At 33.7% G+C, this 109,165-nt stretch overlaps 2 protein-coding genes and 1 long non-coding RNA gene across 5 annotated transcripts; all 3 read right to left on the bottom strand.

Annotated features, from left to right (window-relative positions):
- Positions 1 to 2,545: 2,545 nt before the first annotated feature.
- Positions 2,546 to 3,392, bottom strand: LOC144429729 (uncharacterized). Its single transcript, XR_013479045.1, has 2 exons — positions 3,054 to 3,392; positions 2,546 to 2,796 (listed from the first exon to the last, which is right to left on the bottom strand). It is a non-coding gene; the product is annotated as an uncharacterized LOC144429729 (long non-coding RNA).
- Positions 3,393 to 4,844: 1,452 nt separating this feature from the next.
- Positions 4,845 to 10,301, bottom strand: LOC144429541 (uncharacterized). Its single transcript, XM_078117617.1, has 5 exons — positions 10,269 to 10,301; positions 7,339 to 7,352; positions 6,933 to 7,011; positions 6,135 to 6,183; positions 4,845 to 5,619 (listed from the first exon to the last, which is right to left on the bottom strand). The coding sequence occupies exons 1-5, from the start codon at positions 10,299 to 10,301 to the stop codon at positions 5,285 to 5,287; spliced, it is 510 nt and encodes a 169-aa protein (XP_077973743.1). The 3' UTR covers positions 4,845 to 5,284.
- Positions 10,302 to 43,066: 32,765 nt separating this feature from the next.
- LOC120347782 (E3 ubiquitin-protein ligase rnf213-alpha-like) lies at positions 43,067 to 103,788 on the bottom strand. Of its 3 annotated transcripts, XM_078117813.1 has the most exons (60): positions 103,554 to 103,788; positions 102,682 to 102,810; positions 102,114 to 102,273; positions 101,894 to 102,011; positions 101,528 to 101,579; positions 101,053 to 101,127; positions 100,697 to 100,786; positions 100,445 to 100,501; positions 97,690 to 97,773; positions 97,086 to 97,163; positions 96,222 to 96,305; positions 95,452 to 95,529; positions 95,074 to 95,151; positions 93,953 to 94,030; positions 90,646 to 90,696; positions 90,255 to 90,323; positions 89,398 to 89,499; positions 88,683 to 88,788; positions 88,463 to 88,608; positions 88,105 to 88,328; positions 87,261 to 87,517; positions 86,854 to 87,093; positions 86,372 to 86,591; positions 82,740 to 82,822; positions 81,975 to 82,158; positions 78,439 to 78,558; positions 78,100 to 78,198; positions 76,369 to 76,509; positions 75,461 to 75,647; positions 74,713 to 74,909; positions 74,366 to 74,525; positions 73,660 to 73,793; positions 72,714 to 72,882; positions 72,329 to 72,430; positions 71,979 to 72,130; positions 69,379 to 69,517; positions 69,075 to 69,292; positions 68,503 to 68,710; positions 68,144 to 68,188; positions 67,329 to 67,518; positions 66,930 to 67,079; positions 66,360 to 66,483; positions 64,533 to 64,665; positions 63,802 to 64,017; positions 63,390 to 63,559; positions 62,191 to 62,509; positions 59,805 to 59,977; positions 59,229 to 59,358; positions 57,071 to 57,243; positions 55,498 to 55,632; positions 53,896 to 55,415; positions 53,299 to 53,815; positions 53,056 to 53,226; positions 48,116 to 52,983; positions 47,779 to 47,947; positions 47,288 to 47,454; positions 46,088 to 46,218; positions 45,177 to 45,270; positions 44,224 to 44,341; positions 43,067 to 43,359 (listed from the first exon to the last, which is right to left on the bottom strand). In XM_078117813.1, the coding sequence occupies exons 1-60, from the start codon at positions 103,693 to 103,695 to the stop codon at positions 43,339 to 43,341; spliced, it is 14,745 nt and encodes a 4,914-aa protein (XP_077973939.1). In that variant the 5' UTR covers positions 103,696 to 103,788; the 3' UTR covers positions 43,067 to 43,338. The 3 variants fall into 3 exon arrangements, with proteins under 3 accessions (XP_077973939.1, XP_077973938.1, XP_077973940.1); XM_078117812.1 differs by lacking the exon at positions 43,067 to 43,359 and having other exon boundaries at positions 43,460 to 44,341; XM_078117814.1 differs by lacking the exons at positions 43,067 to 43,359; positions 95,074 to 95,151 and having other exon boundaries at positions 43,460 to 44,341.
- Between the last annotated feature and the right edge of the window lie 5,377 nt (positions 103,789 to 109,165).

A 109,165-nucleotide genomic window follows, 5' to 3' on the forward strand; every position in this document is an offset into this window, starting at 1 on the left:
TTCATGCACCTCCAGTTAGATTTTTTTAATCAGTGAGGATATATACTCATTGTTGATTGCTGCTCATTGTAACATACTATTGCGCATTCACTTTTATTTGCGTATTGAATCAAAGTGTTAACAAGTTCACCTAACATTTCACTCATACCGGTCTATATTGTACAGTCTGATTTCTCAAGTATTTGGAGCCACGAATGCTTGTAATTTTCTGACTAAACCCTTTTATTAGTTGGTTTATATACCAAATTCAGTAAAATATTTTTTACATAAAACATGAGATATTGGATTTATTAGCTTTTCCATTCTAAATCATATAGACTGCTTTATTTATTCTTAACGAAAATTAATAAATCTCCTCTCTTTCTTCAGATGTGAAAGTTGTGGACAAACCTGTCTAAGCATTGTGAGACTCTTGCAGTACAAGAGGCAATAGCAGAAATAGTAAGTATATCAATCAAGAAATTAAGCCGACATAAAGCAAAACTTTCAACTATTCGTCTAATCTCAATTTCCTATTATTTATTCACAGGACAACTATAGCGGACGGGGAGATATCAGAAGTCTGGCGACATATCAGTGACAGTGTGATTCCAAGAAATATAATGTTTGCAATAGAAAAACAACCTATGGAGGCATGCAAAGACATTTGACCCTCCGATAGAGTTGTGTATGGCCCCCACATCCTGCAGGGCTTGAGGAAAATAACTAAAAATTCCAAAGCGTAAGATTGCATAAGCGGTCTTATTTGTAAAAAGGCACAAAACACGCCAGACATACTTAAAACAGCTTTGGAAATGAGGATTACGGGTACCTCACTGCACCTGTGTTATATTTGGTTCATCAACTTTTGGTAGTACTATAGAAGAAATTCCGGAAGGGGTATAATCATCATTCATGATAAAATACTATCATATATTTTTTGAACAACTTCAATCTAGACCAGGGATCTCAAACTCGCGGCCCCAGAGAACTTCCAGTGCGGCCCTCGAACGCTTAACAATAATTGTAATAGTATTTTGGATTTTTTTTTTATCTAAATGTAATAGATTTTTCAAACCTTCTAAAGTGAAATTGATTATTCACACAGAAAACAATTTACTGAAAGTAGTTTTGGAATATTAATTTTTTTTGTCCACATTTTGGCCCAATTAAGAATACACATCAAGCTAGCAAAAGAATACTTGAATAAAACACTTGAGTAATTAAATTAAACGCAAAGTACATGAAGAAGGTGGCATTTTCGAAGAAAATTGGAGTTGTAACATTTCTGCTCTTCACAAAATTCTGAAGCACATTGTTTAATTTGTCATATTTCCATCAATACAATCAAAAAACACAATAAGCTCAGCAGTCAATATGACAAATTCGAAGACCAACTTCGAACAGAAAATTTCCATGTGTTTGTATATTAATATAATTATACAACGACTTAGTTACTAAAATTCAATATCAATAATAATTCAAGCAATCCTATGCCACGCAATGTAGTGCGAAATGTCTTGTCGAAAAAATCTGTCATTTGTTTTTTTACTGATCTATACATGAAATGATAAAAGTAACTTTTTTGCATTACTGGAATTAATTAAACATTCGTAAAGATCCAGATAAACCCATGATCATGTGGCCTCGTTAGTTAGAGTTGGTACTATAAAATCATTTCAGACTGGCCTTAGTATGCTGGTGACACAAAAAAGATGCCAAACGCCAGGACAAATGTAATTATTAAAACATTGAGTTTATACTGTAGTATTTTTGTTAATTTTAGGTTCATATATTTAGATTAAGTTATTTTTAGTGTATGTATTATTCTTTCCTTAATCAAAGCTTGTTCAAAAATGATTTTGATGGTTGTACATAGAATTTTACGATTTTTTATAATAAATACTGTAACTTGCAAATGTTGCAATAATAGTGGAATGCAAATATTAATATGTAATTGCATTTGAAATTGAAGAAAATAATAAATCTTAATCCAACTGTTTAGTCGCATCACAATATATGTCACAAACTAAAACTATCTTAAAAATATCTTTTAAGTATACATTATCAAAAACTGTTTGCGGCTCTTTTTACAATTTTCAAAATGCAATGCGCCTCTCGAAAACCCATGAGTTTGACACGACTGATCTATTCTAGACGATTCAAGCATTGCTTTGGGAAATTATATCACTTCAATTAAATTGAAATAATCTCGCTATATTAAATACAAAATCGTTGCTATCATAAAGGTAAACCAATTCAGCCACTCGAAATATATTGGCCTTCACAAAGCAATGGAGGCAAAATTGAGAGTTCATGAGCTATGAACATTTGTTCTTTTCTTTGTCTTGAACTTTTCATACTCCACAGCCCCTATTAATTTTTTTAATTTTAATTACCATGTGATGGTCATACATATCTTTAACTTGTATTTTCTTTCATGATGTATTATCTCAATGTGCCAAACTATTAATTAGTGTGCATATTTTGCTTCCAGATGACATAAATGTATTGTCATGTTTATTACCTCAGCTTGGAGTATTGACAAGAAAAAGGTGCCAGTAAATTAGGTAAAAAAATTTTCAACTCATTGTTATAATCAGAATTCACAATCAATAGGAATTATAAACAGCCAACAATCAGTGAGAATTATATGCGAAATCCCTCAGAATAAATTCGTCTAAAATCGGAGGAAGGCAAAAAATATAGGTAGTTTCCATCCACACAAGCATTTCAAGAAGACTTGCTCGAGCCAAACTAAATGAGCATCGTCAGGTGATCGGTAAGGCTGCAAGTTGAATTCAGCCCTGCAACCTCCTGCATAGAAGATAATATTAATTAGTGGGCTATGAGCTAAATTCCTAAATTTGAACAAACCTATCTACGATGCATTATGTACCAGCAATGTTACCTACGATTAACTGAATATGTAATACGTCTAATAAATTCACCTACAAAAGCAAGTTCGATAGGTGCAAACTTTGTGTTATGGAATTGTATCGCAGCACAGTTTTGTATGACACCCTCTTCAAATGAAATTTCAATGATTAAGCGCAAACATTAAAATTACTAACTTTGAACTTTGTCATTATCTGCAAAATGTTCCACACAAATCTTTACGCTATCGCGTTTCTAATCTTCTCTGATAAAAAAAAAACGTCTATGATGTCCAGAATTGCTCTTTACAGCTTGCCTGTTATTCCAGCTTTCCAAGTAAGCAAAACTTCTTAGATATAGAGATTATTTTGTTTCGTTACAGGCGCAAAAAGGCAGGTACTACACGTAAAAAAGACGCCGAGTAGCAAAAGCGAGCGGAAAACGGACGCGAAAGGCGACGAGAAATATGTGCATTGGAGCGTATCATGAAATATAATGTTTCGCCTGTAGTCTTATGGAGTGACGTCAGAGTTGCCTATCATGTTGTTTAATGTCATTGCTGCAATGAACAGAGAAAATAAGGCGAAACGAAACTTTTAGCAGCATGTCACAGATTTGCAAAATCACCAAATTCACAAAATACCATTAAGTGCCATTTTTTGTAATCACAATGTTAAAAGGACGTGGCATTTTCCGGAATTTTACGATATTTACACAACTATTTCTCATTGATATGCGAGGAAGGGTGGGCAAAATTCAATATTTTTTGAATCGAATATTTTTTAAGGAGTACCGAATAAACGTGGTGGAAACAATAAAAAATCGGCAACAAAGCCTTTTTACTGGTTAATTCCGTTGTAATCGCTAATTGTTCTTGTCACCGATCGTTTTGGCGGCGATATCCAGGTTTTGGGTAATCTATATGACCGCCCGCCCTCTCTTTTTTACAAATATGAATTCTTGCGGGTCGGCGGACATCGAAGTTTTATATTTCGGGTTTACCCGTTCGTTCACATCGGCAACAGCTGTTGAAGACATTGAGGACTCAAATTAACATTTGCGTTGGCTTTAATATTACCTATCAAGATTTGTAAATTTACCGTCCCAATTTTATGCGAATGGTAATATTATTGTCCATACCGTGATGCAGATATTTATTAAGACGATAATTAACTTTCTATGTATTTCTATGGTGATAAACTTCGCAAATCTGAAATTGTGCCAATCCTGAATGTTGATTTAAAATAGTGATTGAATAATTCGGCAATAAAGGCATTTCTGCGTGGTCACTAACATTACTGCTGTCCAATTTCTCTATTTCTCCACATATTATAGCCATAAGTGAAACGAAATTGCATAAAAATCATCCTGCAAATGTAAGCATTGATGGGTATAGATTTATCCATGTCCCTTCTGCCTCTAAATCCGGCGGTGTAGGTGCATTCATCAGAAATGATATTATGTTCGCAGAATCCTCCGAAAATCAACTAAATTATTCTAACTGTGAAGATCTCTGGCTTGAAATTAGCTTGGCTAACATAGGCATTAAATTGAACATTGGCATTATTTACAAACACCCTAAAAATGATATACCTGCTTTCACAAGCATCTTAGAAAACCGCCTTGCGAAATTAGCTAGGGAGCATTTTATAATAGTTGGTGACTTTAATATCAATTTACTTGCAACATCGAGTAGTTCTCAAATCACCAACTATTCTAATATGCTTATTGCTCATAACTCTACCTCACTTATTGCGAAACCGACCAGGGTTACACAAACATCATCCACCCTCATTGATCACATCTATTCCAATGTGACGCATTATAATTTAAATTCTTATGTTATAACATCTGACATTACAGATCATTTCCCTATCATGTGCTGTTTCAGTGGGGCCAAACCATCTGTTAAAAATGATCTCATAATAACAAGGGATATGTCTGCTTTTTCCATCCAAGATTTTCATTCAGACACTCTAAGCTTGATAAATGATTGTTTTCATGCACTTTATTTGACTTCCCAAAATTTTGACAGAAAATTTGAAGAATTCACACAATCTTTTATAAGTTTAATCAATCATCATGCCCCTTTGAGACCACTATCACGTCGTAAAAAAATAGTAAAACTCAAACCTTGGATAACGAAAGGCTTGCTTAAAAGTATTCACCTGAAAAATAAGTTGTTCAAGTCGCATTTCCTTAAAGGCAATAGTATACAATGCTCTTACTTTAAAAAGTATCGTAACATACTGACACATGCTATTGATAATTCAAAACAATTACACTATCAAAATCTTATTGCCCAAAACAAAGGGAATCCCAAATCTACGTGGCGAATTATTAATCAAATTGCAAACACTAAAAATAATGCAAAGCAAAAAATCGATGTAATTCATCTGGAAAATGGCACTATTATCAATGATAATCATCAGATTGCTCTAGAATTCAATAAGTATTTTTCCACTGTTGGTTCCAACCTTGCAGATAAGTTCTGTAATGACATGGATGGCTTTAAAAAGTATCTTGGTAAACAAGTTAACCAATCCATATTCTTAAGTCCAGCGACGGTGAACGAATTAACAATAGAACTTGCAACCCTAAAGGAGGGGAAGGCGGTGGGAGCTGACAGCATTCCCAGTCGTTTTCTCAAGTATGTTGCTGATATAATAGCGCCATGTCTGACAGACTTCTTTAATAGCTCGCTTCGATTCGGAATTTTTCCATCCTCGTTGAAAATCGCCAGAGTGATTCCAATCTTTAAATCTGGCAATACAAAACAAATATCAAATTATAGACCTATTTCGATACTATCCGCTATTGACAAAGTATTCGAGCGCCTAATCAATAGAAGGTTAATGAACTTTTTTACAAAGCACAATGTAATAAATAAATCACAGTTCGGTTTTCAAAGCAATCATTCTACTTCACATGCGATTCTAGATACAATATCTCATATCTACGAAAAATTAGAGAAGAAGGAATATGTCAGTGCAACATTTTTAGATCTCAAGAAAGCTTTTGATACCGTCAATCATCAAATTTTAATATACAAGCTGTGGCATTATGGAATTAGAGGAGTACCAAACCAACTCCTGGCTAATTACTTAACCAATAGAACGCAATATGTTCAAATAGGCTCACATTGTTCCCCTTCTTTGCCTGTGACCCACGGGGTCCCCCAGGGGTCTTGTTTGGGCCCGACTCTTTTTTTAATCTACATCAATGACCTTGCTCACAGCTCAACATTATTCTCAAAATTGTTCGCTGATGATACCAACCTTCTAGATAGTGACAAGTCCCCCGGTGTTCTTCAGTCCAGAGTGAACACTGAAATTAGGAAAGTTGCGAATTGGATGAAACTCAATAAATTAACTTTGAATGTAGACAAATCAAAAACTATGCTATTAGCTCCCCACAAATCCAAGCCAAAGACAGCTTTAAAAATTAAGATTGAAAGTACTATTCTTGAAAATGTTAGCTCATATAAATATCTCGGCATTCACATTGACAACAAAATGCAGTGGAACATTCAAATAACAAACACTGCTGTTAAATTATCTAGGGCGGTAGGAATGCTATATCGGCCTAGATCTTATACTTCAATGTCTACTTTACGCATGGTATATCACGCCTTGTTTCAGTCTTATTTGCAGTATGGTATTATAGCTTGGGGTTCCGCTAACAAAACCTTGTTAAATCGCATCGTAATTATACAAAATAGAGCTATCCGTGCCATTACTTATGCTGGTCCAAGGTCGAGACTAGACCCCCTGTACCATAAAATGCGAATAATCAAAATGGCTGATATTTATAAAATTGAGGTTTTAAAACTGATGCACCAACATCATAATAATAAACTTCCATCGGCTTTTACTGACTATTTTGTTAAACAAATGAGCGTCCACTCCTATGCAACTCGTTCAGCTGCCAATAGTTCTTACTATGTGCCTCGCTATGCTACCAATCGTTCGCAAAGCACTATCAAATACATGGGTGTAAAACTATGGAACACGCTTACTGATTCGATTCGTTTGAAAAACTATAATTTTTTCAAAAAAGCTTTAAAAAATCTTTACCTTGATGCTTACATTTGTCAGTAATTTTCGAGCTGTTAGGACTGTTTCTCTGACTGCTGGACTGTCGATAAGATGAATACTGTAAAAAAAAAAATTTATTGTTAACATTTGTTTCCTTTTGCTTCATTTCTGTAATATATAGTCAATGCTAATGGCATTGTCATTATAATTATTTGTCTATGCTTAATGTTGAGTAATATAAGCATACAATTTTCGTATGGCTATTTCTTTGTTGTAAGTCCTAGCATATACTAGAACATAAGTGCTATACCGGTACCAACAAGTATATTTGCTGATTAATTCGCATTATTAAATTTGCCTCACTGCTTAAATTGTTCCTAATGTGACTTATTTCAACAAAATCTTCGATATTCTTTTCGCTCTCACCCGAATATTAGTGACTTACCCAAGATTTGTAAACTACTATTGTATTTTCCTTTTGTGGTTGTTGGGAATTCCCCTCGAGTTGTCACAGCTCTGCTGCGTCATGTTATTCATCATTTTTCTTTGTTGTTCCTGTGCTCATTTGAGCATGACATTAATACGCGCAAATGATTTATCCAATTCTATTCGCTTGACTGATTCTCTCGTTTTGTTTATTTCATTTCATGTTATTCGACTGCTCGCTTTACTGATTCTCTCGTTTTGATTTGTATTTCCCAAATTGTATTCACTCTATTTTCAAAAATTAATTATTTCATGTTATTGACGTCTTCTGCTTATCTTAGCAAACACGGTGTCGCTGACACGATGACTTTATTAGTCTCTCGCGGTTCCTCGTCAATTGCGCAAATATTGTATTCCAGTATATTTTAATTGATGTTTTGTTATATATTTTGATCAATTTTGTTTGTACAATATTTCATGCACGACGAAAAAAATAAAAAAATCTGAATCTGAATCATAAGACGAGATGACGTTAATGAACAGCACTTCCTTTACAGGATATTTTACGTATGCGACTTAATGCTAAAAAGATTGGGCTCGAGTGCTTTTTTTTCGAGTGCTCGAGTGCCTAATAGAGGTCAGGCGCTAATTGTAACTAATTCCCTCAGGTTTCAACGTGTTTTCAACAAAACAATACCCCGGCGATAATTATAGCTAAAATGTTACCGAGCAATTCACAATTTTATTCATGGAATTTGCAAATTCACCAGTTCCTTGACGATTTTGATTATTAGTGCAAAAAATACTCCCCTTCTTCAGCGGCGGTTTGACGGGTTCTTCGTTCCATTCTTCAGAAAGTTCTGACACGGGGATATAGAATACTGAATCCGGAGGGTTGAATCCCTGTCCACTTACTGGTGATTTTCCGTTTTGAAATGCGTGAAACATTCTCTATTTTAAATTAAATGACGTTTCGCGGGCTAGAGTTCTCCCCGAAAATGATGTGTTCCAGACGTTAGTTAGACGATAGATAAAACATTAGATTAATAATTTTCGTGACGCCCCGTTTTCGAAAATACAAAGTTATATCGCAAAAAATGCGTTATGATACCTTTGGAATGAAACATTATTTACGGTTAATTCAGATCATATTTTACTCTTCATGACACCCGGTATCCGAAAATACAGTTGTATCTAGAAAAATATGTTTTGTTACATTTAAAATAAAACATTTTTGCGATTAATTTAGATCATATTTCACTTTTCACGACACCCGTTTCCGAAAATACAAGGTTATATCGCGAAAATGTGTTTTGTTACATTTAAAATAAAACATTTTTGCGATTAATGTAGATCATATTTTACTTTTCAGGACACCCGTTTTCGAAAATACAAGGTTATATCGCAAAATGTGTTTTGTTAAATTTAAAATAAAACATTTTTGCGATTAATTTAGATCAAATTTTACCTTTCACGGCAACCCGTTTCCGAAAATACAAGGTTATATCACAAAAAAATGCGTTTTGTTACATTTATTTTGCCTTCCCAATAAAATACATATTTTCCCTAATTAAGGTCGTCGATGAATCTGTTTCTGTCGTTCAAGCTCGACACACGTTTGGACAAGCGTGGGGCGGTTTTTTTTCGTGGACGATAAATTAAAATGCCACACGTTATTTGTATAACGATAATAACTGAAAACTAAGATTTTATAATAGAAGTGAATTTGTCTCAAGATGGTATTTTACGATTCCTGCCCACAGAAAATAAACACGCTGACAGGCTTGGTTTTAATTGATATTTGTTTAATTTATTTTACACTATTAATAAACGCGCCACACCAATTGCGGCCATATAAATTGCAGTCGCATCGGTATGGACTGTATGTTTTTGGCGCTCTCACATTAATAATAATTATCAACAAAACAATACCCCGACGGTCATTAAAGCTGAATTCGTTACCGAATAATTCACAATTTTATTTACGGAATTTGCAATTTCAAGATCTCCCTTGACGATTTTGATGATGTCATGCCCTAATTATTACTGCTTAAATGCCTCAAAATACAACAAATGTAATCATTTTCGACGATAACTGGCGCAACAATTCGTAAACGAGCCGTTATAACGAAATTCGCGATTGTTTTTACCTCTCTCTTGTTTACAATTTTAACATCCCGCCGGCCATGTATGGTCGAATAAAATGTTCACATATTCGAAACATGACTTGGCCAAGAATGGAAGGGATCACTAAAGAGCTAATAGAAAGTACATACGCGAGAGTATGATATTAATATCAAGAATATTTGTGAGCATATCACAGGACGGAAATATTTTGCACCCGGCTGTTTGTTGGCAGAACAACGATACGCTAAAGTTAATTGATCGAATACAGGGAAGTATTTATTTAACATCTCACTTGCGAACATCGAGGTTTTGGCGGAATTGTACGATCATGTTGTCTTTCTTAAATAATAACTTTTTCAATAAATGTTCATTTTACTTTTGCGTCTTTATTATATGTCGGGTTTTCATTTATTTTAAATTCGAAATTGTCCGAAATACTCCAACAGGTGTATAAGTACAATTATAATAGTGTAATGTATGGCAACTATCAGTTAGGGTCAAGGGTCATCCGAGAGTTGACTATTAGTTTCTATGTTCAGCTAGCGTCGTGTGTGCTTCTGTATCCAATATAATCTGTGTGTAATGTTTTGAATAACGAATACAAGTTTCTGCAATACAACATACTGAATCGTAAATCAGTCTGTCAGTGCTATTAGAAGTAGCCAGATATAATATAAGTACACAACGTAGCAGAACATAACATGGTGTCAGAAGACTGGATAAAGTCTGAAATCCGTTAAACTGAAAAAAAACCGTCGAGTCTGAATTGAAACTCAAATCTGTTTATCTGCAACTGAATCCAAGATGTCAATGTCAAATAACTTTGATCATCCAATGATTGACTGGAATAGTCATGATCTGTACCAAGAATGAAACCCATGTTCAGTTTATTTTCGATGGACCGTTAGCCAAATTGCCTGCAGCTGAGAAAGCCGGATGGCTTGGAACATGGATAGGGCATGAAGGAAGAGAAATCTACAAAACTCTGACTTGGGAAGAAGAAGAGAAAAAAGATCCTTTTGCTGTTTTGGCTAAATTTGAGAAATATGTGAGACCCAGAAAGAATAAAAGAATTAATCAACATAAATTGATGCGACGTAAACAGGGCTCATCAGAATCGTTTGACAACTTTGTTAAAGATTTGAAAATCATTCTAATGGATTGTGAATATGCTGATTCAGATGATATTCTAATTGACTGTATTATTGATGGTGTGCATGAGAAAAAACTGCAAGAAAGACTTTTAGATAAAGGAGAAGATCTAACACTAGCTAAAGCTTTGGAAATTGGTCAGCAGTATGAACTTGCACAAAAGCAAATACGTATAGTACGAGATGGAGAGGATTCTTCAGTCTCCAGAATTGCTCAAAATCCTTATCGTCAATCAAATTTCAGTTATTCGGACAAGAAGCAAAAATCAAAGAATGCATCATTTGACCGCAAATATGACAAGAAATGTTCTCGCTGTGGAACCGATATTTCACACAGTCGTTATAAAGGTAATTGTCCTGCAGTTGGGTCACAATGTTCTTACTGTAAAAAACCTAATCACTGGAAAGCAGTCTGTCGTCGACGTACGAAAATAAATTCTGTCAAAACAGAATCTGAAACAACATCTGAAAATAATGATGAAATATCGTCAATGAATTCAATGGAATCTGAACCACAAGTTGTTGACTTATACGCATTGAATTACAAAAAGCATAGCCATGGAAAATGGTATGTAACACTGTTTTTAAACAAAAGTCCACTGAATTTTAGAATTGATACCGGAGCTGGTTGTAATACAATAACTCTGTCAGATTACAATAATATGTCAGATAAAGGCATACAGAAAAAGTCTACTAAATTGCTGCGAAGTTACACAAATCACTGTTTTAAACCAGTAGCATCAGTTGATTTCAATATCAACCACAACAATAAAAATGTTAAAGCTACATTTGAAATTGTGAAATTTAAACAAGAAAATGTTATATCAGGAGATCTTGCTGAAGAGCTGAACTTGATCTCAAGACTACAGCCATTAGATATAACATCTGATTTGACAAATGAAACACTCAGAGAATTTCCTGAAATGTCAAATACTAGTGGTACACTGCCTGGAGAGTACACTATCAAACTTGTTCCGAATGCTAAAGGTGTTGTACATGCAGCCAGAAGACAACCAGTTGCTTTGAAAATAAATATAATCGAAAAGCTCAATGAAATGGAAAGAAATGGCCACATTACTAAGGTTGAACAGCCAACAGAATGGGTTAGTTCAATGGTAGTGTCTGTTCGAAAAGATAAATTGCGCATTTGTATTGATATCTTAATTAAGTAATAAAAAGAGCATCATCCTATGAAAACGATCGAAGAAGTAGTTTCTGATATACCAGATGCAAAGAATGGATTCATGCAAATTAAGCTGGATGAAGCATCATCATTTTTAATAACATTCAATACTATTGCTGGGAGATATCGTTGGTTACGTCTTCCATATGGTTTAGTTTGTAGTCCAGAAATTTATCAACGAATTATGGATAGAATGTTAGAAGACATTCCTGGAGCTGTTGCTATAATGGACGATATTCTAGTCACTGGACGGGATATTAAACATCATGATGAGATCTTGAAAAAGATTATTCAAAAAGCAACAAACTATAATTTAAGTCTGAATTTCAAAAAATGCTTGATTCGAAAAAATGAAGTACCATACATTGGTCATTTATTAACTTCTGAAGGTTTGAAAGCGGATCCTGCAAAAGTTCAAGCTGTACGCAATATGCCAGAACCAAAAGACAAGTCTGACGTAAAAAGATTTCTGTCTTTTCTGAACTATTTGTCAAAATTCATACCGAAATTTAGTGAAGTTGATGCACCACTCAGAGAACTGCTAAAAGAGAAGGTTGAATTTAGTTGGCAATCTGCACAAAAAGAGGCATTCTGTAAATTGAAAGAACTTTGTTGTAAACCGCCTGTTCTGAAATACTATGACGTCACAAAACCAGTTGAAATTCATTGTGATGCTAGTCAAAATGGCCTAGGTGCTGTTCTGTTGCAAGATGGACGACCAATTGCTTACTCGTCAAGAGCAATGACTGATACTGAAAAGCGATATGCTCAGATAGAAAAAGAGCTATTGTCAATTGTCCATGCTTGTAAGAAATTTCATTGCTATATTTTTGGAAAAAGAGTCACAGTATACAATGACCATAAACCTCTCGAAATGATTGCAAAGAAACCTTGGTTGTCAATACCAATGAGGTTACAGAAAATGTTCATGAATTTGCAATGGTATGATCTGGAAATAAAGTATCGAAGAGGCGTAGACATGATTTTACCGGATACTTTGTCTAGAGCCTTCTTAACGGATAATTCATCAGAAATTTATGGATTGGAATATATAAATATGATGGATTTTATTTCAGTATCCAAAGAAAAGTACTTGGAATTACAAAAGTTGACAAAGGAAGAGCTCAGCTTTCTGCAATTGACCATACAAAATGGATGGCCAGACACGAGAAAAGAATTGGATGTTTCACTTCGTCCATTCTGGGATTCTCGCAGTGAACTTGCTGTTTTAGATGGCATTATCTACAAAGGTATGAGAATTGTCATTCCCCCCAGTATGCAGCAATATGTTCTCAAACTTGTTCATGAGTCACACTTGGGCATTGTTAAATGTAAACAAAGAGCTCGTGAGGTGTTCTTTTGGCCATCAATGAACTCTGATGTAGAACAGTTAGTAAAAAATTGTTCAAAGTGTGCAACTTATTAGAAAGCACTTTCTAAAGAACCACTTAATCCATCAATTCCGCCTACATTGCCATATCAAGAAATTGGAACTGATTTGTTTGAATTTGAGGCAAGAAATTACATAATAACAGTTGATTATTATTCTAAATTCATTGAAGTTGACGAGCTTCGTGATATTTCAAGTAAATCTGTAATAAATGCTCTGAAGTCTCAATTTTGCAGACATGGAATACCAATCTTAATACGTTCTGATACTGGAAGTCAGTATAATTCTGATGAATTCAGAAAGTTTTGTAAAGCATATGGTATTGAACATAAAATGTCAAGCCCGTACTTTCAAAGTAGTAATGGAGAAGCAGAGCGATGTATTCAAACTGTCAAAAATCTGTGGAGAAAATGTGAAGACAAGCATCTTGCATTACTTGACTATAGAACAACTCCACTGGAAGGAATTGGTTTATCACCTGCACAACTTCTGATGGGTAGACGCACAAGAAATACATTGCCCATAGCTACTGCTTTGCTCGCTCCATCATTTTTTGATCGAAATGAAGTACAACGTAGAATGGCATTAGAGAAAGCCAAACAAAAATACTATTATGACAAATCAAGTATGATAGAGCATGATGTCACTGAGGGAGATGATGTCAGAATGTCACCATTACCTGGTTCTAAACAATGGAAACCTGCTGTTATAATTGATCATCATCAAAACCCAAGATCATATATTGTTCAATCGAATGGAAGAAAATATAGAAGGAATAGAAAGCATCTTAGAAAATCTACAAACATTGCCAATAAAAATGCTCATCATTATGATTCTGATCCCCATGTTGATTCTGATAATGAAAATACCCACAGCCCACCTCCTAATAATAGGCACAGAGCAACAGATAACCACAATGCTACATTGCGAAATAATCAGAGAGATAACAGATACTATGTTACTAGGCGTGGTCGGATTATACATCCTCCAAATAGGCTCAATCTTTAATAGCATTGTGCATGCAAGTTTTCGTTGTGTTGTGTTCTTTTTATTTCAGTGTAAGTGTATATGTTTCTACTGAAAGAATAAGGGATGTAATGTATGGCAACTATCAGTTAGGGTCAAGGGTCATCCGAGAGTTGACTATTAGTTTCTATGTTCAGCTAGCGTCGTGTGTGCTTCTGTATCCAATATAATCTGTGTGTAATGTTTTGAATAACGAATACAAGTTTCTGCAATACAACATACTGAATCGTAAATCAGTCTGTCAGTGCTATTAGAAGTAGCCAGATATAATATAAGTACACAACGTAGCAGAACATAACAAATAGTACTCACCAGGGAAGTTTAATACACACGATGTGTAAAGGGCGTCGTAACTCCCGTTTATTAATTATAATTTTTTTTACATTCTGCTTGAAAAACAACGGCAGTCAACTCTCGCGACCAAATCTTTTTTGTTTTGTCTTGGCGACGAATTTATTGCCGACTGAATTTTAATTGTGTTTTAGGATAAACTTTACAAACTTGGGTAGCAATTACTATTAATGTGAGATTTGTGCATATGAACGATTGAATATCGCGACTGGATGTCCGATATCTGAGAATGCGTAATTCTCTTTCAACATTAATTTTCAGGATATCAGCGTTCATGTGGTCGAATAAAAATTATTTATCAAATGGATTGGTATTTCGAGACACTCTCAAAATTATTTGGGATCCACTATCATATCATTCGTTTATTTTTTATATTCATGTTTTTCTCAAGTTATATTTAGTGTACCTTCGCAAAAGAAAACTCTTTGGTATCATCGGTCCTATTAGTGTAATTGAAATATATGGAAACCTCGCAAGTGGCGTTGTGATGCGAATATTTGATACTAGGTCAGCAGCATTACAAAGAGTGCTATTTATGAATGCTGAAAGTACATGACATTACTAAACATTTTGCCAATATATGATGTTTTCTGCCCGATTTAAACTAACTCGCACGCAAACCAAGGCATGTCGACATTTAAAAATTACTTGTCTTTGGGTAAGGTCTGAAATAGTATAATATAAATGTAAATGAGAAATTAGGTCACCTCACCTGGGTTATTTTGCACGGGATTTGTACAAACGATCCACCCTGTAACTAATACGGTTTCCAGCCTGCCTGGTGTCTGTTAGATGAAAGGAGTAACAAATGTGAAAGTCTTTGCTGTTTACGCGAGTAAGCAACTGACACCGTGATACATTGCATGAAAGTTTTGTCCGCCGCAGGTGTTAGCAGATGTCATTTCGTTGCTGATGAATTCGCTTGTTTTAATTAAACATGAATTCGCTTAAAGGGAACTCCGTTAACGAAAAGGCTTCTTTTTAATTCATAATATCAACCGGAGGAGCGCTTTTTCGAGTATCTATGCCGTTTTAAATGGGTTATATGAAAGGCTAGCGCACCTAACTTGTTAAAATCGGCAAAAGCACTTTCGCACTTTTTTTTTCGACTGCGAAGCACTTTCGCACTCATAATTTGCTTAGAGTTAACACTGCTCTGAAGACGTATTTCTGACCGAACGACCACGGATTTCAAGTCTTGAACATCGTTTCTGCTGCATCGAGACTAGGGCATACGCAGCCATGCGTGAAAACATTGGGCTTCTAATTGCATTTTTGACCCTCATATATATTAAGAACGCGGTCATTTCGAACAAAACTCGTCAAGTTATATACAAAGCACCGTAGAAGCAGACAAAAAATGGTGGTTGCAAATTGGTCGACAAAGATATTATCAACGTATTGGAAATGCGCACCCCCTATTCCCCCTCCTTTGAATATAGAAACGCAAAAATTAAAAGATGGGTAAAAGAAACACAACTCTACCTCCTTGCCAAGTTTCATCTTTTTATCCCTTATATTTGTATGGATTTTCAAGTTTTTTTATTGGGACAATGGGTAGTTGGCGACATGAAAAAATGGTCCGTTTTCGGTCAGGTTTTCGGTCGTAACTTTTTTGTTTGTGACCACATTTTAGTGTAATTTCGCAGAGCTATGAGGGACAAGTGGACGATAACGCGTGAGAAATACTTCCGGAATCGGGACAGTGTGCCGTACTGCTCTGTGCCAGTTATTAGCGGGCAGTCACATTTCGGCAAAATTTCCGTTTTTTAACAAAAAAATTAATTATCATGCAAAAAAAGCTGAAAATTGATGTACACTTAACAGCACTAGCCATAACAATATAACTGGCGAAATACCGAACTTTTTAGCCGAAATATGGTAGTGTAAAATCTTTGTCCGAAGTTAGGCACTCTGACGGTGCGGTACAAAGAGAGTGATTTACATATTAATCCTGGGGAGAGGAAAGCCGATAAGATGGCCTAGTCATCCGGACTGGATTCCATGGATGGTGCACGCCCGAGGGCGCTAGCGCTCCGCAAAAATACACGCGAGCGAAATCAATTTCGCACGCCGAAAATTTGCAATTGCTCACCAATGTAAATCGGTTCAAATGGTTTTAAAATCAATAATCCAGTAATATAAAGATGACAAAAAATTATAACGTCACAATTGTCGACTAATACTAGCTTGCAAGATTTTGCCTGATCGAAAAATGCGAAGCAAATAAGACCATATCGTGTTGAATGATAGAAATCCTGTGAGAAGGGTTATGGGCGAAAAGATCACCTTCTTAACGACGCTGGCCAGTTACGACTCTGATTCAGCGTATTTTCTTTACAATAATTTTACCCGGATGTACTGAACAGTACCATTATCTAAAGTCACACAAAATCTCTCAAAATTAGTGACAAAAAATAGAAAAAATGGTTGGGGTCAAAGGTCAACCTTCCATTTTTTGCTCTGATTCAACGTATTTTTTATCCATCAATTTTACGTGAATACACTCACAAAATAAATGACAAAGTATGTCCATTTTACTCTGATTCAACATATTTTTTATCCAATAATTTTACGCGGATGTACTGAACAGTACCGGTATCCAAAGTCGCACAAACTCTCTCAAAATTAGCAACAAACTGTAGGAATGATGTTTGGGGGTCAAACGACCTTTTTTGCTATGATTCAACCGGATTCAATGTACCGTAAAACTGGCTAACTTCGGATGCCTTGTAACTTCGGATGAAATTTTCAATCGTTTATATCTCGACTGAATTACGTCATATTGTGCTTCTGGCAGTTTCTATAGGGAGTCCTTATATATATATCTAAATCTGTTATCATATTCAATCGCGCAATTTAATTTATTTTTTGATTAAAAAAATCACGTTTTCCGAGAAAATTGACACTCCGTTTTCGAGCGGCTCAAATCGTGACTTTTACTGATGGTAACTTCCTCAAACTACCGTCATTCGATAGAGGGCGATAACAATGTATATAGAAAATTAGATGATCGCAAGATGTCGCAGGAGACTCGAGAAAAATTTAAAATTCAAATAGTTTTTCATTACTTAAATAATAGCAAACTTGACGTCACACTGATGTCGTTCACTTCCAAGACGACGTCATGTTGCGTCGCCGTTACAGGTTTGACGCCAGACATTCGGGCGCCAACGAGTTGGCGTAGATTTGAAAATAACAACGATATTTTGTTTGATTGATCAATATCGGCAAAATATACGCATCAACAATTTTATGTGGATCGTAAATTCATGGCGTCAAATGTTGGAAATGTAATTCAATTAAATTTATTAAAAATGGCAATTAATGAAAAGCATATCCATTTGATTTGACGATTTCAAATTTCTCCATTTGGTACGGCAACATGGTTCAAAATAGAAAAATTGTGAGCAGTCGAGAAATATTGCGTAAATATAAAAATATATAACCAGCGATAAATAACCACAATCATTGTTGCAAGTGAGTTCCGTTTCGTGAACTTAACGAAAGTAATTTTAATAAAGTTGCCAATTGCCAAATCGGTGTTTTGTCGTGATTTATGCAGGGCCGACATTTAAATAGGTCAATTTAATAAAGAGTGCTGTCATGTGCATGCTCAATAATATATATTGGGCGACTATACATGGTGTGGAGTGTAAAAAACGCTATCAAAACATCATCGGCTATAACTAAATCTACTATGATCGGTGAATATTCGGATCTAAAGTTACGATAAGAGAAAAAAAAACGAGACATTTTAGTATAAAAACAACTTGAAAGTGCCGCGCCGGAAATCCTACGGTCGACATTATCCTCGTCACTCGCGACGTGGATTGAACATCTGGCATTTACGCAATGACGTAAAGCGTGATTTGTCCTCACGCACGCACTTTTTGCTCTAGTTGCGGTGACGCAGGGAGGGGATACACCCATCCGAAGTTAAATATTTATTTGCGTCGTTACAGATCACAGAAAATGAGACAATTAAGACAGAAAAATGATCCGATCGTCGAGAAAATTATATGTAGATGCAGAGAATTACATCAATGTAATATATTTCGAGTTTGACGCGAATTGGACAACAAACGGCAGAGTTGTTATTGATTGAAATAGAGTGAAATCATCCGAAGTTAGCTGCTTTTACAGTACCGTATCGGTATGAATTTCAAAACTTCCCATAATTTCTCAGCTCAACATAATTCAACACCGGTACGGTAATCCCACACTGCTGTCAGGCTGTACTGTCATAATAGCGGTAGACTTATACCTGTACGGATACCGGTACATGTATATTATCTTTCTCTAACACACTCAATGCAGCAATGATTCTCCTGCCCACCGTACAGCTGAACACGCCAGTTGTGTTGTGTCTCTATTTATAACGTTAGATGTTGTTTTGTCTAACAAACTCCTTTGTACAAACAGTTTTGTACACTCCACCCTTATCCCTGTTACCACACCCACCCACCCTCCTTGCACAACTGCCTGTATAAAGAACCATATTGTACATATTTGATTTACCCTATTACAGTATTATAATTTATATATATCAAAAGGGGTGTATGCCGCACATTTGTGTTTTAGGCCAATATGGTCTTGTGCATACATCCCGTTTTCAGTATTTATAATTACTTACCGGTACTCTTTTATACGGTATTGCTTTTACGAGACGAATAAACATACATACATACATGACAACGCCATGTAGTCTAGTAGTGTGAAAAGCAGGGTTGCCAGACCCCAGCGATCAAAAAAAGCCAAATCAAGACATAAAAAAAGCCAGAAAAAGCCAACAATTTTACTAAGTACAAAAGGGGCAACCCTAAAATGCGGGAAACGGGAACGACGGGAACTGCGGGAACGACGGGAAATTTCACTAAAAAGCGGGAAATTTCACAAAAAGCGGGAATGACGGGAGAGAGAGAGAGAGTTTATTATTTTTGTCAACCAAATAAAAATAAATTTTAGTATAATAAATTAAACAGCATTTATTTTGGTATAGACTGGGAGATGGCGATACGACCAAAGGTCATCAAAGTCAGCCACCACCCATTCCAGCCAAATAATTATCGAAAAAAATAAATATAAATCGAAATTATCGCTTTAAGGTACTGGAAATATTCATTTTGGGGTATGTTTGGGGCAAATTGTTCTAGAAAGCGAAAGCAATGGTTAATATACGCTTGGAGGTGTATGTACGTGAAAATTTACCTAAAATGCGGGAAAGACGGCAAATCGCGTTAAAGTACGGGAAATACTCATTTCAGAGTATGTTTAGAAGAAATTGCACTAGAAAATGGAAGCAACGGGAAATATACGCTTGGGTTGTGTGGATACGGAAATTTCACTAAAAAGCGAAAAATTTCACAAAGAGTGGGAGTGACGGGAAATCGCTCTAAGATTCGAATAATATGTATGTTAGTACAATTACCCCGTACATGCACACTCAAGTATAAACGGCACTCCGGAAGTATGTGCAACAAGATGACGCACAACCTGAACTCTAACCTGGTATACATACTATGTTCGTATGTACTATATTAGGGCCTATACATTTAGGGCCCTAAAATGCGGGAAACGGGAATGACGGGAAAATTTACTAATAAGCGGGAGATTGTTACGAAATGCGGGAAAGAGGGGAAATTGCTCCAAGATAGGGAAAATATGCATTTTAGAGTGTATGTAGGGGAAGTTTCACTAAATAGCGGGGAATTTCACACAAAGTGGGACTGACGGGAAATTGCTCTAAGATGGGGGAAATTGGCATTTTTTGTGTATGTACGGGAAATTGTACTAGAAGGCGAGAGCAACGGGAAATATACACTTGAATGTGTAGGTACAAGAAATTGTATTAAAAAGCGGAATTACTGAAAATATTACACATGAGTAGGAACTATGTGATATTTTGGGAAATTTTACTGAAAATGAAGTGGGTATAAGGGAAATTCTCTAAATAAGCGGCGATGACGGGAACAACGGTAATTGATGGAGATGACGGCAATGAAAAGCGAACGTATTGACAAATGACGGGGTGAGTCGGAAGAGTAAGAGCATCGCGTAAAAAATAAATAATATGTATTTAGCTGTTTTTTAGCTGGCGATCTAAACCGTCTTCCATTGTTTTACGTAATTTATTACGAGTGTTACTTGTATATTTTTGTTATTCAGTGAATTGATATTTCCTGTTAACTTAGCATCATTACAGTGCTGTTTTATTTGTGTGAAGGGTGTTGCCCAATATTGTCTTATGCAAGTATAGGTTTAATGCTCCCTATAATCTGAATCTTCCTTCTGATTCTCTTCAGGTACTTTAGTGGAATTAACCGAATACCCTCAGAGATCAAATAGGAACGCAATGGATTGTAATGCAAAATTTTCATATATTGTAAAGCTATACGATCGAATTGAATTGTTCCGAACAGCAGATAGTGAAATACACTTAAATCAATGATGCAACTATATGTGATGAAATCAAATTCCATGGGCCCTTCCCAAAACTTTTTGAAATGCAATTTGGCGACATTTGCAGTGAGACATAAATTCTTACGACTTTTTCAACGTCAATGTACTATATTCTTGAACGATTTACTGAAAACCGGACGTTTCCCGGCTTGCTATCAATAATCCCTTTTTTAAACGAATCAACCGATGAACCAACTTTTAACATCACACATGCATGGTCTTTGTTTATATTTGGGCGGTGTAATACCTTATGAGGGTTGTAGACGGTATAGTTTAGCTTCTGTACCTCTTATTGTAATTAGGCGACCAGTAGATTTATATTGGATTATCCCCTTGGTTTTAATTTGCTGTGGTATTCTATGATTTGTTTTGTGTGTATACAAAATTTTATTCTAGGTTAAGGTTCTGCTGTGAAATGAACGTGAAGACCAACAGAGAGAGAGAGATTTTATTTCGTCCACCAGAAAAAACATTCATAACAATAAATAATGGCAAAAGAAAAAATACACTTTTTTCGATATAGACTGGAAGGAGCGATACGATCATGCAGTCATCGGAGACAGCTCCCTCCACGTTTACGTTGATACCTTCACAGTAAAATTTGACTATTAGAAGTGGTTAAAGTTCACGAAACATGCAAATGGTTAGTGTGGTTTGAGAGTTTTGGCATGGTTTGCGAGAAATTGACCCTGTTGTGGGATAAGTACGCGTAGAGTACGGTACCTAATGTGTCCCACTTCGACTCAAAGATACAGGGTAACTGGAGACGCGTCCTGTCCCTTGGGTCCCCAAATAATGTCTTCAATCTATGCACCAACTGACCAACACACACTGCAACCTGTACACCAACAATTCCGTAGACTTGTGTTGAAAGAAACTTTATTATCTTGTTTAAACACATCTAATGTTGACGTCAGTGATAACAGTGTTAGGGTAAGTGTCGGCGTTAGTGTTATTGATAAATTGACTGTTTTTGACAAGGACTCAAAGAACAGCCATAAGTATGCTATAATACAAAAAAAAAAAAAAAGTGACAGATATAAATTTATTAATATGGTGTGGCCAGTGATTTTTCATTTATTCATATATATTTTTTAACCACCAGTATGTAATTTATCATGTTCTTCTCACTTTATAACTTCTGTATGGTTGCGTGTGTGAAATATTTTAGGTGAGTGAACACGTACCACTTCTCCTTGGCAAAATCCTCCATCTTATATTCTGTACGTTTTCAACCTTATCTAAGATTTTGTTTGCTCTCCTGATATGATAATCGGTTTTTATTTATTTATGGAGTCGAAATAAACTTATACTTATTAATCGTGATAGATGAAACGCGCGCTACATAGCTTGGACAATTTCGAAAGCGCAGCCTGCCATGTCTTAGCAGGCTACATATGAATTGATTTTATAAGATGCTTTTCTTGCTGTTGTGGTAATAAAAACGATTTCCGCAGGAATCTTATGCTGTACATAGATTTCTTGTTCTTCCCGAATCTCGCATTTCATTGTAATGTCCTGTATGAAAACACCTAAATATAAACTTCCTGTTTTACAGCGATTTTCTCAATCTTCCCGCCTTTTCCGTTCTTCCCACCTATTCAATACTTACGTATTTTGTTGCAATTTTCTATATAAAACACCTAAATAATTATTTTCCGCATTCCCGAGATATTCTTACTCTTCCCGCCTTTTCCCCTCTTCCCGCCATTTTCAAAACTTACGTATTTTGTTTCAATTTTCTATATAAAACACCTGAATACTTATTTTCCGCATTCCCGCGATATTCTTACTCTTCCTGCATTTTTCCGCTCTTCCCGCTATTTTCAATCCTTACGTATTTTTTGCCCTCTATATAAAACACCTGAATACTTATTTTCCGCATTCCCGCCATATTCTCACTCTTCCCGTCTTTTCCGCTCTTCCCACCATTTTTCAAGACTTACGTATTTTGTTGCAATTTTCTATATAAAACACCTGAATACTTATTTTCCGCATTCCCGAGATATTCTTACTCTTCCCGCCTTTTCCGCAATTTTCCGCTCTTCCCGCCATTTTCAATACTTACATATTTTGTTGCAATTTTCTATATAAAACAGCTAAATACATATTATTTATTTTTTACGTGATGCTCTTACTCTTCCGACTCTTCCCGTCATTTGTCAATACGTTCGCTTTTCATTGTCGTCATCTCCATCAATTACCGTTGTTCCCGTCATCGACGCTTATTTAGAGAATTTCCCTTATACCCACCCAATTTTCAGTGGAATTTCCCAAAATATCACATAGTTCCTACTCATGAGTAATATTTTCCGTAATTTCCGCTTTTTAATACAATTTCTTGTACCTACACATTCAAGTGTATATTTCCCGTTGCTCTCGCCTTCTAGTACAATTTCCCGTACATACACAATAAAATGCCCATTTCCCCCATCTTAGAACAATTTCCCGTCATTCCCACTTTGTGTGAAATTCCCCGCTATTTAGTGAAATTTCCCCTACATACACTCTAATATGCATATTTTCCTTATCTTAGAGCAATATCCCCTCTTTCCCGCATTTCGTAACATTCTCCCGCTTATTAGTGAATTTTCCCGTCATTAGGGGCCTAAAATGCAGGAAACAGGAACGACGGGAAATGCACTAAAAACGGGAACTGCGGGAACAACGGGAAATACCCACTTTCAAATTGCGGGAAGTACGGGAAATTTCACGAAAAGCGGGAATGACGGGAAGTTGCTTTGATGTACGGGAAATATGTATTTTGAAGTATGTGTGGGGTAAATATGCAATGAAAGGCGGAAGCAACGGAAAGTTTATACTTGAGTGTGCATGTACGGGACAATTACACTAAAATACATATTTCCTGTATCCTAAAGTTCATTTCCCGTCATTCCCGCTTTTTGTAACATTTTCCCGCTTATTAGTAAAATTTCCCTAAAATGCGGGAAACGGGAACGACGGGAAATGCACTAAAAATCGGGAACTGCGGGAACGACGGGAAATTTCACAAAAGACGGGAATTTGCTTTAGGGTATGGGAAATATGTATTTTAGAGTATGTGTGAGGTAAATTTTCACCAAAGGGCGAAAGTAACGGCAAGTTTATACAATGCTCCGAGTATGTTCATCAAGATGGCGCACAACCTGAACCAAGTATGTGTACCAGGTTAAAGCTCAGGTTGTGCGCCATTTTGTTGCAAATACTTCCGAAGTGCCGTTTATTCTTAGTGTGCATGTACGTAGTAGTCGTACTATAATACATATTTCCTTTATCTTCAAGCGATTTTCCGTCATTCCCGCTTTTTCTAACATTTTCCCGCTTGTTAGTAACTTTTCCCGTTTCCCGCATTTTAGGGCCCTAAAATGCGGGAACGACGGGAAATGCACTAAAAAGCGGGAACTGCGGGAACGACGGGAATTTGTCAATTTGAAATTGCGGGAACTACGGGAAATTTCACAAAAGACGGGAATGACGGGAATTTGCTTTAGGGTATGGGAAATATTTATTTTAGAGTATGTTTGGGGTAAATATGCATTGAATAGCAAAAGCAACGGCAAGTTTATACGGCGCTCCCGAAGTATGTGCAACAAGATGACGCACAACCGGAACATAGTATGTATACCAGGTTAGAGTTCAGGTTGTGCGTCATCTTGTTGCACATACTTCCGGAGTGCCGTATATATTTGAGTGTGCATGTACGGGGTAATTGTACTAACATACATATTATTCAAATCTTAGAGCGATTTCCCGTCACTCCCACTCTTTGTGAAATTTTTCGCTTTTTAGTGAAATTTCCGAGCGTATATTTCCCGTTGCTTCCATTTTCTAGTGCAATTTCTTCCAAACATACTCTGAAATGGGCAACCCTAAAATGCGGGAAACGGGAACGACGGGAACTACCCAAGCGTATATTAACCATTGCTCTCGCTTTCTAGAACAATTTCCCCCAAACATACCCAAAAATGAATATTTCCCGTACCTTAAAGCGATTTCCCGTCATTCCCGCTTTTTGTGAAATTTCCCGCTTTTTAGTGAAATTTCCCGTAGTTCCCGTAGTTCCCGCATTTTAGTTTTTGCAATTTCCCGTCGTTCCCGCATTTTAGTGCATTTCCCGTAGTTCCTGTCGTTCCCGTTTCCCGCATTTTAGGGTTGCCCGTACAAAAGCCCCATGATTTGTCAAATTTTAAGCCCTTGGCAACATACTGATGATGATATAGAGCCATTAGTTCATTCAGTGAGGCCAATGACACTAAACAACACGATGCGCAACTCCGGCATTTTTGGCCAAAGATCGTATCCGATAGCACGCTCCAATGCACATACTTGACGAGACGAAAACGAGCGGATGTGTGATGCTTCCAAGGCATAGCACGAATAATGTTCGTGCCTGCTTTGACAGTTGTTGTCGATTTTAATGATATTTTTGAAAGTAGAGGTAAAAAGAAATCGGAAAAAGGTAAGGTAAATACTATTGTTGTATATCACACCCGGGCATCGCACTGTTAAGTACATGTGGGAAAGCCAGCCTTTGTCAAATACTACGAAGTTATTAATTCAGTACGGTACGTAGTTGCCCATTTGCCGAAATTGCATATTTACTTACCCCTTATGGTTTCAAATAGTTCATGCACCTCCATTTAGATTTTTTTAATCAGTGAGGATATATACTCATTGCTGATTGCTGCTCATTGTAACATACTATTGCGCATTCACTTTTATTTGCGTATGGAATCAAAGTGTTAACAAGTTCACCTAACATTTCATATATACCGGTCTATATTGTAAAGTCTGATCTCTCAAGTATTTGGAGCCACGAATGTTTGTAATTTTCTGACTAAACCCTTTTATTAGTTGGTTTATATACCAAATTCAGTAAAACATTTAACACGAGATATTGGATTTATTAGATTTTCCATTCTAAATCATATAGACTGCTTTATTTATTCTTAACGAAAATTAACAAATCTCTTCTCTTTCTTCAGATGTGAAAGTTGTGGACAAACCTGTCTAAGCATTGTGAGACTCGTGCAGCACAAGAGGCAATAGCAAAAATAGTAAATATATTATCAATAAATTTAGCCGACACAAAGCAAAACTTTCAACTATTCGTCTAATCTCAATTTCCTATTATTTGTTCACAGGACAACTATAGCAGAAGGGGAGATATCAGAAGTCTGGCGACATATCAGTGACAGTGTGATTCCAAGAAATATAATTAGAGTACTCCATAAATGTTTGCAATAGAAAAACAATCTATGGAGGCATGCAAAGACATTTGACCCTCCGGTAGAGTTGTGTATGGGCCCACATCCTGCAGGGCTTGAAGAAAATACCTAAAAATTCCAAAGCGTAAGATTGCATAAGCGGTCTCATTTGTAAAAAGGCACAAAACACGCCAGACATACTTAAAACAGCTTTGGAAAATGAGGATTACGGCTAACTCACTACACCTGTGTTATATTTGGTTCATCAACTTTTGGTAGTACTATAGAAGAAATTCAGGAAAGGGTATAATCATGATTCATGATAAAATACTGTTATATATAATTTGGACAACTTCAATCTAGACCAGGGAAGTCAAACTCACGGCCCCAGAGAACTTCCAGTGCGGCCCTCGAACGCTTATCAATAATTGTGATAGTAATTTGGAAGTTTTTTTCTATATAAATGTAATAGATTTTTCAAACCTTTTAAAGTGTTTAATTTGTCATATTTCCATCAATACAATGAAAAAACACGATAAGCTCAGCAGTCAATATGACAAATTCGAAGAGCAACTTTGAACAGAATATTTCCATGTGTTTGTATATTAATATAATTATACAACGACTTAGTTACTAAAAATCAATATCAATAATAATTCAAGCAATCCTATGCCACGCAATGTAGTGCGAAATGTCTTGTCGAAAAAATCTGTCATGTGTTTTTTTACTGATCTATACATGAAATTATAAAAATAACTTTTTTGCATTACTGGAATTAATTTTCGCAAAGAACCAGATAAGCCCATGATCATGTGACCTCGTTAGTTAGAGTTGGTACTATAAAATCATTTCAGCCTGGCCTTAGTATGCTGGTGACACAAAAAAGATACCAAACGTCAGGACAAATGTAATAAAAAAAACATTGAGTTTATACTGTAATACTGTAGTATTTTTGTTAATTTTAGGTCCATATATTTAAATTAAGTCATTTTTAGTGTATGTATTATTCTTCCCTTATCCAAAGTTTGTTCAAATATGATTTTGATGGATGTACATAGAATTTTATGATTTTTTGTAATAAATACAGTAACTTGCAATAATAGTGGAATGTAATCAGTAATTTATTTTTTCACCATTCCAAAGCACACAATGTGAATACACAATACAAGAAATAGGAAATATGGTACTTTAGGCCTAGGGTGAGGGAGGCGCGAGACACCAAGACTGGTGATCGAGCAGCGACATCCAATGCAAATATTAATATGTAATTGCATTTGAAATTAATGAAAATAATGAAATCCAATCCAACTGTTTAGTTGCATCACAACATATGTCACAAACTAAAACTATCTTAAAAATATCTTTCAAGTATACATTATCAAAAACTGTTTGCGGCCCTTTTTACAATTTCTAAAATGCAATGCGGCTCTTAAAAACCCATGAGTTTGACACCACTGATCTATTCTAGACGATTCAAGCATTGCTTTGGGAATTAATATCACTTCAATTAAATTGAAAAAAATCTTGCTATATTAAATACAAAATCGTTGCTATCATAAAGGTAAACTAATTCAGCCACTCGAAATATATTGGCCTTCACAAAGCAATGGAGGCAAAATTGAGAGTTCATGAGCTATGAACTTTTGTTCTTTTCTATGTCTTGAACTTTTCATACTCCACAGCCGCTATTAATTTTTTTTTAATTTTAAATACCATGTGATGGTCATACATATCTTTAACTTGTATTTTCTGATGATGTGTTATCTCAATGTGTCAAACTATTAATTAGTGTGCATATTTTGCTTCCAGATGACGTCATAAATGTATTGTCTTGTTTATTACATCTGCTTGGAATATTGACAAGAAAGAGGTGCCAGTAAATTACGTAATTTTTTTTTAACTCTTTGTTATGATCAGAATTCACAATTAATAGGAATTATAAACAGTCAAGAACCAATGAGAATTATATGCGAAATCCCTCAGAATAAATTTGTCTACTAAAACCGGAGGAAGGCAAAACATATAGGTAGTTTCCATTCACACAAGTCTTTCAAGAAGACTTGCTCGAGCCAAACTAAATGAGCATGGTCAGATGATCGGTAAGGCTGCAAGTTGAATTCAGCCCTGCAACCCCCAGCAATGTTATCTACGATTAACTGAATATGTAATATGTATAATTAATCAATCAATCAATCAATCATCATTTTATTCGTCAGCACAAAATAAACGTATCATAGGAAAAAAAACACATTTCAAACACAATATGAACTTAACTTAAGTTGTGTGACAGGAGTCGCGAGGGACCTCATTAGATCTTCAGGCAGCGACACCTTAAAAGCTCGCTGATTCAGGTTAGTGAGCACAAAAAATTAATGAAACACCAAAACACTTCACCTACAAAAGCAAGTTCGATAGGTGCAAACTTTGTGTTATGGAATTGTATCATAGCACCGTTAGAAGAGGTAAAAACCGTTTTGCTGTCCTGTATGACACCCTCTTTAAATGAAATTTCAATGTTTAAACGCAAACATTAAAATTACTGACTTTGAAATTTGTTATTATCTGCAAAATGTTCCTCACAAATCTTTCCGCTATCGCGTTTGTAATCTAATCTGATAAAAAAACGTCTATGATGTCCAGAATTGCTCTTTAAAGCTTGTCTGCCATTCCAGCTTTTCAAGTGAGTAAAACTTCTTTGATATAGAGATTATTTTCTTTTGTTACAGTCGCAAAAAGGCAGGTACTACACGTAAAGAAGACGCCGAGTAGAAAAAGCGAACTGAAAACGGTCGCGGAAGCGACGAGAAATATGTGCATTGGAGCGTATCATGAAATACAATCTTTCGCTTGTAGTCTTACGGAGTGACGTCAGAGTTGCTTATCATGTTGTTTAATGTCATTGAGCTGTCTGAGCAGCTGCAGAAACTGCAATTATTTCTTATTGGGTATGGTTAAGAGTCAATGTAACAAACAAGGAAATCGATGCTCCAGGAAATCCTAATGTTAAGTAGCTAAGTACAGATAATACTTGTTTGGTTGTTCAGTTGTTACACACTAAATATTGTATTTAATATGATTCTAATAATATACACTAGAATAGACTTGGAAAAAGCCAAAAAAACGCCAAAAGCCAAACGGAAATTCTGACGCCAAACGCGTTTGAAAAAAGCCAAAATGGCAAATTTGGCGTTAAAAAAGCCAATATGGCAACCCTGATGTATATAGCACATACACACCCGGGCGTTTCGTCGACATCCGGGAGTTTTGACACGCTGTGTATGAGGTAACTATGGTCGAATGCGGGCTCGTATCACGTGACATCTATATGACGTCACAATTACCTGCCGCTGCATCCGTGCTTGCAAATCGCCACCTGCTTCTGCCACCTTTTGATATGGAACAGTACTACATGATTACTCTACCGGGCAGAACACCTCATATACACACAAATTGTAGATTTTCCCACGGCACCCCTGACAACATTCTACGGCACACCGGTGTGCCGCGGCACCCCGGTTGAAAAACACTGATCTAACAGACAGACAGACAGACAGACAAATACCTATCAACATACTTACCGATTAAAATCGATAACAAGAAAAATTTTTGGCAAATAGGTGACTGAAAAATTATTATATACCCCAATTAAGAAACAATTTTGGTGAACATACGATCGATAGTCATATATATAAATACAATTTAGGTTGAATAACTATTATTAGTAAGCCTTTCAAACAAGACAACAACCGTGGCCTATTTAAAACTTAAACCCAATATTTAAATAGGTAAACGATGACTATTATTTGGAGCAGCAATAAATCAGCCTGACAAATTGAAGGCAGTTTTTGCAAATATACAAGTAGCCCTCATATATAAGTGGAAATTTGGATAAATAAACATTATTTGAAGTAGCGAGGGTCAGCCTCTCAAATAAACGAAAGCTTTTACAAATGCACAAAATATTTCTCAATATAAAGAATATGGATGAATGAATGATGTGAAGGTAAGGCAGTTTTTGCAAATACTCAATATATAAATATGGATAAATAAACTATTATTCAAATCAGCAAGAGTTCAGCCTCAATATTAGATGGCAGTTATTGCAAATAGACAAAGTAGTACTCAATATATGAATATGGATAAATAAACTATCATTCAAATCAGCAAGAGTTCAGCTGCAATATTAGATGGCAGTTATTGCAAATAGACAAAGTAGTACTCAATATATGAATAAATATAAATAAACTATTATACAATTCAGCAAGGGTTAGCCTTAATATTAGATGGCAGTTATTGCAAATACACAAATAGTACTCAATATATGCATATGGATAAATAAACTATTATTCAAATCAGCAAGAGTTCAGCCTCAATATTAGATGGCAGTTATTGCAAATAGACAAAGTAGTACTCAATATATGAATATGGATAAATAAACTATCATTCAAATCAGCAAGAGTTCAGCTGCAATATTAGATGGAAGTTATCGCAAATAGACAAAGTAGTACTCAATATATGAATAAATATAAATAAACTATTATACAATTCAGCAAGGGTTAGCCTCAATATTAGATGGCAGTTATTGCAAATGCACAAATAAACTCAATATATGAATATGGATAAATAAACTATCATTCAAATCAGCAAGAGTTCAGCTGCAATATTAGAAGGAAGTTATTGCAAATAGACAAAGTAGTACTCAATATATGAATAAATATAAATAAACTATTATACAATTCAGCAAGGGTTAGCCTCAATATTAGATGACAGTTATTGCAAATGCACAAATAAACTCAATATATGAATATGGCCATGAATATATGAAATATATATGAATATGGATATATGAATATGGCCAATATAGAAGAAGAGATCACCCTTACATTCAATGTATATTAATTTAGATAGATATAGTAGTGCAAACATAATTCATCAATGGGAAAATTACAAGTGCAAGAGAAACAACAGTTTGTTGTTTTGAATTTCATCACAAATTTAATGAAACATTATACGGGTTTGTGAGTCACGATAAAGGATACTATTGCAAAATAATTCATATTTTTGACTTAGAAAGGCAACTATTTACGTTACATGCAGGGATGGCCAATTCGAATAAAGTATTCGAATATCTCGTCATTCGAATATCGGAATTAGCGTTTATAAGAATATCGGATTTTCGTGTGACGTCACACATTTTCGACGCCGCTCTCAAGACGTTTCCGTTGAATGAAAACATTCTCGATAGAAACTTGCGCGCGATTGCTTTATCAGCGGACGTATTATTTAGGCCGTAAACGCCTTTACGCTTGTGTTATTTTCTCTAAAACGCAAGTATTCCACAGATTTGTTCCACGATAACGATGACAACTAGAGCTGCGTGCAGCTTTAACAGGCTTCACGCGTAAAAAAAACTGAAGAAGCGTTTTGCTCACTGGAGCGTGAAAGCGTGGTCAGTCATGCATAAAATTTGCAATTTATGATGGGGGACTTATTATCTGTATGTGATGTAAATTTCAAGTCTCTAAGTAGTGTCGTTCTCGAGAAGAAGATGAAAATGTAAAATCCTATATTGCTCACTAGAGCGTATCGCCGAGGTCACTCATGCGTATCCTTGACATATCGTATCCGGAACATGTCCATTAATCATTGTTATAAATTTCAACCCAATAGCATGTATCAATTTTGAGAAATCGCAAAAAAACTGAAGACGCGTTTTGCTCACTGGAGCGTGAAAGCGTGGTCAGTCATGCATAAAATTTGCATTTTATTGCTAGCTGAGAACTTCTGCACATTTGAGGTGAATTTCAAGTTTGTAGGACCAATTTGAAAAAAAAATAATAAAAATAAATAAATAAATAATAATAATACACACAGGAATACAATAGGTTCCCTGCTGACAAGCAGCGGGAAGCCTAATTATCTATTTTTGTACTCGTACGGAATTGTGAATCAGGTGAATACGTTCATCAGCGGCGAGTTTCTAAAGAAAACGCAAATTTTCTGATTGAAAAGCGGCAATTTGAAATACTGAAAATAAAACCGTAAACAAAATATGTTTTATTGAAGCCCGCGACAGTTTAAAAAACGCTTTTCTAGGCGGTGAAAATCGCAAAATTTCCAAATTATGTTTGGTCCGCGTTTAGAAACATATCGTCACTAATTGAGGGCGGGATTTGCCTGATTACCCATTACTTTAATTAAAGGGCCGTCGAAAATTGTTGTGTTAACATTCTACAAGGTTTGAAACGCGACTTTTGCCGGATTGTGAGAATGTATATAATATATTTAATCTAAAGAATATTCAATCAATTTTTATTGTGCTGAAATAAATTTTAGTCTGAAATTTTACGGCAGATTTATGGATTTTTCGAACGGTTTTATCTTTAAAATAATCGGAGTGGCGGCATTTCGATTGAACGGAGTCAGTGTTACACATCTCAAATATGCCGAATTCGCAAAATAAGGATCAAAACAATATATAATCCGGCAGTTTACCACACATTTTTATTTTTATGTCCGCGGATTGTCATGGTATATTAGAGTGGTGAGGATTTTATTTTGACGACGCAACCGCAGGTTAAATTGAAAACAATTAAATTAATAAAGCAAGACATTTTCAATATGCCCGTATCGGTCACGAATTCATCACTTTGCACAACAGAAAAATATATACGGTATTCGTTGTTATATTATTCGTTGTAAAAGTCGGTTTTTTAACAGGGGGAGTAATCGCGCGATATGTAATTTTAATTTCCTGCTAAACTTTATATGTATATTCATTGTATGAAATGAAGTTGTACTCTACAGAATTCGATATCAGTTATTGAGATTTTTCTAACGGCGATAACGAGTTGGTGAGATTGCAAAAATACGTATTAAAATTAAATACATCAGCCAGTTTAACTCTTACTTTTAGGCCACAGATCGCTGTCGACCGAATAGTAATGTTTTTATTTTGACGTAAGAAGAAGCAACCGCGAGTTACATTGGACTCATAAAATTATTATATAAAGATATTTTAGAATCTCGTAGTTGTCATGGATTGAATACTTTACGTAACAGGATGATCATTATACGCTGAAAAGACGGAACGAGCGGGGAATCGCGGTGGATGTTACATCCTAACTTATTGCTAATTTCAGACATAACGATATGCTACACATAATAACAATATGGTTCACATAAATTAATATATAAATATGCTGGTAGGTAGTAGAATACTCTAGGCCTAAATATTAGAATTTGTAAAGGCATAATGGATATTCGATTGTTGTTGCTTGCTTCAGTTGCATGTATTGCTAATGCATTTTATTACTCTCAGAAAATATACACAATCATCTGAATACAAATAGTATTTTTGTCAATAAACTTGACTATTATCATAATATCATGGTACCAATGATAGAAAACGTCAGACAACTCCTTGGCTACCTATCCATATGGTCATTTGGACTAAGTGTACACTTTTAATAAATTGACTGTGTCACAAGATGCCATTATTTTTATTGATAGCTATTAACTATCAATTACTTTGTGTACATATACTGTTGGTTTGTGGCTTTATTCTGTTAGTACTATTGAAGCTTATTCCTTCCCTATTTTACTGGGTTTTAATAAACTTAAAAAAAATGTGTTATTTTCGATTTTAGAATGTATTCGGAATTCTAGATTCGAAAACATTATTTTAGAATGTATTCGGAATAGTATAGTATTCGGAAATGGCCATCCCTGGTTACATGTCAAACCACAAAATAGAAATGTGAAAGAAATTATATCTACAGTTGACAAATCTATGTGGGCATGATTGATAAAGTGCCATAGTACAATACTAGGTTACAAAAAAATATATATTTGAGTAAATAATAAACAAGAATAATGAATCAGGAGGACTGCAAGTACAAAAATGATATTTAACAGTAAAGTACCATCAATGTCTTAAAATTAAAAATATAAGTGCCAGTGGGCATTTGCAACGCCAAATTTGACATGGATAAATGAGTTGTATGTACAAAAAGCAATACTCGTATACTGAACTTATCATGGAAGCAATTTAAGTTTTAATAATTGGAACAGAACGATCTAATAGATTAATATTTAGTAGAATGCAACGATATACCAATTGAGCTCAACCATGAATTCTAATAGGCAGATATCCACATATCCATTACTGCTGAGGAAGCCAGAGTGACTCTTGAAAATCCATAAAATTGTGACATTTTTGGAAAGAAGTAGTCGGATGATAACAGAAACTATGGGGGTAGGTTTGCAGATGAAAAAAGATGTAGCACTATGAAACATGACTATTATAGTTGGAATAGATTTCTATTTAGCAAGCACAAGGAGAACTTTGAAAAGGCCAGTAACGGTGAACGAAGGCCCTGCTATATTATCTAATATTAACTGAGATAAGGTATTACCGGTAAATAGTGCATGCGGATTTCCATTGTCAACCTCTTTTTGCTTCTGCTGTCCCTGGGTAAGGACCGTATTTTGTCGCTCTTATTTTATCTGCTTTAAGCGTGGATTTTACACTATTTTAATAAAGTCTCTTTGTTTGCATCGTGAACTTCAAACCTATCTGTGTGTCCTTGCAGCACACTGGATCTTCTGAACTAATTATTACAGTATTATTAGACTGTATTAGTGGCGAGCACCTACCGGTATTCCGGTTAAGTCGTACTATTGCACTTTCGATGGTGACACATCCCCATTCAAGCTGGTAGAGGATGCCGTCAAGGATGCCCTCTCACGGCAATCATTTTTAACATGGTGATGGAATTCATCCTCCGGGGTGTCAAAGATTTGCCGGAGGTCGGTAACCAGTTGCAATGTGCGCCAGACCGTCAACGGCCAGGACTTGCAGACAATTATGCTCTGTGTGCGTTGTCGCGGCAACAGTTAGATGCGCAACTTTCAATATGTGAGGAGTTTACGCGATGGTCCAGAATGAAATTTAAACACCATTGTGTCCTTGCATTGGTTGTTCGGGAGGCACGATGGTCGCGGACAGTAAGCCTTTCCATCTCAATGGCAGAGAGGTTGCTTTTCTCGACCAGGATGACTTCGCGGTCGCGGTATCGGTCTTTGCTGGGCTGTGTCCTCAGAAGGGAACTTCACGATCACCACTAACAATCCCCTGATCGAGAACAGCGAGAAGATCCCTCGGGTATTGCACCATGTTTCCAACACCCGTTGGTTGAGCGGTGGAGATAGCTTCGGGACCATTGAAATTTCCTGTCATTCCCGGTTCGGTTGCTCAAACCATTTTTTCTCCACGCTTTCTCGCTCAGTTTCAGATTTCGTGGGTTTTGAAATCTTGAATAAATCTTCTGCCGCTGCGATCCGTTCGTAGACGGTTTACCACATATGCGGAACTTGTGGACTTGTAGTAAGTGTGGTTAGGCAAACGAGACTCTTTCTCATATGCTAAATCCCTGTCGCCCAGTAATGAATATCAAGGAGCGGCACGATTCGGTACAGGAAAAGATCTTAACTCACCTACCCACAGTCATCTAGGTGCGATATCGACGTAGTTTGTCCAGAGCACGCTGCTAGAATAGCTGCGGCCCGATTTGGTTTTCGAGGAAATCGGGTCGTAGTACTCGGTCCCCAGAGTTGACGCGGCTCGTCGGAAGCACTCAAAGTATGAGGAGTTATGTCGCTCCATTGCTCTTGGCTCTGGCAAAGTTCCACCCATTTGTGGTTGGTCCTCTCGGCGGCTATGCCGTCGGAAACCAGACTGCTTTTGTACTTTGGGTGTGACCGAAGGGGACGCTACGGCGGTCTCCCGTAACTGCCTCAGAAATCTGACTTCACCCTCTTTTCCGACACTTCATTCTACTCTTTAATTAATTTCCTCTCTTTTCTTAGTGTGTGCATGAGGTGTGTTCGAGAGCTTGTTTTATAAATTGATTGGTCATAATCACCCGGTTTAGTTGTATTTTATTCCCTCCCCACCACTTACTTCCCTAAATTTACGCTCGGCAATAGGCATGTACTACTTATATTAGTTTTATACCATTCATCTCAATTATCCCAATTTTGATTTGTAGATTTACCATATGGCACCAAATTATAATTTTGATCAGTTGTCTTTAAATTTTTTTTCTGCGACCACTTCACACTTTTCTTCACCTAAATTCGGCCGATAGTAAAAGGCGCGAGCGGTACCTATTGTACAGTCGTTTTCATCCTCAGAAACAATTGCCAAGTTGACCTTACGTAATGTTTTGTTCGCTTCCCAGATTCATCAATTATTTTATCTCTTTTTATACTGATTATCGAGTCAAAATAAGCTTATAATTATAAGTTTCCAGCATCATACTACAATAATGGCAATTTAATTTTTCTCTGGTTCTACAAAGTATCTGTCTACAATTCTAGCATACTGCCTAGGGTTTACATATTTGTTGACTTCAGAGCGGTAAGCCGTCACCCTTATCAGTTATTTTTTCAACTTTACATTTCCGATTCAACTACATGTGGCGTACCAAAATTGATATCACCACTCAGGTTCTTTCTGCCAGCTTCTTGGACGTTGTAATTGCTATAGATGTCGATCACAAAATAATCTTCCTGCGGTTCCAAATACAGCAGAGTAACTAAGTTAACTAACTAGATTAATTATACACCTGTAAGAACTTAATACAACCAAATACTCCAATTAAGAAATACAATAAACAAATAAAAACATGAAAAACACAGTACAAGTACCGTAGGATACATACGAAACAAAAAGATACGGAATTGGTCTATGACGTCACAGTCATGAACTATTTACTTATAATGGGATACTAAAAACCGGGTAAAACACACCCAGATATACATAAGAATAACTAGTATGACACTAAAGATACAACACAAATCCTATCTTATCGACAAACACGTAATATACATGGAAATACGCATAGAAATATGGAAATCACACAGGAAATAAACTGCGAAAATAGACTAGTTACGGAAACGTTAAATACAAGCTAACTAGTGAACAGAGCTATGCCAAACTAGAGAAACAGTAAACCTGTACTACTAATATCATTTTACAACAAGAATTACATAGATTTACGGCATTAAAACACTATAATAATAACCTAATACACAGAGGAAATATCTACACTGCCGACAGTCTGACAAACCAGCTAAAAGAGAAAGTTACACAGTTGCTCACTAGTGACTCAAGTGGTAAGAATTAATATGGGCATACAGAATAAAACAGAGTTATAGACGTGGTCGTCTCATTACTCCCCCCTTTTTCAGATGGGAAATTACAAAGAAATTTTCCATCTTCAAAATTGAAAATCCATAAAAATGTGAAGAAATTGTAAAGAACTGTACACTCAAATGAAATGTCTATCTAAAATCAAAACAATAAATTGTTAAAAGCATGATAAAAGCATTATCACAGTCAAATCAAATGTAATCATCCAAATATCTAGGCCTTCGCCTAGTACGTTGGCCATTATCAGAGTTCGCATCAACTGTAACTTCTTCTGGTACAGTGTCTGGCCTTGAAGAAAAAGGTAATTCATCAAAAATATCATGAGCAACCTGCTCATCATTTTCCATAATAGGTTCCACATCAGGTAAAATGTCAAATCCAGTTAAGTCAATGTCATTGTCTTCTTCATCTTCATGAAGGTAAGGTCTCAGTTTGTCAACATGCACAATTCGAGAACGTGTTCCCGAATTCTTCTGAATCCTATACAAGTGATTAGGTAAACAATCCAAAATTCGATAAGGTCCAATCCAAGGAATACTCAGCTTGCGATGCTTAGGTGGATAATAATACCACACCAATTCATCTCTCTGGAAAGTAAGTGGTTTAACACCCAGATCAAAATTTCGCTTTTGTCTGGTTGCAGCAGCATTTAGATGTTGCCTAGCATGAAGAAAAGCTTTTTCAGTTGCACAGGAAAACCATTCGACAAACTCAGTGTAACAAGGATGAGTTGATGACTCTGGTTTGCCAAACATAACATCAACAGGCATCTCGATTTCTCGTCCAAGCATTAACTTGTTCGGTGAATATCCTGTACTATCATGTACGGTGGAGCGATATGCCATACAAAGATATGGGAGATGGTCGTCCCAATCATTTCGATTCTCATTTACAAAAGCTTTCAACATCTGCTGTATGGTCCTGTTGAAACGTTCAACTTGTCCATCTGAACGAGGATGATATGGAGTTGTTCGAGTCTTTTGAATCCCGTACAATTGACACATTTCTGAAAATAATTTTGATTCAAAGTCTCTTCCTTGATCTGAGTGGAGAATTCTTGGTACCCCAAATCTCGAGAAGAATTGAGTAACCAATGCATCAGCAGTGGTGTCAGCTCGCTGATTTGGTAAAGCAAAACATTCCACCCATTTAGAGAAATAGTCCGACAAAACCAAAATGTGTTCATTTCCATTTTCAGTTACAGGCAATGGTCCAAGAAAATCAATGGCGATCCTTTCCATAGGAGCTCCAGATATAAGTTGTTTCAAATCTCCCTGTCTTCTTCCGTAGAGCATCTTGGTCGAAGCACAAGACTTGCAAAATTTGCACCATTTGAGAATGTCCCTTTTGAAACCAGGCCAATAAAATCTGCGCCTTATAAAGTCCGATTAGCACCAAGATGACCTGCAGTGCGCAAAGAATGTAGCTTATGGAACAAATCCTGCCTCAAATTTGATGGAACAATCAATTGGATATGCGATTCCTCCGATTTACAATCAGGAATCCAACGACGATAGAGAAGCCCATTATCTACAAAAATCAAATCCCATTGTGACATCAAACGTTTGGTCACTGTTGATTCAGGCATGTATTCTTGAATATCAGGTTTCTGAGCAGAAAGTTGTTTCCACCTCAAAACAGCAGAAATATCCGGATCCCCACCCTTCCAAGATTTAATTTGCTCATCTGTGTAGGTATCTAGCCAATTACAATCGGAACCGTCCGACGATGATTGACCGGACTGTTTTGATATTGCACTTACAATAACATTTCTCAGAGCCACATCACCATTCGTACCACAATCAGAACAATCCTCTCGTTTGCATTTGCGAACTTGGCGTGACAATCCATCAGCATTGCCATGTTTCACGCCAGGTCTGTGTTCAATCTTAAAGTCATAAGCGCCAAGTGTTAATATCCATCTTGCTAACATTCCTTGAGGTTCACGAAAATTGATCAACCATTTCAGAGCAGCATGATCTGTGCGAATTCTGAACGGTCTCCCGAGAAGAAAATGACTGAAGTGACGAACAGCCCACACCACAGCTAATAGTTCTCGGTGTGTAGCACAGTATCTACGTTGAGACTTGGACATAGTCTTACTGGCATAAGAAAGTACACGTTCATGCTCGTCCTGTACTTGAGATAACACCGCACCAATTCCAAAACCACTGGCATCAGTATCCAATACAAACTCGCCGACTGTTCTAGGAAAGCTAAGAATTGGAGCTGATGTCAGACAATGTTTCAACGTCTCAAAAGCCTTTTGACATTCATTACTCCATACAAATGGAATATTCTTCCTGGTCAATCGAATAAGAGGTCCAGCAATTGTTGAGTAATCCTGAACAAACTTCCGGTAGTAGTTCGCTGTACCAAGAAAACTACGAATATCACTAACAGTGTTGGGAGTTTTCCATTCTTTGATAGCCGCAACATTTCCAGGGTCGCAACAGACACCTTCAGATGAAATAAGATAACCAAGATAAGAGGTGCTTCGACGGAAAAGTTTACATTTCGAGGGCTTCAAGCGTAAACCAGCACGGCGAAGTCTTATAAAAACTTCCCGAAGATTTGAGAGTGCCATTGAGAAATCACTACCATGAGCCAAAACATCATCAAGAAAATTGAAACACCCGTTCCACAGGAGACCACCAAGGATATTGTCCATCATCCGTTCGAATGTTGCGGGAGCATTCGCCAAACCGAAAGGCATCACTACAAAGTGAAAATGACCACGGCCTGGGATGCTGAATGCTGTCTTTTCACGGTCTGCAGGATCAACCTCCACTTGCCAATATCCGCTTGCGAGATCAAGAGTTGAGAACCATTGGGCTCCGTTTAAGGACTCAATGATATCCTCAATACGCGGCAAGGGATATGCGTCCTTGTATGTGACGTCATTAAGCAATCTAAAATCCACGCAAAATCTGGTAGAACCATCCTTTTTGGGAACTAGGACAATGGGAGAAGAATATGGGGAATCGCTGGGTTCTATGACACCCTGAGACAGCATATTATCAACAGCTTCTTCGGCTATCTTCCTACGCGCCCACCCCATTCGACGAGGAGCCTGCCGAATCGGCTGTGGTGTGGTTGTGATGATCCTATGCTTTGCTGCTGAAGTACGGCCTAGTTCACCATCTGGCCCTACAAATACATCATGAAATTCACAAATCAAATTGACCAACTGTTCACGTTGACTCGGGGTTAGATCTTCAACGGAATTGACCATGTCATGTAGATGTTCTGGTAATTCAGAAGCTATAACCCTTTCGGATTCGTCAACTTGAATCGGTGCTACAAGTTGAGGATGTGCAATACCAAGCAAAGATCCAGCCCTGATCTTAAGTTGTCTGCCTTTTTGGTTCACCGCTAGAACAGGAACAGTGGACTTTCCTGGATCCACAACAGAAGAAATCAGCTGAATGCCATCAGCGAGGAAAGAAGAATTCAGCGGTTCAACAAGAGCAGCAACGTCAGACAAGATGTTTTTCGGCCATGGATGACTAAGTTGTGCAGGGATAACAACCTTAGAATATGGCGGTATCGTAACATCTTCCCGAACGGTTACACGACAACACGGTACAGACTTTTCAGTAAACAGTTTGATTTCATGACCCCCTATCATCATGTGTCCCGATGATAAGTAAAGAACACAGTCATGTTCTCGGAGATAATCCATGCCTAAAATACCATTAGTCATGCCTAAGTTGGCAACAATCACAGTGCGTCGTGATACAAACGAATCAATCGATAAATCAACCTCCAATGTACCCAGTGGTGATAAATCATGTCCTGCCACTGCAACAAGAGATTCTTCGAGCGGTGCCAATTGTGCTTCCTTCCCACCTATAGCCTCAAAGATGGAAATGTCAATAAGAGTAGTCATAGCACCACTATCTACAAGAAAATTAAACGGTTGATTGTTTACAAGTACCTTCGCATGCCAACTATTGTCATATTGAATGGAACAAATATTCAGGTCTATATTCTGGTTTGTTGGTCCGTCATCAAGTAATAATTCAGCGGACACTGAGGACCTCAAGTCCGCTGAGTGTCGTTTAAATTTGCAGTCAAAGAAGAAGCAGATGTTGCAGGATCAACAGGATTCGGGAGATGTGGACAATCCCGTTTAAGATGACCAGTCTGCTTGCAATAAAAACATGCCTTGCAATCCCTACCCCAATGACCATGTTTACCACATCGAGGACACGGGTTGCGTGGTGTACCAGCAAAGTTGCGATTGTTGTTAGAGCGTGGCGCCACATGTCCTAGTATCTCGTCCAGTTTTGCTAAAATGCGCTCGCCAATACTGCCTTCGAAAGATACGTCGTTTTGCTGGTTAGCTGCATTACCAGGATTACTCTGTTTCACTGCCGCAATACGCGGTTTGGAAACGTCTTTCCTCTCAGAGTGGTTAGTATCAACAGAGTAATACAGTGTTGCAAGAGACAAAGCACTTTCAAAATTATCAGGCTGTTGCATGGTAACATGTTTGATCATGCTTTCATCGGTTAAACCGGCGAGAAACTGCGATTTCAAAATATCATCCTGACCAGCAATATCAAGATTTGGGTAAGCCAGAATAACAAGCTCTTTCAACTTGTTACCATAATCCCGCGGCGCTTCATTTGGCTTAATCCTACGACAGTGAAATGTAGTACGGTATGAACTCTCATTTCCAGCAGGTTTAAAGAAATGATTAAAATGAGTCACAATATCACGGTAGCTAGTACGTTTCATTTCGGGTAAATCTTTCAACACATTAAGAGCCTGCCCTGTCATGCAAGTAGCCAATTCTAACCCTGCAGTGTCATCATTCCACTGATTATAACTAGAAACCAATTGAAAATGACATAAATAACTAGGCCACGCCATGACAGTTGACCCATCGAAATACATAGGCCTTTTGGCATTTCTCACCATCATCGTAGCATTGGCTGTGTTATTGAGAACACTATTGCTAACGTTGGCATTTGCGACACTGCTAGAACTCACTGGAGGAGCTGATTGTGTTGCCACTGAAACCATTTTCGGATTAGCCCTGGGTTGTTTTTTGACAGTATTAGAGCCCTCTTTACCATTAGTACTCAGAAAAGGGACCACAGGTACAAAATTACTCACGTGAGCTGCCTCCGAAAATTTTACTTCTATTGTCTGTGAGAATGCGTTCCGCTTTCCTTCTGGCTGTCCATCTTCAGATCCAAAATCTGAAATTTCATCATCCTTGAGAATAGGTAGTAATTTAGGAACAACCGCTGCTGGTGTTGAAGTGATCAGACTGACATCTGGTTCATGTGACATGGGCTGGGTTTCCTCGGGATCAGCAACTTTTCCTGTTTCTATCTTGCCAGAAATATCTTGCAGCGTGCTGAAAATTTGTGAGCCCATTTTTGAATTCTGGAGTTCAACCGATTCCAACTGAGTTCCAATCTGTTCTATACGACTGTCCATCAGCTGCAAACGGCTGTCCATATCCTCTTGCATTTCCTCTGAATCTTTAAGTTTCGCTTTCAATACCTGTATTTGCAGATGCAAAAGTTCATTCTCCTTTGCTTCCTTTGGTGCCGGTACAATCTTTCTTCTCTTAACCATTTTTCCAAAATATCAGGCAAACGCAGTAGTAAAAAAATATCGGCAATTATCTGTCCAATATTATCCAAATATTATCCGTCACAGACTAGCCCACCTAATCGGCTTAGTCTTAATAGTCCCTGTTTCGAATAATATATCCTGGCGTGTGCTCGCCAAAAATTCGTATATGTGGCGTACCAAAATTGATATCACCACTCAGGTTCTTTCTGCCAGCTTCTTGGACGTTGTAATTGCTATAGATGTCGATCACAAAATAATCTTCCTGCGGTTCCAAATACAGCAGAGTAACTAAGTTAACTAACTAGATTAATTATACACCTGTAAGAACTTAATACAACCAAATACTCCAATTAAGAAATACAATAAACAAATAAAAACATGAAAAACACAGTACAAATACCGTAGGATACATACGAAACAAAAAGATACGAAATTGGTCTATGACGTCACAGTCATGAACTATTTACTTATGATGGGATACTAAAAACCGGGTAAAACACACCCAGATATACATAAGAATAACTAGTATGACACTAAAGATACAACACAAATCCTATCTTATCGACAAACACGTAATATACATGGAAATACGCATAGAAATATGGAAATCACACAGGAAATAAACTGCGAAAATAGACTAGTTACGGAAACGTTAAATACAAGCTAACTAGTGAACAGAGCTATGCCAAACTAGAGAAACAGTAAACCTGTACTACTAATATCATTTTACAACAAGAATTACATAGATTTACGGCATTAAAACACTATAATAATAACCTAATACACAGAGGAAATATCTACACTGCCGGCAGTCTGACAAACCAGCTAAAAGAGAAAGTTACACAGTTGCTCACTAGTGACTCAAGTGGTAAGAATTAATATGGGCATACAGAATAAAACAGAGTTATAGACGTGGTCGTCTCATACATAAGCCTACATTTAAACCCATCCCTACAGTCTTCATTAACCGTATTGTCATCGAGAGTTCATGCGCATATTCACCGTCTAAATATCGGACTCGGTTCGAAAAATAGAATGGATATGATTGGTTTCATATTGGTTCAATTCTCATCAATACCACATACTACTGTATCAAAAATATGAATGAAAATGCCTGTATTGTAATTTGACTGGATACTCGAAAGTTGAGTTGCATGCATTAAATAGGAAACATGTTGAAGTAGATGATACCTGGTTCCATATTTTTATGTAGTTATCGATCAACTTTCCATTTTCATAGGTTTCATGATCTCTAATTTGCACGAAGGCTATACCTTCCACATCTTTCATATCATAGGTGTCCTGAAATCTAAAAAATAAGGTATGGTATGTGTATGGGAATAATTCAATGGATGAAAAATTAATCCTGTTCACGAAAAATGTCAAGTAATAATAATAGTAAGTAATAATAAGTAATTTTCTAAATTTTAATTCTTGTAGATACTAGAACAATGTGTGGCGCAGCTTGATAACCAGATCAGGTTCCTTGTGGCTTTCCTTCCAAGATAAAACTATGTACTGACCATTTTCGAGTATTTCGGCTTCAGTATCATTTATCATTTTGCTGGTTGGAAAAAATAAGGCTGACTATGACTATAATTTCAATACAATTTTTTCGTTGGGTAATTATCCAAAGTCCAAAATCAAATCACCCCCCATAATTCATAGTGGCCATCAGCTTACCACGGGCGTATTAAATTGCTTTGTTTAAAAACTAAAAGATTTTACGGAACCTGACCAATAAAAAATATTGAGAGTAGCAATATGACAAAATATTGTAAACAATGACTGTAAGCAATGTCATTTTATAATACTAGGTTGGAATCTTACAGTTTTACCTGACAGGGTGCCTATTTTGGGATGGGAACACCAAAGCCACTTGTGCAAGAACGCATTCAGTTATTATATATCCACATTCTTGGAATTTAGTGGAGAAAATAAGAGCTGGGTGAACCATGGTTGACACATTTTTATCTTACCATATTATTCCCCTCAAATATATATCTTTGTTGTACGGAGGATGTAATACAACAATTCTTTGTATTTCATACTTGTTGCTAAGTAAAACTTATTCATATACCAAACCACAACCTGTTACCTGGCTACATGCTACTTGCCTAAGTTAGTATTGATTACAAACTCACTTTTGTATCATCATTCCTTGAACTTTAAGAACAATTTCCAAGTGCTGTACAAGGTGTAAGTTTGGTGCTTTAAGAATATTTTGAAGCACTTCACCTGTTATCGTGAAAACAGTATAAATAATATTAAACAATCGGATATAACTTGGGGATAGGATTCTAGATGATTGGCACTTAATATTTATCCACCAAAAGTTGCCAAATTATTATTAATCCGACACAATCATAATAGTATTAGTCTGTTTTCACAGTGACGAGTCCAGATGTTTTACAACAATGAAAACATTAAAGACTGAAATTCATGTTCTTATTTGCTCATTAACTGAAAGTAAAGTGTAGAACTGTAAAGAACAAGATGCCAATGAAAGAAAAACAAAAAGCCACTTGCTCATATATTTATGCTATGCTCATAATACACAAACTATTCTTTTTCTTTATATTAAGGTTAAAATTATATTAATGAATTAATGTGAATTGAGTGTCTTGGCATCAAAGATTATACATATCAAATTTAAATACCATGTTCCCACCTCACCCAGGGTGTAACAATTTGGGTAGGCAATGCTGAACAAGAGTGATTCCAGTCCTTCCAAATAATACAAGCACTTTACATATCAAGGTTTGATCTTTGAAATGATTATCATATGAAAAATAAGATATGAAAAGTACACGTTGCTGGTGTCACTAAAATGAGGTGGTGCTATCTATTCAGTTCATTTTTAATAAAGGTATTTAGTAATTATATAAGCACACTGAAAAAATCATCATTTTAGTATGCTGGCATTGTTGCTAGATGTAACAGATTAACGGTCATAAGTTTAAACATTATACCCACCATCTCACTTAGAATGTAATAGTTTGGATAGGCAAAAAATGTTGTAAAAATTACCAACAAAAGTAAATTTAAGTATCACCTGATGAAGTGGAAACTGCAATGCAATGCAGTAGATGTGATGAGTTTGAATGTTGGATCAGTTTCCAAAGGGATGGGTGAAAACATGAAAGCTCAGAAAGCTTGAAATTTGATTTTGTTTCATCCAGAAATCTGATATGAAATACAACACATTAAATTCCTTAAAAGTTTCTAAGATAAAAAAGAATATTTAAAGTCAATACCGGTACATACTATATTTCTTTGGTGGCAATCCGTAAATATGTTTTCCAATTATCATACATGTTAAAAATAATCTCATTTTAATCACAATATGAAATGTTAGGATTATACAATATTACACTGTATTCAGTGTAAAATAGATGGATGACCTAAAGGCTATCAAACATTATTTCATTGCTGTGGATGAAGGTTTGAAGACCACTAACACTTCAAATATATGACCTAAGGCTTCAGTACTGGTTGATCTTGTTTTCACCTGGCCGCAAAGATATTTTGCCTCTGATTTGTTTTACTATAGAGCATTAATATATTTGTAATTTCATTATGTTATTTACTACAGTGTTTAGATTGTAACCATATCGATTTATATCTCGCTTGAAAAAATTTTATTATTCAACTTATTTCTGTTTGACTCTAAAAAGCTTGATTTTGACATACAATCTGGCTTGTTTAATAATGTTGATAATTAATTCAGACTCAGCTTGAGGTGTTGTGGTCTAGCTTTTTGATGCCATTATTTTCCAAATTTTAAATTCTCGAAAGAGATTCATTAGGTTCCATTGTGAATACAGAGGTCTACCGAAGGTAAAATGACTGTTACTGAAGTAGGCTACAAAGTTTCACTAACATTCAAGATTTCATATATTCAACACATTTAATTTTGTTTGTTGTTTTGTTTTAAATTTTTGTCCCAAGTGGCTCAATTGTCAAAAAATGTTGAGCTTTTGTTTCTCTGTATCACTACAAAACTAACTTTTGCAGAAATTATATCTATTCTGAATGTAGGATTCAGCAAAATGAATTTTTCAAATACTTCAATTACTAATCAAATTATTGAATGGGAACTGAATATTTGAATAGTCAATGTGTTAAATTGCAATTTTCTCATTCACAAAATATAGATCACATTAACATAAAAATATTGTTGTCTTATGTATGTTAATGTTGACCGCAACTCCTTGCATGTGTAATTTTGTTAGAAACGAAACTAACAACAAACCTGTTTAGTTTACTGCTTGCATTTGTGTCTGTAATAAGTTTTTCTTGAATGTCAACAAGTAATTCTTCCATCTCACAAAAAACTGGTGTAAGATAATGTATTTGAAACTCTTTTTCCCATTCTTTACGATTTTCCATCGTCGTCCAGTCTGGATATTGTTCTTTTGTCTGTAGTAAAATAGAGGTGCTTATGCAGTGAGAAAACATAGTTTTAGCAAAAGTTTCCTTCAAATCTACTGGCGGATAATTTTGTATAAGCTGGATCCATCATCAGGATTTTTATACTACTCTCACTTAAGACTTCCACCACCACCATCAAGTCTATGCAAATGCATCTGGAATAAATAACTGGATAATTATGCACATCCTAATATGGACTGTTAGCCAGACAAGTGGTAGAGGTACCCTTCCCTACCTGGCAAAAATGTGGAAATTCTATTTTTAAAACAATATTATGTAATAAAAAAATTCAGATTTGTAGATGATACTCACCATATTAAGATTTTCTCCTTCATCTATTATTCTTTTTAGAATTAAATGAAGAACCAAAATTCCATCATCAACATTTCTACCTAGATGCTGTGATAAACTCTCCAAATTACTCATCAATTTGTTCATCAAAAAATTCTGACCTTCCTTAACATTACTTTCACAAATCATTCTATAAATAAAAATAAAAAAGCATGTTATCGAGCAATATGAGATTAGATGTCATTCAAAATTTACAATGTTGAAAACTCATACAAAACAAGAATTATAAGATACTCAATAAAAGTATGCATAAACCAATTTCTTCAAGAAAGATGTTTCAAAAGATTAACAAGCTCACCTTAAAATAATATCAGGATTCTTATTCATGGCAAAAAGCATGCAAGAGTGTAATATGAATTGCAATGTTGCTGCGCCTTGCTCAGTAGTTCTATCTCCAGGATTGTCCACTCCTTTTTTATCATAATGAAGCTGATATCCGCATTGAGATTTTATACCAGTATCCATTCGTTCATTGCCTTGTGATTTAACATGGAAAGTGCCTCCTATTTCAACATTACATTCTGGACATTTTGCCACAATCCAGGGTCTTCGGCATTCGCCAATGTAATAGACATGGCCATTTGGACACGTGTAGGGTGCTTCATCCAGTAGTATGCCATCCATAGCATTGTGTAACGATTCAGGCATAGCTGGCCAGAATAAATCTGCAGTACTTGCTGGATCAGCAATCAGAGCAAAGGCTTCCTCTTGCAGTAGATATGGTTTGCAAGCAACAATGTGTATTACAAGAAGCACAAGCTGTTGGATGCTGCTAGCTTGATTGACTGACAATCCTGGTATAGATGATAGTTCATTCAAAACATTACATTCCTTTAAGAATGAGCTTGAGGGACATTGCCGACGCAATTTTGTAAACAATAATTTTTGTGCTTTGCTGTTTTTGCTATGTAAAATTGTCGAAATCTTTGGAATATTTTTGAGCATCAATACATTTTCCTTGCGAGGAAACCACCTGTCAAAATTTTCTTGTGTTTGCCTTGAATTTGCCAAATCCTTCCTAATTTCGCTAAAATCAGCATCATAGATTATGTAAAAATCAATTATTTCAGTGAACACATCTTGCAAATAATTCTTCACAATCATTTCTGTTCCATGTTTATCATCACAAAGACTCTTTAACTGTTGTTTGCCCCGCATCATCAAAAAAGTTTTGGTGAAAAATTTCTTTAGAATTACGGGGTCAAATTTATTAGATATATCGGCAAAAGTTAAAATCAATTTTGGAGTCATTTCTTCGATGTTCCTCAATTTATATTCATGGATACAATTGACCAGATGGTTTAGAGCAATTCGAAGTTGAGAAACATGCTTTATAATTTCAAAACTCACTGCTGTTTCTTTATTTTCTGATAAATGCTTCCAGGATTCTCGCAATAATTGTTCACTCCAATCATAATCATTTTTTACTGAATCCTGATCACTGAAAATATTTTCAAAACCTTTCAATGCTGATAAAAGTATTGATTCATTCAATAGTCTGTCATTTTGAAGCAACTCATCAAATTGTTTTTCAAGGAATTCAGGTGATATTTTATATAAAAGTTGAAAGACACTGCTTTTCAGCTCAATGTCAAAATTTAGTGCTGTTGTCTTCAGTTCTTTTTGTTCTCTAGAACAAGATGATACAAATATATCTTCAAAAATCCTTATTTTCTTCTCATGATCAGATGGATGTGAAATTTCAAAGCAAAAGTTGTGTAGGTATTCCAGGAAAAAACTTGTACACTTTTTTTGAAAAATTTTCAAATAATCCTCGTGAACCTTTGTTAGAGAAGGTGAATGAATGGAGAAATCTGGTGGTAAACTTTCCGGACAAAGAGGACATAGCTTTATTTCCTGCGAAACAGCTATTTGCGCACAATCTTTGCAAATGAATTCACCACATGGCATTTTGATTGGTACTTGTATTATTTTTCCACATGGTATGCATCCAAGGCTCTTCCAGTCCACCATGAAATTCAACTGCAGATTCTCATAACATTTTCTCAAAATAACAGATGTTATTTTCAACACTTCAATACTATTAAATCCCATTCTTTGAACCCCATTAAACATTCTCATTGCTTGTTTTACAACAACACTAACAAAGTTTGTATATTCTTGCATTTCATTGACATTAGGTAATAGATTCATCAAAAGCATATCGAGTAATGCAAGAGGCTTCCATTTCCCCTCCAAATCTTTTCTTCTTTCTTCAGAATGAGTTGATGAGATTATGGAATAGAATGTCTTTTTCATATTCGAAATAAGATTTAGCCATTCAATGCAACTTTCTGCATCATTTATTTTGCCAGCTTCACTATTTACCCAAGCCAATAAATCCTCAAGTGCCAACTGATGTATCAAAAATTCTGATGCCTTTTGCTGTTCTGTAAGCCACTGGTCAATATTTTTCCCAATGTCAGAACTTATTTTTAAAATATCAGAAATCATCTTCATTTCCTCAGAAAGTTGCATGAAAGTTAAAAATGTTATTGAAATACCATTCACACATCTATTCAAATCCAACCATTTTTGTTTCGAAATTTCAAACAAAACTTTCACCAATCCATCAAGTTCAGTCTGACTATTTGTACCATGCCTGAATAAAAATTTGACTACATCATAAGCATATGTTTCCATCATCTGTATGAATTTGTTAGCAGAATTCCACATTGAAAGCACTTTGACAATTTCTTTTTCAGTTGATCTTTTAACGAGATTGTAGAAAAAAATTTCATCTTTTCCACAGCTTATGGATGATTTATATAAATGCATCAATTTCTCATTGATAACAAAGCTGAAAGGAAATTTGCAATCAAAATTATCAGTCAAATGTTTTGCTGTTCTTACCACAAATTCACCATTCTTATCACTGGGGATTTTCATTTCTATGATACTGAAGAGCTGTAGCCACAATTCAGTTCTCCATCCTGAACCATTCTCATTGCTGCTTGTAAGTAAAGAGAGATTATTGTTCTCATCTATAATGCTGATAACATACGCCAGCATATTTGCAACTCGTTGCTTCAAGCGAATGTGAATTGCCTTTCCAAACGTTCCACTTTCCTGCAATTTTTCAACAGAACAAGCTTCTGTGGTCAACCATTCCATAATATCATTGCTGTGGTGGCTTTCAAATGTAATCATCTTTTCAAATAAGATTTGTAAGAATCCTTTGCTAATATTTTCTAATGACTGACCAATAAAAAGTTGTTGAAGTATTTCAATACACTGCAGCTCTCTTCCATTACCATTTTCCTGACTTGTCAGATGTGACATTGACTCACATATGCAATCCTGCAAAAGACAAATTATATGGGACCGACCGTCATTGCTTTCAGTACAAAGCATATTTTTGCCATCTAACAAAATATTACCAATACTCTTCTTATACACACTGCTGATAAGTGTGGTATTTGTATTATTTTCTGAATGGCGCAGTTCATCAACGTATACTGCTTTGTATTTGTTTGTATGTTGAAGTATCAGGGTATTGTCATCATTGAATTTCTGATCAATGCCTCGCTCTGTTGACAGAAGGAACCCAATTAAAACCTTTTTAACCTGAAGGCTGTCTTCAGAAATTTGAGTGACGTTGTTCATGAAATGATGTTTTGCACATTCTACAAGTTTTCCATATTTATAAGCTTTTGAAATTTGAATTAGTAAGATTGCAACATTTTGTTTTGTTGTATCTTTTGAATTTTTCATGCATCTCACAAAAAAATCATTCAGCTTTTTTGTGTATTCTTCTTGAACTTTAAACTGTTGCAATGACAGCAACATTATACTATTATCCACTAGATCAAGTTTGGTTTCCAGTTTTTTTCTGTCTTCTTCAGTCAGAATATTAGAGAAAGATACAATTTCAAAAACTTGAATTTTTGCCGGGCCATTGTTCATTGTAGTCTGCAACAGATTAAACAAACAGTCATGTGTTTGCGTTTCCATATAAATCTGGAGTAGTTCTTTTTTTTCAGTACTACTCAATCTTGTTTTGGAAAGTCTAAAAACAGAGTCTGCTGTCGCAACATTCAACATGACTTTTTTGAAAATGTTAGTTTCTTCCATCTCATCATGAGCCAAAATTACTGAACTGGTTGTGTCTGAATGAAATCCCACAAATGCATCAGCCGAAGTGAATTTGTTTATTGTGGAAAATGTTTGGCACCATTTTTGAAGATTTTTAGACAAGGCACACTGCTTTTCGCTCAATAAGCTCATACCTAACAGGTGATGTTTTTCCAGGCGATTAATAAGTGCTATAGGATATCTGTCTCTCACTATTTCCTTCTTTTCAACTATGATGATTCTGAAATTATCATGTATGCGACTCCAAACTCTGTGAGACCCAAGACCTATGGCTACATAGTTTTGTCCACCAAATTTCACATACTGCTGATTCAAGACATCATAGAGTGATTCATGGATTTTGGACATATTCAAAAGTACAACTGTTAGCCCAGTTTCCATACACACTTTAATGCGATTTATAATTCTGCAAAACCAGGTGTATGAGTTATCTCCTGGAAAACTAGATCCAAACAGCACTTTTACAGAGGTATTGAAATCTGGCATAATGTGGTGTAATAGATTGACAGAAGAATGATCCGATGTCAAGAGCAAAAGAAAACGACTATGAAAACTTTGAAGATTGTCAGCAATCAAACTTTTCAAACTGACGGCAGATACAAAATCTTCTTTCAGTGAAAAATGTTTCAAAGCAGCATCTTTCAAATTTTGCAAATGTGCACAATCTCCTCCACTAAAATTTCTTAAAAGCATGTAAGCAAAATCTTGATTATTTAAAATGCGATCTTCTTTTGACATCTTGCAAAGCATTTTTATAAGACTATAATAATCACGCAAACCAAAATACAGGATATTCTGATGTTGATAAATATCAAGATATGTCTTGGTCAATTTTTCCAAGACTGAATGATATTCATTTGCTTTGTTTTGACTTCCTTCAAAAATGCCTTCAGCAGTACGAGAAAGATCATCTTCTCTTGGTACATTTCTTGAAACAAAGATTCCTCTGTTCATTTTCGCAGGATCCAAAGCCCAGTTTGATATTCCAATAAAAGCAACTTTTTTGTCCTCATCAAATTCAGTAAGTGTTCCACTACTTGCACTTCCACATTCCAACAATGGATGCAGGATCTAGGCAGGATGAAATCATTTATTAAAAACAATGCAAAACAGATTTTGCGAAAATAAAAAGCATACACTCACCTTAAGAGGCATATTTGGAGAGTCCTCAGCGAGACCTATTTCATCAAGGACCACAAGTGTACCAAATTTACTTAAATCTTTATTCTTTTGGCGCTCTGCCGCACAAGAAAACATTTTTTCTATTCCGCTTGCTTCAGTTAGAGCGCTGCATTGAAAAGTCAAAAATTCCACCTGAATAATAATATATTGCAATCAAATATAAATACCAAAAGTGAATTCCTTAATTTATTCAATGTCTAGTACCTTCTTTAAACTCCTATAAAGACTCGAAGTAGACGATGAACCTTTCATATTCGCTTCCACAATTGTTTTCGATAGTGATTTAGAACTACCAGGTTTTCCGACTAGATATAGAGGAAGCTTGGCATCTGCACAGATTGTCATGAGATACACATTTTCACACAGAGCTTCATTCCAGGCCACATTTTCCATACTTTTCAAATTACGATGAAATAGTGTTTGACAAGAAACGAATTCCTCCTTGATTTCAAAAGATGATAAATGGATATTTATTTGTTCCAATACATGAGACAATTCCATCCTGAAGTTTTGTCTTTTTTCTAAAGATACATGATATGTGATGTCAATAGCATAAAGAAGAGAACGTAAACTATCTGAAATATTGATTGTTTGAGAATCTGGCTGTCTGTTTTTTCTTCTCTTTTTCAAGATGTCTTGAATCTTGGGATAAATTTCTTTGTTCTTGAAAAACCACTTGTAGAGTTTTAGTGTTCTTTCAACATCTCGAAGACTTACATATCTAAAAAAAACATATTAAAAATGAAAACATGATAAATGCATTTTTAGACTGTTTCGTTTGATCAATTTTAGTTTTCCCACCTGCATTCATCTTCCTGTTTCTTCATATAAGCTTGAGCTCTCGAGAGAACCAAATTAATTGTAGCTTTATCTTCAATGGTTACCGCAAGTTCCGAGCTTAGCTTATCTGTCATTTTTTCAATATAAATCTGCTCTGTCTCATCAGATAATTGTCCAAAGTCCCAAACAAATGGTTGTATGCTGGGAGGGAGAGCAACAACTTTATACACCAGTGTACGAATGGCAATATTTCCAACACATTTATTCGAATCTTTCGAAGAAACAAGATAACCAAGCCCTGATGATTCCAACTTTTTAATAGCTTCAGGTGATAATTGCTTGTATGGGTTACATGCTGCTACAATCTGTATATTTGATTCTTCAAATGATTTTCCATCAATGGTCAAGTCACACATGACTTCTTTGATAGCATAAATTGCTATAGTTGTATTTGCTTCATCATAAAATAAGATTTTCATTTTGTTTGGTACCATGGTTGTATTATTCAGAGCCTCGTTGACACTTTTATGAATATCCTCAACTCCAATTCCCCCATGTATTTTCAAGGTCTGCATTTGATTTCCTTCCTTTTTCTTTCCCATCATTAAACTGTTCATGAATTCAATCATTCTAGTTTTTCCACATCCAGTTTCTCCCATGATGATCACAGGAATTTTACATCTGAATCTCATATATATAGCGATCATTTTGAGAACATTATCAGTTGTCAACTCATACGAAGGGTCAGGATCAAAAACAGTTTTAGAATCTGGATTATTAACTCCCATTATTAAACAGAGTTTCTTGATCATCTCTGTCCTTGAAAGTTTGTGAAAGTTGTGTCCAAGTTCAATACCTTGTGCACCAAGTCCAGCAACAAGGTCTGGGGTAGTTATTCCTTCCTGCACTAATTGTTGGTTTTTATCAAGTAAATTGCCATATTTATCAATGTTGACATTAATGAAACTCATAGAAACCCCGTCGTCATTGAAAAACACATAGGGATGCTCATATTCTTCCCATTTTCTACGTAGTTGATGAGCTTCAAATATATCCTGGTCATCTCCATCGTTGGCACTTTCGTCAGATATATAAAGAGAAGGTGTGGCAAAATCTTGAGACATCCTTATCATAAATTTCACAGCTAAGTTTTTCAGACCTTTCAATTCATGTTCCATCATTTGACAAAAGACAGATTCTTCACAACTGACAAGTTGGGTGTTGAGAAAGCTAACAAAGTGTTTCATTTGTCCCCATGAGGGATTATTCATTCCACAATGTCGTAATAGTACTTCAACACATTTTCCATAACCTGACTGATTTAGTGATTCTGAGTTTGGAGCGTAATTTTCGGTAATATCTTCATTTTTCTCATGACGTTGTAGATAATAATAAGGCCTTTGGAAAATATCTGAATTGAGCTCTTCAATATCCACTATAACTTTATTGTCAGAAATATGATTTGCAAGGTTCTTAACAACCTGCACAGGTGAAATGCACTCAATGCTTGGAAGAAGTTCCAGTGTATGAGAATAGCCAACCTAGCATAAAAATGATATGCTATAACAATAACCAACCAAAATTAATTCATTCGTATATACTTATTATCAATAATCAACTTACAGCACAGGATGGACGCTTTTTCATTTCAATGTAATATGAGTGCTCTTGTCGACACCTCCATACCTTTCCTGTAGAATCAGTAATCATACCCAAGATAAGAAGATCAAACATGAACTTTTCAATTCCAATTTCAACCTGTTGAAAAAATATAGAAAAATAATATTAAAAAACAATATATCATTGATTTATCACAGTGCTCTTCAACCTTTTTGTTATTGTGGAACCCCTGATATAATTTTTCGTTTTTTATGGAACCCCAATTAACAAAATGAAAAAACAACACGAAATAATCGTAACACGAAATATTCGTAATTCAAATATTTCTACTTCAACAACAAACAGAAAGAAGGTTCCAAGCTTGGAATTCAATGACTAGGCTGTTCTTGCATTTTTTTTTAAATCTTCTTGAATCGTGGCTCCACGGCACTCAATACAATTCTGATACTCATGTCTACACTCTATAAACAACTCCTTCTTTTGTTTTTAATAGTTGTTGGAGCAGAAAATGCTGATCCACACAAATAGGTAGATATTTGTTCATATAAGTCGATATGAAGTCACTAACAAATCTTGATCAGTATTCACTGCTCCTAAGATAGAATCTTTCTGCTGGCATGCGCCGCTTTTCATATGTTTAAAGTATGAAATAGCCTTTGAAAAAGTCTTTGTCATGTACGAAGGATGACTGGCTTCCAAGTGTCTTTGTAATTTAGCTGGAGCTAGTGCAGAATTAGAGAGTCTCTTAGACTCATCTTGCAAATTAGACATTCGGGCTGTGGAGCTGCATTCAGAATCTAGTCATCGGGCAAAAAGAAGCCATATTTCAAATATGTTTCATCCCATTTTCTAACTTTGGCAATTGAATTACATTTGTTTTGCTTCGGAGGAGGAGCAAGTGCCTCTTTTTGCATTTGAACTACTTTGCTCATTGCCGTCCTGACCTTCACCGTTATTACTGTTGCGCCTCACAAAAGAAAATATACTATTTTGCTTCATCTGTATTGACTAAATATTAAAAAGTTAGGTTTCACACTAGGCTATTTTTACTATAGTCCAACAAAAGCTGAACAACAACTCTAGTTTGTAGTACATACCTACTCTCTCTAGTCTCAAGCAAATATCTACATACTTTGAACATAATGTAACTATGGTGCAACAATAGCGTTCTTGTTAGTTGCATAACAATGACCAAAGTGACACAACAATCGAAAATATTTTTGTTTTGTCTATTAACTGCACTGTGACTAAACCTCAAGTTTAACGAACTGGCCTACTTGGAGTTTGAATGAGACACGGGTCTAAGAATTTATAAAGTATTGCATCAACATGCTAAAGCAAGAAATGATTCTCCCTGAAAAGAAAAAAAACGCGGAACCCCTAAGGAACCCTATAAACTCACGGAACACCACTGCATATATTGCGTAACCCTAGGGTTCCGCGGAACCCCTGTTGAAAAGCACTGATTTATCACCATGTTTATATAATTAATATAAACTTGCCAAAACAGACAAAACAACAAACTGTTTAAAATGTATCTGGTAATTCTCCTTTATTCAAATAGAAATTTACTCACAGCTGGCGTTAGATCGAAATGTATCAATTGATTCTGTTCATTGTGTTGAATATCCATGTAGAGTCTTTTAATAACTTTTTCAATATTGATATGCCTCTCCAGAAGACGAATAGTTGTGGTCGACGTGTTTTTTTCAACATTTTCAAAGATTTTTTTCACATAGAGTGATTTACCTTAAAAACGAATAATACAATTAAAAAAGTAACAACAAAATTTTCAAATCAAACTCTAAAATTAAGAGCCAAAAGGTAGGAGGGAAAAGCCCGAGAAATGAAATTATTACTATATACTGGAAATTTAATTATACATTTTCTCAACAAAAGAGTAGAGGGAATTGGAAATCTAAGTCAGTTAGAAGTGCAAAAATATGGCCACCAAGTGCGAAAGAAAGTCCAGTGCTCCTCATAAATTTGTTGAAATCAAATATGGGCATTTACTCGAAGTTTAATGAAGTCACCAAAATCGCTTTGCCATAATTATTAACACTATCCGTGCCATAGAAATATATATACAAAGGCATGAAATAGTCAATGAATCGTATCATTCGAATTTTAATGTGATGGAAATAGCGTCTGCCATTCACTAAACTATTATTGTAACTTATTTATCTAGTATGGCCAGAGTACATATTAACCGCAGATCAATGGCAAAATTATATTGAGAATGACTGTTGCCATCTCGCCTGGTTTTAATTTCCTCCGGTAAATTGATTAAAGGATGCGGGAAATCAACTTATCAAACATGGTCAATTTGTAAATGCACCATAAACCGCATAATTTGTACCAAGTGGACAGACGGAATTAACCCACATGCTGTGTCACACCCGGCCAACAAAGATTAGATAATTTTCTATCAGCGGCATACTACGTTTAAATATAGCTAATGTGTGATTGCCAAATATATCAAAGAAAAACACGAATAGTTTCATTGCAATTGGTTGTATTTCATTTTTGCATTTGTGTGCTTCAATTATGTCGCAGTAAGAAATCGAACGGGCAGAACACAACTCTGAATAGCAAGATGGCACAAGGATAAGGATTTACATATTTATCCCGGGGGGAGAGGAAAGCCAATTAGATGGTTTAACCATATGGCGAACCCCGGTCTCTCGTCTGGTTACCATCCCATGTCGGGTATGGGATTAGTTAGTTATTTGTTTCGAAAGCATGAAGGAAGCCGTAACCGACCAGCAATTACATAAACCACCCTACAGTGGCGAGGAGTCCAACAATCTTTTTGCACATAACCATCTCGCATGGGATTCGAACATGCGAACCCACGCAGAGTAATTAGAGGTGCGGTGGTGAGCGTATTCCTAACGCTTAGCACAATGAGCCACACCGCCGCGCCTAGCACTTCACCTATGAAATTTCAGCTCTACGACCTAATACCCAAAATGTGTGAAATAACAAACTTGATCATGAGTTTTTCTGTGTCTAGAGAATGATTGAACGCTAACTCGAACTAATCACCTTTAGAATTACCGTTTTCTTGTTGTTTTTCTAGCAAAGCAATACCACGATCAGTGTGATAATTGACATAGTTACCAAGAATTTGAATAAACATTCAAAATGCAACAAATGTAATTAATTCCGGTATTAACAGTCGCTATTGACACTTTCAGGATCAGAACTTGACAGCTAAGCATATGAATGCTCATATGAGACCACCGGCAGCAAATGGTTAAACGTTTCTGTTTATTTACCAATACGTATTTGTATGTAGTGGTGTCAGTTAATGGCCGTTGCGCCTTGTAGTACAATAAGTATGCATTCTTTACTACGTTATTTATATATTACTATTGTTATTTATATTGAGTTTGGTTGTCATCAAATTATAAGTCTCAGTTGAAGGTTGCAATCTACCAAATAATATCGCTAAAACAGGTGGTACTTTTGCATGCGTTAATTAAACAGGTATGTTTGACTGATGACCTAGTTTGCATTAATTAATTCACCAATGCTTGATGTATCTAAGTGACCGAAAACTGATGATATCACTAGGTTCACCCCTTCTCCGAATAAAAAAGGAAATACGAGAGAGAATAAATAAGAGAGAAGCTCTCTTGTTTTAAACATGACACTCAATGGTAAAAATCAAAAACTTGACCATGGCAAAGATAGTGCTAAAGAAAGCAATATTTTAACTATAAACTTACCAACACCAGATCTTATAGATTGAACAACTTGAGCATAACGACCATTTGCAGAAGTGTCATTAGACATATTTGAAGATACATATTCAGAGAGTATCTTTTCTTCAAAGGAAGGAATTTTTTCAATTTGGAACTGAATTAACAGAAAAAAGCTATAATTTTTTTTTACCTTTGCTGGAAAAATATATCTTTAACTCGCATGTGACTAATACAGGAAAAAACAACACACAGAGCTTTCTGAATTATGACAAAAACGTAAATGGAGCTTGAACCATGAAAAATTACAGTATACTAATAACAAAAATAAAAAATAATTTTTTTTTTATTGGAAACAGGACTTTGAATACATAGGCAAAAAATGATTTTGGCTATTAATTGCAAATTTTTTTTTTTTATTAGAAATAGGACTTTGAATACATAGGCAAAAAGTGATTTTGGCAATTTGGCTACTAATTGCAAATATCTTAAAACAAAGATTATATTTTACATAAAAAACATCAGAAATTCTTTCGTTCACTTTATATCTACAAAATTAAAGCAATTTGTTTAACATGGTATTGGTATAAAATCATTCTTCACCTTATCAAAGAGAGCTGTAATGTAATGTTGAGGATCACTTGATATTATGACAAGCTGGAATTTTTTTCTCACATACTGGCCAGCGTGAGTTAAGAAACCATACATAGTTTCAAGAGCTTTTGAAACATTCAAATCCAGTTTATGTGCGCAAGCAAGACAAAAGAGTGGATCCGCTGCAAAATATAACACAAGATTACATTGTCAAATTCATTCCTATATAAAAATGATATTTTATATTATGAAGGTCAAATATCTTTCTAAAAAAAAATTTGTAGTTGATAGAGAAATGCACCAAGTTTAACAGCTTTTTTGAACTAAAAAAAATACAAAAAAGGATGAAATAAAAGTTGATTCAATACTGTGGCTAACAGATTAAACAAAAATAGGTCCATTTTAGCCCAGGGCAGATTTTGATCTAAAGTGCAGTATAGAAGAACTGAATCCCATTATGTAATGTTTATTAAAACATAGTTTTAAAAGCATAGGAATTTTTAAACATGGAGAACTTTCTGATTTAACTTCCTATAGTAATTGAAAAACAGGGAAAATATAACCGAAAGTTTTGAATAAAATAATGATAGAAAAGTAAGTTGCTTGATTAATGAAACATCTTTTATGCCTTGGAAAACTGTTCACTGATTACATGTATATATGCTTTATGCCAGGGGTGGGCAAATATTTTTCTGAGTGGGCCGGATGCGAATAATAGACTCGGTTACTGGGCCGGATGATAAAAACTCAATATGATCAAATTCGGTTCATTTGCAAATAACTAGGGCAAATATGGCAGATGCACAGAGAAAGTTGATAGAAAAAGAAGCTCAGCAGGTAAGCTAACATTTATATTAATTAAAGAAAACACAATGTAACATAATGAGGTCATCATGTTATTTGATAAATTCAAAAGTTGTATGCTATCAAGAGAGTAAATAAAGCACCATTTCGTCGGTTACAAAAGAAATTACTGTAACCTTGGATTTCGAATTGACGACAGGTAGGTTTGTCAAATCAATGTGCTTCACAAAACACCAGTCTATCAGTCAAGCGCCTGTTGATTCTCAAACTTTTTTGTACGACTGCTGACATACAATACTTTGTATGTTAGAACCCCCCTTCCCCCCCAAAAAAATAAAAATACAACAAAACATCAAGTTACAAACAAATTCAATGCAAATCAATCAAGAAATGTCATGAGCATAGTACAATATATTTTTATTAAGATGGATGAATTTTAACAAGGTTTTTTAAATTTGAAGACGTTTTCATGAGGGGGGGGAAATCTCAATTCATCATCATCATCATTCTTTGATTTGATTTGGACACTTTTTCACCAAATATGATGTTAGAAATGAAGAATCAACAGTTCTACTTTGCAATACTACTATATTTTCGGTAGAAACAATCATTGCGATTATGCCATTCGACTTTTTCCGGTGATGATGTTTTCGTTGTTGCGCAAACTATTCAGTCCATGGCAGATACGATCATTGAAATTGCCTCATCATATTCATTCAGTAATTTACAACGAAAATTGCCATAGCGCCGAGTTACAATAAATGAAAGTATTACTATTCTGAAATAATTCATTACGATAAAGTAAAAGCATTAAAACTCTAAACTAACGGTAAAAAGACGTTGCACAAACAAAATATTTGGGAACCGCTGAACTATGCTATAGTTTGCGATCAAAAAGTCCAAGTTCATATAGTTCACTGGCATAATTCCAATCTTCACGGCATAAACACCCACGTCATGTTGGAGAAAACAATCGGTGATTTTACCTTATATTTTCTCACCGGGAATGCGCATGTGCTCCCTGACACCCTGTGTCTTATCTCTTTTACCCCCTTGGGGCAATATCGCCCCTTTGAAAATCGCTGTACCAGACAAAAGGTAAGAACATGTGTTGGAGCATTCACAAACGCACGAAAAAATGTGCAGGCTCAAATGCTGATATATCAGGAGCTAGGGTTTTTGAATGCCGTAAATACTGTAATTCATAAATTGATGATTGTGCATATTATATTTAGGTGCTTATAATAAGAGAGGAATTACGGTATTTGCTTTAGTCAACAATCTGTTATTGATATTGTCATCGGAATTTCAATTTATAGCATCAATTTTTTAACAGAAAAATTTTTAGGCATAAAAACTATAATTGCACAAGTGGGCAGAATGAAACACTCCAAAGGGCCTGCGGGCCGTAAATTGTCCACCCCCGCTTTATTCCCAGCGTGTCTGAAAAATTATATATTTAATATCCTATGACTACCACAATTTCATAATTGTAACCTTGTTCAATAACAATTGAGGTTACATATTAATCAATAAGTCATAAAAAAGTCAAAATAAAATATTATTTATAGGTGAAGAATACATTTCCTACCTTCTGAAGGAATTATAGTCATTGCCCGAAGCATGAATCTTTCAACTTCATCTACAGTTGTTTCTTCAGAACATAACAATACTTCAGGGAAAGTTGGTAACTTGGGATCATTTTCGTCAGTTGCATACAATGATATCAGTAGCGGAATGACTTCCTGTTCTTGACATAATAAAAAGTTTGGAGATCCTTTTATTAAAGTAGAATGTGCATTCCTCATAGTAATGCCTGCTTGGCCCTGCAGTGCATCCATCTTACTATGTAAAATAGTGAGAAATTTTCCGAGATGACTGACACTTAGATAGTCTTTCAACGTTAATGTCTAAAAGTAAATAAATCTGATTCAAGACTCAAAAAAAACTGAAAAACGTTGAAATTTCAGTTCACAGTACTTCACAATTGGAATCAATCAATCAATATTTAAGATAATTTTAGTATAGCTATTTGGAATGCAAGACAGTAGTTTGTAAACAATTATTCTATTCTGTTGTATGAATTTTAATTTACGAGAGAAAAGTATAGTATTATCCCATAAATAATCTGCTTGCTTATGTGAAGTCACATGTTTTGAATTAAGAAAGTCTATGTCAAGTGTGACAAATTCATTGTTTCATATGTCTGGACTGTGATCGTGAAAAAAGCAACCTTATTCAACATGAAACTAGTTACAACAATGAAATATGGTTATATAGATAATTTCATCCAGCTTTACCAACTTTTTGAATCAAGGATCAAATTGAATCTAAATATAAGACCAATAAACTCGTTCTGAACTTCTTGAAGAAAAGAATTAGGCGCGGCGGTGTGGCTCAACGGGCTAAGTGTTAGGAATACGCTCGCCACCGCACCTCTAACTACCCTGCGTGGGTTCGCAGGTTCGAATCCCATGCAGGAATGGTTATGTGCGAGAGGATTGCTGGACTCCTCGCCGTCGTTGGGTGGTTCACGTAACCGCTGGTCGGTTACGGCTTCCTCCACCACCAAGTCCATGCTTCCGAAAACAAAACAATACAGTAAAACTAATCCCATACCCGACTTGGAATGGTAACCAGACGAGAGGCCGTGGTTCGCCATATGGATAAGCCGTCTTATCGGCATTCCTCTCCCCCGGGATAAATATGTAAATCTTATCCTTTATTACTATGATTGTGTATAAAGCCACTTAATCATACAGACTCTAAACACAAATATCATATCAGTACCATAGTGCTGTTCAAATATCCCAAGCAAATGGTTTTGATCGAAACCAGAATATCATTCTTCTGCTGTTCACTTTCTTGAAGCTTTGCAATTATACCTTCCAAAGTTTTGGCAGATCTACTTTGAAGTATGGATCGATCTTCTTTTATATCATTCTGATCATATACAAAACCTAAAAATATTATTGTAGAAATATTCAATTACTTTCTATTTTTTCAGATATAGATTTTTCATATTTATAACAAAATAAATAAGAGACATATCTGATAATACAACTCAATAAAGAGAAGTTTCCAAATTATTCCACCAATTTAAACATTTACCAGTTTCAAAACTACCGTAGTACTGTTAGCCTCATCATTGAGTTTTGACTAAAAATTATTGGCACCAGTTCATTTTTAAACTAAAATCTACCTGAAGTTTGATCAAAAGCTTGACTGAGTTCAAAAATTATATTCTCATCATATTCATGAAGTAACATCCAATTAGAACAAGCATTCAAATCAGCAAATCCTTCTTCTTGCACAGCCGCTTTGGCAAGTGTTTCAGGGACATTTTCACTATTCACAAGAAATCGTACAGCTTTGCGCTTTTCTCGGTTTTCGAAAACTTCCTTTGTTACGTTGTCCTCTAAATTATTTTTATTTAATCAATGTAAATAAATTGACGCAGAAAGACAAGAGTTCAACTAGCAACAATTCATATATGTATAGCCAAAACTTTTCTCTGTGAACTTATTCAGATCAATTTTCGTTAAATAAATATATTTTTACACCCCCGAGTAAGGCAAAAAACAATTACTGAAATAACTGAAGGTCTGATGCTACCGGAGAAGTATTCAGAATTAATGTGTAGTAGTCTGAAAAGTTTTTCAAAAAAAAAATTTGTGGGCTCGATCTCTCATTTGCTCATTTTTACGTATTGATCAAAACAGATTTGAATAGATTGAGGTGTGTGTACTGTAAACCCATATTTGCTAGCAGCTACACTTCAGTCATAATTTATGCTGTTTTTAGTAGCTTTTGGCATTTGGCATTTTGACTTTTAGCTTTTTTTCAATCAAATTTTTTTTTCAACTTGCTCGAGAAATATATAGCAAAAAGATGTTTGTAACAAGTCATAATTGTTACTGTGCTGATACCCACCTGATTCATCATTCACTAACTCAGTATTGTTAGTTTCCTCGTTGGCATCATCAATTTTCATTGCCTCATTTAAAGATTCTCCAATAATACCAGTCATTTCATGACGTTGTAGATCAGACAACATCACATAGGTCTAAGAAATACACATTTGTCACGAAAATTTTGGGACAAACTTAAATACACTTATGACCATCTCTTTGACAAACTTTTTTTGGATACCCAGTACTCAAAACGCAGCTAAATTAATGTCATATACTGGTTGTCTCAAAAATGTTGCATCCCACTTGTCCCAGGTGTCCCACATGCTCCATGTGTCCCACTTTTCAATATATTGTTCCTTTTGAAGTGCTTCCAGTCAAAACCTATTCTCTCATACACATTTCTATCAATATCATTGAAGACTTTTGTTATCTACACATTTGAGATTTGTCCAGATCAGACATTTTTAATAATAGTATTCTATTGCCTTGGTCAGAGGACATCAATATTTAGGCACACTGGCACATATCATAAAATTTCAATTTTATATCGATTCAAGATTACAACAATATAAATAGAAAAATCTAGTTAAAATATATTTAAACAAAGTGTTTTTGAAGAGTGGTCAAATAAATATAGATTAAAACTGGCCCGTTCATTGCTGACGCCTGGTTTAAAATAATCTATCGGTACATTACTCCAACCTACATACTTATCAATGCTGTGTGTATCACCCGATAAAAACTCGGTCAGGTAGCAATCCGTACCTAACATTTCTACGTTAGAAGTTACAACTCATGTAACTGCAAAAGCAAATAAAAAATTTGCATATTTATATAGCGTTAACAGATAGGTTTCATTGTATTGGTTACGATAATAAAATAATAATTTCTTATTAATGCTAGGTTTTAAATTTACTTATCACAAGGAAAGCAAATCAATGGAAGCGCAGCATCTACGACTACCTGTACATTATATCGTCTATTTCAATCCATATAGCAGGGTTTTCGTAACCATTTCCTGTGGTTGTTAGGCAATATCCGGAATCAAAAGTGAATAAAGCATACATTTAAGGTCAAAGCAGGATTTTTGATAATTTTGAACACAAACAAAAATCCCCACTTAGCAAAATTTCTTCAGATAAACATTTTTTTGCTTTGGAACGAAAGGGTTTCAATAATAACAATATAATCGAAACAAGTGGAACATTTAAAACAAGTGGGACACATGAGACAAGTGGGACATGTGTGACAAGTTGGACACATGGAACAAGTGAAGCACATGGGATAAGTGGGACACGTGGGACGCAACATATTTTAGACACCATAATATACTCCATCAATTTGAAGCAATTAATAGGTAGTTCTAGTATGGCAATCCATTATAATATATAAATTTTCATTAAAAGTAAAAGTGTGATCTAAATAAATATTCGGACACAGTTTTAGTTACAATATTGCATCCCAATTATTTGAAATAATGTTAAAACAATAAACAGGTTAGAAAAGTGATTAAAAATGTTGATGTTGTTGAATGAAGTCGGAATGAGCCTATTTAATATTCAAAGTCATTGTCTCAAACTACTTAAAATTTTTATTCTATAGATAAAACTTTGTGTACAGTATAACGCCACAATGAAATTATGAATGAATGAATGAATTTGCCAAAATTTTAAAGTTTGATCATCATGGACGCAGGCACAAGTCTTATCCCCTATTGTAAAAGGAACAAACTGGAAGGTGATAGATACATTTCAAAAACATATTCCTACTGTTTTATTCAGTGCAGTGATAAGATTTATATTCATAATCAGGGCCAGGCATACTCAGATTCATTTTGCTCACTTACCCGATCTTCCAACCCACATTGTCTCATTTTTCCAAGTTGTTGACACAAATATTTTATTTGCTGAATACTAAAATCATTCAAATAATAATGTTTCAATCTCATCAATTTTACATGATCATCCCATCTGAAACAATGAATGCAAATATAAAAAAGCGGAGAGCTAATTGAATTGATAGTCTATATTTTAAATAATTAAAATTCTGTAAGGCGGAAACAACCATTCAAGTACCAGTACGCATAATTTCGAATTCTGTATTTATTACATGCACCGTGGCATTGCACTACTGAAAACCCAGTATAGATTTATAATAGGCTTCAAATTTTGTATTAGATTATTATGGGGGTTTTACCTAACAGATGGTTGAAAATGAGTTTTTAACAGTCCAATGAAATGAAAGGATACACAATTTTCAAAGTCAACCCAAATAGACAAGATTACTGCATTTTTCCATACAAAAAATGATGATCATAAATCACCCTGTAATTGGTGATAGTATATCATTAAACAGCTATGTGACAAAGTACTTATAGTTTCTTAATTTAGGAAAAAATAAAATAAATAGTTAAAACCTTTTCAATATATTCTTTAAAATATCAGCCAAAACATTAATGTCTTGTATGCTGGCCGTTTTACCAAGTTTTTGGACTCCTTTTTTAAATGTTATATTCAAAACTAGTATGTGTTCTGTCATCATATCCGTATCTTTTGATGGTTTTGAACTGAGAACAAAATATCAAAATTAGTTTATAGACTTGGAGTTTTAAAACATCTTTCATGATTAGCAGTAAGGAAATTTAGCAACTATAAAAATTGCAATAATATTCAGAATAGAATATTAATTGTTGATAATCAAATACCTGGTGGTTATTCCACTCATACTGAATGACAGCCTATCACATTTTAACTGCAACATTTTATATTATCTATGAGGAGGGAATAAATATTTGATAGCAAAACCTTGTCTTTACCTAATAATAGCATTCCAATCAGTAAATAGCATGAATCCTGCATTAACCAAATCCACATAAGCCTGCGCGAGATTTTCTGTTGCATTCAAGAGTTGTTGAAATTGTAGGACATCTTTTTGACCCTCAGTTCCATCTCCAGATATTAACATCAATTTAGATTCAACCTCATGCAAGTAATCAATATCCACATCTAAAATTTTAAGGTCAAGTTTATCTTCTTTTTATCACTTCAATACATATCCCACAAAATTTGTTGAGGATTAAAATCACATAATGGATGATTATATACTAAAATATATCATGGTAAAATACTTATTGAACAACCAACAAGCCACATGTTGTTTGACACCAAACGACAGAGCAATTAAATCATCAAAATAATAAAAATAACCGAATAAAAAATGAAAATACCAAACAAAAAATATTAGAAAATTAGTAGCAATTAATGATTGAAATTGCACTGAAAAATACCCTGTTTTATCACATGAATCTTTAAAAACTAATAAAATTTTTATGCAAAATGGAACAAAAAGTAAACTGAACATTCCAGCTGGTTATAAAAACAAGAAGTCCTATATGAATTCAAACAATTTTTATAATTCTCTTATTTAAAATTAACAAACATGTAGTGGTTTGAAGTTTACATCATTGATATCACAGAGATTGATTTCTAGATGTTTCTTCAAGCGTGCACAAGTTGAAAATATGATATACATTAATGTTTTCAGAATTTCAAGCAGATATATTTAATCCTAGGAATTAAACTGCTTAAGGAGGAAAAAAAAATTAATCATTTTTATTGCAATTATTCTTACTTTTTTTAAAAGCATTCATCCGGATAGCATTAACTTCATCATTACCTGTCATAAAAACGCAAAAACAGACATTAGAGATAATAAAATGAGTTTATCAATATTCACAAACTTCAATAATAAAAAGGTTTAAGATGATCTTATTGGAAATTCTAAATGCACTAAATAAATTACACTTCAGACCTGATACAACAAAAATTAGTATGTAGATGGTAGTTATTTTCTACCTCAATGAATTTCTGAAAAAATTGGCAGTGAATATGTGGTTTTCATACAGTTGATTGAAACAAACTAAAATTCTTGAAGTTTCAGTATCATTATTTAAATCTGCTCAAAAATGAGAAAGGAATATATTATTTTACCGTCTCCATTTGTTTCAGATGGACCTGATAAATCAAGTTTGATGCTTTCTTTCAATGTTGCAAAGTTGGAATTTGTTTTTTGTAGATTACCAATTGTATAAACACCATGGTTGTTTACTTCTTGAGCATAACACAACACAGCTTTTTCCTCCGAGCCATACCATTGTTCATTTGCCTTGTACCATTCAATGTCTTTACCTGAGTCTGCCTATTGGTTGAAAGATGAAAGTGACACCAATTTGTACATACTAAATTCTATCACAGTAAAATATAATTGGGATATAGAATTATTACTATGGGATAAATGTATTTATCTCAAGAGATGAAGAAGGACAATGGAGTAACATAATTATTTGATGAGAAACTTTCTTTATCTTTTTTTGAACCAAAGAAGTACTCATAAAAATCCTAATATTGAATCCATGCAGGTTAATCAGCCATGACATTAGGGCAGCACAATGTGACAGAGTATATTAGGCTTATATGACATACGGATGAAAATAACTGCGAAATGAGCAGAAGTAACGATTACAACAAAAAATATACAAATTAAAAAAAAAAATCATTTTTACCCATTTACTCAGTAGAACACCATCAGATTCAACATTTTTCCAAACGGTTTTGCATCTTCTAAGCAAGCCTTTTAATCCAGACAATTTATCGAGATGAAATATCAATTTTTCAAATCCTGCAACACCATCAGAGAGAAACAACCATTTGTCAGCATACATAGGTTCATGTCTCGTTGACTCCATAGCAACCATACAGAGACCTCTAACATCAGATTCATCTAAATTTTAGGAAAAATATATTTTAATAATGACAAAATATTAAAGACATAAGGTACGTAATTTGATTTAATGCCTGCCATATTACCAGTCATTTTTGTCTGCAGCCATTTAATTAATTCTGCTTGTTTACTGAAAGCTTTCAATACATCCAACTGTTTTTTGTTAATTTCTATGACAGCACGCAGCTTTTCAAAGTCTTCAACTGATCCATCCTGGAAGGTTCCCTAAAGCAATATTGTAAATACATCAATACCACTTAGTTTGTTATACATACAAACAAACAAAAGCTAAAAATTTCAAGCCTTATGACCAAGAATAACCACACCGATTTGAAATATTTTAGTAGAGGAAGTTTTGATTGCCACTCAATCAAGTTTGTAGAAAGTACAAATCTAGTAAAGCTTGGATTAGAGTGCTATTATTATTCATAAAGTCAACAGGTACTAACACTGCAATTGCATATTTATGATGAAAAGTAGACATGTCCAGTCATATATACTTTTATACATTTCATTACATCTACTAATGTAAATTACACTTCACACTGGCTATTTTAAAAGATCAGATTCAGGTATTTCCCTTTCGTTGTGCATGAAATATTGTAAAGTTGAGAAATGAGAAAAATTTAAAAATGAGAAAGAAAGAATCAACCAGAAATGATATTATTTGTATTATATTTTAGTCTAGCTTCCTAATATCAAACCTGAATAAGTGCAATTACAACATAGGAATAGGAGGCATGTAGTAATTAATAATAAGTACGTAATTTGCAGTACCTAAATTTTATATATATATGCTATTTTAAATATTTGCATTGTATAGTAGTGGGAATCTAAATTGGACCAAGGTTAGCATTAGCAAGAGCACAAATGGCCCAGTTTTGCATCATACCAATGTGATTCAATAAAGTCTTGTTTAACAAAACTCAAGCTTAACACAGTACTTCAATTTAACTCGTCAAATGATTTAACAGTTATGCTGGGGATTTGAATACCCAATTGCATACTTTATTTATATAGATGCCAAGAAATTTAGAAATAAACATTTTCAAGAATGAAGCCCAGAATGTAAATTTTAAAACCATTAAGGTTTGTATTTATCCAGAGATATCAGCATAGGCATCACTACCTAGAAGTTTTGTAGCAATTCCGCAGCAAGATTATTGATCATCAAAAACAGTGTAGGGTAGGTCCCAAACAAAAACCCAGTGGGACCTTGTGGGTCACAAAAAAGGCAGCAGTACAATATGTACCCGTTCAAACTTGTTGCGTACTATTAATCAAATTAATAGTGAGTAGTTGATTTGCTACACCCAAGGAGCCACAACTTATAAATTAAGTTTTTGTGATTGACGGTACCTAAAGCTTTTTAGACCAATAAATGTTTTACTAACATAAACTTTCCTCTTCAATTTATCATACTTAGGGTCCTATTTAAAATTACATGAGATGGGCAATTTTTGCTATGAAAACCGAACTGTGATTATAAATTACATGCTTCATAAAAAAATCAGTAGCTTATTATAACTTTGATAAACATATACTTTGCCTATAGCAGTATAATATAAGTTTATGTTTTGTTTTGCCTGTTTTAAAGAGTGGAATTCATTTGCCTAAGTGAAAGTTTGAATATTCCTAATTGAAGTGTCATTGGTGCTGGATTCACAAATATGAATTGATTTACTGCCTTACCAAGAAATATGTTAAATTCATTTATATATATTGTTGGAGAATTCAACAGGAAAGCTTGATTCAACAGAGTAAAATTACTTGTACCTCATCTTGATTAATCAGACATTGGAATTACCTAAGTTTCCACATTGTCAATGACAGGGAGGTATGATACTTTATGATGTATGAGCATGATTGACTGTTGGCATGCGATATGGAAAAGATCAGTGATATCTGATGATATAACATACAAATTAAGTTTCATATCAGTCACTTTTATATTCATTTAATCCTAAAAGTGTGGGTGATAAATGTGTTACCATCATATGATTATGTTATAAAAAAAAAAATATGGTTATAAGCAGTGTGCATGTCAGAATATTCGGCAATTTGAGTACTACTTGATGCTGCTGGTATATCGAAATGACAATTTCCTACTATCATAAAATGTTTTAAACATGCACTTCAAGGTAGTTATCAAATATGCAAGTGCAAAAATATCATTAATTGGGAGGCTTATAGTTAATTTTAAGACTAAACTTATTTACTATGCGTCAGGTTCATTTCAGACCATAATTCTTCACAATGGGTAGACTAGTGGGACTTAGATTAGTGGGTAATCCCTTAGTATGTGTACCAGATTGGGATTAGGCCATCATTTTATTCTGATTTTCCTAACTTTAGTTCTCTTACTTTCGAGTTCGGGGACTGGGCTTCCACCCCTTTACAAAACTTGATTTAAAGTAGTCGAACAAAATTAGTTACCTCCTTATTGGTACACATCCTTCTGGAGCGCCGACCAGGGATTTTTAAAATGCCCCCTATGAGTTGAAAAGCCCAATAGTGAAAAAATAGTGGGCAGTAATGTGTTCTTGATAAAATTGGTCAAAATTATAGCACCTCTGTCATATAATGATGCCATAACTTATCTTCTCAAATTTCATTGAGCATACTCCTAACCATCCATTTTACACGAGTACTTTTCTAGCTGTTTGTCCTTTTTTATATAAACCACCTGAAATTTATGAATGGCACTGAAGTCTCCTTTTAAGTTATGACTTTTCTGAAAATCTGATATCCATTGAATTGTCTCCATGCTCCTTTGTATTTTAAAGTGATACGCAATTTGTCTTGCTCGAAGTGTAGACTTTTTCTCAGAATCTGCTTCTAAAAATAATTTTGACAGTAAATCTGATTGAAGACATATAAAATTTCAATCTAATTTGTATTATTATTTTTTTTTTAAATGTTACTTTTAATATTTTTGACATGATAGCATTTTTGTAATTAAGGTTAATTCTAAAGGTTCTACGAGTGGTAAAATTTATGGCTTTTCCATGTAATTTCCACATATTCCTTTCATACCTTCAAAATATTTATAGAGAACAAGAAGTTCACACTTTATCTTTGCCTCATCTCCATCAGTGAAGTCCAAGGTATCAAGTAAACGTTCCTGTTTCATCGTTCCTGGAAAAAAGATCATAGAAATTACTGTAAGTCATATCCGTTGCCCATAGAAACATAAGTGAATTAAATTGCCCAAAGAAACATAAGCGATTGAATTTATTAACCTTATACAGATTTAACTGCTGTAATGTGTCTTAATTCAGACCGTGCTTATTATTTATTGTTTATTCTGCATTTGTATTTAAATAAAATGTCTTTGGCACCCACTTTCAAATACCAAAACCAAGTTAAAATATGACTAAAAAACTATTTTATATGCTTTAGAAATATGTAAAATTGCCACCTTCATCAAGTTGTGAGCAAAATTTACTAATCTCTTTTCTCGTTTTCAGCCACATATTGTTCAGTACATGACGCCAATCAATGTTCCATACACTATTTGTTGGAGTGGATTTTTTGCCAAGCATCACATTACCAAGTTGTTGAAGTTTTGAGTAAAGTATTTTACTTCCCTAAATTTGAAAAGAAAAAAATCTTTATAGTGGCAGCAAAATGGAAGCTTCATAGAATAAACAATTTCAAACAAATTGAATATAAATAAATTCATCGTCGATTATCATTTATCTAAAATTTTTATCCCAAATATTAAATTTATGATTGGTGTAAAAAACAGATTACCCTGACAATATAATTAGCTAGCACTCGTGTTAAGAAAAATATTCATCTATATAATTTTTTTAATAGTGACAAAAATGCAAAACAATAAAAATGAGTAAACATTAAAGTAAATTCGAAAAAATCAAACAAGAGAAGAATTCTCAAAGAATTCTCACAATTGTTTAAAATTAGAAAAATAGTTTGTATGTGTGGCGCTAAATTATCAAGAAAAAAAAGATTCATGGTGCAATTACACACAAAAAAAGATGCTGCCTGTAAGTACTCAGGTAAACTATTCTTTCTTATCCATGCCTGATTTTCTTTTGAAATACTAAAAAAATCACTCATGTTTGCTAAACACGGTTCTGAAGATAAATTAACTGCAGCTCGTGTACATAGAAAGGTAAAATGATTTTATTGATTTTTATACTCAACATTTAAATAAGAAACAATGAAAAATTGACAATAATAACAATATGTAAAATATTCAATCATGATAGTTATGTTTGACGCATTTCTGTGAACTTTCGATGCACACTTGGAAAATTCCACCCTTTGAAAATCACTGGCGAATTTGATGATTCTCAATTGATCGATTGAATAGTCAAGAATATAGAACTGACAAAATGTACCTCAAGTTGAGCCACATCCGATATACAAAACATTTCTTCATCCAATATGAAATCTTTATAAAGTTTTCCCAAACATAGTGAGGATCTATCTCTATCACAAAGATACTCCAATCTTTCACAGTCCACTTTAATCTCTGAAATATGATAGCAACATTAAACAAATTTTTCTTCCTTGCTCTTACAACATGTTTTATAGGAATTCTTTTCACTCAATATGTAGTTTCTGGTTAAACATTAATCTCCACTCTACATAGTTCATTGAAAATTTAATGGTTGTTGACAGCGATACCAATGATTGAGTTTTTGCATTTTTGAGTTAATTTTAAATAAACTAGATTGATTCTCATAAACATTGTTTATGGTTTAAAATATAAACTCAACTAAACCAAAGAAAACTATAATAGTTGTGGTACTATTGTTCTTGTTAGAACAAAAATCACTTTTCTGTTCAAATAACAATAACTTTCAAGTTGTCAATAGCTAAAGTCGATATTATCATCATTGGAAACAATCTTCTTTATTTCAACTGCAGGACCAATAGCTTCTAATTTTGTATTCAGTAGTATAACATGAGAGTCTTTTTTGGATGTCAACTATTTATATATTATTTGAATTTACCTCGAAAATCATATAGTCTTTTATTTGTACAGAATGTTGTTTTTAATAAAATTCAGCAAATGGCTTGTTCAAGGTGTTGATAACTAACCTTTTCTGAATGATTTACATAAATTTATGAAAAAATACAAAAACTTGACTTTGTCGTTGTATAATTGGATTGTTTTTCTAGATCTTGTAAAAATCATTCTGAATTCCATGTCTTTCATCTTATCACCAACATGTGCCGAAGAAGACCGAGGTTGAGAAGTCTGGAATTAAAATGAATTGTTCAAGTCCATAATGTTTCCATAACAATATCAGACAAAATAAAAAATAAATTGTAATACTTTCTCTATTGAATTAATATTCGTGAAAATTGACTAGTTTTAAAAGAATGTTATACAATTTATCATAAGAGCAAAAAAATGTTATGATAGGATCACTTATCATACTCACCTTGATACCCCTGAAGAGAACAAGTAGTTCTATTATTCTTTCTTCATGCTCAAACATCAAATCAAATTCTTCTAACGTTATTGGTGTAATTTCTTTTTCAATGTCAGCAAGAATACATTTCATCACATTTGCCACTTTTTCCACGCATTCACATTGTGTAGAACGAAATCTACCCATTATTTTAACATCATGGATATCTATGTCAAAAATTATAAAGATAATATAAATATTTTATTGTATGACTTTGAAATTAATTATTATAAACTTGCCAAGGGAAATTCAAGCCAAACAAATATTCAGATTAATTTGAAATTATTAATATATTATATATACTAAATGAGGAAAGAGAAAGTTTATATTAGATATCTCATATTTTAAAATGAATGCACTTGACACTTACTTCCAGGTTGAAAAATAACTCTTAGAAAAGTTAAGCTAGAAACAGTGAAAGGAAAAGCGCATTCAAATATCACACTGAAAATTCTGGAAATAGAGTTTAATGGGAATAATATATGTCATGAAAATCTGCTGCAACAAATATTAGATCTTACGGTGTTTAGCACTAATATTAAATAAAAGTGGGTTTAAGAGAATATTTTGAATTTTTTGTGTGGTAATAGCACCCCGATGATAGGCACACAATATACTGTGATATCCAAAATAAAATAGGTCATTTTATCTCTTGAAGTTTAATTCAGAGTATAGTCTTATTGAAACACATTGAGATATTTATCCAAAAGAGCATTACTGAAAACTTTGAAGAATCTTAAAGGAAAAGGTGATCTTGACAAAAACTCCAAAGCTGTCTTTCTGATACTTGAATCATTTTTCTCATATTCACTAAATCCTTGCTCAAAAATTTTTCCAATAATTTTTACTGATTTGTCATTGCCATCACGAAAATAGTGCAATAATGTGACAAAAAAAGAATGATCCTGAAAAAAAAAGAAAAATAAAAAAGATAAAAAAAAGATCTGAAAGACTCTGAAAATCACTATAAATGGCATACAAAGGGTTACTAAAAATTAATATTACCAAATGAATGTGCTTGGTGGGTAATAATTCAAAACATGTTTCAATTTACAACATTTTGTATCTAATGTATTTGTTTATTACTCAGCACAATCAAGTCACAAATTGAAAAAATAAAGGAATTATTATAGGAACCGATTACAGTATCAATACGGTTTGTATTGATTCATGTAAAAGGAGAATGTAAGTAGAACTAGCTATAAAGGTACTTGAATATTGTCTAGAAATTTTCTTGAAGTTCAAGTTTAATCTCAGAAACCCAACAGTGGTACTTATTCAATCATAAGGTAACACTATCAACTTATTCCAATGTAAATATATAAACAGAAAAATAACTTTTTCTTTGATTTACCAAATGTAAACATAGAAAAAATGTAAGAAATGCAGTAAGAAAATTATATTTCAAATTAAAAACTATTTGGTAATTTGTTTATTTTCAAAATTCAAAAATTCAAAAATTTTACATTGTAATATATCATGATGGACTACATCTTATATAAAAATATTACATTAGCACCTCCATTGTTTAACAACTGTGAGTCATAACACTAAAAAATAATAATAACCAAAATATCCATTTTTTAGCCTAGTCAAAGTACAGAATGTGGTAGAAGTAACACTCACAGTTTGCTGATACAATACATCTATAGAGTAATGCTCTGCCTTTTTCTCTAGGATGGAATCCAAGTATTCACACAGCTCAATACCTTCCAAGCCAAAATAAAAATTCAAAAAGCCTTTTCCATTTTCTGGCTGACTCCATTCCTGCAAAGTTATTGTTAATGTGAGATAGGGCTCTTCTCCTATTTTTGTGATTACGATTTCCAATTAAAAATAGCAAAATATGCATCTAAGACTAGAAATTTGTAACTCGTCATGGCATGACAGTAAATAATGTATGATACAACTCTAGCCAACCAAGGAAAACAACTACAGACCAATCACCTTATTAAACACTGACTAAAAAATTGCATCCAAAAGTATAGCTAATAAACTGAAAAATGTGATACAAAAATTGATTCACCATGATCGAAAAGAATTTATTAAGGGAAGATGTATTGGCAAAAATGTAGGATTATTTTTTAATATTAGAGATTTACTAAAATATAAAAGTCTTCCAGGAATAGCACTAAACTTAGATAGAAAAAGCTTACAACTCTGTTGCATGAAATTATCTTTATCAAGTGTTAGAATCTTTTAATTTTGGTCATATGTTAAGTGGATCAAAACTTTAAATTTACAAAGTCAAAGTACTGTTGTTAATATGAATTATTGTTCAAGATGTTTCAAGTTAAAAAAGTTTTGAGGCAAGGCTGAATGAAATTATCTTTATCCAGTGTTAGAATCTTTTAATTTTGGTCATATGTTCATTAAGTGGATCAAAACTTTATATTAGCAAAGTCAAAGTACTGTTGTTAATATGAATTATTGTTCAAGATGTTTCAAGTTAAAAAAGTTTTGAGGCAAGGCTGTAGTCTCTCACCATGTATGATTTATTAATAATTGAAATATTTTCCTGTAGAATTTGACAAAACCATGATATACAAGGTATATGTCTCAAAAATACAGAAATTAAAATTTTCTTGCTCCTAGATTCCCTCGCAAAAATCACTGTTAATAAATCTAAGACGATTTTTTGCGATGAAAAATGTAACCAGCGTTATTCAACGTTTCTGGAGATGTTTTTCAGCCAAAAAAACAATCTGTTTATGTTGTATCCATCTTACCAGTATGACTGCCCAATAGTTTTTATAAGGAAATAGTAAATAAGATATGCTATGAATTTGTATGGGGTTCGAAATGAAAATAAAATATATTACTGTCACTGTCAATATTACTAATATATATCTATACACTGCTGTTTATGAATTCTACTATAACTTGGATACTATGACTTGCAAATTGCAAATGCATATTTCAACAACACTGGCTAACATTTTTGTCTGATTTCGCAGACCTGCATAAGACAAATATGATGAAACTCACAATGAGATGTTAAACTAGAAACCCTTTTATTTATTTTATAATGCATTGTTTAGAACCTCAATTCCTCGTGCACATTTTTCTCAAACATATATGGCAACCCTGAACATGAAATCATTAATCACATTTATAATATTATAAGTACAATTTGGAAATAATAAATAAGATGTGCAACCATACTAAAAAGTTCATATTCTTCTTGTGGTATTGAAAATCAGTCATATTAGATTTCTCAAGTCCTAGATTCCCATATGAATTGTGCCATTTTTGTAACCTATACAGTCAGGCACATGAAAAAATGACCACTTAATAACTGTATCCACGAGCATAGTTTTTTTTTTAAAACTGATGAACCAATTTAACATACAGTACCTCATTAATATTGTCTTCAATATCATTTTTTATATCAGAGATCCAGTCATCTTGAAAATTGGAGTAGGCCCATCTTACTTGTAGAAGATCATTGTAGAACTAAAAAAATATCAGCACAGTTATTTTTGACAATAGGAGTACAATATACATAATATATTTTGAATTGCCTATTACCGTATTTAAACTGTATCCTAAATTTGAAAGTAAAACACTCAATGTGCCATATATATTATCTTATATATCTCTTATTATATATAGCTTATTTAAAAATACTGCAGTAGACATTATATTTCTTTTACCAGTAAGCTAATAGTGTACTTGGCAGCACAAACAGTTTACCTTTATTTCATTTGCATCAATATTTAAGCGTAAGTGACTGAATTCTGATATTCGTAATTTTATTCCATCCAATATGCAAGTAAATGAAGCAACAACGTCTGGCTTGAAATGAGTCATACCCTTCACAAAAACAACATTTTCCATCAATTTAAACACCATTATTACAAGTATCAATATATATCCCACATTATATACTTACGGTTAGAATAGTAATATTTATTAAAGATGACAAATTAACATAAATAACCTTTCTTTTTTCTATTGCAAAGAATACAAGTTCGACAGAAAACTTGATCAATTCAAAACTATGTTAACTTCATATCTCTTTGATTTTAAATTATTCAATTGAAAAGTAATTTCTCTATTTTCATCCAATTTATACTTATTCCATAGACTTATTTGAAAAAACTACTTTTACATTAGACATAATTGAAATGAATATAATTTTACTAAATTGTTTGTTTGGACTTATAGACCAACCGATTTCAAATTCTCACTACTTGGAGATAGAAGTGGCTAGGAGACTATTTCATTATTAAAATTTTTCTGAAATATCTTAGAATCATATAGGCCCTGATAATTCCTTGATTGATCCCATTTTAACAAAAGGAAATTTTGGTTTGAGTTATGAAATACACATATTTCTTATAATAAAAAGTCTTTAGATGATTTATCAAGTATTTCTCCCTGCATTAAAGTGGAAGGTGTATTATTTTCAGCATAATGCTTGATTGACAAAACTTTTAATTCAATTCACTTAAATAAGATCTACAATTGATCCCCCGAAATGTGAACATGAAGCATGTGTTTATTGGGAATTGGTCTCAAGACAAGAATAAAAAGCTGTGTTATAAGGATAAATAAGAAGCTGCAAATAAGATTGTCCAGAAGGCCATTGATTAACATCAGAAAAAGGTTCTGACAAAAATTTGAGCCATGAGGAACAGAAGGAATGAAGCAATTTTCTTTAGATGAGTGTATACATTCCAGGCCATCAATCAGGGAGCAATATGAGATTGCCACCACCAGTTGTTTACGATAATATTAGTTATTCTTTAGAAATCACAGGAACTGTATAGGAATTTTTGTTCAACAAATTTTTTTTTTCTAAAATATTCATTTCAATCCACAGTTGCCGCCGCATTTGAGTGAAAGAAACAGTTTGAGGTTTAAGCTGGTATCATTAATAAAGTAAACTCTTCAATACCAATCTGAGGCCCAAAAGCATAAAGTATGTATGAATGTGTTTCAAAAATGTCAATAGCTACTTCATCCTAGGACAATGTAAATCTAATTAAGACATATATATCCATATTTATCCAACAAACTAATTACTTACTGCCTTGACTAAAATCAATGTATTGCAATATTTGCAATATATATACCTCTAGCAACACCAGCATTCTACCAATTTAAGAATATGCAATAGTCAAACCACAAACATCACTTTTACTGCTCTAACCCCTTGCCCATGTCCATCTGTACCAATTGCATAATTTGTATCATTTTAACCGAACATGCCACATGCATGTGCATAATTTATATTGAGTACACCATTTTCACCACATTCATTGGAGAATACACTTGGTCATATTTTGTGAACACCAACACATATTGTGACAGAAACAAATCGAAATCTTACAACATCAAACAAAACAGACAACAGAAAATAGTCAGCATATCATACTCTTTATCATTAATATACCATGGTAACATGCAAAGCAATTCTTAGCCATAGTCAAGCATAAATATACTTTGCAATGGTGAGTCTAATGACTGGCCTTCCTTCTATCACACCGCGCAATATATCATCACTGCCTTTTAGGGTCCCTGACCCCTGCTCTAAAGCTTTGTACATGGAAAATAACTACCAATTTCCAATACTACCGACAATGCATTTGAGTCAACATCAGTGAAAACAGGCAAGGCTGACCTCGAAATGCAAATAGTAATGACAATATTAAAACAATCAATCTTTTTCGTTGGCTTTTGAGGTTTGTGCAGTTGAGTGGAATGAAGACAATGTCACAAAAACAAAAAATGTCGCAAATGGAAAAATGGTTTGGTACCAGAGCTGCACTGGTAAAAGCATCAAAATGCTATACAAATTTGAAATACCGTATTTCCTGACGAATAAGTCTACCCGGTGAATAAGACGAGGCCCGTTTTTAGGCCTGAAAAAATGGGTTTTTGCATATAACCTGCCGGGGTAATAAGTCGGGGTAGTAAAATCGCATCAACATCGGAATCTCAAATTACCATGCAAAGGCTTTTAAGCGGTCGCCACGTTTGCGCATTGGTTAAAATAGCCTATAATGACTTTTTCTTGTATCGTAAATTTCAATCCATTACAACTACAGAAATTCAAACTGTCCTTCAATTTCAATCTAATTATGTTCAACGTAACTTGCCATTGCGTCCACCATATAAAAACATTACCGATCTAAAATAACAAGGCAATCTGCGGAAATAATAATGTGAGATAAACTACTTGATTACATTTAGTTTACATCACGCTGACAAAAACAATTGACGATTTTAACAAAATGCAATCCTAACTGTATCGGTAATAGCCCTTCACTCGTGATGCATACACAAATGCGGCAACTTCAAATATGAGAATGCCTATTTATTCAAACTAACCTGATGAGGACGCGAAGAATGCTATCGTCGAAGGTATTTTATGATCCCAATTGAATAATAAGGCAACACCAAAAAAAATTATCAAACTCGCCTAATAAGACGACCCCCCCAAAATCAGGCCAAAAATTTAGGTCTAGAAAAGCGACTAATTCGCCGGGAAATACAGTGTGTCATTATAAAAACATCAGATAAAAGCCAAAGAAGTTTTCAGTTGAAATAAATCAAGAAAAGAACATGAAAGAGTAAAAAACAAGATCTAGAAGGAAAAACAGAAAATGATTATTACATTAAATCAAGAATGGGCAGCCTCATACTGGTGCACGCATTAAAAATTCAAAGTCGAGACAAGATAGAATGTGATATGATCGCCTGCAAATGCAGAAGTTTTGAATCCACAATAAAATAAACCGTAGTAATAGAACGTTGAAAGTAATTCATGACCTCAAGATTCTAAATCACAATTAGAATAAACATGTCCTTCAATTTTCCAAGCAAATATTCCAAATAGTAACATGAAGATAAATCCAATTTAATGGCTATGAAACGATACAAAATTTACATAACACATATAGTACAAATGAGAAGCTAAGCACAGTCTACAGTGCTTCATAAATGCTGCAAGTAGAACATATGGACTACAATTGTTGCACATGATGTAAAAAGTGCTTTTCATGAAAGATTGGCTCATGATTAATGAGGATTAGAGTTCTGCATATGGTACTTGTAAGTGGTCTATATATCGCATGCAGTACTGTATACTATAAATGCAAGATATTTTGTTTTAGTAGTTTAAGATACTCCAGCTTCTGAAATTACTTCAACTATAATAAAATTTTACATGGATTACTTTAATAAAAATATCAATTACACGCAGCATATATGCACCGACTCACCATGTTTTCAACCGATTGATGAAGCAAAACAGCATGAACTGCCATTTTAATAACCCAAAGTATCTCCAGACGGTTTGAATTATCAAATATATGACATTTACCAAGTTTTATCAGAGCATGGCTCAAGTTTTCCAGTACGAGTGCAGAAGAACTTGCGATGCAGTATAGATAATCCGGTTGTAGACTGGAATGAATAAATATGTCTATTATTATAGACTATTATAATTACTTATTAATTTTCTTTTAAACTTTGCCACAAAATGAGTTTGACGCCATTACTACAATAATCAACCTTTTCTTAAAATGACCAATGATAATGGTTAAATTGTATTAAATTAGTTGGATAGTTTACCCATGAACATGTACATTAGCATCAATTGATCAAGTGTTCCATATTTAAAATCATGTTAGACCTAATGTCACAGTGAAAGATTATTTTTGGTATATATATTTGGTATATATTTATTTTAGCCATGACAGCTACAATATATGTTAAAAATAAATAAAAAAGACATTGAAAAATTTAGGTTATTGAATCAATTATCAATCAAAAATAGTTTTAAAAATTATTAATATAACTAACAGATTACAACTAACAAATTCAGACTAATAAAATATACAAGCTATGTATGGGAACAAATTTGTCAAATAATTTATTAGAGTTAAAGTCAGTTGAAAATAATGCATACTTACAGGAAAATAATGCAGAAATTCAAGTAAGAATATAAAATTAAACGTGATAGAACAAAGGTAGTAAAATCTCACCTTTTCAAAAATTCTGGTTGCATTAATTTGCCAAAACGAGCAGAAAGGTAATAATCAAGTTTCAAAATTTTTGCAGCGTATTCCTGGATAGAAACCATATATTTATATGGGTATAAGTAATCTACACTTAATTTACTATCTTCTATAGTACCATCTTCTTAAATACCCTTTTCATCTCTTAAATGTTTGGAATAGAAAATTATGAGCGTGTTTTAGCATTACATCTACCAGTGGCGGCGCGTGGTCATTTTGACAACCGGGGCAAGCTACTGCGGGACCAAGTCACCCCCATCTACGGGGACAGGATGAGCGCTGTTAGTTCTCCCATCATTTTATGAGTATAAAAACCATTCCATCGGTAACAACCAATCGGCAAAAGCGACAATTTTTAACGATAAGAAAGTGTCTTTAAAACCGGTCCAAGTCAAGGGATTAATAAATATAGACATAGTTTATTTTGAAACCTCTTTCAAAAGGAAAGGCAATATTTACCCAGATAAATACAATGACATATTTACAGAAACTTCGGGAAAGCAGACAAAACCTAAAATAAGGTTTAAAACGTTACTATGAAGAAAAGAAAGTAATGCAAAGATAAGGACATGCGTCGCTCACTCATAGATATATATGCTGCTAGACTTCTACTGCTTGAACATATATGCAACACGCCGCGGTTTCTTGGAAGCAAAATGCTCAATAACGCGCTGATTAAAGTCATGCATCCCAGAAATAACGCCTCTGTGAATGGATAAAACAGCCAAAGAATTTAATCTATCTTGCTTCATTGTGTTTCTGAGATACGTTTTAATATGCTTCAGCGTGCTGAATGTTCGCTCTGCGTCGGCGGAAGAAATAGGCATCGTCAAAATGATGTCCAAAAATTTTGCAGACGCCGCAAAGGTAGTGACTAGAGTGTTATCTATGAGGAACCCCATAGAGCGCGCAAGTTGATGTGATGTTCAAAAAAGTTTGATTGGTTTATATACATCGCAATTCATTTTCCAATTTACCCACGTTTATCATGGGGTAAAATTTGGAGACAGTAGCCAACAAATGGATGGGAAATTGACGTGCAAATTTTGAAAAATTTTTGGGGTTCATCAAAGAGAGCGCGGCAAGGTGTTCAGTGAGCAGACGATCGCCTATTTGATTCACCAGAATGTCACAGCAGCACAGCAAAAAAGCGAGAAAAAATGAAAACTCACCATCTTCTAGCAGACGCTTTAGATCTGCCGCCTCCCTCACAGAGCGTTCGTTCAAACCGGAGAGCTTTGAATGCCATTGAAACACTCAATGAGCTCAGACCTAATTTCGGACACGCCCTGCACCACGTGTGATTGGAAGTTCCAACGTGTTGGTGCACAAGCTGGGAGACGGCGGCTACATATCTGGCGAAGGAGGTCAGAGCGCTTCGGCGAAACGGAAAAAAATGAAGAAAACCCCGAAACATTTGCAAAAAAATACACGGACGAGAGGGGTATCAAGACACATATTTTTAATAACGAGGATAAATTGGTGTGCATAACAATGTAAAAAATGCGCATGAGGAAAATCTTCTTTTATATAAACTTGAACACCATGTTTCGACCCACTCATGACTGCCGCGCCGTCATAAGTTTGAGCTATCAATTTTGACTTCGCGTTGTAAGGCTGTAACACTTCTTTCAGTACAGCCGATATCCCGCAAGCCGTGCGATCAACGATTGGTACAAAGCTGTGAAATCTCTCGGTAGGTTTACCATCTTTCACAAACCGAAAAATCACAGCCAGTTGGGAAACGCACGTGATGTCAGTTGTCTCGTCAGACTGAATCGAAAGGAACTGGCAATTCTCAATTTCCAGAGCCAAATGTTGTAAATAAATTTTATACATTGAGTCGAGCAAATCATTTTGGATATCCTTAGATGTCCCTTTCGAAACAGTTGCGGCATCAAGATGATCTCTCAATACTGTATCTAGGGATGCGGTGTATTCCCCCATATCCAAAAATACCCCTCTATTAGAAGAGCCAGCCCGTTCATCGTGCCCACGGAGGGACAGCTCGTGACAACCAATGAACTTCAAAACATCTATCAATCGACCGAGAACATGGCGATTTTTCTCGACGTTTTGGTTGTGCCGACGAATAGAAACCGCGCGTCCTTCATCCAACTGTGCTGCAATATTAACATTTCCGAATGTTCGGTATTTTACTGCATTGTCCAGATGCTCCATAGAAGATTGATGATCCCTGGCACGCTCGGAAAGATGTTTAAGATCTCTAAAACCAAATTTACACAAACGTGAGTCACGGGCGGTAGCAAAAAGTAGGCAATAAAAACAAAAAAGTGCATTTTTGTCCTCGCTGTAACACAACCATTCGTGTTTTTTATACCAAGTTTCTGCGCAGAATGTACGCCGACGCTTTCCTCCATCATGGGATTGTTCCAGTGAACAATTTTTTGGTTTGATAAGGCCCAAGACGTTGTACCTCTAATTTTTGTTCCAGCGGCAGCTGCGAAAACGGAGTGCGAAGTAGTGCATCAAGCTTATTCATTATGAGGTCTAAGGCTAAGAAATGCGAAGCCGGAAAGAAGTGAGGAGCTCAAAAGGAATGTGGAAAATCGAAAGCAAATGGACTAAAGGTATCTAACTGATTCAAATAGTGAAACAAGCGACAAAAACGAAGGCGAGGAAACTATCAACTCTTCAAGCAACCAACGAACGAGAAGGAATGCGTGAATATGTCAACACGTTATTGTAAGAAACGTCGGCATTGTGTCGTCATAATTTCGGGGCTAGCCCCGATCGGCCCCGATGATTTAGTAAAAGAAACAGAAAACAAACGAGACAAACGCGGCGAGTGGAAGATAAAAGAGAGAATACGATATACAATGAGCAACCGGGGCAAAATCGGCGTTGCCCCGTCGACGTTCGGCGAAGGCTTTGCGAGCGAAAAATGAAGCATGTCGGGAGAATATGGCTAGTGCAACCGATATTGAGGTATTTTTCGAATATATTTTATTATACCGAAAAAACAACCGGGGCATTGCCCCGGTTGGCCCTATTGACGCGCCGCCACTGACATCTACATCAACTTAAGTCAAACAAGGATGTTAACCAAATGCTATTTTAACGTTTGAACCTATGAAAACTTTACCCAACTTAAAACCCAACATCCAACTGAAGAAACAAGAAAATGTATGGTAAATGTATGATTGTATGTTATATCAAAATATGCAAGTTGCCTCTTCAATGATATCAATAGGGTGAATGATGTTTTGGTCTGCATAAATCACAAATGCCAAATTGCTAATGTGGGATTGAACATGCCAATACATAGTTGAATGTGACAGTAACACAATTATTAGACGTGATTTTGACACCTGTATAATTATATAAGTACTAATAATGATTACGGTACTCACAATTACTTTGCACATTTCTAATTATTATTATTAAGCACTAATATAATAAAAAATTTGTTTACCAAATTTAGAAATTTTTTCTTACAGGGTGTGTAAGTCCGAGAATTAGGTCAAAATTATGTTTCCTTTTTATTTGAGTAGCCCTACCTTGTTATAAACACATCATATTTCTGCAGTCACAGTTGGAAAAAAATATCAATTGTGATTCAAATTTTTTTCACTTACTGAAATTTTTTTTGCAGGTAGTTTTGGTCGTGGAATAGGATCTAACAATGGCAAAATGTGCTGAAATATTGAATCTAGTTGAAATTTGTTGATGCTAGAAACTTTATTCATCAGCAGATCAATCAGGGATGTTGAAGTCAAAAAGTATTGAAATGTATCAACTATCCATGGATGAACTTGTGAGATAACTTGGATAGTTCCATTGAGTTCTTTTAATTTTCTTCAATAAAATGAAATCCATTTAGGTATACAAATCATAGAAGAAAAAATAACAGTTGTTGATTAAGCAAAAGAGGATTGTTTTTAAAACTTTTCTAAATGCTGCTCTGGGCATAAAAACTAGTCTATGTAGAAGAAGTCGAATAACAGGAACACACAACTTATATTATAATGTGATTGAAGTAAGTGAGACAATGCAAGATTTTACTAGCACCAAAAAAGATTAAAAGCAATCATGGAACTACAATTTGCATTCATCTTACTTTTGCTGTTTTAAAGTTGACAAGACTTCTTTATATTTTCCCCATGAGCTTTGTTTCAAATCTGGCAGCATGGCTCTATCTAAGAGTAAATTGGGCATCCTGAATCTCAGTTGGTCCTTGAATTGTCCTTTTTCTGCAATAAGCCAATATGCCGGTAGAACTAGAATAAATGAGCAACTAAAGAGATCATTGTCTAGAAAGTGTTGTAGACTCTCGCAAACTTCATGAAGTGGATGGACCCTGGAAGATTCGAAATATTCATTTCAGTTAATATAAGTATAATTGTATGATAACTTATAATAAAATATTGTTCATTCAAAGATTTTGATTATAGCAAAATAATATGTCGTTTTCACTTATAAAAAATAAGAAAGCCAACATACACATGAAATTGATAAAACACCAACCCATTGTATAAAAATTGAAATTCCTTTTCTATTTCATGATATAAACGTATCTGAGATTCTTTTACTAATTTGCACATATTCAGCCCATCACAAAGAGCTGAATACAGATTATAGCTTTGGATGACATGATGTTCCAAGTAAAAAGCTCTGATGATGGCTATACAGCATATAATGTGTTTGAACAAATGTATCTCCACATCATCTGAAGAAAATTTCTGAACTGCAACAAACCATTTCTCTAGCATTAGCTCCAATTCCTGTAAATAAATTTATATCCAATAATTTTGTAACATTTTTCATTCAATTTATTAGATAAAATGTATATGTAAAATTAAAAATAATTAATAGAATGGGTTTTTCATTCAAAGAAATAAGAAAGTCCGTCAGAAAGCATATTCAAGGGGTGGCCCTCTGAATTAGTCAATTCTTCCAAATGCATGCACTTTGATATAACAAAATACCGTATATTCTGACTAAGAAGTCACTATTCTGGACCCAATTTTTTGGCCTGATTTTGGGGGGACCGTCCTATTGGGCGACTATACTTATTTTACTTATTCTGGGGTCGGCTTATTTTTGGCACAGTCTTCTCAATATATGGGTTGATATATTTTATAATGTATTCCTGCTCCCAAACTGTCTGTCAATCAAGATTATTTAATTGTCTTTGTATGGCCACCTGTTATTTGTCCTATCACTATTCGGTTTTGCCGATTTAAGAAATTTTGATGATTTGACAAACTATTATAATTTCTTAATCAAGTACAAAACTCAAAATTGGACTGAAAATTACCCCAATTTTGATTAGGCAGTAAATGCAGGCCCAACAATTCACAAATATTACCCCATTGTTGCAAATAAACTGATGGACTGGAGATGAAATTTTCCAGCCAAGTTTCAAGTTGTGAACCCAATAGTAAATCTCATCTTTAAATGAAATTTTTTGTTGCAATACAGTTTCTACAGATGGAAGATAATTTCGGATATTTTGAAGACAGTTTTTTTTCCATGTATCTACAATCCAAGATGTTTTTGGAAAACAAGCGATGTCTTGCACAATGTTGAAACCTGAAATGTAAGATCGAAGCACTTCAATATTTATTGCAATGATAAAAATGTAAATAAAAAAAAAGAGAAAAGTCAAGCTGAAAGTATTCTACATTAGAAAATTTATAAATCGAATTTATTGTAAACAGTCTTACCGGGAGTAAATGATCGTTCACGTAGCTTTGTTTTCCCTGAACTAGGCAGTTTTTCATAAATATATTTATTACTTTTGACTGTGTAACAATAGACATAACCCAAATCTTCAGTTTGTGTGACAACATTAGTACTGTAATATCCATGTCTAAACAAAAAAAAAATCAGAAACAAAAGCAAAGCTTTACCTAAAGCAACATATTTCAAATGAAAACACTATACTTGTGCGTTTTCATTGGATAGAATTGGCCATGAATCTCAACCAACATTTTTCCACCAAACTTCGAACGGGGTAATTCTGTAGGAATTACTCTGAATTCAACATTGACTGAAAATGAATAAATGACAATGAAATATAAAATTTCAATACAGTACTTTCATGAACCCTCACAATAACATGTATTGGAACCCTATCTCTTATTGTTTACTATTTTATTTTAATTATTGTCAGGTTTCAAAGCATAAAGCATCTATACAAAAAAAAATTTGTGAATTGAATTATGTATAATTTAATAATAATTGAGATGATTAATAATGAATTTTTTTACCATGGTCCGAACAAAAAATTCTTTACAGTCTAATAATACTTTAGTCAAGAACAGAAAACTTTGAATTTTTTTTTAAACCTGAAGCAAGAGAGTGTAAATAAGAATGATATTACCATGAATTATTACACAAAGTGATACAACTTATTTAAATAACAATTTTAAATAAATAATAAATAAATAAATTTTTCAAACCACCAATTTATATTCATTATCAGCCATGGAAAAAACAGAAAAAAATAGAGAATATCAAAAATTTCCCACTTCCCTATAATTCACTGCAATATCTATTATAAATCTTTTAACTGTGATAATATCCACGCTCGAAAGTAAATAAAGACAACCAAGTCAACATTTTCCTAGAATATTACTGTAGCAGTAATTAAGCTTACATTGTTGGTCTACATTTGTTGAATTTGATTTGTTCAGAACATCTTCAAAACTCGGGGCAGTAGGAATGACTGGCACACCTTGATCATTGGGAAACAACATTCCTGTAATTTTGGGTAGACATTCATTAATTTGAAAAACGATATTCATACATACAAATTAATTATTGCTCTTTTTTACCTAAAAACTTTTCCTAAATAAGATACTAATGCCATTATTGAAATTTCAATCTATGATAATTTATTCCTAAAACAGCTGACATGTAATGTATTTTTTACACTCTGTATAGAAGGTATCAGATAAAAACAAAGTTTATGAAAACAACAAGAATTCAATAGCTAAAGAAAAGCAAATGACTTCGCCATAATATTGCTGGTATATCAATTAATTTTAGAAAATCCACTATTTGATAAACTTCTCAATTACCCGAATCTCTTTCAAATTTTCTTGAGTTGCTGTAATAAGATTTTTTTGTTGCAACAGTCAAATAAAACTTTACTTTTCATCCGGTCATGTATCACATTATTTATGAAAAGTTACAATAATGTGAAAAAGTTATACCAACTTATCAAAAGAATTTCAAAGCTATATTTGTTAAACTTTAAGTTAATCTTTACTTGTTTTAAGAAATTTCATAAGTACACAGAATTTTATTGAAACTTGAGACTTGTGAGAAAAGCTTTAATGGCTGTAAAAATATCTAGAATTGATATTCAATCATGATTTAGCATGTTTGATTCATATTTTTTCGTGCAAATGACACTGACTCCAGTCAGACCATTTTGGGTTGTGAGTGTGACATATGCATATTTTTGACAGAAGTTCTAATTTTACAATTATACAAAAAATGGAAATGTACCCATTTGATGCTGTTCCATCACATCTACTTCTGAATCATCATCGTCTTCGTCATCATCTGACATCGAATCTTGAAAAATGATTTAACATATAATTTGATTTACCAAAATTGTATTTGAGGATTGATGATATCGCATATAGCAATATCAAACTGTAATCAAAAATATTCAGATGAAATCATAGACTTGGCGAGTCATAAAATAGGTTTTACATCACCCACAACATGCTTTTTTATTTACTCTCCATTCCATATTGAAGTTATATTATTATAATCTATTTTAGGCCTTAGAAAACATTGGTTCACTTCTGAATGCAGGTCTCTACTACATTTTTTATATTTGACATACGTTATGTTAAACAAAAATTTTACAAATAATATCATTCAAACCTACCAATTTCTTGTTCACCATCTGCCCTATCAATAACATGTGGTGTTTTCTCATCTAAAATAAATAAAATATATAATATTTGAGTGTAGTTGTTCCACTAAAAACACTAATGACATCAATTTCATTGTACTTCATGAATTGACAGTGCTGTCCTTAGACAGGTTGACAATTGAACAACAACAACAAAAATTAAAACATGTAAGAAAAAACATAATATTTGAAAGACACAATATAGATAAACACAATAGTAGTAGTAATTTTAACTAAGACCCGGAATTACTAACCATGCAATCTGTAACACATTGCAATTTAAATGGAAGAAATATTTTAGCAACTTCTAAATTCAAGCTATCTCTAAATTGATCTAAATTCTAATTTAAATCCAACATTTTTTCACTAAGGTTAATAAGAGTAATGTAGTCCAACAATCGATAAATTGCCAGAAACAATGATTAAAGCAACTATTCCCCTGAAAATATAAAACAATATAAACAGGACATTTCTTCAATAAAATCACTGCACAATTAATGTGGGTATGTTAGTTTATTTGAGATTAATAGATATATTAAATCATCTATAAAATTATCATTAAGAAGTTACTTTTATGGATCTGGTTTAGCTGCATTAAGAAAAAAGCGGATCTGTAGTTTTACATAAAGACAAAAAAATATTGCACTGAATAAAACAGCAAACATTTAATGCAATGGCACAAACTATGCATCTAAAAAAACACAAAACAACAAAAGTTAAGTCTGATTTTGGTGAGACTTTTGCAGTCTTTTCAATGAGGTAATTGAGAATTAGCTAAAAGCTGATATGTTTTTTAATTAGTAAACACATTAGAAATAATGTTTAAGAACATAATTTTCACTTCTAAACTTGAAGAAAAAAAAACAAAGAAGACTGATTGTGTGCTAGAAACTTTTAGAAATTTTCCATGTACAATTGGAGTTTGTATAAGCCCTGGTTGATTATGCATTTATCTAAGTCTGTGCATCTGGTAGTGATAGCTATTACAATAACCAAAGTGCACTGAGGAATAAATGTGGATCCTACAAGCTTCCTTTATAAGAAAATTCCTAAAATACTATGATGTTACTCTATAGAATCATTAACTTAAAGCACGCACTCAAACACTACAAATTGAACAACACATGGGCATAATCACAAGTGACAACTTATGTGACACAATCTATAGTGAAGTTAACAAATTTTGATTGGGAGTCACCCCAAACAATCTAGATCATATTTGGATTAGTTACTGTAATATTCAAGGTTTTGAAACAGTTTTTGTTATACATTCTTAATGTTAAGAATAGTATTAGTTATATATTAGCAAGTTTTCGATTTTCAATGTTTTTCTTTTCAGCATTGTTTTAAATTATTTTGAATGTTGTTGATTTGATTCGAAGTTTCAATTGATTTATGTAGATTAGCAAATTATTCTACAATCTTCAATATTATCCTTTGTTCTCGTTTACACTAATCAACACTATTATACCATTATTATATTTTATGCTTTATTGATGGCAACTAGAAATTCTGGGCATTGAATTTTGGAAGTGTATTTTGAACATTAAACTTTGCGTGTTTGTGTTATACGTTTTCAATACTTATCAATAGCAGAAGAAGATATTCATGCCCTCTATTACAATAGTTACAAGAACCCCCCAGAATTTATAGAAGAAAAAATTAAGTACAATAGAGTAATGAAAAAGAAATATGTAAACAGCAGTCATTTGATGTAAGAGAAATAATTCTTAGATTCGACAGAATGTGTTTGTATTCGATTGGAAATATTATGAATATATGGTGTGGAAAATATTTCGAAAAACTCTAGGGTTTGTAAATGAGCAATCACAATGTTATTCAACATGTTATTATTCTCAACTTTATTCCTGTAAATGTGGGATAGAATTGGGTTAAATGGCAAGAAGAAACTCATTTCATGTCTGTGAATTTGTAAATTCAAGTTAAGCTATGATTTTGAGGTATTATAATATTAGGTTTTGTTCAACAATGGAGTAGTGGAAAAAGAAAAAATGATAATGAATATCTGTAGTAAATTATACTCATTTATGCATTCATTGGAATAATGAAATAAATGGGATAAACTAATAGCTGTAAAGTGTCTGTGATGATGTGTCTGTCAGTGATTCTCAAAGTTTAACATGCTAAAAAGGATTTATTTGGGGATATTTTAACAATATTAAATATTATTGTTATTAATAAATATGATTCCACCTGTTGATATTAGAAAGATATTATTAGTAAGTTGTTAATACCCTGCAAATCAAGTTCTGTTTTCTTTTTTCCAGATGTAGTTTTATTACCAGCACCTCGAAGTTTTGAATTTGGTTCAGCCGTAATAAAGAATTAAAGGTGAATCTGTATTGTTTTCCAAAAAAAAATAAATCTATACTCTGATGACGTTACTTTCTACACCAGCAGACTACTGACATTAAACAACTTGTAGTCAGCAAAAGCAAACAAAATATTGAATTGAATAAAAAGGAAACAATAAAATGTATTTGCATAACATAGTGAACCGTTTGTAATGCAATGGAACAGACTATATATCTGAAACAAAAGAAAATCAGTACCAAAATACAGTTGAAAAACAATTTAGTAAGTTTATTTAGAAAAAAATTAAAATTACCGAGTACTGCTTCACTTTTAGTATGCGGGGCAATTGGTATCAAAAAGTTTTTAAAAGATGTTTCTATTGAAATTGAATAGAAATAAGTAGAGTAATGATAATATGTAAACAGAAGTCATTTGAAGTACGAGAAACAATTCTCAGATTCAACAGGATGTGTTTGTTTTTCATTGGTGAAAATAATAAGGGGAATATAGAGTGTAAAATGTTTTCAAAAACATAAATAAAATATCCCAATGTTATTCAACATGCTATTGTTCAAGAAGAAACTCATTCCATGTCTGTGAAGTTGTAAATTTAAGTTAAGCTTTGATTTTGAGGTATTATTATATTAAGTATTGTAAAAAAAATAGTGAAGTAGTGAAAAAAAGAAAAAATTATTTTGAATATATGTATCAAGGTTCTACTCATTTCTGCATTCATTAGAAAGAATGAAATAAAATGGGATAAACTAATAGCTGTGATGCATCTGTGATGATGTGTCTGTCAGTGGTTATCAAAGTTTAACATGCTAAAGCGGCTTCTTATGAGGATATTTTTCTGCATTGAATCATGTTGTATTTTAGTTCACAAAATAAATTACAAATTGCATTAATGAATAAGATTCCACCTGCTGATATCAGAAAGTTATTATCAGTAATTTGTTATTACCTTGCGAATCCAACTCTGTTTTCTTTTTTCCAGATGTCGTTTTGTCATCACCATCTCCATGTTCTAAATCTGGTTTAGCTGCATTGATGAAAAAAGTAGATATGTATAGTTTCGAAAAAAAAGTATGAAACTAAAATGGTCATTATATGAATCCATACTCAATGTTTTTTAGTTCAATAGTTCCCATCTTCTCTACATCAATAGACCAGTAACATTAAATAAATTGTAGTCACAGACACCAAAAAAATATTGAATTTAATAGAACAGAAATTATTGTTATACACTTGCAATTTAATGAAACTGACAAAAAATCCAAAACAACAAAAAAAACAAAAAAAAATCGTTAAAAATACAATTGGCAAACTAATTTAAAGAAAAATTGATATTACTGAGAACTTCGCTACTATTCACTACCAATATGCAAAACAACTGGCATTAAAAAAATTTGGATTCATCTAGTTAGCCTTTTGCTTGTTTTAGTGGAGTTAAATGGGGGTCAACATTTTCAATCTTTTACGTGAGATGATTTATTTTTTCCAGTGAAGTGGAGTTTTGACATTTTTGAGTGTTATTTAATTATTAATGACATGTCATTACTAGATTTTGCTGCCTGTTCATTGTTATGAATGACAGGAATTTCATCATTTTTCATTTCATCACAAGTTTGAGATCCTTTTATTTTAGAAAAATTGATAGTGCAATGATAAACACAAAAAATAAAAAATTTGAATTAGAGTTTTACCATGTACCATTATACTATCAATCTAATAGTGATTAAAAGTATTGTTTTGTCAACATGAGTTCTACTTTTAAAATCGAAAGGGAATGAATAAAGATAACAGATTGTGTGTGAGAACATTACAAGAATTCTCAATGTATCATTGGGGTTTGTACAAACCTCGAATGATTAGCATACCTCTGTGCATAGTGATGACAATGTTTAGGCAACTAAGTTCTTGTCGATTATGTTCCTTGTCATCAAAACCTTTTTTAAATAAACTTTTCTGTACAATTTGCTTGGGTGTGTTAGTATATATGAGGTTGTTAAATTATAAAATTATTTTGAAAATTATTGTCGAACAATTACTGTCAGAAAGTTATTTGTAATAATTCATTATTACCCTGAAAATCTAGCTCTGAGTTCCTTTCTCCAGGTGTAGTTTCTTTATCATCATTTTCAGTTTCTTGGGCTGGTTCAGCTGTATTAATAAAAAAAAAAGTAGATGTGTGAAGTTTTCCAAAAAAAGTATGAGACTAAACTGCTTATAATATAAATCCATACTCTGCATTTATTGCAGTTATTTTCATGGTATGATCTTTCTGAAGAGAGATTTAGTTATTTTTCTGTTTCTATAAAAGGTGACATATTATTCATTTAACAATGACATACCAATAACTAGTTTGTGCTGCCTGTTCATTGTTATGAATGGGAGAAATTTCATGATTAGTTTTAAGTCCGATTTCTGAAAAATGGATAGTACAATGATAAACTCAAATACCCTGCAAATTTTGTTCTGTGTTCTTTTCTCCAGGTGTAGTTTCTTCATGACCATTTCCAAGTTCTGAGACTGGATCAGCTACATTAATGAAAATGGTTTATATGAGACTAAACTGGTCATTATATAAATCCATACTCTGGACAAGTTACTAGTAATATATTACTTTACTTTGACTATTGACACCACACCATACGATTTTCTCATTCAACTATGTGCAGACAGGGTGCGTATAAATGGGTTATTTAGATAAATAATTATGATCTTTTCTCCACCAACAACCCACTAACATTAGATAAATTGTAGTCACAGATAGTCAACAAAATTGGGAATTGAACAGTCCAAATCTTGAAAGCATTTCATACGATTTTCTCATTCAACTATGGGCAGACAGGGTGCGTATAAATGGGTTATTTAGATAAATAATTATGATCTTTTCTCCACCAACAACCCACTAACATTAGATAAATTGTAGTCACAGATAGTCAACAAAATTGGGAATTGAACAGTCCAAATCTTGAAAGCATTTCATAAAGCAATGTTCACAATGCAATAGTAAAGACCATTTAGAACAAAAATCATGAAACACTATACAAGACAATTGGCATCAAAGAATTCACTGAATTATGCATCCAGTTTTTTTTCTCATTTTGTTGCAATTAAATGGGGCCAAAATTAGCAGTTTTTTTCATGAAGTAATATTTCTGAAGTGAGTTTTGGTTACTTTTTTCTATAAAAAAAAATGACATGGTATTTAATAAACAATGACATACACCGACTAGTTTGTGCTGCTTGTTCATTGTTATGAAAGAGAAAGTTCCCATCATTCTGCATTCCATCATGAGGTTGAGGTCGTTCTATTTTTGTAAAAATGATAAACTCATATAATGAAAACTTTGGATTCGAGTTTTACTATGTACCATGATACTATGCATATAACAGTGATTTAAAAAAAAATCGTTTGTCAACATAAGTTATGCTTTTCTAGTCAAAGGGGGATTGAATAAAGAGAACTGATAGTGTGTGAGAGCACAGAAGAAATCCTCAAAGTTTCATTGCGGATTGTATAAACCCTGGTTGCTTATGCATACATCTGTGCATAGTGATGACAATGTTTAGGCAAACATGTGCTTCATCAATTATGTGCCTTATCCATAAAACTTGAAAGCAAAACATTGTTGAACAAACTTCTCTGTAAAATTTGCTTCTAGAATTTTTCGGATTGTTTGTTTACATGCCGCATCCCACGCACATTTAGTGCACTGTTTTGTTTTTGAAAAAATTGCACACAACCTAATTACAAAGTGAAACGCCTGAGTAATGACCGCCGGCAATATTCATGTTAATTTGTTTGTGTTTGTGACTTGTTTTCTTTCTACCTCGGTAAGTGAACGTGTTTAATACGTTTTAAACTTATTTTATTAAGTTTCGTTCACTTTCCAGATTCTTCGCCTTAATCTTTTGTGTCTATATTATGTTTATTTTGTTTTTGCGAATGAATCCAAAAAAAATCTTATCTTACCTAATGTGTTAATTAATCTTGGTTAATAAATAATGAAATTATTTATAAAATTATTATTGAACAATTACTATACATATACAAGAAAGATATTATTAGTACGGTAATTCATTATTACCCTGCAACTCTAGGTCTGTATTCTTTTCTACAAGTGTAGTTTCCTCATCACCATTTCCAAGTTTTGGTGGTGGTTTGGCTGCGTTAATGAAAAAGATATGAAAAGATATGTATAGTTTTTCCAAAATAAAGTAAGAGACTAAATTGGTCATTATGAAAATCAATACTCTAGATAAGTTACTAGTAATAGAATACCTTACTTTGACTATTGATGCCACACCACACAATTTTTTATATTTAACTATGTATAGACAGGGTGCATATAAATGGATTATTCAAATAAATAGTTATGATCCTTTCCCCACCAACAGACCACTAACACTAAATAAATTGTAGTCACAGATAGTCAACACAATTGGGAATTAAATAGAATAAAAATTAAATGCATTTGCAAAACATGAAGCAATGTTCGTAATGCAACAGCACAGAATATGCATTTAACACAAAAATCCTAAAACACCATATGTAAGACAACGGGAATTAAAAAAATCATTGAATGATGTATCCAGTCAATTTTATGAGACCAAATTTCGCAGTCTTTTTCGTGGGGTAATTTTTCTAATCTAATCTAATTTTTTCTATTTATTTAATTAACAATGACATACCATGCATAGTTTGTGCTGCCTGTTCATCGCTCTGAATGAGAGAGTTCTCATCATTCTGCATTCCACCATCAGTTTGAGGTCCTTCTATTTTTGAAAAATTTATAGTACAATGTTAAATCCAAAAAACAAAGTCACCATGTCATCAGAAAAAGTCATCATGTCAGCAACACCTTGTTTGCTGAGTTGAGGGGCAAATGAAATTAAACAAACATCGAAAATAAGAATTAGGTTATATCATTATGAATTCAGTTTAGAAAATATAAATTAAATATGAGACAATATAAATTAATGGATGGTATACACTCAAAAAGTTTGAAGGCCTATTTATTAATTATGGAAGTTTTACTTGATTTATATAAAGTAGCAGATTATTCCAAAATTTTCAGTATTATATATGTTTTTTTTTAATAATTACAGCATTCAAGTCATGTAGAAGCAACAAGACAAGAGGATTTTTATTTTTTTGAAACTGTGAATTTAGGTTTAGCTGTATAGAATAAAATAATATGAGAGAAACTAGTAAGTATGAAGTGTTTATCAAAGTTTACCATACTGAGGTGGCATATTTTTGTCTTGTAAAATACAAACAAAATACTCTGTATTTTCGTTTCTAAGCTGAGTATACCAATTGTGTTAGTCGATAGGATTCATAAATCCATACCCGAGGCCAGTACTGTAATATCGCCATGTTCAAGAATGAACTGCATCTTTGTTTCCTAATATTAACTTGCTTTCAACTAATAGTCAATTAAGCTTGATGGCATTGTCTAGCTAGTGCAACATGGAGTCCAACAAGATTTCAAAAATAAAGCATGATCTTCTTTGTATTAATGGAGACGCTCTTCTTTATTGATTTGCCAAAGAAGCGGACATGAAAATTTGCGCATCGGCAAAGACCATAAACTAACTGCAGGGTGGAAAATGCATATATGTATAAAACAATGTGGCAATATATACACTTGATTCAATTTCATCCAACCATCTTTCATTAAGTTTTTTTTCTATGTTGACCAGTAGAGAGATAAAACATAAAAACTAACTCAAACTTGATTCTGATATATTCTGATAATCTAAAAGGCCTAAAATTGAGTGTTTATCATAAAAATAGTCCCATAGTTAATTTTTAGTATTAGATTCAAGAAAAATACTTGTTTAGTAATTACCTACAGCTTTGAAACATGTGTGAGTAAGAGGGAGCAAATTTTGGAATTTGCCAAAGTAAGCGCTTTTCCTGAAGTCTAGATAAAAAAATATGACTTTTACTGGCAAACTAAGGCATTAAGGTATGTATGGTAAATGTAAAAATAGATTTGCAATCAGTATTGGCCAATTGATATCTGTGACTAAATTTGTCACACGAAAGAAATGTTCATAAAAGCGCAAGTGAAGTGTGAAACAAAATAACACTGCAAAACGTCAAGGCAAAAGAGGTCATCAAATTCCATAGATTTCAAAATTTTTTAAAGCTGTCACATTGAATTTAGTCTAATTATAGTTCGTGCGGCATTTTTGCAGTGACTTGTGACAAAGTAGATTAATCTTGAGTCTTGAGTTACATTGGCCAAATTTAACTAGCCTTCAGAATCTCAAAATATGCATTTCAAGGTTGTATAAAAGTTAGGGACAACTGTGTGGGCCACGTCACATTCGAGCCTCTTTAAATCTTACTTTCAAATGAAGAGAACTGCTTATCAAATATTCTTGGTATCAAGACGATAATACACTTAGAGCTAGGTTCAAGTAAGTACTTGAATAGCTTAGTAATTTTTTCACTTATCCCTTACTTGAGTATTTTTACAGACTTGCAAATAAGCAATTTTTAATTGTGCTTTATATAGTATTTTAGACAAGAATTGGCTGCAAGAAAAGTAATAAATACAGATTTTCCATTTTTTTGATCAATAGACCTCTATCAATGCTATTGGATGATAAAGAATTTACCCTGCAGGGTTACATAATTTGCATGGTTTCTGATGGTGCTTCAGTATTGAATAAAAAAGGGGGATTTGTGCAATCATCTACCAAATATGCCATTTTCATAGACTGATTCTCACAGTTTGTGAGGTTATATACAACAATTGTCCCAATATGGATAACATACATACGTAAAGATGAAACATGATTTTTTTTTATGTGAAGCCCTATTTTATCACATGGCATAAAATAAATATACAAAAGAGGGTATTCATTAATATTACTGGCCATACTTGCATCATTGTTGTGATAATTTGTGTTTTACTGTTATTTATATAAGCAGATAAGGTTTAGATAAAAGAAATTTAATATTTACAATTTACCAGCATACAATAACAATGACTTTTTTTTTCTCCAAAATGTGGTAATATTTAATATAGGTTAAATTTTTTTTATGCTTAAATGATGATAGTAGAAGTTCAGAGAGTTTATCTGAATGCCTCATTTGAATATCAAATTATACAATTATTTATTGTTTGGTTGCATGGTATTTCATATATAACCAAAATCAGGTAAAAAAATTTACTAATAATTTATAATCAGTTATATCTGTAGTTATTCTTAAAACAATTTAAAGAAAACATCTCAAATAGTAAACTTTTTTGCGGCAATCCGCATTAAATTAAAATATATATACGGTACCCAAAACACAGAGTCAATATGAAAATTGCAAAACATTCAATTATTTTGGTTATTTATGGAGTACTATTTATTACATGTTTTTAGAAAAATGTGTCATGAAATATACAATAATTTGCTTCATAATATTAGCTCATCTCACCTAATTCAGTAAAGATTTCTTCCATTGATTCTGTTATTGATACAGAGTTGTCCAAATCTAGATAACATAGCATGACATGAAAAAATTACCATACTTGAACAAAAAAAAACTGGACCTCCTGAAGTATGCGAACCAAGATGGCGCACAACCTGAACTCAGGTTGTGTACCAGGTTAGGGTTCAGGTTGTGTGACATCTTGGTGCGCATACTTCAGGAGTACCAAAAATCTATTCAGAATCGCTTCTTGGTTACTTTTTAGATATTCAGTGTCTTGCTTTTCTTGAGTAGAAGGTTCATGCTGTTCCACTTTTCTAGATGTCTCAGGGCTTTCTTCTGCTGAATCTAAACAATAGCGAAAATTCGCTATTACCAACTTGATTTGGCATGCACATATAGTCATGGATAGATTATAAACAGCAAGCAAGTTCGAAAAAATCACCTTGTTGACATTACTAGGAAATATGCATGACCTATTTATAGCAAAACGCACAATGTAAATTGAAACATTGCCGGTTGATAATTTTTTTATATTGAAAAAATAAAGAAAATTCTGGAAAGGAAACCAGACATCTTGTGAATGTACTACAAAGCAGATTAAAAAATCTGACCTTCTCCATTTTCATCTCCCATTGGCAGAAAAACAAATGATTCAGGTTCACTTGACAATGAAGCAGGGGAATCTCCTATAAATATAAATTATTCATCACTACCAAGTTTACTTTAACACTTTAAGAAGAGAAACTTTTTCGGCTTTTAACTGACGATGGCTGCAAATAATGAAACTTCACAATTTTGTTTTATGATTTTGATTAATGAATACATAAATTAGTCGCATTCAGTTTTCTAACTGTAGAAAAATGTATTGGGGTTGTGTTAAAACTATAAATAAGAAGTTTCTATTGCAAAATATAGGAAATACATTCAAGTATTAAACGCAAGTCACAATTACTTTTTCCTTTACAAAACATATTTGGCCATTGTGTGTAATATTAATTTTCCTTCAATTGAGATGTATGGTCAAATAACAGTCAAAATATCCTATTTTTAATTAACCATAGTAAATCTCATAGATTAAAATATTACCCTCCTTCTCACACAATTCTTGGTTAAACTCTTCATCAGCAATAGTTCCAACCTGTAGCATAAATTTAATTTATAATGTTCTTGTTCAATAACAACTATCCATATCTAATCAAGTTATATGTGTTATCACCAGTTATACCTAATTTGCAGATTCACTTATTATTAATCAAATCCTCAGTAGTGTTTTAATTTTTTGCACATTTGATCTATAAACAGGTCAGTGAAAATACAAAACATCAAAACTAAATACAAGTTATGCAAAAATACAAATTTCACAAAGCATTTCAATGAACTATAACTTTTGTGTTGTATGAACCGACAACTCAACAGCTTAAACATAACTGAATAGCAATCACTAATACAAACCGGAGGTTGCACCATTTTGGCGGCACTGAGAAATGAATCCAATTTTTCTTCGTTATCAGTAGAGGTGATGCAAAATTGAATAAAGTGAAGAGGCCAGTCAGTGTTTTCTGTCATCTCTCTGTACATTGATTTTAATGTTTGAAAGTACTATATAATTGTATATAGAGTCAAACATGAATGCATCAGGTGAATGAAATATTAAATATCAGACAAATCTTACGTTGCTTTATCTTGCCAAATGTCCACGATAAGTTGTTTGAGAATTTCATTGTAAGTCTCTAGTTCATTCCACAGTTGTATTAAAGAAACATGACTTTCATTGAAAGCTTGGCTACATATCACAGACAGAAGTTCTGTAACTTTCACACCCATTTCAAGGTCTATTCAAAATATATTTTTAATTTTTTGTAAATGCTCAACCTTATATAAAGAATATAAGAATATACAAAATAAATTGTATTTAAGATTTGAAAAATTTAAATAATTTCATGCAGTGAGACAATAATGCATTTAAATACTAGATGTGAAAATATCTGCCAAGCAATTTTCATTCTAACTCACTATAATCAAAAAAAAAATAATTTTATTGTTCATCTATCCATGTTCATATTTGATTCTACTCAAGGTAGAAGTGCCAATTGACTGCTTAATATCATTTTATGGAACTATTTTATTGATAAATTTAGAAAAAAAACTCAAATGCACAATGGATTATACATTTCTCAATCTATTTGAATAATTCATCTCTGTTAACATTACAGTTTACCTTATGATAAATAAGCACTCACCCTCATCATTCAAGGCAGTAACAAAACATGACACGTCTTTATTTTTCTCTTGAACAATTTGAATAATTCTTTCAATAGATTCACAACTCCCTTTCGTTTTTATCATATTCATGATTTCAATTCGTTCATCTTGCAATAAAGAGATTTTGCGAATAGTTTATAAATATATTAGAATTATAATAAAGAAAAAAATGATATAATTCTAATATGTGATGAAATATGGATTCTAGACAGATTATTATCATATCATCAGATTTTAAATTTTCATAACAATTTTCAATTTGACAAACATTTCATGTGATAAGATTTATTCCAAACTTCACCCTCAAGTGTGTTTACTTCATAAGATATTTCACAGTCTAGTATTTGTACTCACATACAAAAGGATGTTTAGTCCCAATCATGCAAAACATTTAACACTGTTTTTCTTTATTTGAAAAATTTTAGGCATCGAGGCAACCAATGTGATATGCATATTTAATAAATGTCGAACCGCCTGTTTTAACCGATCATTAAAAAAATTCAGTTTTACTATTACTGCGACTTTATAATACTAAATTATGACCTTTTAACATCCCCGATCGTCAATGACCATAAAATTTGTTTAGATCATTAGACGATGTGTAACGATACAAATTTTACCACTAATGTTGGAAATAAATTTCTAAGAAAAAGTTTTGCGGCTATTCTTCAAATTCAACTCCTAACTATTAGCGCTGGCAACATCGTGAAGAGTAGAATTTCATCGGATTAAACATGGTTTTTAGGTATAAAAGTAATATATTAGGGGAAATGATTGGGTCAATATAATATCAGGAGGAATAAACCAGTGTATTACAGAAAAAAATCATGATTATTAGTGATCGTCATACCTTTGGTAATGATATCATCATCGCGAAGCAAGAAGGCCAACTTCTTCATTCTTGCCTCATCATACACCACGCATTTCTTCAAAACGACCGAGATACATTGCAAACGTGCAGAATTTTCCACACCCGCACTCATCTCGGCCATTGTTGAATGACAGCAACGGCAAATATATTTTTAATTCTGTGGCATTTACGATTGATTGTAATTGTAAATATGCAAACTGACGGAATATATATATATTTTCATGAAAAATTATAAATATAGCATAAAGTTGAATATATATTTATATATATTGAGTGCAATGATATGACACCAGATGCGATATGTACCTTTGGGTTACTGAAAATAAAATTTAGTTGATTTAACTCATTTAATTGCATATTTTCAAGTTTTCACAATAAATATTAATCATACAAAAGATGTTAAAGTTGATAAAGGTGTTAAGTATTAAAACGCTAGAGGTAATAGTTGATAAAGGTGTTAAGTATTAAAACGCTAGAGGTAATAGTTGCAAAACACAAAAAAATTCTTCCATAATACCCGTACTCTCTTCTCAAAACATTCCTTTTCAACTGCAGTGTGTTTCACTATCTACACACATTATTGGCAGACAAACTCAAAACTTATAATTAGGCAAAATTATTTCATAAAACTTTTTTATGGTTTTTAAGCATCCAACTCTGACATATAACTGTGACTAAGAGTGGCAAACAATTATATCATGAAAAAACAAACAAATACACACAAAAATTGCATTTGAACCCCATCGATTAAATGGTGAGGTTTTGGAAACGTTAACATAAGTCTGCAATCGTGCATCCTAAAACTATTTTACGCAATTTACGCTTACTGAACAGTGAAGTACAGTGTGAAAAATGCAGAAGTTTAAACGCTCAGTGGTACAGCTCAAATAAAATCGGCCAATCAGAAACAATCAAGTTCTGCACAAACAAGTCTTTCTTCGAACGGAAGGATAACCTTCACTTCTACCTATAGAATCCCCTGAAATATGTACTCGGTGCTCGATGGAGACGAATTCCCACGAGTCCACAGATTACGTTTGTATGAAACAAATTCGATTTTTGCCTAAGCAGTCACATAGGTAATAAGGGTTAAACTTTATCCCGGATTTAAAATAACTTGATTTTTGCGATATTGCAAAACGTGTTCAGACTAAATTATAAATAACAAAAAAAAGTAAATACCTAACAACGAGCGTTCTGCAGAATGCGAGAATGACTTTTGAATCCAGTGACTTCCTGGCGCAATGATATATGATGATACTTTGGGTTATCTTACTGATCATAAAATTCAATTATTTCAACTCACTCAATTGCATATTTTTAGGTTTTCACAAGTAATAATAACCATAGAATGGATGTTTAAAGTAAAAGTATTACAAAAGTAGTGGTAATAATTGTAAAATTCTCTTCTAAAAACATTATTACTTTTTAGTTTCTGAGTAATTGCAGATTTGCAGTGTGTTTTACTATTTACACCAATTATGACCAGGCTGAACCCTAAGTAATAATTCACCAATAATATGAAACTTTAAATAGAACTGATTTTAAAACGGTCCACTCCAACATAACTGTGACAGTGAGTAGCAAAATTCAAATCACAATAAAAATTGAATAACCGATTTGAGTCTAAATGGCGAGCCATTTACAACTGGCTTTACAAATCTTCAATATTCTTGTATTTGCAACATGATATTTCATTTCATGCATTAGTTTCTAGATAATATCTCCAAAACATAAATAAAATAATAAAGGCCGTTATTCTTGAAACCTAAAACTATTTTACACAATTTACGTTTTCAGACCAGCCGAGCTACTGTGTCGAAAAGGCAGAAGTGTAAACGCTCAGCCGTACAGCTCAATGAAATTTGACCAATAAAAAGCAATCGAGCTTTATACGGCTTGGAGCAAACAAGACTTTGTTAAACATAGCAACCATGTACGAACGAAAGTTTAATAATCTTCACTATCCATAGAATCCCCTAAAATATCTACTGGGTGCTCGATGGAGATAAACTACCGCGGGTCTACAGATTACGTTGCGTAAAACAAATTTGATTTTGACTTAGCAGTCACATAGAAAATTAGGGTTAAACTTTAGCACCGATATAAAATAACTTGTTTTTCATGATTACCAGACCTTTGGCCAGGCATATTGAGAAACGTGATCAGATTCATTTGTTAATAAAAATGAACATTTTGATGTGATTAATTTCGGCAGAAAGTTATTATCCAACGACAAATGATTTGCATGAGGATGGATTTTGAATCAAGTGATTTTCTGGTGTAATGATGCAAAACCACATACGCTATGAGCCTTTGGGTTAATTTACTGATCTCAAAATTTAATTAATGCAACTCATTTAATTGCATATTTTCAAGTTTGCACAAAAAATAATAATCATGCAAAAGATGTTAAAGTCAAAAGTAATAAAAAAAGCAGTGGTCATAAATGTAAAATTGATAAAATTCTTCGGTATAATAACTGAATTGTCTTCTAAAAACATTATTACTTATTAGTTTCTGAGTAATCGCAGATTTGCATGTGTGTTTTACTATATACACAAATTATTGGCAGGCTGAACCCTTAGTAATAATTACCCAATAATGTTAAACTTGACATAGAATTGATTTTAAAATTCTCAAATCCAACATAACAGTGAATAGCAAAATTCAAATTTCAGAAAAAACGATCGTTATCGATTTACAACGAGGTTTAGAAATTTTCGATATTTTTCATTGGCAACATACTATGTCATTTTAAGTTTTAGTTTCTAGATAAAAAAAATTAACACAGGTCGATAATCTTGCATCCTAAAACTATTTTACACAGTTTACACTTTCAGACCAGCGGAGCTGCTGTGTCGAAAATGCAGAAGCGTGAATGCTCAGTCGTACAGCTCAATAAAAATTGACAAATAAAAAGCAATCGAGCTTTGCACGGCTTGGTGCAAACAAGTCTTCGTTCAACATAGCAACCATGTACGAACGAAAGTTTAATCACCGTCACTACCCATAGAATCCCCTAAAATATATACTGGTTGCTCGATGGAGATAAACTACCGCGGGTTCATATATTACGTTTGCCTAAACAAATTTGATTTTGACTTAGCAGTCACGTAGGTAATAGGGGTTTTAACATCGATATAAAACAATTTGTTTTTCATCATTACCAACCTTTGCCGAGACATATTGCAAAACGTGTTCTGATTCAATTATTAATAAAAAATATTCATTGATCCACAAATGCTGTGAACAATTTATGTGATTAATTTTGACAGTAAGTCATTATCCAGCGGCAAGCGTACTTCAGAAGAATGAATCAAGAAGCGAAGAATGAATCAAGAATGGCGAAGATGGTTTTTTGACTGGAACCAGAGCTGTATATATATATACACTGCAGGTAGAAACCCAACGACTCAAAATTCATATGGGCTTCGACATTCAAATTTGAACTATTATTTATTTTAAAATCGTTTTTAAATTTTAAACGCGAGTTCCAGAATTTTCCTCCCCGCACTCAGAGGTTGTGAATATTTCGGATAAAAGTTATAATCCAACGACAAGCGTTTTGCAGAAGAATGACACTTGAATCAAGTGACCTCCTGATACGTGTTAACTTTCGGATCATAAAATTCAACCAATTCAATATATACATTCATTTGCATGATTTCAAGTTTTCACAAAAATAATAATCAAACGAAAGATGTAAAAGTTAGAGGTATTAAAAAATATTAGTTATAAATGTGAAATTGGTGAATATTTTCCGTAATAACCACACTATTATCTCGTAACATTTTTTTTTAATTTCTGAGTAATTGCAGAATGTTTTACTGTTCACACGAATAATTGGCAAACTGAGAGCAAAGTAATAATTTACCAATAATATTAAACTCAACATAGAACTGATTTTAAAATAACTCTGATATAACTGTGACTGTGAGTAGCGAATATCAAATTAAATATGAACAAGGAAATACAACCAAAAATTGCATTTGAACCTTATCGATTCAAGTCTAAATAGTTAGTTATTTACAACTGGGTTTAGAAATATGGGACATTCTTGTATTTGCAACATGCAATGCTTCAGTTTTAAGAATAGATCATTTCTTGGATACCCAAATACATCAACACAAGTCTTGCATCCTGAAAACTAATTTACGCAATTTAGGATTTCCTAGCAGGTGAAGTATTGTGTCGAAAATGCAGAGGTGTAAACGTTTAGTCGTTTAGCTCAATAAAAATTGACAAATCAGAAACAATCGAGCTTATGCACGGCTTAGCGCAAACAAGTCTCTGTTAAACACAGCAACCATGCACGAACGAAATGTTAATACTCGTCACTACCCATAGAACTCTCAAAAACATCCAGTGGGTGCTCGATGGAGATAAACTACCACAGGTCCACAGATCATGTTTACATAAAACAAATTTGAATATTGACAATGACATAGCATAGTACGGGTTAAACATTAACACCGACATAGAATAACCTGTTTGTCATTAATACCAGGCACTGCCTAGACATATTGCGAAATCTGTTCAAATTCAATTGTTATTAAAAAAAATCATTGAACCTTATGACAGTGTGAACAGCGACATAAATCAAACGACAAGCGTTTTGCAGAAAATGACTTTTGAAGCAGGTGCATTCCTGGTACAATGATATGGCACCAAACACGTTATGAGACTTTGAGTTAATTTAGTGGTCATAAAATTCAATTAATTCAACTCATTTGTTTACATATTTACATGTTTTTACAAAAATAAATAATAATTCTACAAAAGATGTTGAAATTGAAAGAATTAGTGGTTATAAACGTAAAACTGATGAATTTCTTCCGTAATAGCCAAACTCTGTTCTCAATACGTTATTCCTTTTTGATTTCTGAGTAATTGCAATATATTTTACTGTTTATACAAATTGTTGGCATACTGAAATCAAAGAAATAATTTACAGATAATATTAAACTTGACATAAAACTGATTTTGAGATTTTAAAACTCTCAACTCCGACATAGCTGTGAATGTGGGCAGCAAAAACCAAATCACAGAAGAACATGAAAATTTGAAACATCTCGATTCGAGTTTAGATGGTGCACCATTTACCACTGGGATATTTTGGATATATTATATTGGATATTTTTGTACCTGTAAAATCCAATAAAATATCTACTGGGAGCTCGATATTGTGTGTCTGCTCCATATCTGCGCAATAATCATTTGCTCTGTATTTGCGCAAGTTCAAGCGTTGACTGACAATATTAATCACCGTGGTTTAGTAACCTACATGGTTTCAGACATACATACAATAGTTTCATTGATGTTCGAGATGGATTATACGCTGCAAGATCATTGTATTTCACATATTTGTGTTTATAGCAATATTTATATGTGGGCCAAGCATGATCTCTTCGAAACGTTTAGAGTTCCACACTCATATCGAAGATAAGTGGAACTTAATTAACAAAGGAGAAACAACCGCGGGTCCAAAGACTACGTTTGCATATAACAAATTTAATTTTTGATCAAGCAATCGCTTTCAATTATTGATAAATAAAAAAGTTTATTGAACCTCACGACACATTTTGATG

The sequence above is a fragment of the Styela clava genome, chromosome 11 (assembly GCF_964204865.1).
Source record: "Styela clava chromosome 11, kaStyClav1.hap1.2, whole genome shotgun sequence".
NCBI classification, from domain to species: domain Eukaryota; kingdom Metazoa; phylum Chordata; class Ascidiacea; order Stolidobranchia; family Styelidae; genus Styela; species Styela clava.

Bases quoted from the DNA above. Each gene is read 5' to 3' on its own strand.
- LOC120347782 (XM_078117812.1), bottom strand. From the start codon at position 103,695: ATGGCCGAGATGAGTGCGGGTGTGGAAAATTCTGCACGTTTGCAATGT. The intron at 82,159-82,739 runs GTGAGATTTTAC...TATTCATTCCAG, and splicing joins CAACCAGAATTTTTGAAAAG to TCTACAACCGGATTATCTAT. The intron at 74,910-75,460 runs GTAATGCTCTTT...TTTTTGACATAG, and splicing joins AAGATTCTTCAAAGTTTTCA to ATATCCATGATGTTAAAATA.
- LOC144429541 (XM_078117617.1), bottom strand. From the start codon at position 10,301: ATGACTATTCCAGTCAATCATTGGATGATCAAA. The intron at 6,184-6,932 runs GTAAAGATTTTT...TCCTAATTTCAG, and splicing joins TGACAAATGTAAGCATCAAG to TGTTCACTCTGGACTGAAGA. The intron at 5,620-6,134 runs GTTGGTATCATC...TTGTATTGCCAG, and splicing joins GACTTGTCACTATCTAGAAG to ATTTAAAGATTGGAATCACT.